General features: G+C 38.0%; 2 protein-coding genes across 3 annotated transcripts; both read left to right on the forward strand.

Moving 5' to 3' along the window:
- The first annotated feature begins 7,447 nt into the window (after positions 1 to 7,447).
- On the forward strand, positions 7,448 to 24,772 carry gal3st1a (galactose-3-O-sulfotransferase 1a). Of its 2 annotated transcripts, XM_036598463.1 has the most exons (4): positions 7,448 to 7,951; positions 13,358 to 13,455; positions 21,999 to 22,131; positions 23,031 to 24,772. In XM_036598463.1, the coding sequence occupies exons 2-4, from the start codon at positions 13,389 to 13,391 to the stop codon at positions 24,175 to 24,177; spliced, it is 1,347 nt and encodes a 448-aa protein (XP_036454356.1). In that variant the 5' UTR covers positions 7,448 to 7,951; positions 13,358 to 13,388; the 3' UTR covers positions 24,178 to 24,772. The 2 variants fall into 2 exon arrangements, with proteins under 2 accessions (XP_036454356.1, XP_036454357.1); XM_036598464.1 differs by lacking the exon at positions 13,358 to 13,455.
- A 4,399-nt stretch (positions 24,773 to 29,171) lies between these two features.
- On the forward strand, positions 29,172 to 97,479 carry ppil2 (peptidylprolyl isomerase (cyclophilin)-like 2). The gene is made up of 20 exons (XM_036598355.1): positions 29,172 to 29,319; positions 33,187 to 33,236; positions 33,379 to 33,424; positions 34,175 to 34,237; positions 34,819 to 34,870; positions 45,961 to 46,012; positions 46,928 to 47,019; positions 48,328 to 48,417; positions 52,208 to 52,283; positions 53,475 to 53,635; positions 59,527 to 59,602; positions 62,025 to 62,131; positions 71,539 to 71,628; positions 72,893 to 72,926; positions 85,764 to 85,881; positions 86,883 to 86,939; positions 90,779 to 90,851; positions 92,588 to 92,650; positions 94,290 to 94,432; positions 97,189 to 97,479. The coding sequence occupies exons 1-20, from the start codon at positions 29,288 to 29,290 to the stop codon at positions 97,289 to 97,291; spliced, it is 1,578 nt and encodes a 525-aa protein (XP_036454248.1). The 5' UTR covers positions 29,172 to 29,287; the 3' UTR covers positions 97,292 to 97,479.
- Positions 97,480 to 135,213: the final 37,734 nt, after the last annotated feature.

Genomic DNA, 135,213 nt, shown 5'->3' on the forward strand with positions numbered 1-135,213 from the left:
CTTATGAGTGTATGGAGTCAGATTGACCAGGCTTCAGCCGTCTGTCTGAATAATTCATCCGTCGAACTGCTCAGTGTCCGTTTCAGTCTTTAATGAAGAACGTGAGCCGTTTTGGGTCGTGAACGAACACAAATTCAAGGTCGTGGATAGCCTTGTGGCAGTGCGGTGCCTAAGCAAGGGCTCGTGGAGACTAGGCTGGAGGAGGCTCTTTGACATATATTGAACATAAAGCCTCAACATAATACCTCCAAATTATATTGTGAAAAAGGCCTCCTAATCACTGTTCCTGAATATTAGGAGTGCTGTATAGAACACTTAATGGACGCAGATTCAGGCAGTTCAAGTACAGTTTTGTACGTTAGTGTTACACTGGATTACTCCTTACTTTGCGACAATAGTCACATTGGCACATATGATGCTGGCTGTGAATTGTGGCCATTTCAAATCTGTTAGACCTGTTTCACACATACGTATGTAAAAGTTTGAACCCACAGAGTCAAATGATGTCTTTTTTCTAAGTGAAAATAAGGTAACATCCTCTACAGAGAACACATTAAGTAAGGCATTTCCCTGCAAATTTTAGAGCACAATTTCTGTTTATTTGCTAAGTCATGGGCTGGAGGTTAGGGAACCAGCCCTGTGACCGAAAGGTTGCCGGTTCGATCCCCCGAGCCGATGGTACGTCACTGAAGTGCCCTTGAGCAAGACACCTAATCCCCAACTGCTCCCCGGGCGCCTTGGATAGGGCTGTCCACCGCTCCGGGCAAGTGTGCTCACTGCCCCATAGTGTGTGTGTGAGGTGAAATTTCCCCGTTGTGGGACTAATAAGTGTCACTTAATCTAATCTAAGTTTACCATGTTGGGGAAAATAAATATGTGCCATAAATTTGCAAAGAAACACCACCACCACCCCCTCTCACCCCACCCCCCCATCGGTACCATTACTAAATAAATAGTTATTGTTTATTGAAAAAGTTATTAAAATGTTCTCTGTAGAGGATGCGTTATGTCATTTTCACTTAAAAAGCCGACAAAACTTGATTTAAGCATGGCTGTACATTGTGTATACCGTGTGCGCACAATGATGGCATTACTGCCCACTACAGTATGCACTATGAGTTATGCACAAACATAGTCCTATAACAATAAGTTATAACCAGCTACAGTGTATTTGATTGTACACATATACCTATAGAGTGCCTTACAAGGACATTTAATGAAGTGTAATGATGCAGTGGATTTATACAAGAAACACTTGGATTTATACAGGAAACACTTTTTCCAAATGGATAAATAGTCAGAAGAGCAAATAGTCATAAAAGAGCAAGTTTTATTTGTTAAGCAATTCTGAAGCCTGTGTTGAAACTGAAGCCTGTTGATCCTACTAGAAAATGTGTATATAGCACAAAATTTTTCCCATTTGATAATGGCCTTTACTTATAGAATTTGTTATGATGGTTGAATTCTGTTTTCTGTTTCATTTTTGTTGGTTTTTCTAGCTTATTTCTCTGTCTTTTGCAGAAAACATAGGCTCAGTGCCTGTTCTCCAGATGCGGTACCTCTTCAGGAGGACGCTGCCGTGCTGCTCTCGAAGCCTGTCTGAACGCTCTGATCTTTTAAAAGCAAGATGTTCAGTGTCGCTCATGTCACAAAAAAATAGCATGTATGAAACAGGCCTTGATATGCATTCAGTGCTACATGTGACAGTATGTTGTGCATGTTCTGAATGTTAGGTTACATTTGGCCTTGCGGCTAGTGCTTAAGTGCACACTAATGTGACATATTTCTGAATTTATCAAAAGTGCGCAAGCACTCGTTAAGACTGAGTGTGTGAATACGTTGTTTCTTTGTGAGACACAGTTGCTGACGTTCTCGCTATTTAAGCATTAATAATGGAATTTGGCAGGCGCTCATACCATTTTAATCACGTTACAGAGGAACACTAAACTGGCCACTGAAGCCCTTGTAAGGCACTCTATATGTATGTGTGCACTGTCAAATACTCTGTAGCTGGTTACAGTGATGTTCCAGAGCTCGTCAGCTTTATTGTTACAGCACTGTGTATGTGCGTAACTCAAAGTGCGTCTGTAGTGGGCAGCAATGGCGTCATCCCTCACCTCTTGGCCCTCAGCAGGCTGCGTAACCCTGGTGGGCCGAGGGCCAGGCGACTCATGGCATCTCTGCTTTTCCTTATCATTTAATTATACAGGGTCTCTCTCTTGCTCTCTCACTCTCACCAGTTTGCCCCTTCTACATTCCAGCCATGCCTCTCGCTCTCGCCCTGCCTGGCACAGGGGTGGCCCTTTGTGTGTGTGTGTGTGTGTGTAAATGTGTGCGCGCATGTGCATGGGGTTGCTCTCACAATGGCCTTAGTGTTCCCGTCCAGCCAAATGGAGGACAGAGTGATTGGTTTAAGCTTTCAGTGGATATCTCAGTTTTAGATTGTGGTAGAGGAAATCAATTATTATCAGTTATTGGTTAACTACAGACAGACAGATTGCCAGGCTCTGTCTAGTGAATAGGAATTAAGACGGAAAACAAGCCTACAGAGCTTTAGAGTAAATGATCAAATAATAATGTCAAAGTCTCCAGGAACCAACAAGCTAACGTGGCAAAGGATCAGACTAAACAGTGAGCCTTGATAACTCCTCAGTATCGGGCAACATTAAAATGTGCTTATTAAGCTTTAACAGACCAGTTGTCTGTAATTGTTTGCACATTACTAAACAATAACTATGAAGAAATAAGCATTTTCAAGAACGTGTAATGTTATTAAACCTTAACAAACCACTAGTTGGTAATTAATAGGCTCCTTATTCACTTTCAAGCAATAACTAGGGTGAGTTGAACATTTTCATCTTTTATTTTTCATCGTAATCTTCTGCACATTTTAGCTGTTCATTATTATGCCCTTATTAAGGCATGTTAGGCCAATAACTACTAATTACATGGCCGCTTATTACTACATTATTATAATCTTTTGCACATTTTAGGTTTCCATTATTATGCCCCATTAAGGCATATCAGGCCAATTGCTGGCAATTAACATATCAAGCCAATAACTACTAATTAATTGGTTATTACTACATTATTAAGTAGACTAGAGGGAGTTGTGCAGTTTCAGTGCATTTTTATTTTTGTTTTATATAATGTATTGGTATTAAAATGCTCTTATCTTTACATAGATGTGTTCTCAAATGGGACAGAAGTAAAACAAAAAGCAGAAATAAAATGAAGAAGGTCTTTCACTTGACTTAATGAGAAAAAAGTTATTTATCCCAAGACAAGACTGAGAGATCGTTAGTTTGTGGTGTTGAGACTTATCTACTGTATAACTCCAGTACTATTGATAAGACTATATGATACACAAATTAAAACATATATTCCTGAAAAATGATTATTTCACTCTAGACTTTGAACTTTGGTCCAGCATCCATTTGTTTGTTTTCTGTGCTGTCCAATGTATTCATTAAAGTCTTCGCCAACACCAATCAAACCTTACCTCTCACTTGAAACCCAGACAACTGAGGCCTTCTTACTTTGGACATATTCTAAGAAGAACTAGTTCATTGGAAAATACCGTTATGCTTGGAAGAGCTGAAGGTAGAAGAGGAAGAGGACAATCAGCTACTAGATAGATGGATGCAATCAGAGGAATCATGAACCAGCCATTGAGAAGGCTGAAGACCCAAACAGAAGACAGGATATTCTGGAGAAACACTATCCGTACGGTCACCAGGAGTCAGAAACGATTTGACGGCACTAAATAATATTAATAATAATAATAGTTACTGTGTAATAATGCAGTAATAAGGAGTCAGTTAATTAGTAGTTATTGGCCTGGTCAGACTTTATAAGGGCATAATAATGGAGACCTAATGGACACTCTGGTATAAACTCTGGTATAAGCTCTGGAAGTTATTAGGGGAATTCCACTGACTTTCAGCACAATTGAATTGAATGGTTGAGATGTAAACAGAGTCATTCAGAGTGGTTTGATGTGAAATGATTCATTGTAGAGAAACTTACTGATTCAGATTTGTTTAAAATGGTGATGATTGTAATGCTTGTAACACAAATATAGCCAGTTTATTTACTCTTCAAAACAACTAGTGAACCTACATGTATTGTCTGAGTTTTTATATGTGATGTTATTAATGATAAAATTAGAAAAAATAAGTTTTGGGACTCTTTGCCTTGTAAAGCCTTGCACATACCTCTCTGCCATGAATAGCCTTAAAAAAATACAATTTAGGCCAAGACCTTCTCTCAAAACTATCATAAAACGGTGCGCTTTGGGAATCATGAAACATATTCATACCTATTTCATGTAAGAATCTTCTGAAATGCAGCTTTTAGAGGCATTAGACTCTTCAGACATCTGGTTCCTATCACCACCACTGTGAGCAGTTCTGACTCTTTCACTAGAACAGAGCATTTCACACCAAACCACTCTGAATGACTTTGTTTACATCTCAAGCATTCAGTAACACAGAAGTATTAAGTCTTCATTACACTCTTAAAAAAGATGGTTCTTCAAGGGTTCTTTAGTAAAGAAAATGGTTCTATAAAGGACCATGAACACCCAAAGAACACTTTGCATGCTTAAATGGTTCTTTGCATCATGAAATGGTTCTTCAGAGTTGTTGATGGTTCTATGTAAAGGGTTCTTCTGTTGTTATGATGTCAAGCTTGTAACAACAAAGAACCCTTTTTGTACTGTAGATGGTTCTCATTTTTTAAGTGTGTGTGGGCTGCAAGTGCGTATTTTTCCTACATTTTAACATGATGTTAATAACATCCTTATGGAACTTCATTTGGGCAGCCAATCAGTGTCGAAAGTTTTGGGGCTTGCAATTTTGTAGTGGTCAAAAACGTAGTGCAGAAAACCCATAGTGCACTCAAACAATCCCACAGCGCGCCACAATAAAGAGTGTACAGCCAATGTACCATATGGGATAAGGAATACCCATAATGCAGTGCAATATTTGGTTCAAGATTCATGTGCAACTTCTCTGAGTAGGATTTCCAAGCCCAGCTACAACAACAGCATTTCTACACACCTCACTTCAGACCTGCTACCATCACAAATTCTGTTCCCTATAATATTGTTCTATTTAGTGATCCAGGTTTTTGAATGTAGGGTATAGAGAATAGGGGGCCTTTTCATACATGGCATACATTTTGAAACAAGCGTGCTTATTGGCTCAAGGACTTCAGTGGTGCTGAAATTAGACATTAAATAACATGAGATTTTCAGTACTAAAGTGAGTTAATAAAGACCAGATTAAAAAGGCTATGACAAACTATAAGTACAGTGCATGTGTTTTTAATACAATACTTGCAAAAAAAATCTGGTAATTGGTAAAATGAATGAATAAACTATTAGGGCTTGAAATTGAATCATCTTATTGTTAGCTAGTGTGCCATTAATATGGCTACTTAATACTTTTTGTGGCCTTTTTTATGATACATGCTGACTATGCCCGTCATATATTCATAACATGTAACTGTGTCATACAATTCATCACAATAACAATAACCTATCATTACTTTGCCCACCCTTACTGTCTCCTACAGTGTCAGATGGGGATTTGTGACCGTACACAGTTGCTGAAAAATGAGCCCTCACCCTCACAGGTTATACTAACTGGAGCTGCTTGGTTCCCACAGGCTGCTCCATTGTGTTTCTCTAAAAGGTTAACCTCTATCTCTCAGCGCCCTGTTTAAACCAGGAGCACCGTGCAGTTAGAGCTGGGCTTGTTCGTTTAGAGCAAAGGAAACGCAGAAGTGAGCAGTTCGGCACAATTACCAGCTTTGTTCAGGTCCTGCTCAGCCGTCCTGCGTTTATCCTCCCATGTGGCCTACAAGCCATCTATCAACTTTCAGCTCTGACTGCGACTCCACACTGCGCTCTCAATGGACCTCTGTGTGCGAACAGAATAGATCCCGGGCCCTCCTCCCTCTTTTCTTTCTTTTTTCCTTCTTTCTCTCCCTCTCTCTTGTTCTCTCACTTGCCTGCACTTGTTCCATTTGCCCTCTTTTTGCTCTCTATCTCTCTGAATTCAGTTCAGTCCAATATTTGTTTTATTGACATGACAAATTTAAATATGTATGGTTAAAGCAATAGACAATCTCTCTCTCTCTCTCTCTCTCTCTCTCTCTCTCTCTCTCTCTCTCTCTCTCTCTCTCTCTCTCTCTCTCTCTCTCTCTCTCTCTCTCTCTCTCTCTCTCTCTCTCTCTCTCTCTCTCTCTCTCTCTCCCCTTCACTCTTTTTCTTTTTTGTCTCATTCTTTTTCTGTTTCTCTCCTTACACTCTTCCTCTTGCTTTCTCTCTCTCTCTCACTCCATTTGTATCGTCCTCCTCTTTTCTTTTCTCTCTTTATCTACCTCTCTTTGTCTAATCTTTCATTAACCTTCTTTCTTGTTTATCTTTTCTCTCCTTTACTCTCTCTGCTCTCTCCTTTTTCTTTGTCTGTCTTTCTTTCTGTCCACCCCCGCTCTCTTTATTTCTTTCTTTTCCTTCCCCTTTCATCTTGCTATCTCTCGTCCCTTTCTCTTTCTTCCTTTCTAAAGCCTCATTTCTCTCTCTCGCTCTCTTTCTCTCTCTCTTTTTCTCCCTCTTTCTTTCTCTCCATCTTTACTTTCTCCCTCTTCTATCTCTTATTTTCTCTTTCCTCTTTCTATCCTTTTTCCTCCCCTTTCGTTCTCTCTTTCTCTCTCCCCTTTTTTCTTTCTCCCACTGTCTCTCTCGCTCCCTCTCTCATTCCTCTCTCTTTTGCTATCTCTTTCTCTCTCTCTCCCTCTCTCCCTCTCTCTCCTGTCTTTCTCTTTCTTCTCTCCCTTTTTCTCTTCATCTATCTCATTTTCTCTTTCTCACCTTTCTCTCTCCCCCTCTTTCTCTCACTTTCTTTTTCTCTCCTCTCCCTCTCCTTCCTCTCTCTTTAACTCTCTTTGTCCATCTTTTCTTTCTTACACTCACCCCTTTTCTCTTTCCTTCTCTCTCTTACTCCCTCGCTTTATCTCTTATCTCCCACTTCTCTCTCTCTCCCTTTTTCTTTTGCTCTCCTTTTCTCTATCTGTCTAACATCTCTTGCTCTTTCGCCCTCTTTGTCTGTTCTCTATTTTCCTTTCTTTCTTCCTCTTCTCTTTTTTCCTCTCTTCCTCTGTCTCGCTGTCTTTTGCTCTGATCCCTCTCTTTTACCTCCCACTTTTCTCTCTTTCTCTCCCTTTTTCTCTTGCTCTCTCTTTCTCTTTCTTTCTAACTCCTCTATCCCTTTCTCTCTCCCTCTTTATCCTTCTCTCACTTTTCTCACTCCTTCCCCTCCCTCCCTCTCTCTTCACTCTTTCCCCACTTTTTCTTTTTCTCCTTCTTCTATCTCACTTTCTTACTCTCTATCCTCTTTCTCTCTTCCTCTCTCTCTATTTTGCTCTCTCTCCCTCCCTTGTTTATTTCTTTCTCTCTTTCCCTGCCTTCCTCCCTTCCTCTCTCTCTTTTGTCCCTTTCTCTCTCTCTCTCTCTCTTTCTCTCTCTCTCCACACATACAAAGCATGACGAGTGCAATTCCCAGTAGTGCAGCAGATGTGATGCCACAGAGAGAGGGCGGTTGAGTCTCTCTCTGTTCTCATTACAGTGAGAGAGAGAGAGAGAGAGAGAGAGAGAGGGTGAGAGCGAGAGGAGGTGGAGTTTCAAACACATCAGGTGCTCAGAGACGGAGAGAGGAGTGAGTAGACTGCTGGACATCCAACAGCACCACAGCAGAGAGCATGAATAACCATCAGAGCGTCCACAGAGGCTGCAGCAGACTCCACTGGACAAGCAGAAGAGTCAGAGAAGGTCCATTTACGGATGTGAGCATGTGATGAGAGTCCATGTCTGTGAGCTTCACTCTCAGCAGCATCCCTCGTCCATCAGTCTATCCAGCTGGGGGGAAAATGTCCAGTCTTTGAGGTACTGAAGGTCTTTCTCCTGTTCACTTTGAATGAGCGCTGATAGCAAAGAGCCTGGTCACATGACTGTTATTGTTTGTGGCACTTTCTGGTGACTGTGTGGTAAGTTTGTTGGAGGAATGAATCAGACTTTCAGATTAGATAAGTGCCGCGTTGGTCATAGGCTGAGAGACAGGCTAAATTAAACACGAACAACAGAAGTGATATTAGAGCAATGCATGGAGCTGAAGGACATTTCACTGTACGTGTGTTTCTCAGTTTAGTGGATTAGGTTTGTATAGTTTTGAAAATAAAAGTGAAAAAAGGGTCAGTAGAAGTGATGCCACAGAAGAACCATGGTAATGTATTGGATCACGTCTGCAAAAGAGATGTGAGTGTGAAACCTTTTTCATGATAGCTGTAAAGTACAACTTCTACCTTAGTAATATGAATGAAGTAAATCTCAGTGGAAAAATATATGTATCGTTGCTGTCCAAAGAAAAACAAGAATCTCCAAAATGGTAATGATAACAGGAGAGGGCAGTTTCTGGAGCATTTCTATTGGTCCATTCATCATGAAATTTTCACACAATTTAAAGAACATCTGCCATGTTCAAATGATGTAGAAAAATAAACACATGTTTTTCTTTGGATTTGGATTTTATATATATATATATATATATATATATATATATATATATATATATATATATATATATATATATATATATATAATCCTGCCTTTCACCCAATGACAGCTAGGATAGGCTTCAGCACCCCACCGTGACCCAGAAGGATAAGCAGTTTAGACGATGTATGTATGTATGAATATATATACATACATATATATATATATATATTTATATACACATACATATCACGTCACTGTTGTCAGAACAAAACCTTGTATCTCCATTTTTGTCATTTATCAGGTTTTAACATAATTTGAAAATGGCTGTTGTCCTACATTTTGAGTGAAGTTCATGATGACTGGACCAAAACAAAACAATTTGTTGCAGCAATTTATTTGCACAGACCATTTCACCGCTTATTGCTTGCCAGCACCTCAACACGAAGTCACATTTTACACACAGAGGGACATCAATTGATTGCAATAATTAAAAGTATCCAAGTCAATTTTCATTCCACTAGCAGAACGTTAAAATCCAAAGAACCTTCACTTAATGTAAAGGTTCTATACCAATTAAGGCTTTTTCTCTGGACTGTACATCCACAACCCATTTAGGAACCTTTATGTTTACAAGGGTAGTGTAGAAAAATTAATAACAAATCATTTTATGTATTACATTATAGAGGTCAACCAGATTAGAATTAATAAACATGAGTTTGATTATGCTGCAAATAAGAAAATAAGATAACATGCATCACAGTCATTTTCCTCATGACTGACCTTGTGTCACCTTCCTTCACCAGCATATATCAAACTGGTTGAAAATGCATTTCGGACTTTTAACTGACTTGAAGCTAATGTTATTTGGTTTTGTGTGACCCTAATACTCAATTATATTTATTTTATTAAAGGAAATGATAGAACATTTCACTTTGTCACTACCAAAACTATCATAACACTACAGAAGCTTTAGGAAATGTTTTGGTTGTGACGATTTAAACTAATTTTGAGTGATTTGGAGCAAATTGTTGCTTTACAGTTTATATGGGTTTTTTTTATCATTAACATAAGTATAATCTCGTTTTGTTCTCTTTTATGTTTTTATGTTGCAAAAAAGTTTGTATTAACTTAAAGTAAGCAACCTGGGTAGATTAAAATTCAGGTCGTTTAAAATTCTATTTTTTTTTTTACTCAACACCTTTTCACAGTAGTTAAAAATACAATTTCAGTCTGTTTTGGGGGTCCCTCTGTTCAGCCTTGAATTTGAATATTTTTAATTACATTAGGCATTAAAAAATACATTTTAAGGGTAATTTGAATTAAACCATTTTATTTCATAATGTTATTAAAAAAATATCTGATGAGTTGATTTTCATTCTGCTGGCAGAATGGTCACTAGGAGGCCTGCACAAAGGGGTTAATGTAATGTACTGTTAACTCGACATTTATTGTTCAATAAACTTTAAGGCAGGTTACTTCTGTAGGTTAAACTGCATCATTTTACAGTGTAGAGCACTAAAAGATAGTAAGATTGTGGGCAATACTGTAAAATGCTGTACAGTGAAAATGAATTTAGTTTCCTGGCCAGGGATTAAGCCTAGTCCTGGACAATACTGCATTCTGAATGTAGAATCTCTATATATAGTCCAGGATTAGACTTAATCAAGGAACTGGAACTTAAGGTTGCGGCACACAAGCTACTGGATTAAGATTGGAAAAAGTCAGTCCTGGGATTCAGGAACCAAAACCAGTTATCAATTAATTCTCAATTAGAGTTGTTAATTCAGTAAAATACTGATTCAAATAGAAATGACAGTATGTAATAAAAAAGAATTGAGTTAAACTTAATGCTCATGTTATGAGTTCCTCATAGAGCTGTACACTCTCAGAAATAAAGGTACTAAACTGTCACTGGGGCAGTTCCCCTCTTGTCACTGGCACCCTCAAGGGTACATCTCAGTACCTTTAGTCAGGGAACATAACTGTACCATAATCCACTGAAATTATATTTTCTAAATTGTACTGACTGCACACACCCCGTCTCGTCTCCAGACTTTCATTTTACTGATCTGTTTTAAAACATTAGATTATGAAAAGGTACAAATATGTAATTTTCACCTGGAAAAAACTTATTTAAGGTACACAACTGGACCTTAAAACCACTGCTGTATCTTTGAGGGAACATTTACATTGTTTGTACTTTGATGAATGAAAAATGTACCTGCACAGAACCTTTATTTCTAACAGTGTAGTGGAAGTGAGCTTCTTAGCACATATCAGCATCTATCAGCATCAAACTGAAGTCTGTTAGACTTCATTCTTCACTTTTTTGGGATCCTTTTGGTCTAAAATAAAATGCTAAAGCTTCAAAGTGAGAAGCGTTAGAACAGAGTTCAGTATCCGAAACAGCAGAACGGAATTAAACGGGCTCAAATAGGAATTAAAGTTGAAAGACTAAAATGAAATGGAGGTAAAATACAGGTAAAATATGGTAAAGCAGGCCTTGCCAGTCTGTCAGCCCACAAAAACAGTACTTAATTCAATTATGTGCATAGATTCCACAACAATTAATTATATCATGTTCGAGTACCAAAAGTAAGTTAACTGAAAAACAACGTTGTGTTGCTATATTTATTCATGTGGAAACGCTGTGCACCTTTGCATCAAGTCAATTAAATGCTCTGATTTTTATCAGTGTGGATGCGTTTGGGATCATTTGGCAGAACAAGAGAGGAGGGCCATGCCTGCACCTGAAGTAATGTGCAGTAAATAGTAGGCAAAGTCTGCATACACTCTGCAATGACAGCGACAGCACAGCTGCCGTAAAACTACAAACGCAAACAGAAGTAAGGAAAAGTTCAAAATGGGTGTCATAGAAATAATAAGGGCATTAAAAACATTAAATGGATTATTGATGTGAGACTATGCCTATAACAGTAAAATGACGCATGAGTTAATGTGATACTGGATGACAAATCATAAATCAAGTGACAACAAATATGTGCACATGCTGAAAAATTCAAAATTTGAAAAATTGTTAAGATTAAAAGTCATTCAGAGTAGTTAGATGTTACATTCTAGAGATGTCAGAAACGTTCACAGCAATAGGGATAGAAACTAGACACCTAAAGTGTTTAATGCCTTTAAAAGCTATGTGTTTCATGACCATTCAGCCAAAATGGTCACTAAGTACAAATTATTCGCTTTTAAGAATCAGAAAAAAACATAAGACATATTTAACAGAAAATTACACAGAAGCCTCAGCATCTGAATATAATATAAACTTTTTGGTAGTTAGTCCACCATTTGCCTTTATTACAGCTTCTGTTCTTTTCAGGAGTCTCACTTTCAGTTTTTCAAAGAAATCTGCAGGGATATTTTTCCACACCTGCAAAGTTCAGTCTTAGAAGTTGGTGGAATTTTCTGTTTCACAATCCAGATAATCCCCAACACATTCAGTGATGCTGAAGTCTGGACTCTGGGGTGGTCAGTCCATTGTTCTGAGACGACCAGCGGCTTCTCTGTTTGATTTACAGTTACAGTTCTTTTTTGCCTATTTCCTTTTCTCAGTGAGGCTTCTTGACAGCTACACATCCTTTTATACTCATAGTGCTGAGTTGTCTTCTCACAGTGGAAGGATGGACAGAAACCTGTGGATTGTTTCCGATTCCGAGCTTGATTTTCTGCTCTCTTTTAAAGATGAAGGCTTTAAGTGCTGTTTATCTGATGAGGCAGTTTTGGTGTCTACCAGGTCTTGCAGGTGGTTGTTAGGAGGCCCATTTTCTCTGTAGCTTTTAATCATTTTTTGTCTCCTGTTTTGGAAACTCCTGTTTTTTCACGTTCCCCTTTGTTATGCAAGTGGAGTTCTAATATCTAATCTCCTCAGAAATATCTTCAAAAAACATGAATGACTTGTACTAAAATGCTGTTTAGACTGGAAATTAAGTAAATGAATGGTGGCAAAAGGTGTTTTTCAGATTTACCACTTTTTTGCCATTTAAAGGTGAGCAACCACCTTATGTGTGAAAAATTACCGCCATCTAATGCCTGCATGGTTAATCATTGGTCTCCGAGGATCCACAGCTTGTCTCGTAAATGCTTCTCAGGTGAGAGGAATGGCTAATGAAGCAGGAGCTGGAAAAAGTAATGCACTGAATTTGCTAGATTCAAACGTCTACATTATTTCCACATGACTAAGATAAATAACATCAACACCTTTACTATCAAAAATAAGTAGCTCGGAACCTACTAGTCAATAACTTACTTACTGGCAATTATTGACATAATTGTGTTGGTGTAACACTTGACTCAGTGCATATTGATGGGGACATTGCTGTTGATCTACTCACAAAGCAAAATAGGCCCAAATTCACTCTGAGCTCAGAAGGCCTAACATGGGTTGCCAGTACATTGATGTAAATGGACGGCCACAGTTTTTCGATTTGAAAATGAACTTTGTGTTGCCATGTACGCAACAATGCCGTTGTTGTCCACGAAGGCAGGGGTAGGTTGCAGCCCAGAAAAAACAATGAGTGCCTTCAGGCCTTGAGGGTTTGGTTTCTGTCACTAATAGTCCAATTTGACCTCGTCAAAATGGCCTTTTTTGGTTCTTTGTCAGCCTTTTGGTGCTAATGTAAAGCCACCTCAGCATTGTGCTGTTAGTATAGTGTACGACACTGGCAGGTACCTGAAGCACCAGGCAGTCCATATCTGGTTTCAGTGTGTGGGGGTGAGGCAGGTGGTCAGATCTACACAGGATCACTTTCTATCTGAATGCATAATTTATCCTGTGAGCAGGTGACACAGTGGAGGGGGGTCACTGAGTCTCATGGTGCAGTCTCACAGTAGCATGCGCTCACTCCAAGAACAGGAGGCCATCGTTCAGACGCTGCACTGTGAGTATTTTGGCTCTTATTAACTCCTTTGGTTCTCAGGTTTATTAGATCAAGAACAATTTTTGGTTCCTTAAAGCAGTGGTTCTCAAACCGGTCCCCTAGACGGTCCACATTTTTGCTCCAACTAAGTTCGCAACACATGAAGATGTGGACCAGTTTGGGAACCACGGCCTTAAAGAACCTTTGAACAAGTGTTTCTTTACCCTTTTTGTAAAAAGAAAGATCCCATAAATTGGTGTAGAACCTTTACCTCACATGAAGGCTCTGTAAACCTTTATGAAATCAAAATTGGTTCTTCTGTGACATTGTGCAAATAACACCTTTTTAGTTATTTTCTATGGAAAATATTCATCTAATAGTTACTTTTACCTTTTACAAGTGAGGAATGGAAGCCATCTATGATTGCTGGCATTTAAGAGGTTAATTCTCTGGCTTTTGGGTGCCTATACTGAAAGAAGAACTTGTCTAGATCACTGATAAAGGGTCTGGCAACCCATGCTAGGGAACCTGTTCATTTCACAATCCACTTTTTTGTGGATCCTTTTACTTTATCTGGTTTCGTTTATTGCATTATCTCTGTGTGACAATGAATCAGTTTTTGTTCCTTGTGAAGTGACGTTTTCAGTTTGACTTGTTCTAGCACAATACACGGTACCACGCTAGGTAAAGTACAGTGTGGCCTGAATACACTCAGAATGAAACAATGTCAGAAAACTTGTGGAACAGTCACTGTATTCTAAAAACAATCTAGAACACTGCAGAAGATGCTAACGTTCTAGATTCTGGCATATAGAATCTTGTAAGCTGTGCTTTATCAACGGTTTGGCCTGTGGTAGATGCTGGGTTTGATTAACCCCCTGCAGTTTGGGTCTCCCGGGAGGATGATGATTGAATGAGCAGCAGGAAACGTTCCTTAAATAATTGGACACAGGAGGGGAATGATGACGAACACTGGAACCGGAGACTGACAAAGAAAAGACGTACAACACAATGGAACTGATTAACTAGAGCTGTAATGATTAAGGATGGGCCGATCGATATTGAAGTACTGATACTTCCAATCCTGAAGTTTCTTTTTAAGGATTGTTTTTAAGTAGTAAAGCAAATCTGTCATTTTATGGGAAGAAGTGTGCCTTTGATGCTGGAAAAATAAAAATATATAGATATACACAAAAACCAATTGTAGCCATTTTTATATATCCATATATAACAATTTTGGAGATAATTTGTTTTTGAAAAGGATAACAGCTGATAATCATTGAAAACCCATTTTTATTTCTCTAATTAAGATGGTATTAATCGTAATATTGCACTATAGCACTGATGTTTCTGGTATGTGTGGAGCCCACTCCTGACAATAAATATTGTAACAAAAGGAAAGGTCTTCAAAATGGTCTATAATGCCTTTTGGAACAAAAGCCTTTAGTTGTACAGTTGTAGCTTGGTTTTTAAAAGTACACATTCATGTGAAGAAGTTGGTACACCCCATTAAATGCTTCAGTTTTTTGACATATGTGGACATATAAGTATTTGATCATCAGCTACACAGTATATATAGATAAATGTTACATAATATGAAAAAACAAAGGAAATTTGAGTTTGCAATCATTCATTTAAAAACAAATTAACTGAGATGTCTTTTTTGAGAGAAACAATTTTATGTAGGTGTTTTCTATAACCGTCTACCAGTTTCTGATATATACTGGGAGAAATTATTGTCCATTTCTTTGCAGAATTATTTCAACTGAAAATTTTTACTTGCATGTGCAGCCTGTTTCAAATCTCCCCACATCCTTTCAATGGGATTCAGATCTGGGCTTTGGCTAGTCAATTTCACAACCCTCCATTTCTTCCTTCTGAGCCACTTCTTGGTGGATTTACTTCTATGTTGGGGATCATTATCTTTTTGGCAGGTCCACTTCTTCAGCTTCAATTTCTTTTCAGATGACGTTCTCCTCAAACTCTTTCTGGTATGAAAGAGAATTCATAGTTGATTCTATGACTGCAAGCTGCCCAGGCAGCAAAGCAACCCCAAATCACAAACCACCACCAAGCTTAACAGTTGGTATGAGGTTCTTTTGATCAAATGTTGCCTTAGGTTTTCACCAAACATGGCTTCTGGTACTGTGGCCAAACAACTCTAGCTTTGACTCATCTGTCCACAGCAAACTGTTCCACAAGTCCTGGTCCTTGCCTAGATATTGGTTATTAGTCATGCCTCAATGTTCTTTTTAGAGAGCAAAGGCTTCCTCCTGGCGCACCTCCCATGTAGGTCAAATTGTTGTCTCATTCTAATGGTGGATGCATGCACTTTGATATCCACAGTAGCAAGAGCTACTTGCAGATCCTGTGATGAAATTTTGTGGCTCTTTTTTTGTGATCAATTTTTTATTTGTTTCCTGTTAATCAAGCACAACATTACAAAACTGAAGGAAATAAAAAAAAAACAAAAAAAAAACAACCCCCTTATCCACCCCATCCCTCCCCATCCCACTGGTCCATCCATCCCTGTAGATATTGTAACTTTATTAATCCTAGCTGTTGCCAGTTCTAACATAACTATTAATTGGGAGCTTCTTATACAATGTTTCAGTGAGATGAGAATATATAGTTGATACAAGACCTCGTGGTGGTGTATTAATGACCGATCTATAAATCAGATGTGGCCCGAGGCTTGTTCCCCATGGAACTCCATATGCCCATATCCATAGGGCTGAACGTAATTGTAAATACAGAAAGAAGGAAGATCTTGGTATATGGTTGTTAATAAATTTTCAAAGCTTAGCATCCCCTGTTCTCATTGCTCTGACATAAAAGGTTTGGTACCAGATTTTATATTCCTAATGTGCCAAAGTGTGATTTGTAAATGACCTTTGTCACTATAAACAAGAAATTTTTCCAGGGCTCTAAAAATTTGTGTTTGTCATCATGGGACCAAAGTTGAGCGAACAGAATTTTATAGACAACCCAGAAAACAATACAGCTTGAAGTCTGATAGGTACATTTAACTGTTTTTCAATTTGTCATGAGAGAGTGGGTCGAACCAGACCTTTAAGGCACGGAGTTGGAAAACTTTATGGTACATTATAAAATTAGGTAAGGATAAGCCTTCTTTCATTTTAGAATAACACAGTGTGGCTAATTTCATTTTAGGTTGCCTGCCGTTCCAAATAAATTTGCGAATTGCTGCGTCAAGCTTTTCCACCAGATTACTGGGGGTGACAGAGGGATCATCACAATCAAAAAAATAATGCGTGGCTGTATATTCATTTTTATGCTCACAATTCTAGACTGTAATGAAGATGGTATGCTTGCAATTCTAGCTGTATCATTTTGAATTTCCATCAGAGTTTTACCATAATCTGTATCAAGAATACCTTGCAGAGAGGCCATTATGTCAATCCCGAGATAAGTAATCTGACTCTTTACAGGAATTACTGAGACCAATGCTGGTGATGTCTGAATTTCTTTGGCTTTCTTATTAAGAAGGAGAAGAGATGATTTAAGCCAATTAATCATATAACCTGAAAATTTTCCAAACCTAGTGAATGATGCTAGTAAATCTGGGACAGATTCAAAATTAGAAATGTACAATAAAATGTCATCAGCATAGAGAGATATTGCATGCTTGTTGGATTGAAATGTAGCAGATTTCGGTTTGCACTTTGGTGGAATGCCATCAATCCCTGGGGTTTTTCCTTTTTTTTGAGGTCATAAGTGCTATGTGTAATCCTTCGAGTGTTATCGGCTGGCCAAGTTGTTCTGATTCACTAGCTGTTAGCTTTGGAAGATCCAGCTCTTGAAGAAATACGTGACATGTATCTATATCTAAACTGGCAATAGGTTTGTAGAAGTCAGAAAAGTGTAATGTAAAAGCAGCATTTATCTCGTTGGGTTCAGAAACCAATCCCTTACATGGTGAGTAGATGGTGTCAATAGTAGCCCGATGTTCACTCTGCTTCAGCTTAAGTGTGAGTATTTTACTTAGCCTAGATCTGTTAAAATAATATTTCTGCCTTGCTCTATGTGAGATGAATTCCACCTTTCTACGTAGCAGGTCGTTTAATTCGGCTCTGGCAATTTTCCGCTCTTTTTCAACAGTTGACGAGTATTTATATTTCAGGGCTTGCTCTTGAGATTGACAAAAACATTCTAACTCCACAATTTTGGATGTTCTTGTTTTGTGTACATAGGAGGCAAATGAAGTAGCGAAATTTCTTATGAAACCTTTTGTAGCCATCATGTTTCTATATTCTGTTGGAAATTCAGAATTCTGAAGCAAAGAAAATTTTGTGGTTCTTAAAGGTCTTTTAACATCTTACAGTCTGCTCTTGGGCTAAATTTGCCCAGGCTTTAAATCTTCAAGATGATTACATCTGGACAGTGGAAGTACTAATTTCTAAAATTTTGGAAACACTTCTCAAACCCCCATCCCAGACTCATCTACAGTCATCTACAGTCATCATCATAGTCATCTACAACCTTCTTTCTGAAGGCCTCAGAGACCTCTTTTAATATAGGCATGATGATACCACACACTCCAGTAACAAAGAGTAGACCAGATATCTGTGGTTTAAATAAGACAGGTTCCTCTAAGATGTTCTCTAACAGTGTTCTAATCATTAGCACCTGATCGGGTGCACCTGATTTCAATTCGACACATTTGAAGAAGTGATATATATAAATATATATAGTATAGTATATAAATATATATATATAGTATATAAATATAGGGGAGTACTTACTTTTTCCTCATTAGGGAACTGCATTTCTGTTTATTCAGTTATATAAAGGATGACAAAAAATGTTAATTTTAGGTGTAACGTAAGTTATATCACCTTTATCTAGCAACATTGTTTAAATGAAGACCAGATATCTGTATGTCCAAATTTGCTGAAAAAAACTTCTTAAGAGGTGTACTTACTTCTTTACATGACTGTATATATATATATATATGCATATATATATATATATATATATATATATATACACACACATATATATATATACACTGGCACGGAAAGACACAAGACAGAGCGAAAGCTCTACAATCTTCTCTTATTTCCATTTTTGCAATTTCTTATTTTTATTATTTTGTAATAAGTTGAAAATGCCAGGTGCCCTTAACATTGTGTGAATACTTCATGCCGAATGGACTGATAGAAATGGTCCAAAATGAAATCTTTTACATTATCTTACAGTGCTCGTGTTTTTTCTTTCTGCAGTGCATGTTTTTTCCTGTAAAGTTACTTTTCTGAAGATACAAGATTTTGTTCCAACAGTGACGGTGTAAAGTTTTTCCCTTCTCACAAAGAAATCAGGATATTAGTGTTGATATTACTTTTTAAAGATCCTCTAGCCTGAGCTTTTCAACTTGTGATCGTGCCTTTGCTGTTCATGCTCCCAAACTCTGGAACACTTTTCCCTTGGACGTTGGACTCTCAGGCTGTCCATGTTATTAAAGAGGAATTCCCTGTCAAACTTAAATCGGAAACTCTAAGCAAAGTGTGCTGCAGTTTCTATTTAGATTGTATGGGATATTTCTGCCAGCGTTCTGTAAAGCTTGCCAGCATCTCTCCAGCATCATTGGAGAATGGGCTTATGTGTAGGTCAAGTACTGATCATGTTATCAATTCTGACATGTATTTCATGTATATCAGGTCAAGTGTGTCTTAAGCAGAGGTGGGTAGTTAGTAGTTCCATTTATTCAGTTACGTGTACTCAGCTGTGCTCAATTTTGATGAATTTGTACTTTCTTGAGTATTTTTAAATAATAATACTTTTACTTCTACTTACGTATGTTTGTTAATTTCATTATCTTCTGTTGACTCAGCATCTACAGTGCTTTGTGATTGGTCACACCTTTGATTTTTGAGCTTTATCATTTTATTTTAGACCAAAAGGATTAAGAAAGAGAAGATGGCTCTCAACAAGAGTCAGTTCCTGAGGTTTAGTAATGGGGGATAAGCCTGTCCTAGGGGAGCCCAGGGCTTGTTCCCCTTAGGAGAAAATGTTTTAATGGCCACAAAGTTTCCGTTCATCATGAACGTTTAGAGTAGCAACAGCCAGAAAATGTATCAAAAATGGCTATTTGGTCAAACTGGCACACAGTAGCTCTGCCTCTTTGTAGTTTGTATTAAGCACAGAGCCAGTATGACTTCAACACTGTATTCCTCCACTTACAGTAGGCATGGATCAAACACAGGTACTGAAGTCAAGCAATGCTATCTCCTCTCTCTGAGATAAGCTGCAAAGTCCCCAAGTACACAGATTGTAGATCAGTTCAGTCTTAGTTGGTACAATCAGAAAGAGTGTGATTTTGCTCTGTAGGCATGTTTAATAATCTAGGTGACAGAATTTCAAGGTCATAGTGACAAATATTATATTTTCTCAGTAAGTTCAAATAAATTCAGTGTGGGTATTTTCACTCTGTAACTACTAACTGTTTCACTCTGTATATTCTAGATTTTCAGTGAGGTCTAATCTTAATTTTAGTGAGCTTTTAGCCAAAATCCATTCTTCATCTTCAGCGGTTGCCGACTTACTGTACTTTACAGAGTGAGTAAAACCAGAGTCCCTCCCCTAGGTTTGATATGATTGGCTTACAATTTACAAGGTCTGATATGATTGGCTTAAAGCTTACCAGGCCTAATATGATTGGCTTAAAGCTTACAAGGTCTGATATGATTGGCTTACAATTTACAAAGTCTGATGATCAGCTTACAACTCACAAGGTCTGATATGATCATCTTACAACTTACGAGGTCTGATATGATTGGCTTACAGCTTACAAGGCCTGATATGATTGGCTTACAAGGCCTGATATGATTGGCTTACAGCTTACAAGGCCTGATATGATTGGCTTACAGCTAACAAGGCCTGATATGATTGTCTTACAACTTACAAGGTCTTATGCGATCAGCTTACAACTTATGAGGTCTGATATGATTGGCTGAGCCTGGGGTTCCACTTTTCACATTATGTTAGTAAATCTCTGGTAGCACAGCAGAGGCAGCGCCTCCCTAGGTCACGCCCTGCTGTCACAGTATATTGTGAATTTGGAGACACGATGTCACGGTAGAATAATGAAGAATCAGTGACAATAAACTACAGATAATTTGAACTAGTAATGCACATTTATTTGGGAAAGGGGGAATAATATGGGAGGCAAATCCAGCCAAAAAAGAAATTAAAATTAAAACCATAAAATGAAAATGCAAACCTCGTTTTGCCATTTCTTTTTCCAAACATCTGTGCAAATATCCTGCCAAAATTGAAAATGAAATGAAATGCCTACATTTGCAATTTCATTTTTCACATGAGCACGGGCCATTTGTGACAAAAATAAAAATAAAAATAAATGCAAAACAGATATTTGTCATTTCATTTTAGTCGTTATTCTGGTTTTTCATGGCCAAATCTAAAATGAAAAAGCTAATAGAGAAAAGAAAATCCAAGTTTCACTTTGGCTTTGGCTTTTCTTCATGAAATGCAGAATACGGGTCAAAACTAAAATCAAAATGCAGTGTTCACGTTCTTATTTCTTTTTCACAGCAGTCGGCTGCATATCTGACAAAATGAAAATGAAAATGCAAAACTGATAAATCAACAGCAAAGTGACAGTTTGTGATTCAGTTTTCGGCGCGGCGCGCTTTAAGTGTCAGAATGAAAAGGCAAATGCAAACGAACATCAGCGCCACCTGCTGGACATTTACTTTACATTTTCCACTTTTCGATTTCATTTTCAAACTGACCAACATGCAAATATATGTTAGTTAGCACTAGGCGGCGCTACGGGGTACATTTTAGGACATCCTCAGACCTCCGAGTCAGAACGGCATCATTCCTCAAGCTACTCGACTTTGAGTCTCAAGAAAAACCACCGTCATGACTCAGATCTGGTGAAACTGAACATCAGCATAAAGCCATTCTATTCCCATACAATAAAGCCCCCCTGAAACTGGCCTAGCGACACCCCTGGTTCCTGTGCTGATAGATGCTGGATGTACTAAGAATCTCCATTGCAGTTCTATAAGTAACTCAGTACACTCTTTAAAAAGATGGTTCTTCAAGGGTTCTTTAGTAAAGAAAATGGTTCTATGTAGAACCATGAACACTCAAAGAACCCTTTGCATGATTAAAGGATTCTTAGCATCATAAAAGCTTCAAATTGCTGGAAAATGTGTTGCAGATGCTTTTTGAATAAGGTTCTATATAGCACCAGAAAGGGTTCCATATTGTAACAAACCAATGAACCCTTTTTTGGCACTATATAGAACCTTTTTTGCTAAGAGCATACTTAAGCAGTTTTTGGAGTTGCTACTTTTGTAAGTCTACTCAAGTTGTTTTGTGGAAAAGTATGCTTACATCTACTTTTAGCATGGGTTCAGGCTACTCTACCCACTTCTGATATTAGGAGAATAATTAGTAATACCAAAAGACGACAGCAAAGCCCTTCAAGACAACCCTGAACACACCTGTAATTTAGTTTCACCGTTATCCTACAGGTTTTGGGGCCTGACCATTGTCTGTTTTTCTTGCAGGTACGATGGTTGGGAAGCAGAGGAAGCAGTGGAGGTCAGTGTGTAAGGGTCTGATTCTGGGGACCCTCCTGACCAGCTGCATGATTCTGCTTTACTGCCTGTCTGCTCCAGAGGTGCAGTTCAGCCTGCCAGAGTGAGTCTCGCCATAACATTCTGACCTCTGATTTCAAATTTCATAATGTCATTGTGTCAATAAATTAATAATAAATATTGCAACACGTTTTGGAAGACGACGAAAGTTAAACCGCGGAAGTTATAGTTATCAGAAGAAATAACAAAAGCAGGTTTAAATTTGACATTAATTATTTCATAGCTTATAGCTCATTGCATGATGAGGCTCTCGGTATATTTCAGAGCTGTGGTCTCCCTATAAAAACTTACATCATCTAGTCAAGGCCTGTTAGTTGGTCCAGAACAAAGAGACTGCGCCTTTGCTATGTACACTCCCAAACCCGGGAACGCTCTTCCCTTGGCCATCACTGACTCCGTGCGTGTTTTTACTGGGGAATTCCACAGATTTTTTGAAAAGTATGCATATGTCAGTAGTTCAGATGTAAACAAAGTCATTCAGAGTGATTTGATGTGAAATGCGCTATTCAAGACAAAATTTCAGTCATAATTTCCTCAGTGATGGTGATAGGAGCCAGACGTCTGAAGCCACAAAAAGCTAGAATAAAGTTATTACATGTGATGGTTGCAGATGCACTTCCTGATGCCTGAGACATAATACCTAAATAAAACTTTTACCACATACCATATTGTCCCCTTACAGCATTACATATAAAAACTCAGAAATCATGCATAGGAAACTGGTGGAATATTTTAATTCGTGTTTTTCTTTTATATTTTATTGTTGTCCTATATGCCTTATTTTTATTTATGTTATTATTGGTATTATTGTTCATTATTAGTATGTAAACTCCTTTATTTAAAAAAAAGAGAGAAAATCTAGAGATTTTTCTCGGTTTTATGCTAAGTAGTTTTCACTTCTGTGTATGATTTCTCATTTATATTTGTCATTTCCCTTTCCAGTGTTCCTGTGCCTTACTCATGCTCCCATCACCCATCTCCTGCCTACCCTGTAGCTGCTTCCAACAGTGTCCATGGACAGGAGCAACGCTGCACCCCAAAGGTGGACATCATGTTCTTAAAAACCCACAAAACAGCCAGCAGCACCATCCTCAACATCCTGTTCCGCTTTGGGGAGAAGCACCGCCTGAAATTTGCCTTCCCCAGCAGCCGGAATGACTTCTTCTACCCTTCGCCTTTCCACCGCTCGCAGGTGAAGGACTACAGGCCCGGGGTGTGCTTCAACATCATGTGCAATCACATGCGCTTGAACGAGGCCGAGGTGGCCAAGGTGCTTCCAGCTGACACCAGCTATATCACCATCCTGCGAGATCCAGCAGAGCTTTTCGAGTCTTCTTTCCATTATTTTGGCCGCCTGGTGCCTCTCACGTGGAAGATCTCTGGGGAAGATAAACTTGGAGAGTTCCTGAGAGAGCCTGAGGTTTATTACGACCCTGAGGGCTTCAACTCCTTCTACCTCAAGAACTTACTGTTCTTTGACTTTGGGCAGGATAATAATTTACCAGCGGATGACCCAAGGGTGGAAGAGGGCATCCAGGCCATTGCCCAGCGCTTTGAGCTGGTCATGCTGGTGGAGCACTTTGATGAGTCACTAATCCTCCTAAAGGACACCCTCTGCTGGGACATGGAGGACCTGCTGTTCTTCAAGCTAAACGCTCGGAAGGGCTCCACCGTCTCCAAACTGACCCCAGAGCTCAGAGCTAAAGCTTTAGAATGGAACTCTATTGACTGGAAGCTTTACCAGCACTTCAACACCACCTTCTGGCAGAAAGTGGAAGCGTATGGCCTGGAGCGCATGGCAAAGGACGTTGCTGAGCTGCAGCGCAGAAATGCAGAAATGGCCACCACCTGCATCGAGGGCGGCCACGCTGTGGACGCCGGGAGCATTCATGAGACTGCGATGCAGCCGTGGCAGCCCATAGGTGAAAAGTCCATTATGGGATACAATCTGAAAAAGAACGTGGACAAAGCTCATAGGAAACTGTGCAGAAAGATGCTGACCCCAGAGCTGCAGTACTTAACAGACTTGGGGGTCAACCTGTGGATCACGAAACTGTGGGGCCACGTGAGGGACATCCTTCACTGGTAGACAAAGCAGGATCACACTGCTCGACCACTGACCTTTACTGTAAACTTTAAAGATGACCACTGATCCCTGTGAAACAAACTGAAGCGTAATATAAGTAGTACACAGACTTTGTCAATGTCCAGCAGATTTTAATGTCATTTCAGTTGGTCAGTTTTAGATTTCATAAAGCCGCATCACAGCAGTGGACAGGATTGTGAACTGGTGCTTGAGTCAATCATAAAACCAAATCAATGACACTCATTACATGACCTCATGTTCCTATCTGATGTCTGTATGATGTTTTTTTGCCTTCTTTTTTTTGCACGCTGCCAATACCGTATCAGTAATGTTCCCTCATTGACTCTTATTGGCCGAAATGAAATCATGTGGTGGGGGGGTGGGAGTGGTGCCACAATACCAAGCATTCCTGTTTTGTTTGTCGTATCAGCAGCCACTGCTAATATGATAACATGTTCTGCCTAAAGAGCAAAGGACAACACTGCGCTGAAGCACAAGTGCACCTCAGCTCTGTGTAGACAGAATGAATAACGAGTCCATTGGTTTAAAGGAGGCAGATACCAAATGTGACATTATAGTAATACAGCAATAAAATAAACTAACATACATGCTGTTCACTGAGTCGGTCAATGTGTCACTGTTATCATCAATATTCTTTTCATTATCCAAACACTACGCTGTTTGTTATGTTATTTGAATGTTATTCTTAATGGCTGTTACAGTACTGTGCAAAAATCAGAGACCAAGTAAAAACAGCCATTAAGTACAAGTTTTTCTTTTTTTAGCATCAGGAAAAAATTCAAAATGGAAAATTAGACTGAAGCCTCAACAACTAAATATAAGATAATCCTTTATTAGTCCCACAATGGGGAAATTCACAGTGCTACAGCAGCAAAGGTATAGCAATTAACCTTGGTAATTTCTTAACACTCTTACAGTTTATTAATTATTACTGTATAGACAATATATATAATACTAAAGACTAAAAATATAAATGCTAATCTTCACAAAATTTACAATAGGTACCACTTTAGAACAAGACTACCCTTATAAAGTGTTCATGAATGGTTTAAAATGTGTTTATTAATGGTTATTACTTGATCATAAACACTTTATAAATAATTTATAAGCAGTTATGACATTAATAAAAAGGTGAGCTCATACATCTGATGAATATGAATGCATGATGAAGCCAGCAGTTTCATGGATAAAGATCAGTAAGCATCAAAATCTGAACTTTAACAGTATAAATGAATGTGGGTTCACTATTAGGCAATAAATAGCCCTGTTTATTTAAGTGTTATAACCGCTTATTGATTATTATAAGGTGTTTATGATAATTAATAACCATTAATAAACTCATTTTAACCAGTCTGGAGGGCAACAGTGATCTAATGCTTATCTAATAGTGAACCCACATTCATTTATACTGTTAAACCTCAGGTTTTAATCTTGAACTGATTTTTCCTTTGTCTTCTCCATCAATCAGCATTAAACTATCAGCTTCCTCACATATTCATACTCATCAGATATAACAGCTCACCTTTTTGTTCATGTGTTCTAACTGCTTGTTAATGATTTTGAAAGTGTTTGTCCTAAATAATAACTGTTAATAAACTTATTTTAAACCATTCATAAACCCTTTATAAAGGTAGTCTTATTCTAAAGTGGTACCTAACAATATAAGCACCATAAATAGAACAGCAAAAAAATCACTATAAGGATATTTTACACTTACTGCACATGGAATATTGCACGTGAAGTATTGCACGTGAAGTATTGATTATATTGCATGTGTGAGGTCTAATGGGGGTGGGGGTGGGGGGTTCTACTGGGAACAGTGCTGGTTGTACAGTCTAACGGCGGCAGGAAGGAAGAACCTGTGATGGCGCTCCTTCACACACTTGAGGAGAAGCAGTCTGTCACTGAAGGAGCTGCCCAGTGCTACCAGAGTCTCAGGCATGGGGTGGGAGCCGTTCTCCAGCATGGATGCAAGCTCAGCTAACATCCTCCTGTGTCCCACCATCTGCACTGGGTCTAGGGGATTTCCTAGGACAGAGCTGGCCCTCTTAATCGAAAAAGGTCCTCAGGAGTGCCCCCTGCACTCCAAATGACCTCAGTGTCATAAGCAGGTAGAGTCTGCTCTGGCCTTTCCTGTTTAGTGGGTCCACCATTTACCTTTATTACAGCTCCCAATCTTTTTGGCAGACTTGCTTTCAGTTTTTGAAAGAAATCTGCAGGCACATCTTTCCACATCTCCAAAGTTCAGTCACAGAAGTTGGTTGCACTTTCTGTAAATTTCTGATTGTTGCACAGTGCTGTATGTGCATCAAGGAGGAGGGTGTTCATTTTTCTGAGAGGATCACATGCTGTCCTGCAGCTGGAGCACATGAAGGTAAGTCCGCAGGTGACAAAGCAACGTGGTTCTAAACTGATCAGAGGATAGGTTTTAACTACCATGACATTAGATCATTCGTAGAATCTATTTATTGGTACACCCTTAAAATCACGGTTCTTCAAGGGTTCTTTAGTCAAGAAAATGGTTATATATCGAACAATGAATACTCAAAGAACCCTTTGCATGATTAAAGGGTTCTTTGCATTGTGGAAGTGTTCTTCAGATTGATGGACAATGTGTTGTTTATGGTTCTGTATAGAACCTTTTTGAAAAGGGTCCTTTTATTGTTACAAGCTTGACATCGTGACCATAGCAGAACCCTTTTTCGTGCTATATAGAACCCTTTTCACAAAGGTTCTAAGTGCAACCTTATACAACGCATGAAGAACAATTTAATGTTTAACTTGAACCATGCAAAGGGTTCTTTGAGTATTCATGGCTCTATATAGAACCATTTTTTTTAATAAAGAACCATAATTTTTAAGAGTGTAGTAGATTATTGCTATAATTATTTTAGTAGATTGTAGAGCCCCTAAGAGGCCTTCCATTTGAAAGTAGTTGGTCTTACCTCATATTTAAAGGAAATAGCAATAACTGCATAATTTAATGGCTGAGATGTTAATGAAGTCATTCAGAGTGGTTTATTGTAAAATGGTTAATTGTAGAAAAACCCTACCGACTTAAAATTCTTCTCAGTGGTGGTGATAGGAGAGTAACCCAGAGGGTTAAAATGTCTGCAATGCAAATATAATCATTTTATATATCATTCAAAATGATAAATCTGAAAAATTCTTTGGGTCTTATTTTGCCTTAGAACACCCTGCATGTATCTCTGTTATGAATAAATAAAAAAAAACTGTAATAAATCAATGTCTCAGGAATTAGGCAACATATCCGTAACCATTTCATGTAATAACTTTCTGTAAGGAGCTTTAAGGGGTGTTGAACGCTTCAGACGTCTCGTGAACAATTCTGACTCAGTCAGTTTCTCTACAGTGAACCTCACATCAAACCATTCTGATGATGATGTTTACATCTTAATGTTTTAATAAAGCAGACAGTTAGAAAAATCTGAGAATTTCTCCTTGAAAGATTTTTATGTTTAAATTCATAGAAACAAATTCAGTCACTTCAGTCACCAAGTAGCCAGTTTCCTTCAGAAAGCAACAGGTTGATTGCTTTCTGATGATTGGTTCAGACTCCACACACTGAATCTTCAAGTCAATTTTCTCACATGAAAATAAACCCCTGGGATTGTAAGCTTGTTATCTGTGATTTTATCTTTGCCTGTGTATATAGACGTTTATCACGTGCTGAACATCTTTAATTCAGTTCCGTTTAACCAATCCATTAGTGCAGAGATGGTGAATGTGTGTTTTGTCCACAGTGTAATAGCGCCATCTGCTGGATTGATGATTAAACATTACGTGAAATGTTGTCTTTGACTTCATCACTACGTTTTATCGTGATTAATCTACATAAAAAGCTGGTCATGTTTCTGTATCATACACTATCAATCAAAAAAATTTAAATTTGGAATATATTGATGTTTTATTCAGCATTTCAAGCATTTTCACAACTGCAGGAAGTTATTAAATGATGAATAGTGCACCATAATTATCTACCTATAGTCATTTCTCATCAGAATATCTCTGTCATTCCTGAATCACCCAGAGCTCCGCTCATCATTCTAAAAAGACCTCAAATTTCTTGACTTTGTGTAAAAAACCTTTTTACAAATTATTATCAAAGCTGTGCATAGTACTAGAAATAAATTAGAGTTATTTTTCCTGCAAGAAAAGTGGTTTAATATTATTGAAAAGGCAATTTCCAAACTTTGGAGTGGTAATACTTCTCTCTTGTCCTTCCAAAATGATCTTTGCTGATTTATTTATAATCAGATTGATATAGTGAAAACACTATTATGTCATTTTCTAGTCATACCAGTGTCACATCACATCTGCTCTGTCTTCTTAGTCAGTTTGTGCAAAACTTTACAGCACTAAAACACAGGCAGGTGTGTATGTTTATATATGTAAATAAATCATAAACAATTCTAAAATAACAAGATTAATTATTATCATCGTTATTATTATCGTTGGTGTTGTTGTTGTGTTGTTATCAATGCTGTTGTAGTCATTATTAAAAAAAACGGTATCAAAAAGTGCTGAGCTACGGAGCCCCGCTGGTGACATCCTGTATAAATAAAAATAATGCGTGGCCACGACTTAGTAAGGCGTGGGAATGAAAAGATTAAGTCGTGGCCACGACTTAGTAAAGCCGTGATCTCGTTCCCACGCCTTATTCATGCGTGGCCACGCATTATTTTTATTTATACAGGATGTCACCAGCGGGGCTCCGTACTGAGCCCCTAAAGTGCCTTTGTGAAAGAAATATTGCATGGACATGGCGTTCCCTCGCCAAAATGTTGCGTTGGCTTGCAAAATTCACTGCATTTGGAAGGCAATGCAAAATTATTGCGAACCAACGAAACACGTTTGCAAGTGAACGCAAATTTATACGAGGGAACGCAAAGAACCTGAGAGAAAACGGTAGGACACAAAAAGGAGTGAGCTGTTTTACACCGGACATCTTTTACCGTTGTACAGCGTGTAGACCGGAAGCGTATCCTAACAGTTGTGTTTGCTGGTTGTTTTTAGCCGTAAATAAATTGTTTATTTTCTTTTTTTGGACTCTTTACCTACAAACAACAAAATGGGCAAGAGGCAGCATCAAAAGGACAAGATGTAAGTCCAGAATAACGCTTATGTTTTCTGAATGAAGCGGGTGCGCTGGCATAAGCTAAGCTAACTGCTAATTAGGAGTGTTTACAGTCTGGACTGTTTATTAGACTCTTTATCTCAGTAATCTTTTCTAGAGGAGTGCTTTAATTTAAAGAGTTTACGGTCTGGACTGTTTATCAGACTCTTTATCTCAGTAATGTTTTCTAGATGAGTGCTTTAATTTAAAGAGTTTATGGTCTGGACTGTTTATTACACTCTATCTCAGTAATGTTTTCTAGAGGAACGCTTTAATTTAAAGAGTTTACAGTCTGGACTGTTCATTGGACTCTTTATCTCAGTAATGTTTTCTAGAGGAGCGCTTTAATTTAAAGAGTTTATGGTCTGGACTGTTCATTAGACTCTATCTCAGTAATGTTTTCTAGAGGAGCGCTTTAATTTAAAGAGTTTATGGTCTGGACTGTTTATTGGACTCTTTATCTCAGTAATGTTTTCTAGAGGAGCGCTTTAATTTAAAGAGTTTACAGTCTGGACTGTTTATTGGACTCTTTATCTCAGTAATGTTTTCTAGAGGAGCGCTTTAATTTAAAGAGTTTACAGTCTGGACTGTTTATTAGACTCTATCTCAGTAATGTTTTCTAGATGAGTGCTTTAATTTAAAGAGTTTACAGTCTGGACTGTTTATTAGACTCTATCTCAGTAATGTTTTCTAGAGGAGCGCTTTAATTTAAAGAGTTTACAGTCTGGACTGTTCATTAGACTCTTTATCTCAGTAATGTTTTCTAGAGGAGCGCTTTAATTTAAAGAGTTTACAGTCTGGACTGTTTATTAGACTCTATCTCAGTAATGTTTTCTAGATGAGTGCTTTAATTTAAAGAGTTTACAGTCTGAACTGTTTATTGGACTCTTTATCTCAGTAATCTTTTCTAGAGGAGTGCTTTAATTTAAAGAGTTTACAGTCTGGACTGTTTATCAGACTCTTTATCTCAGTAATGTTTTCTAGATGAGTGCTTTAATTTAAAGAGTTTATGGTCTGGACTGTTTATTACACTCTATCTCAGTAATGTTTTCTAGAGGAACGCTTTAATTTAAAGAGTTTACAGTCTGGACTGTTCATTGGACTCTTTATCTCAGTAATGTTTTCTAGAGGAGCGCTTTAATTTAAAGAGTTTATGGTCTGGACTGTTCATTAGACTCTATCTCAGTAATGTTTTCTAGAGGAGCGCTTTAATTTAAAGAGTTTATGGTCTGGACTGTTTATTGGACTCTTTATCTCAGTAATGTTTTCTAGAGGAGCGCTTTAATTTAAAGAGTTTACGGTCTGGACTGTTTATTGGACTCTTTATCTCAGTAATGTTTTCTAGAGGAGCGCTTTAATTTAAAGAGTTTACAGTCTGGACTGTTTATTAGACTCTATCTCAGTAATGTTTTCTAGATGAGTGCTTTAATTTAAAGAGTTTACAGTCTGGACTGTTTATTAGACTCTATCTCAGTAATGTTTTCTAGAGGAGCGCTTTAATTTAAAGAGTTTACAGTCTGGACTGTTCATTAGACTCTTTATCTCAGTAATGTTTTCTAGAGGAGCGCTTTAATTTAAAGAGTTTACAGTCTGGACTGTTTATTACACTCTATCTCAGTAATGTTTTCTAGAGGAACGCTTTAATTTAAAGAGTTTACAGTCTGGACTGTTCATTGGACTCTTTATCTCAGTAATGTTTTCTAGAGGAGCGCTTTAATTTAAAGAGTTTACAGTCTGGACTGTTTATTAGACTCTATCTCAGTAATGTTTTCTAGATGAGTGCTTTAATTTAAAGAGTTTACAGTCTGGACTGTTCATTAGACTCTTATCTCAGTAATGTTTTCTAGAGGAGCGCTTTAATTTAAAGAGTTTACAGTCTGGACTGTTTATTAGACTCTATCTCAGTAATGTTTTCTAGATGAGTGCTTTAATTTAAAGAGTTTACAGTCTGAACTGTTTATTGGACTCTTTATCTCAGTAATGTTTTCTAGATGAGCGCTTTAATTTAAAGAGTTTACAGTCTGGACTGTTTATTAGACTCTATCTCAGTAATGTTTTCTAGATGAGTGCTTTAATTTAAAGAGTTTACAGTCTGAACTGTTTATTGGACTCTTTATCTCAGTAATGTTTTCTAGATGAGCGCTTTAATTTAAAGAGTTTACAGTCTGGACTGTTCATTGGACTCTTTATCTCAGTAATGTTTTCTAGAGGAGCGCTTTAATTTAAAGAGTTTACAGTCTGGACTGTTCACTGGACTCTTTATCTCAGTAATGTTTTCTAGAGGAACGCTTTAATTTAAAGAGTTTACGGTCTGGACTTTTTATTGGACTCTTTATCTCAGTAATGTTTTCTAGATGAGCGCTTTAATTTAAAGAGTTTACAGTCTGGACTGTTTATTAGACTCTTTATCTCAGTAATGTTTTCTGGAGGAGTGCTTTAATTTAAAGAGTTTACAGTCTGAACTGTTTATTAGACTCTTTATCTCAGTAATGTTTTCAGTCTGGGCTGTTTATTATGCTTTTTATCTCAGTGATGTATTTTGTGCTCTCGGGGTTAAATTACTGCTCACCTGCATTTTAGTTTTCTTCCTCTAAAGTTCTGTTTAGGGCTTGCAGTGCTTTTCTGTGTCTCGGTTTGCTCTGGATTTTTTACTGTATTTAATTTGTGCAAGTAAAATGTTATTAATACATAAAATCAGTTTGTAGCATGTCCAAGTGTAGCTAGTAGCAATTAACGTTATATTTTAGCAAGTGGATTTCACTTCTAACTAGTCAGTTATTTCTTTCCAAATTCATATTAACCCATTAATGTTAATCTGAATTTTAAAAATGTCTTTGAATTCTTTTTGAGTCTTCCCTCCTGCAGTCCAAAGACATGCAGTCAGGCTATTTGGACAGGCTAAATTGCCCCTAGGTGTGAGTGTGGGTGTGAATGTATGTGTCTGTCTGCCCTGTGATGGACTGGTGACCTGTCCAGGTTGTCTCCTGCCTTCCACCCAATGACTGCTGGGATAGGCTCCAGCTCCCCACGCGACCCAGAAGGATAAGCGGCTTAGAAGATGTCTGTGTGTGTGTGTGTGTGTGTGTGTGTTTTTGAGTCTGCCTGAGCACAAATCTGACTATATTCAGTATGATGGTCACATAGAGCTGATATTTTTAAACAAACCATTAGAAAATCTTGACTGTGAATAAATGTATGAAAATTACATGTAATCATAAAATTCAAATGGATGCAGTCAGATGCTCATACAAGGTATTTCTATATAAAATTTCATCAACAAATTCTGTGGTAGTTTTTTTTATCATCATACTAAGCTTGTTGGACGTGACTAGGTTAATGACTGGAACTTCTTTTACTAAAATATTATAAAGCTGAATTTTGACATGTTAGTTTTTCATATTGACCTGTTAAAATTCATATTTTAACTAGTACTAATAACATTTTTAGTTGTTGTCACTGAATTTATGATATAAAATATTTTCTGGAGTTTAAAAGTCTGGAATATAAAAAGCTCATTTCCAGACCTGGAAGAGTATGGAAATGCAGAATGTAACACAAAGTGAACATTTTCAAGATGCCAACAAAGACACTAAATCTGATGGCAAAAAAAACCCTTTAAATTGGAGAAAATAATTGGAGAAAAAGCCTACAGAGATTTTCTTATTCTCTGTCTGAACATAGAAAGTCAGGAAAATAAAATAAGCAAGCTGTAAAAATAGTACTTGGAACGGTATAGATGTCTTCTTGAAGCGCTAGCTAGAACACTGAAAAGGTTTATGGATGAGATCTGGTGCTGGTTATCAAACATGACTGGCTTAATGTTAATGTTTCATGCTTTTTTCTGTCTTTTTCAGGTACATAACCTGTACAGAGTACACACATTTCTATGGAGGGAAAAAAGCAGGTGTGTATCTGAAGCGTGCACCTGTTTTCAGGGGAAAATAAACAATAAACAATGCATGTGTTTTAGCTCCATGTTTCTTTTTGCATTTATTATTCCGTTTTCTTTCTTTCTTTCTTTCTTTCTCTCTTCATTTTATCTATAGAAATTCCGCAGTCCAATTTCAGGCGATTACCATTTGATCACTGCAGGTGGGTTTTGTCTGGACGTTTGTAGTTGGTGGGGTGTTTGTGTGTGCCTGCGTGGGTGTTCTTGTGTGTCTGTGTGTGTGTGTGTGTGTGTGTATTCACTTGTAACAACCTACACTCTTTAAAATAAAGGTTCTGCAGGTTTGTTTGGCTTGGATATGCAGTTCTAGAAAAAAACGAAGTGGTATAGAACCTTTAAATTATGTTTAGGTTCTTAAAATTTGAAAAAAAGTCTTCGTGCTTGCACATCTCAGTCAAAAAACAAAAGATTTTTTACAGAACCAGCCATGGAGAAGTTCTTTAGGGCAGTGCTCCTCAGATTGGTCCTCATTTTTGCTTGGTCTCTGTGTTGTAAGTAAAGTTGGAGCAAAAAATCTGCACCTTCTGGGTGTCCCTGAGGACCAGTTTGAGGACCAAAAGCAAATCTTCGGTGGCATCCCTGCACAGAACCCTTTTTAGCACCTTTATTTGTAAGAGTGCATTTTGAGGATTTAGATCCACAGCATACTTTGTTTTTCTTTTTCTGTGACTATTTTTCTGCTGAGAATTCTTGATGGGAGTGTTAAGTAACTGGGATTGAACTGAAACATTATTTAGTACTAGTTCTTGTTGTAGGTGAAGACCTTGTAACTCTCTCTATAGAAAGATTCTCTATGGAAGCAGCTTCCTAGAAGGGCTGAAAACAAGAATTCTTTGGAATTGTATTGTTTGGTTTTATGTCTTACTCACTTTTTGATCTTTATATTTCTACAGTTTGTCTCTTCAGCCATTCGAGTATCCCATGTGCACCCCAGAAGGTGTGGTCTTTGACCTAATGTAAGTATACTGTTCTCTCTTCAGCACAAAACCATGGCCTTAACATCCATCCACTGGTAGAATCGGCCTGTCATGATTACTTGATTTTAAAAAAAAAAAAGACCTTTTTCGGTGAATCGGCAATGCATATTTAGGAGTTTGCATGATGGTGATAAAACATATTTTAAATTCTCTTCCTTCCTTCTGCCATCAGAAAAAGCCTCATGGACACCCATATTTATTTTTAAGGTCTTTTTAAAGCCTTTATAGTTTTGTTTTTTACCTTAAAGGATTTTGGAAGATTGGAATGGTTTGTTATAGTTGATCTAAGTCTGCTTTTACTGTTAGCTTGATAAAACCTTTCATTACATGATTAATTGTTAAAATAATTAGGATTTGATTTCTAATATAAATTATATTGACAGCTCTACTGTAGAGCCAGGTAGAGAACAGCTGCGCTGTTACTGTCAGCAGTTACGCTTGACTTATGCTTGCATAATGATCAGCATGAGCTCTTAAGATTTTAATCATTTTGTAATTATTTTTGCTCTGATCAACGTGAAAACCTTGTTGATGTTAAATTGCTTGGTTGTCCTCTCCAGGAGCATAGTCCCATGGATTAAGAAGTTTGGAACCAACCCCATCTCAGGAGAGGTAGGTTCTGAAGTTCACAGAAGGCTTATGTGTTTCTCATTTCACAATCTGCACCACTCTAAGCCTTTTGGAATGCAGTAGTAAGATTAACTCTTACTTAATGTACTGCAGGTGATACATTTAGAGTCTTTGGCTTTTTCTCCTTTAACTCATTAAAATTCCTCCATAGTAGTTTTGGAGCTTTCTGTGTGCTACTGTGTTTTCTATTACTGCATAAAAGAAGATCCATGCTGGCTTTATTGTTGGATGCACTGGTAGTTTCTGAGCATGCACACATTCAGAACGCATTCACGTGAAGGCTGAGGTAAATTCCCATTCATATGATTGCTAGCTCAAAATGCTATGAATTTTCAGCTTTGTTAGAATATGTTCTGGGCATAGCAATATCAGTACAACAGCAGCACTGAGATATAAAGGAGAGTAGATTAAAAAGCAGAAATAATGGTTAATTAAACTCTTGACCCTGTGTTCTGTGATGCACTGCACATCTTCAGCCACTAGGGGGCCTCAGACTCCACTCGATGAGCAGATTTGGATTAAAAAGGTGGGGAGAGAGTATAAGAGTGTTATGTAACTCAAAAAACGAGTGCTACATTTTGAACTCTGAAGGCTTAATGTGTGTTTCTGTTCAGTGTGGTATAAGTAGCCAATGGTTGTTTTCTGATCCAAGACCAGGAAGCATTCAGCTCGGCTTCTTGAGCATTTCATGTTTTCTATGGGATATTTGGGTGGTCTGTTTTCTTAGACTGTTCAGGGAAATTACTTTGAAATGTTAAAATAGGACAAATGGTAGGGTGTGTCACTAGAGCTGGGTGATATTGAGAAAATTCAACATCATGATACCATGACATATTTGGAAAACCCTACAATGAACCCAGGCATACTGAGTACTGCCAAAAGAATGTCTTACAAACCTGACATAGCTTGTTTGGATTGGACTGCTTTGTTCTGTTTACTTCTCTTAAAATTACACCCAAGGGAGTCTTAGACAGTAATTGTTGATCAGACATTTCCAGAAAGGAAACCTGCTGTTTAATTTTCAAGGGTATATTGTTCATTCAAAACAATGTGAAGCACCTTGTAAATGTCATTGCAGTTAACTGTCAGGTTGGATGAGTAAAACACAAAATTAGAGGTAAAAGCTACACACATGTTATGTATATAATGCTCATTGTCGAATACATTGCTAAAAGTATCACTAAATATTACAGTATACCAATACAGATGATACATCACCCAGCCCTAGCTGTCACAATCGATTGTATAAGTCAGGGGTGCCTATACTTTTTGTCTTGGGGGTCAAAGTGCAATGTTTTTGGTGGGCCAAAGGGCCAAAAAAGGTACATAGGTTTTAACAATGTATTTTATAACATTACACTATATCTTGCTACTAAAATACTTCCAAGAAACCTTTAAAAGAAAAATAATTGTTAAAGCTACACTATCAAAGTTTTGGGGATTTGGAGACTTCTCTGGTAGAACTGTTATTGCATGCAACGTTGGTTGTGCGTTGGACCCCTTCCCCGAGAGGATGAATCTGATGATTGTGAGTGCGCTGAAAGAGAACTCAAGGCTTGTTGAAGGACACGTCTTCCGATGATGTAAGTGAATTATTTACTATTGTCATCATATCTTCATCACTATAATGTTGATTATGCATTTGAGAGCTAAACATTGAGCTGGACCTTCATTTTAAGCCTGCGTGTGTGATGGTAATACATGTGACTTAAAAACTTGCTGCGGCGCACACACACACACACACACACACACACACACACACACCGTATTTTAGTGTGTTTTTTCTACTGACTTTAACAAAAAGTCATTACATCATGCAGCTTAAAAGATAAAAATGGACTTAACTGAACTGAAACTATGTATAGCCTCCATTCTGAAAGCATTTAAGAAGCCTAATAATGCACCTAATGTGTGCATTTATTGGGCTTGGAGTCTTACAGTAAAACAGACCAGGAGGAGAATTTAAAATGCGCATTATCATCAATTAAACTGTCAACTAATCACTGCTGATTCATTGAGGAGGTAAATTTAATCAGTTGTTGTCTAATGAAGTAATGATGACAGCCCTTAATAATGCACACCAGCAGCTTCATCTGTTTGTCTCTGCATGGTCAGAATGGAGAGTCTTTTCCTGCCCAGTTAACACACTTAGCACAGTCCCTAAAGACAAATTACACACAGTCACTTTTCTTAAATATATCTGTTCCAGCATATTATAAGTGTCCTCTACATACAGGATGAAGGATTCTAGTGCTGGTGTTGGCTTAGTGCTGTATTATCAATCAACCGGACGCACTCTGCTGTACTTTTAATTTACAGAGGCCATTAGGATTATAGGGAGTTGTGCATGCATGGTCAGTTTTGTTCTCAGCAGCAGAATATTTTGTGGGGTTTTTGTGTTTGAGTTTGTGTGGATTCAGCAGTAGGGTAACTTGGGGGGGGGGAGAAGCCCCAAGTTGGTAGAAGTATTTTTTCATTGGATAATAGTGGTCAACGAGTTTATATTAAGTTGTACAAGGGATGGGAGGGGGTTGAAAAAGTAAATTTAGGCCTCTGGGGGAGGTTATCACTCTCCAGATGGCAGAAGACCCCCTTTACAGTGTTACAATTTAGTTAGACTGTTATCAGAAAGCGGCCCAACTATCTAGCATTAGCATTAACATGATAGTTGCTTTGACTGCTCTTACTTTGTTTACAGTTATTGCTATTATTGATGCCGTGCTACTTCTACTACTACTACATATTATTATTATTATTATTATTATTATTGTTATTATTATTATTATTAATAGTAGTATTATTCATAATAATAGCAATAGTAATAATATTAAATGAATCTGCATAATAGTACTCAATATAGTTACATTTTATATTTAATTCATAAACAAAATTATGAGTGAATGCTTTTGTTCTGTTATTATTTCTCATTTGTCATAGCTTATTGAAATGAGAAGGCATCATTAAAGGGCCCATTTTTTTGTCTTTTCTTTTTCATTCACTTATGAAGTTTGTTTGGAATTCATTTTTACACCATAATTTTCCAACCTCTCTTTCTGCCTTAAAATTAAACAGGCTGTTTTTGTTACTGAACCTTTAAGACTGATATATCGCTGTTGTGGGAACAAAACCTTGTATGTCAAAAATGCTGACTTTACAGGAGAAGGAAAAAACACACTTTACTTTTAATGTAAGTCAATGGAACCAGACTTTTTTTTATCATTTTGGGCCGTTTCTTTCGGACCATTCATCATGAAATTTGTACACAATGTAAAGAGCAACAGGCATTTTTAAAATTTGTCAAAAACTGAAAAACGCCAAAAATGGAGATACAAGGTTTTGTCCTGACAGCAGCAATATGTGACTTCTGTTCTTTTTGGCTGTTCTGTATAGCATCTCATTCAAAGAGCAGCCCAGAGGCTCAGTGTGAACAGGTAGAACTGCTGCAGGCTGTGTAGGTGGATATATAAAATACATGTTTTAGTGACATCACAAAAACAGTGAATTCTAAAGAAAGCTGTTTTTGCAGCTTAGTTTCCATATATAGACTATATGGACTGGGAAGTGAACAGTACATGTTGAAACATTAACAAAGCTTACTTACTATAATGCTGATTGCTAAATTTCCCTCGGGGTCAATAACGTTATCTGTCTATCTATCTGTCTGTCTGTCTGTCTATCTATCTATCTATCTATCTAATTTAAAAAAAGTGAGAAAAATGGTTTTCCATGATATGGGCCCTTTAAAAACCCCACAATGTCATTTTTAAATGTAATATTTTGAGTTTTGTACTTTAATTAATTACGTATTTTTTGAAACATTGGGAGACTGAAAATGATTTGTATGGCATTATACATTCTGTAAAACTTAAATGCCAAATTGGTGCAAGACTCATCGTGGGTGCTTCTGACCCCAGTTGTTGGGGCAAGATGTCCCTTTTTAAAGATTTTCTTTTCTGTGCTATAAAAACAAAATTATCCAGTGTTCCTGTTTATGTCTCCTGGCTGTGTGTAGATTGGTACCTCGTCAGCCTGTGCGTGCTGAACTCCTGCGCAGATACAGTTTAGCTTCACAGTAAATGGACATTGTTCATAAGGGGGTCGTTTACCCCCGCTCTCCCCAATCTGTTAGACTGGATCTCTAGTACATTGTGTCTGTATCTGTGTTCTCCACGTGTGTTTACACATTTGTTTGTTTTGGTCTGCCTGTGGACGTTGAACTGCGTGTCTGAACATGTCCATGTGTGTAGGAGAGTGTATGTGCTGCACGGCTGGACCGTCCTGTCAGAAGCATTCTTGATTGCGTGGTCTAGGAGAGAGAGAGCATTGAGGTTAGAGAGGTAGCAGGAATGAGTGGTGGAGTGTTGTGGACATGCCTGGACTTATCTCCAGCGCAGACAGGCATGCTTCTGTGTTAGCATCAGTAGCAGCTGTGTGCAGAGCCTCATGCTCATGTGAGAGTGTGTGTATGTGAGCAGAAATCCTTCATAGCTGTCACATTCTTCTGCGTCCAGCCAACAGAGCAAAAATGTAGCTCTCTTAAAGTCTCCAATAACCTCTGGCTTGTAGTGCTGTTTAATATATAAAACTATGCCAGTATTTTTGTCACACATTAATATTTATTTTTACTTTTAGAGATGTTGATAGATAACAACAACGTCTGCAGCTCCAGTGTGTCATTTTGTGGCTGCTTCAGATACATATACATTATAGAACATTTAATATACAGAACTACATAAACTAGTTGAAAAGCCTGGAATCAATAGTATTGACAATATGATCCAAGTTTATTTATGGAGCGCTTGTAATATTGGAGGTAACTCAAAGTGCTTTACAGGCAAGTAATAAAGTTGATCCAAAAAATTAAACTTGAGGTTGATTTTCTCCTGTTATAGATACTGTTCAGTAACGGCAATATAAGGGGGGAAAATAAATAAATGGAAAAAAGTGTTAATTTAAATCATGTGACTTGGATCAGACTGTGATTGTGTGGTGCCATGCTGTACTAGTTTTGTGCAACTTCACACATTTATATAATTACAAATAATTAGTAGGAGCTCTAAAAAAAGAGAAAATTAAGAAATTTAAGATGTGAATGAAGAGCAGAGCCCTGAATGATTCTGAAGTAACTGCATGAAAGTGAAGTAAAATGAATGTACGTTATGTCTACCATAAAAGTGACAAATGCATCATGAGGCAGTAACTTGACAAATTACGTAAATACATAATTACTGTTAGGTCTTTGATAATTATTACATAATCGCATGATCACAATTTTGAGTTGATCATGATTATTTAAGCTGAGAATTATTTTTCCCAGTTGTTAGCTCTCAGCTTTCACAGTTATGTTTGTCATGACAATTAGAAAGTGAATTGGGTTTGTTTTTGACAGTTGAGGCAAATACATGTGAGTCTCACAAAACAACAGTCCTTCTAACTGGTGCTACAACAGCTTTAGAAGGCAGCGGTGAGTAATGTTTGTTTATTTGATGTATGTTAACACCTTTAGAGGACGGCGATGAGTAATGTTTGTTTGTTTATTTAATGTTTGTTAAGAATACGTTTAAGCCGATTTCACACCAGATGCGACATGGCGTGTGTGTTAATCTGGAACCACTCCACAACGCTTGTTACTTCATACCAGACGTAACACACACCCGTCGTGAAGCAAAAGCGGTTGCTGTTTGCATTACGTTTTCACGTTATGTGAATGTCTGAAATGTTCGTTTATTACTCATTTTTAATGAGACCTTTAAAGGGCAGCGGTGGCCACTTTAGGCTTGTACTTCAGTAGTTGCATACAAGGAACAAAAAGAAACACTGGCAGTGTTTACACTGCAGTTAATCAACAAGTGAAAATGTCATTATCATGACAGACTTAATTATGTGATATAATTTATCCTTGAGTAACCTCGTGTTATTGCCAAAAAAAATTATAGTTTTATAAATGGAACAAATGTTTGTCACGAAAGTTCTGGGTCTTTACGTCACTGCAGTGTCATTTACTTCTTAAAACATCAAATGCAATGCTGGTATAGTTGTTTATAAATGCTAAAGTATAACTTTTTAAAACAGAAAAATAATGCATTTAAAATGTAAGGTTTTGAAAAGGTACAAATATGCACTGTCCCCCTGGGAAAGTGAACGTAATGTACCTTTAAAACTGGGTGTTAAGGCACCCAGTTGGACTTTAAGGACCAGGTGGTACCTTTTGAGGGTACATTTACATTGTCTGATCGTATAAATAAGAGAATGGTATAATGGCCTACCATCCTTTCAGCTGCTTGTTACTATACAGGTGTAATTTGACCTTGTGACATCACTAGTTTGTTTACAGCCTCTATTTATTTGTCTTGTTTTTTTGAAACGTGCAGTTGGCCAATGTACTAGAACGTGCGAGAACACCTCAGTCCGGTACCAAAGTCCAGTTTTATTGGCTTTCTTTTTAAAAGTCTGATTACTTATTTTTGTAAAATGAATCAATGGTAGCCCTGTGCCTGGTGATGGTTAATCAAGTTACCATGGTAACAGCCCTAATGTTAAAAACTAGTTTACCGCTTGAAACATAGAAAAACCAAACAAACAAAAAAAAGTTGTTCATTTATTGATTTATTTTGTGCAAACCACAGCAAGACAACAGCATTCCCACACGTAAACATGGCTGACCTTTTAAACTTGTTGGGTGACGTTATCCTACATTAGTACCCTAAATTAAAGGACTCTATTACCAGACAGGCCTAAAATAGATTAGTTGATTACTAACATAATCAATAGTGACATTGGGAACAGTACAGTGTCTATCATATTGGAGTACCGGTACTGTGTTGTCACATTCAGGTGGATGTGTTGATGTGTAATTTACATGGACGGATCGTTTGTCACGTCGTAGGTTTAACATGAGCTCCGCATATTGAGTTAACAAGCTCCCACTTCCCACCCGGGTTTTCTGCTGTGAAATACACTCACAAATGCATGTCCATACCTCCCAGTGTGCCATTCTTTCAGTTTCAAAGCATTGCATCACCAACATTTGAATGATCAGCTGAGCTAGATCCAAAGACAACTGATTGAGTTTTCATGCCTCATTGGGTTTTCCAAGAAACAGTGCTGAAATGTGATTGGCTGGAACTGTAACAGGCGGACTGTGGGGCGTGGCCTCGGGAGAGGTGCCAGGTTTGATCACTGACCATATGTTTGCTGTCGCACGTCTTCCATGGCTGAACAATGAACTGCTGTCAATGAAGCTGTCAGTGTGGATTTAGAATCTGCTTTCTTTCTTTCTCAGTACTGCTTCTATTTTTGGCTTTTTCAATTTCGCAATACACAGTGTGATTGAGATTCTCAGAGCAATGGGACAGAAAATGCATCAGTAACTACACTCCTCCTTTCCAAACCTCTTCTCTTTATAGCTAGAAAGCTTTAGAGAGGAAACACATGCCTCCTGGACATGAAAATACAAAATGCAGTGCAGAATGTGTAAATGGACAGATTGTTATATAGCCATTTATAATATGATTATTAATAGAAAAGCACCCCAATAGAAAAAATAACTTTCACAATCATCTCAAAGGCTATACATTAAAAAGGTTGATTGCTGCAATTTGGAGGACAATTTGACATCAACAGTCACTCACTGAAATTTGAAGGCCACAAAAAGCTCTGTGCAGTGACAGGGTTTCTAACCATAGGACATAACACAGTTTTGCCCTTGTTTCTGCTAAATGTGGATATTCACAGGTAGAGATGGCATCAAACCAGGATGCCCAGTATCCAAGTTGGGACTATTCCAGCAGAATATGTTGGAGTGGATAATGGAAGGAAAAAACCTGATTCACTTCTGTAACAAATCAAGCCTGAAATATCACAGAATTTATTGCAGTGCATAATATAACAAAGTAATTATCAGTAGCATTATCAGTAGTAAACTGTAGTATTAAACAATAATAATTTTCATTTTAAATAGTGTAATTCTGCACACATTGGCACTGTATGTGATGTTTTGGTACATTTCGTACACTCAAGACAATACGGTGCTCGAATATTCATAGCTCGAATATGGATTCAACTAAAAAAATCAATAAATCATACATGGTTATATCACATGAGTCCAGAGAGGGGTGGTGTTTGTTTGAGAAGTTTGATCGTTCTTTTAGATAGCAATCTTTAGTGATATTAAAAGTATTTCAATTTAAATCTTAGTAACTTTAGTGACAAAAAGCTCATTCAAGGTACAGCACGTGTGTTGCTATCAGGAAAGAAAAATCATATCTGTTGCTCATCATCTCTACTCAATAAGCTAAACAGCATTCCTGAATATGTGCTGCGAAGGGTTGTAGATATCATCACTGGAGTTGGCATGATAGGTTCAAATGGACTGTTAGGTTAGACTAAATAAAAATAAGAGGCAAAAGTTAACAAACAGTAGCTGGCCAGCTAGCTAAATCAGGAGATGGACTGTAAAAGGAAACTCTTTATAATAGGCAATCTTAAAGGAAAATTCTTCAACAATTTGAGTGTGTTTTCTGTTGCTTTTCTTGTTATTCCTTTTACTAATATGCTTGCATGTCCACCTGTTTGTGGGGCCCTGCAGTGCAGCCCCTAAAGCCCATTGACTTAATATTACCTTGAATACGCTACACTAAAGCATCCCAGAAATGGTTTTGCTTAAGATACCTTTGCTCAACTGTCAAGTGGCTGGCTAAATCAGAGGAGACGTTTTAGCAGTCTTCATTAACTGGTGATGCAGAGATCATTAGGCGTGCGAATGCACCTTTTCATTCTTCAGAACAAGGCTGGAGTGGTATTTATCGACCACCTGCCTAGAGTAAGAATGCTGAAGCAGCATCAGCTCCAGCCTGCCATGGCCACTTGGCATCAAAGGCATAACTGGTTCTAGATCTAGATAAATGTGAGAACTTTGATGATTTCAAACTGACCTACATTCTGCAATGCTGAGGCATGTAGTCCCATAGGGCTGCACACTTTAGTGTTTTAGTATTATCACAATGTGAAATTGCTTAATTTGCCGTGTAGTCTAACCTGGTCTTGGCTTCAATGCCTTGTAGCCTGCTCAAAATAAATAGTTCCACAATTAATAAGCTAAAACTATCAAATACAACAAAAAAGTCTTTTTAGATAGGTAATGTTGTGACACTAATAACATGGTTTTATAAATATCGGCACACAACATTGTCTTTAAAATAGCCGTCTTCCTTGAAACTGTTATTTGAAGCTGATATGTTCCAGGGATTTGCAAAATAAATGATTTGATTCAGTGCAATGCAAGTTTGTCTGGATTTGACACATTTTTCCATATAGCAACAATAAGAATTCCTTAAAAATCTACCTTAAGTTAAAGCTTCACTATGTAAGATGTAAGTAGCACTGCTTATTAGAGTCAGGGGGGAAAACGCACACTAAAATATGGTGTGTGTGTGCTGCTGTTAGTTACCCTGTCAAGCCTGAAATGGCGATTTAAAAGTCAGAGGTGTCCAGTTGGATTTCGCAGGAGTTTTTGGACCATGTCATACACCTTTCAGCTCAAAAGGAAGGTCTGGCTCAGACTTTGTACCTCAAATACAGACTCAACATTATACTAATAAAGATGTGATGACAATAGTAGATCATTCACTCACATCATCCGAAGACATGTCCTTCACCAAGTATTGACGGAGTTCTCTTTCAGTACTCTTTCAAGACACTTGTAATCATCAGATTAATCTGTCTGGGGAAGGGGTTGGAAGCGCAACCAATGTTACAAAATGTTCTTCGCCACATTGCGTGCAATTAAATACAGGGTGTCCCAAAAAAATTGACATCATTTCATTGTCTAATAACAGCCAATTCTCCCTCGAATGATCTCAAATTTGACCAAAATGTGTAAAAACTAACCAAGTTTAATTTTTAATGTTTTTTCAGGTTGAAGAATGGCGTTCACTAGAAATGAAAAGGCATTTTGTGTGTTAGAATATGCTCGAACACAGTCAAACAAGAGAGTGCAGTGTGTATTTTTGAGAAAATTCAATAAAAATGCACCAACTGGAAAGCAGATTTGGACATGGCACAAAAATTTCAAAGAGGAAGGCTGTCTGTGCAGGGCAAAGGGATCTGGACGACCACCAGTATCGGAAGATATTAAATTTGTGAAGCTTTGTGAAATCGGTGATAAAATCTACATCCCTCTGAATTTCTTGTTCGAATTTTGATAAATAAATCTTGTATTGTTCAACATGAAGCCTATTTAATTTTGTTTGCCCAGGACATGTAGTTACTCAGATATTCACATCTCAAATGATGTCAATTTTTTTGGGACACCCTGTATATCCACCAGACAGGTCTCCAAATCCCCTAAACTTACATAGTGCAGCTTTAATATGTTAATGTTTCCATTTTCAGTTTATTAGAGCATTCAACATTATAAAAGTACTTTTATTCATCATGCTTATAAATGTTAATTTGCCAGTCCCAAGCAAATATATGCATTCGTGGAGTGTGCTTTTCCTGCCTGTCCTTGATTGTGAGGAAAAGAGGAAGCAATAATGTAAGAGGAGGCAGGGAATTGAGACGCTCGTATTGAAGAATGCAGTAAGAAAAGTTGTATTGTAACACTCCTAATGTGTTCTCAAGTACTTTTTAGCTGCATACATTTTAGTGACTTTTTTTGATGGATATTGATATGTGGTGTTGTTGTTGTTGTTGTTCAAATACTGTGATATCATTTTGTTGCCCACCTCTCTAACCCCACCACAGTGATCTAATTAGTGAAGGGAAGGGATCCAAAATGAAGGCCTACCTCTGACTGAACGAGCAGAAAAGCTCACTTAATGAGCTGGCAATAACAACACCTTTGAACATGTGTCATCATGTATATTTGAGCGTGTGTGTGGATGTGAGTCAGCCCAAAATGATGCCACAGTGTGACGGGATCATTTTCAGTGGGCTGTGTGAACACTTGTACTGAGACATAATCTGTTTACACACTGACAAACATGCTCTCTCAACACTAATTTGCCTCTTGCTCTCGCTCTCGCTCTCGCTCTCGCTCTCTCTCTCGCTCTCGCTCTCTCCACCTTCAGAAACTCGAGGCCAAATCCCTCATCAAGCTCAATTTCAGCAAGAACAATGAAGGTAAACATTTTTATGTGTCTCAATCACTATTCACCTATTCAATTGTAATGAATATGTAAAGCGTTTTCAGGGAGGGTGGTGGGTTTAGAAGACCGGGGCGAAGTAATGAACCATAGCTATGCTTACCTTTTTTTTCTTCTTCTTTTTTCTTTTTTTAGCCTAGAGAAAAAAGCAAAAAGTCTTTTCAGGTTCAGCCATATACAAAATTTTTTTTTTAACACGTCATCTACAGGGAACAAACTAAAATATGGCTTTTTTCTGCAGATCTTCTAGCACAATTTTCATTTATTTACTGAGTTTAACAGATTGGGGAAAAATAAAACATAAAATATAAATGTACCATAACTTTTGCAAAGTTTACGTATATATTACAATATGTTAAATTGAGCAAATAAACAGTAATTGTGCATTAAAATGTGCAGAGGTGTGTTCTCTGTAGAGGACGTGTTAACTTATTTCCACTAAGAAAGTCAACAAAATGTACATTTTTGCGGCCCCCAAACTTTTGCACACAACTGTATCTCTTGTCTTATATTATGATGCAGGTGCCATACTATGGATTAGCTACTACAACCACCTATATATATATAACAACTTACGGTAGCTTTGTATTGTTTTATCATAAGATTTTGTACCTTCAATGTAACTTGGTGTCTAAATCTCAATGTGGATAGAATTAAAATATCAGTAATATATACACATCTTCAGTGACATAACATAACAGCATTAGTCCAAAGTGGGATTGGCAGTTTTACAAGGGGGATGGATTGATTGATTTATTTATTTATTTATTTATTTATTTATGACTGTGAATGGCATCCTCCTGCATTCCCCATCAAATCAAGTCCTGCACATATTAAGTTATTTTTAAGTTTGTGTATACTAGCCCTTACTGTTTCTCTCCTGTATGAAAAGGGAAGTACCACTGCCCTGTGCTCTACACTGTCTTCACAAACAACTCCCACATTGTGGCCAACAAAGTCACAGGAAACGTCTTCTCATATGAGGTAAACTCCAGTAATCCCTAAATCCTGGGGGGATTCACTTGTGTTTATGTGTAAAAGGATACTTTGAGGGGAAAAAACTCACATAAACTTCTTCTTTCCCTAAATGTATAGACATGTTTAGTGTTCTTTACCACCTTTAGTTTTGTGTTGGAGCTATAAGGCCAGTGTAGCTAAGAAGTAATGGAGGCTTATAGCTAGTAGGTTAGATCATGTAGTTGGCAAATACATTGGTTTATATTTTGTAAGATATCTCAATATTGAAATTATCAATATTGTCCAGCCTTTCTGTTATCTATGTAGATGAACAATATTGATAATTTCAATATTGAGATATCTTCCAAAATATAAACCAATTTATTTGTTTATATTTTGGAGGATATCTCAATATTGGAATTATGAATTTTGTCCAGCCTTTCTGTTATCTATGTAGATGGACAAAAGTATGTGGCAAAGCTAAAAACAGTAATAGCAGCCATGAAGCCTGGATTTTGTGTGTACTTATATATATTTTATAGCTATCGGTATGTCCTCATTTGGGCTTACACTTTACACAACGCTAACTCGTATACATTACTCTTGTAGCACTAGTGCAAAACTAAAGAAGAAAACTTGAGATACCAAACATGTCTTGGCTGATGGATTACATTTGGGTTAATGATGAAACTATGTATGCTACTGTGGAAAAAGTCAGAGACCACACTATCTTTATTAAATTTACATTAATGTGGCCATTAAGTATGTTATTCTTTATTCAATGCCATGAAAAATATCAGAAAACAAATTTCACAGAAATAAGATTTTTTTTTTCAGCGTTTAGTTTGTCCACCCTTTTGCTTTTATTACAGCTTCTACTTCCATTCTATTTTAGGAGACTTGCTCTTAGATCTTCAAAGAAATCTGCAGATATTTTTCCACACTTCTAAAGTTCAGTCTTAGAAGTTGGTTTCATTTTCTGCTCCTTATGATTCAAATAGTACCAAACACATTTAATGATGTTGAGGTCTGGACAGTCTATTGTTCTAAGAACAGAAAATTATTTGTAAATTTTCCTTAGATATGTGTGTTTCCACATCTAATCATCTCAGAAACATCTCCTGAAAAATGATCATGTTCTTAATGGCTGTTGTGTCTGGAAATGAAATGAATAAAGAGCAGCCTTTGACTTTTACACAGTACTGTGTGTTAGATTTTTTGTCAGACTAGTCATTTAAGACCTACCATGTCTTTAATAGCTGTAGCCTAAAAAAAAAAAAAACACACTCCTATGGCCACACACAGTGCGTTAAATGAATTGTATGTGTTATCTAGGCAGTGGAGCAGCTGAACATCAAGACAAAGAGTTACAAAGACCTGCTGACTGATGAGCCGTTTACCCGCCAGGATATCATCACACTGCAGGTGGGGGTCTGAGTGTGTGTGAGAGATAGAAAGCGAGTGTGTGTGCGTGTACGTACTCCAGCCCATGTAAGTGTGTATGTATATTTAGAAACTCTGTCTATGTGAAGTCTATGTAGTTCTGTAGTGCCATGCAGCCATATAATTATAGATGTTATGAAGTGTGTCTGTGTCTGTGTAGACACAGAGCTGGGACAGATCATGTCAGATTGGAAATGCTCTTTGATGATGAATGAGCCATAGTCTGTGTGTGATCTGTAAACACGCATGTTTAGACTGATCCTGGATCAGCCACCATCCTTTCATAAGCAAAGAAAACAGACAGCAAGCTGAAACCAGTCTCGGGACAGTTGTTGAGTTTTTGGTTTAAGTGAAGCATTTCCTATTTTTTGTCATTGTTCTGGAGAAAGTGATTGTATCTGCAATATGCAATATGCTTTCCTGAGCATACTGTGGATATTGTCAGTACTAACTAACTGCATGTTTCAGTAAAAGAGAGCATAGTTAGTGTGTGAAACGCTGTAATAAAAATCATTTTGATGGCAGTTTTTAAAGCTGACACTACTGGTGCATTGTGTCTGTGTGTCAAAATGTTGTGATAAGTATCATGTATCCCACAAATGTCTAAGTGCACTTCTGCTTTACACCCTATGTATTAGAAAACAGCTGTTTGCATAAACAGTATTCTACAGTGGTTTGAGGTAACTTGGTTCCAGAGAAGCTTATCAAGAAACATGTGTTGCAATGCCCACAACAGAAATATAGCTATTTTCTTTACTGTCCAAAAACTGCTCATGTGTTATAGCTTTTCAATGCAGTCTTGATAATGACAAAATAATAGCAAATTTGGAAAATAAGTTTTCTTTGGCTGCACCCTGTTTTAGGCATCAGGCAGTGTATTCAGAAACATTTTGTGTAATAACTTTCTATAATAAGACTTCTAGAGGCATTCAAATTTGGATGTCTGGTTTCTGTCACCACCACTTTGAACAATTCTGACCCTGTCAGTTTCGCTAGAACAGCTAATTTCATGTCAAACGTCTTTGAACCGCTTTGTTTACATCTTATTGATTTAAATAGGCAGAAGCATAAGAGATGACAATCCAGTGGAACATATCTGAAAAATCATTTTTTGAAAAATGTCAAAAAGACAGCGTTTTCTCAAACTTTTGATTGGTAGTGTGCATGTAAACATGGTCATAATTGGGCCTGTATGTAAGGTATCTGCACTTTCCAGTAATCAGAGGGAGCAGATCATATGACAGAGAGTTAGAGAGAGATACAGGGCAGGGGGGGGTGACATCTAGCAAGTGAGATAGGCAGTCACGTTCTGGCCTACTGCAGATTATTTTGAGTGTGTGGAAATATAGAAGGGTCACAGGAGTGTTTGTAGGAGAGCAGGAGAGAGAAGAAGAGGTGGGGTGGTTATTTAGAGATGTGAAAGAGTTATAGAAGGAAGTTTGGGGTATTTTAAGGGTTTGGTGGGTTTAGAGAGTGGTGGGGGGGAAGGGTGATATGAAGGTCATGTTAGTTAAAAATAAGGCCTGATTTATAGGTAAGATTGTCTTCTGATACCAAGGAACTAGAAGCTCTTGATTTTATTTTATTTTTTTTATCTGACTTTATTCATAGACAATTTTATATGTACTCTTAAAACTAAAGGTGTCTGAAAGGGTTCTTTTGAGCAATGACATATGAGAACCACTTTTGATTCCCTAAAGAACCTTGGTATGGATATTTTTTATGCATGTATTTTCAAGAGTGTCATCAAAATTATAGACTAGTATGTTCTATAGTGTTTTACTAATTGTCAGTTGTCAGATATTATTTACAATTCTCATTTCTTAAACAGCAGAAACTCAGTCAAATAAAGTCAGTATAATAAAAGTCACTTATAAATTAGCCATATTTTGTAACCTTAAAACAGGTAAATAGCATGAAATCTCACAATATTAAACTCTGAAACAAGACCATATTTGAAGTACATTGTTTTTTTCTACAAGTGCGCCTGACAAACGAATGTGGTTTTGTTGTATAACATTTACAAAACATTTCTGTGCTTTATTGCTGGAATCTACAATGATGCCAATAAGTCTGTGGCACCTCAATATTGTCTGGTTTTATTAGCCACAGGATATAGTGGTCAGACCCTAATTAGGGCGGTGTTGAAAGAGAGATGAAAAGCTCGGGTCAGATTATTTTGGGGTTAAATAGGACGAGGTTCATTGGGTTCAGTTAGGAAATACTGAGGTTTTATTTTGGTATTGGAGAGAGTGGGGCAGTGGAATTGTGTTGAGGGAAAGACACACTGCCCCACTGGATTCTGGTTACACTGTTTGACCTATTTGGATCACACACTCTGGTGGGATTGGTAGATTGTGCATGTGTGTGTGTGTTTGTATGTGAGTACGTTTTCAGGATGAAAATGTCCCAAAAAATAAACAGAATTCTCTGTATTGTTTTGTAACGTGTACTGTGACTTGTAATGTGTTGTTCACCAAAGCCCTGAAGTGGGAAACCATTTCTTTTGGTTACTGAGGTTAAGATATATATGTATACACTGACTGACCACTACATTGAGTGCACCTCATTGTATCTATAATCATTGTCCATTTTATCAGCTCTACTTACCTTACAGGTGTACTTTGTAGTTCTACAATTACAGACTGCAGTCCAGCTTTTTTCTTGAGTACACTGTTAGCCCCATTTTACCCTGGTTTTCAGTGGTCAGGACCCCCACAGGACCACAACAGAGCAAGCATTGTTTGGGTGGTGGATCATTCTCTGCACTGCAATGACACTGACTGATAAAATGCACAGTGAGTGTAGAAACAAGGTGTATTTAATAAAGTGGCCAGTCAGTGTGTGTATATATGTTTTCACATAAAGTTTGGTGCAAAATTATGACACATTTATTTTTTTATTTAGCATATATATAAGATATATTACGTTATTACCACCCTGTATGAGTGAGTGAGTGAGTAGGTGGGTAGTGTAAAGAGCTGGTGGAATTGGTGTGTGTGTTTGACAGTGTGTGTCCTTGGACTGGTGCTGAAGCTGTCCAGGCAGCTGCATCACGTTCCCATCACACTCCTGCCTAGAGCTGTGTGTGTGTGTGTGTGTGTGTGTGTGTGTGTGTGTGTGTGTGTGTGTGTGTGTGTGTGTGCATGCGTGCGTGCATTTGTGCACGTCTGCCAACGCTTGATGACAAAATATATAAATGTACACTACAATTCAAAAGTTTGGAATCACTTGTCAAATTTCATATTAATAATACTTTGCATTAATAAATAATTATTTTATTCAGTAATAATCTGTAAAGTGAAGATATGTTTAGATATCTCAATATTTAAAGTTTTCTGAGAACAAAGGTTATTAAATTGTACATAATATGCTATTATTATGCTTTATGAACTTGTAACCCCTTTTGAAATATGAAGCATTCAAAATGTTAATGCTATAATTATTTTATTGATTTCTTAATTACTGTGAAATCACCTAAATCTCAATTTATCATTCTTGATGTATCTAAAATGTCTTATTTCTTTACAGTTTCCTACAAATTATTTGAAATCTATGAAGTTGTAGAGTGCAAGCATCATATTAGAACCATTGTGTACATGTGTCTGCACCAAAAAATAAACAATACAAAAACTGTGATTCCACTCTTTTGAACAGTATTATCCACAGTATAACCGATGATATGTCAAGATTTTTATGTAATAAACAACTTAAGCCTTTATCAATATGGATCAGTTTGTTAACTGTTACTTTTGTCTCATTTCTTTCATAGGACCCCACGAATTTGGATAAATTCAATGTCTCCAACTTTTTCCATGTGAAAAACAATATGAAAGTTTTGGATCCAGGTTGGTTGGTTTGTTTGTTTATTTATTTATTTATTTATTTAAGTGATCATGTGATCAAATCCAAACTTAGTAACATTCATCAACCATTCTTAAGAAGAGATTTCCTCTTAAAACCCAGTTTTACACAGTTTTCACAAAGATTGTCATTCACCAACGTTTTCTTGTATGGGATTTGTTTTTAGGTGAACAATCTGCAGTTTATAATTCTGATGTAGACTTTTTCTTAGGATCTTTCTCAAGAATACATTTAAGAAAAAGCTTAGGAATGTATTAGCGAATGAGGCCCAGTGACTTCTGTTAGTGATTTATAAATGGTTGTAGTATTAGGAAATATATACATTATTAACCTACAATATTTATTTGTGCGTCTATTGATTTGCTGTCTCTGATATAGATTTTTCCTGAATAAAACTCAAAACTGTTGTTTTGGCCATCAGTTCAGAGGAGGTGCAGTTAAGCTTTGTGTTAACGTTTGATATCTTCACGCCGTGGGATTTGGGCTGTTAAGTTTGATTAAGTAACCGTATGATGGAGATTACTCTAGCTGTGGTGATTTGAATAAATTAATTAGCTAATGAGGCAGATCTTATCAAGGGGCCAGGACTGCTGAATGAAGTGTGAAGGGCAGCATCTCAGACCTTCCTGTGATTAGACCCCACCAGCAGAAGCTGCCAATCACAGTTCACAATAGCAAATTCAGTAAGATAGGAAAACATGGGCCCAGTATGCTTTGCAGTGTTGTCTCAAAGTAATGGTTCACTTGGATCAGGCATAGTTTGCCCCTTACCTCAAATGTAGTACATCAGCCAAAACATCCTTCTTTAGTTTTGCACTAGACCTACAAGGCTAGTGTGTCTAACAAGTAATGCCAGCTTATAGCCACTTCTTTTGCATCATGCAAACTGCATGCCTAAATCATCACAAACTTACCTCAAACTGTGTTGAGTTGTTCAGTATTCTCATATAGGCATGCCTGTGTAGTTACTGACACTGTATCACATACTGTTATTTGTAAAAATGGACTAAAATATATTTATATTAGAATACTTTGTTTACATAATGTAACTGGTTACATTAAATTGCACTGTACCACTTGGCCACAAGGGTCTGTTTGGGTTCTTGGTCAGTATTTGTTGTTTTTTTCAGCCATTTTGTCTGTTGTCCTGTATTTTATTTGTACTTTATCTGTAGATGAGGAGAAGGCGAAGCAGGACCCAGCGTATCACCTGAAGAGTACTAATCTGGAGACGAGAGAGACGCTGGCTGAGCTCTATAAGGAGTATAAGGGAGACGAGCTGCTGGCATCGACCATGAAGGAGCCTGAGGCCAAAAAGACAGACAAACTCAATGCTGTAAGTCAAGCGTCCAGAAAGCCCCTTGGCAGTCCCTGCCTTTTTCTTCCCCTACGTTCTTCAGGAAATCAATCTTACACTTCTCCTTGGTTATCTTTATCACTTCTGAACTGGTGTAGATAAGAGCCAAGTTCAGTTTTGATTGTCCTCACAGCCCTCTACATTTCTGCTTTATCTTGTGGTGTTGGGAGTTGGGATTGAACAAAACGGTTGTTCTGTGGTATCACTCTAAAGACCACTTATATTTTTAAGAATGTGTTGAAGGAGTAGGGTGGCAAAATACCCAAATATTTTGACAAATATATTATCATGTGAATTAATCAACAAATAATCAATTAATCGGCTTAAATGTGGCCTGTAAATGTGAAGAACTAGAGCTAAATTACCACAATGGATAAAACATGTTTTGTTTTTGCATCCCCAAAATTTTGAGCTATAATATATATATATATATATATATATATATATATATATATATATATATTAATGTTATAGCTCTTCAGTCTAGCGAGCTTTGTGAATAGGTTTCCAGGAAGACTGAATGGCAGTTTTTCACATGAAAACTGTGTTTACAAAATGACTTGTATTTGATGCTAATTAACCACTTTTACTTAGTTAACTAGCTAATGTATGAGTGTAATGAGAGTCACAGCAGGACAGGCTGACGAATGTTTAATTAGCTTGCTAAACACTTCTAATTAACAGAAGCTGGTCCGGCTTAGAAGATTCCAGTGACTAACCTTAGTGCTGTAACATGATGAGCTTTAGTGATGTTTGTAAGGGTAACATAAGCTCATTCTGACAAATCACATACACTGCAAACTGCATGTCCTCAGGGAGCAGTTTGGTTTGTCAGAACACCAGCATGGAGGGAAAGGCATCATTTAGTACACGGCTGAATTTGGCGTCCTATTTGCCAGCTTCTTATTCTAATTTCCCGTTCCACCTTGAGTAGAGCTGCAGTTACATGTAATGAAAATACAAATAAGCTACCGTCAGCTTGGTCCATTTATAAAGGTATTTACTGGCCATTCTGCTGCTTCACAGTTGATACCAGCATGTATTTTTCTAGTGGTCTAAGGTAACATTGGCTATGTTTATAAGCAGAGATTTTTGCCAATCTGATTGAATACATTCCAATCATAGGTTAAGACTGAGGTGTTTATATGCACTCTATTCAACAACCTGATGGAAAATCTCCATTTACATGCACACTACAAGTAATCTGATCCAACATTACGCGTATGTGTAGAGTACCACTTAGTGTAGACGTTACCATGACAACGAGCATCACGTGAGTCCAGTCAGAGTGAGACGAGCAGCGATAGGCAGTGCTTTTGTTTTTAATTACTTTAAAATTATAGCAGACTCAGGAAAATGTACTTCATATGTACTTATTAAGGAAGGGCGAGAGGAAGACGTCGTGTTCTGAGACAGATAAGATGGACGTCCGACCCACCGCCGTCTTTTAAAGATCAGAGCATAAACTTCATCTCCTCTGCAGACCAGTTTCTGCTCCCGCCATGTTAACGTTATAAACTTTTGCTATGATGTGACGCACATGATCAGAATATACTTAAACTTTCAGATCCGGAATGTAATCGGATACAGGCGTTCACATGGCTATTATATAACGGGTTATTTACAGGATTACCCACCTCATTCAATCGGATAGGAATTGTATTCCGAATGGCCTCAATCGGACTAGTCTATTCCAACTGAGGTGTTTACATGGACGTATTCTGTTCGGATTGAGCTATTAGTCGAATTATTAACAGATCATTAGGCTGCGTGTGAACGTGGCTACTGTGCTTCCATGGTAAGCTTACTTGTATGCATTGTATGGGACGAAATTATTCTTGACTTTTAACAAAATGCTTTTCTTACCTTTTAGCCATAATTGTTCTTTTTCTTTTGCTGTTTGCTCACATAGGTGTGAAAAATCGACAAATGGAAATATCTTTCGAAGATAATTTATTGTCAATATTATCAATACTTTCGAGTAATTGTTTCAGCCCCAGGTAGGAGCAATGCAGGGCTTTGAGTTGTTTGCCGTTGAGGTGTTTCTGCATGGTTGGGGCTGCCTCAGACACTGCTGTGCTGTGAAGTGGGTCGTTTTATGTGTGCGAGAGAGAGTGACTGCATTATGAGGTGAATCCTGCCTCTCAGACACGGCCACCATCACACAGCAACTGGAGCAGAAGATGCCGCCTCTCAGAGTCTGCAAGATGCGACGCATGAGCACAAACACTCACAATATAAGCCAGTGTGGAGATGACGGCAACACTTCTAGTGCATGACAAATCTATCACATTGTCATGTCATGAACTAAAATGTTGGAAAAGAACGCACTGTTTCATTCCATGTTAGAATCCGGCGACTAACAGGCTTCTGTTGTGTCCCGAATAGTGACTCATCATGAGTCAAGCCCTTATAAGTAGCCCTCTTACACTGTGTGTATGTTTTTTGTGCACTGGAGGTTCTGGGCATTGGGTGCGTTGCATTGGTCTTTCTGTGCACCACTCTTATATTAGCTCAGGTCCTGGCACATCTGCCCTCATGCTTTCAGCTATATTAACTCTGCTAGCTCAGCCTATTCACAGAGCTGTTGCTTTAATTGGCTGGGCTGTGGGCATGAATGCCAGGCTATTTCAGCCAGGCCTGTGCTGGCTTTGGCACACTGCTGCGTAAATAGTCTGGCATCCAGGCTTAGCATGCTCTTAATTCAGATCGTAGAATGCGAGCTTTGCCCTTTCTCCACTGCTGCAATGTTGGGTCAAACCAGGTTGCCATGGAGGAAGGTAGCCTTATGTGGAATATTTAGATAGTGGCGATGTGAAAATGCATCAGTGGCTTGGCTGCACCAGTTTTGGAGTCCATTATAATTGAGAATAATAATGTTCAAGTTCAGTACTGTGCAAAAGTAAGAGACCACCCTTTCATTTATTTAATTCCCAGTAAGAATAGCCGTTAAGTACAAATTATTCATTTTTCAGATTAAGGGAAAAAGCAGAAAACATGTTTAACCAAAGTATAATACCATTTTTCAGTTTTTAGTGTGTTCATCCTTTATTTTTATCACAGCTTTCATTCTTTTTGGGAGACTTGCTTTCAGTTTTTAAAGAAATCTGCAGAAAAAGTTCAGTCTTAGAAGTTGGTTGCATTTTCTGCTTTTCATGATTCAAACACGAATCGATGATGTTGATGTCTGGACTCTGGAGTGGCCAGTCCATTGTTCTGAGAACAGCAGCAGCTTCATGGAAACTGTTTTTTCATTTATTTCCTTATGTGCGTGGATTGTTTCATATCTGATCGCCTCAGAAATATCCCTGAAAAAAATATAGAACTTGTACTTAATGGACGTTTTGACTGGAAATGAAGTAAAAGAAGGGTACTGTATGTGCTCATTGTTTGACCGGCTTAAAATTTCAAGACTATTTTCAAATGTAAAAATCCCCAAAAAGCTTGATATATTGTCTTTCACTGCATTTGTGTAATCAACATTCAGTGCATTCCTAAAGAATCTGGTCACACTTTATTTGGAAGGTCCCTTATAAATGATCTACAGATACTTACATTATTGACAAACTTTCTGGTGATACTCAGTTGATTATCAACAACATTAAGGTTAAGATTAGGTTTAGGAGTAGATGCAGGTTTTGCCTTGAGGTTAGGTTTAGGGTTAGAGACAGATTTAATAGAATCTTTCACATGCAACTTTAAGGTCAGTTGTATTTAATAGATATTTAGTTAAAAATAGACTGAGCATCTACAAAGCATCTACAGTGGACCATCCAAATAAAGTGTTACCAAGAATTGCTACCTAATTGAAACTTTGAGAGGTCACAGATTCAGCCTTCTGGATAGGCAGTGAACAAAATGTCCACTATTACTGGAATTTGATCTTTGAGTTCAGCTACTTCTTTTAGAACCCCAGAATGCCCTCTGCTTGTTGATCTTTGGCGTTTCCTCTGGTTCGTGATGCTCTCGGAAGGTCGGAATTTGCGGTTGGACAGCAGTGTAGCATAGCAGTGTATGTGAAGGCTCTCTCTCTAATGCTTGCTGACAGGCTTGGCTTCGTTACTGGAGTGCCGTGCATCTCTCCGCAGTGGAAAGGAGCAGCAGGCCACTGCAGGACACGCAGGCTTCTTAGAATGACGCATCTGCACATTACCATAGAACTGTGCTAACGTGATGCATCAAGAGAATGCAGAGGGGACAATTTTGCTGTTGAGAACCATAGTTCAATAAAGAAATACTTCAGCATTTTTAGCCTAATTTCTATAGCATACAGTCGATTACCACACACATAATTTCCCTGTACTTGGAAAAAAAACAGACACATGTTTATTCTAAATACACTTAATAGAATGCATTAGGAAGGTGCTGAAGTGACTACCCAGTGACTTCCGTTGTAGGTGTTTTTCAGATGAATGAGTTTTCTGTTCTCTTTCTAATGTTGGAGAAACAGTTGTTTTGCTAAGTACAGGGAAATGAAGTACACTTATAATAGAAGGCAGTAGGCAGTTCAGGCTTCAGCTTCAGTGTCTTTTGAGTGAGTAAGTTTTCTGTTCTTTTTCTAAGTATGGTGAAGCACACCAAAATTGTTCGCCATTAGGCCTGTGACGATCATGACATTATCTGATGATCAACTGCGATGTAAATCACAGTGGTTAACAGTTTAATTTTTTTTCTTTTTAAACTTTTTGTTGGCTGCATGCAACTAATCAAATTTGCTTATTAGCCATCGTGTCTCCTAGCTATCAATACTTAGTATCTGCCAACTGATGACAGACTTTCTCAAATTCAAGTAAACCAACGTTTACCACCCTTACTACCACCCTCTAAAGGTGTTAAACATCAAATAAATCACTGTTATTCACTGCCACCCTCTAAAGGTGTTATTAACGTCAAATAAACAAACATTTCTCACCGCTGCCCTCTAAAGATGTTATTAACAAACATCAAATTAACAAACTTTACTCACAGCCACCCTCTAAAGTGTTAACATCTAATAAACAAACTTTACTCACTGCCGTCCTCTAAAGGTGCTGTTGACAAACATCAAATAAACAAACATTACTCACTGCTGCCCTCTAAAGGTGCTATTAATGTCAATTAAACAAACATTTCTCACTGCTGCCCTCTAAAGGTGTTATTAACATCAAATAAACAAACATTTCTCACTGCTGCCCTCTAAAGGTGTTATTAACGTCAAATAAACAAACATTTCTCATTGGCGCCCTCTAAAGGTGTTATTAACATCAAATAAACAAACCTTACTCATCGCTGCCCTCTAAAGTGTCATAGCACAAAGTCAGAAGTTAGAAGTTTTGGTGTTTTTGTAAGACCTGTAATGTGTCTCAGTAAAAGTTTTTTCTGCTTTCTTTTATTTACATGATTGTGAAGTCTAGAAACTGTGGAAACCAATTGCGCTCAGCTTAAATCATTGCAATCAGGCAGTTGTATAACTATGACAGGCCTTTTCTCCATGGTAACTGACTATATGCTACTGATGTGGCAGATAGACATCAAATTAAAAAAAACACAGGGCTATTTCTGTAACAGGGACAGGGGAGAGAGGAGAAAGGTAGAAGAGTCATTTGTGCCATTAGAGTTGATGTGAGCATGAGAGAGATGAAGAGGAGAGGAAGAGGGCACTTGACTTTTCCTCTTTCTAGCTGTCACCTTTGCTTATTTCCTCTTTTGCAATCACACTTGGTCTCTTTTCTGCAAAGTTTCTGCTTCAGCAGTTTGTTAAAATCTTCAAAAAGAAATGCTAAATGTGTTGCGTAATATGAGTGCAACCTATATGCAAAAGTTCAAGATCCCACCATCAGTGATTTCTCTCTCTCTCTCTCTCTCTCTCTCTCTCTCTCTCTCTCTCTCAGGCTCATTACTCCACAGGTAGAGTGTCTGCCTCCTTCACCTCCACCGCCATGGCTCCTGCAACCATACATGAAGCAGGTAATGCTCTCATATAGTATATGATCTTGTTTCAGCTCCCCCTTTCCTTGACCATTATTTATTAGAGACAAGTGTTTCCAATGTGTCCATACACAGTACCTTAATGCTGTCACTATTGTGCACGAACGGTGAAAATGAATGAGGTTTCAATATTAAAGCAATAATTTGTGTACCTATTATAGTATTCAAAAGAGATGTGTGGTTTGGAATAACAAGGACATTGTTATTGCTAAGAACATTAATACAAAGAACCATTCTTGTGAAGCATCAAAGGCTATTTTAGTGCTAAAAGCACCCTCTCGTAGAAAATCTTCAGCCTACTAAACGTCAGTCAGTTAGTCAGGTCCATGATGGTGCTTGTTACAGTGCTTTGCATCTAATAATGTAACAGTATGTCAGCAATTTTAAGGAAGTGGCTGAGTGTGACACACATAAGAACATGGTGACTAGGGATGCATCAATACCATGGACCGAGTACATGTTTTTGAGTACTGAGTAACCTATTTAGAATTAAGTATTTGTTAGTACAAATGACTGCAGTGTACCTTAACAGTTAAATAGTTTAAATCTAGCTGATTTTAAATTATTAGCTAGTTATGAAACATTAGTAGAAACATTCGTTTTCTGTGACGTTCCATGTCAGAAGAGCTCTTTTGTAAGTAAAGTATGTTTCATAGTTTTGATCCTGTGCTCGTCTTGTGTCTCTTGTGTGTAGCACAGTGACAGCAGAAATCACATCCAAGGCTAGCGCATCCGAGAAGCTCTCTTTTCAAGTTTTCCTTCTTGTTTGAGTCTTTTGTTTGGTTGGTTGAGATGAGTTGATTGTCCTCTAAAGCAAAACATACACTGTGCAATTTTAAAAATGATGTACATAGGACGATACAGTCTCCCTACAGCCTATTTTTTACAAAGACAATTTAAAAGTCAATGTATCAACATTTATACCTCACGATACTATTCAGTGAACCAAAGTAAATTCAGTATATACAGACTTTGGTAGCAAATGTAGACATTTTTGCCTCCGTTTGCCTTCGTTTTTAACCCATGTTGGGAAGTGGTTGTGACCTGTGTTTTTGTGTGATCAAAACTGGCTGAAATCACACTGTGTATGCCTGGCAGGAGTATACCAAAGCAGAATGTTTAAAGTGAGCAGTGACTTTGTGTCTGACCACACCGACCTCAGCAACACTTTCCTGTGTGAGCAGACTTTTGTTCACTGCCCGCTTGAGTCATTTGTTCATTGGCGCAGCAGCGTACAGTAGGCTTATGTCACATGGTATCAGATAGTATCAGATGTTAGTGTTTTTTTTTTTTGTTTTTTTTTACAAGAATGAGTAAATGAGCATGGTGTTGGGTCAATACCAGTAGCAGTATCAATGCATCCCTAGTGGTGACAGTAGCAGATATTGCATCCCATTTTAGGCACAGTGGCAAATTTGTACCGTGTAAGTGCTCTGAGCTTTCCTTCTGGAAGCCCACTGATGATGAATCACATAAGCCTGAAATACAAAGTTAAGGCCAGTTATCATAAGGTTGCAATAAACCTCCTGTGTTTTTTCATGGAGGAATGTTTGAGGGGGAAAAAGTGCAGATTCAGTTAGCAAAACTTAACATGCCCCTTCTCACTCCCTGCCTTCAGGCCAGCAAGAACCCAAACTCACCACACTCAGACACAAATATTTATGGTGTTAAAACAGCATAGCTTTGGGGGAAATAAATTTGGGTTGGTGCACCAGCCCCATACCAGACCTGTACCGAAATTAGAGGGCTAAAATGTCCAATGACTGGAAACAATTTTTATTATGTAAAGATACAGATACAGTTGTCACACTTCTCAAGCATAAATTCACAACAGAAACTCAATAAATAACAGTGTTAAATAATATAAATATTGTAACAGTGTTGAAGCTTCCTGTAATTCTTTATGCCTTTGGTTTCTGTTTATTGCCTCTCATAGTTCTAGTTTTATTACTTCTCTTTGTTATAAAAAAAGATGTTGGTATTATGTTGTTCTCATGGCAAAGGTTAGATTTGGATGCATTTTAAATGTTTTGTTTTTGTAACCATGAAAGGTTTGCCCAATCATCAGGAGATCATGATTTCCACTCCTGGAGATGGCACGACAGAAAAAAGTCTCTAATTATTGGGGTGTTGTCAGTGACATTTCGCTCATACTGATATTATTCACCAACCGACATATCGGTCAGGCCCTGATCTATATGTGTATGTGCTGTAAATCGCCAACATGCAGTGTTGCTGCTGATAGCATCAATGTAACGCAGTGGACATTTAAGGCTGTATGAGGTTTAATTCCAAACATGTGTACATGTGAGTGTGACCTTTGCTCTTCACCCTCCAGTCAGTTTTCTGAAGCTGAGGAATGGAATGAAACCGTTCTTGCTCTTCTCTCCTGTCTGTTCAGATGCTATTGCAGACGATGCAGTGCGCTACCAGTATGTGAAGAAGAAAGGCTATGTCCGCCTGCACACCAACAAAGGAGACCTGAATCTGGAGCTGCACTGTGATAAGGTATGACTACACACACACACACACACACACATAAACACATTATGAGGCACCTATTTTAGTTGATCCAGATTTTTAAATATGTTCATTTGACGATCTGTAGAGATGCATCAAGAAAAATCATAATAATGTTTTTACAAACAACTCAACAGATATAACAATGTGGAATTTTTACCATGCAGCATGCTGTGTCCTCTCATTCCATGGCATACACACACTTTCACTTATAGCTCCTGTTTGGTCGGGTGGAGAGAAAAAACAATAATAATAACAACACAGACTCGAAAATGTGCCACTACTACTGTCATTGTTCCTCCCCCAGAAGATTTTAGAAACACTGCGCTAAAGCAGTAGTGGCAACAGGGCTGCTGTTTAGGATGGGAACAACAAATTTGCGGTTTGGCCTAACCTTCAATTTCACTCTTGCAGCCTGGGGCTACAGCAAAGTAGTAGCTTAAAAATAATTGCAGCATGCCCGTCGACCTGCCAGATCTGTCGCGGCTCGGTCTTCCAGGACTTTATCAATTACAAATTAAGAATCTACATTTTCCTATGGAAAATTCAAATAAGAAGCTGGCAAGCAATATGCTATCAGCTTTGTTGAATGTGATTAGAATAATCATAAAATAATGTTTAAGAATAATGTTTTTAGTCACTGTTTCTCATTTTCATTGTCATTAAAGTGATCAGTAAAGCTTAAAATTCTGGCACAAAGTTGTAGGTGTACTTGATCTTTGCCTTTTTGTCTTTGGGCTGTAAACTGTAAGTGCTTTTGACTAGTTTTTAGCTGAAAAAATTTGGTGGCTGAAATTTCAGTTCATCCCTGTTTATAATAACTAATTGTGGCAGCTGTCTTTTTGTTTCATTTTGTTTTGTGCTGAACATTGTCAGTGAAAATGATCAGGCTTCGAAAGAGCAATAGAGTGACTGGTCATAAAAGCTAGTGAGTAGAGCTGGGAAATATGACACTGTTTATCGTTATCATGATAAATTACATCACAATATGTCCAGTATGCTTTTCTGAACATATCATGGATATTGTCAGTGTTTAAAAACCACTTACGAACAGCACATTTGATTGCAAAGACAGCATAATTAGTCTTGTTTAATTGGATTTAGTGCAGTACAGTGTATAAAATGTTGAATACAAACAACTGAATGCATAGTTTTTATAGTGTTTTTAAAATGTGGGCTTTCTTTGTCTGGTCTGCTTTATCAGATGTCAGAAAAAATAAATATTGTGACATATCATGTATTGGAAAAAACATCTTGAAGTATCGTGATATGACATTTTGCCGTATTGCCCATCTCTACCAGTGAAGTTTAACTGCCCTTTTCCTAAATGTCAAAGATCCTTCACCAGCATCACTTATGATCAAGGGCTTTCATTTCCCCACAGCCTCTAAAAATGAACAGTTTAATAAGCAGAGGCTGTGTGAGTATATGTTCACTCAGCAGATACTGAGTGTGATTTAAACACCTCTCCTCCTTGTTACACTGATGCTTTTCATACACACATACAGCCTCACACACTTCATGTCCACGCAAGCAAACCAAGACCTGTAAAAGTCAGCGACTTTTATTGAGGCAGCGCTTCTCCTTAAATGCCTATTTAATATATGAGTGTGTCTCTCTCTCTCTCTCTCTCTCTCTCTCTCTCTCTCTCTCTCTCTCTATCTATCTCCCTCTCTGCTAATATATGACTCTGTCTGACACCATGTCTGCATCTGTCATCCACTTAGAGAGAGCAAGGCCAAGGCTGACTAATCAGAAATGGACTGAGAGAGAATATGGAAGAGATAGACAGATAGGTTTACTGAAGAAGGGCCTGAAGCAGTTCTTTATAGGGCCGCATGATGGGCAAAATACTAGTATTGTGATATTATTACTGAATATTGCAATCATAATGCCTTAACTTAATGGTTTGGCCAAAAATCAGATTTATACAATTTTGTGCTTCACCTAAATGTAGTAGATCAGCCAAGACATGTTTGGTTTCCCAATTTTGCTTCTTTAATTTGCATCTCTCACAAACACTAAAAGTCAATAGCTGCCCAAGTGATTTGCATTAATACATCCCTAAAACATCCCTCAACCTGCTCAACCCACGTTCAGCTCTTCATTAAGTTTGCACAGACTTGTCAGTGTGGTTAAGGACACGGTATAACTTGCTGTGAACTGTGTAGAGAAACACTGGAGGCATCCATTTTGACAACAGGCCAAATTCTGACTCCTCCTTGTGTGCTGGCACGCCATGCAGGCATATAGAGTATACAGTTTACGTTCACAATTTCTGTTCTTTCTTTTATAAATAACTGTTAATGTTGTATTTTCCAACTGAGGATATATATTTCTAAATGGAAACAAAAGAAATAGTGAACATAGTCTACAATCAGTGTGTCTTTATAATGAGCATGAATGTGAAGGGGAGTCAGATTCTGCAGGGAAGTCAGAATTCAGCACAGAACCTGTTGTCTAAATGGCTGCCTGCTGTGTTCAGCAGTATGGTAAGCTTTGTTCATTTTTTATAGCTCACAGTGAGTCATACTGTGTCCTAAACCACACTGACGTTATTCCTTTAATACATGCTGGTAAATCAATAAGGTGACATGATGAAAGAATGATGTGCATCATTTTGACCAAAATAATTTGCTGTAGTTAGATAGCATGAATAATTTATCAGAACACCCACAGAAGCACTCATCTGGAGCTGTATTTGGTCAGGATGTTCGGTAACACTTTACTTGAACTCTGATATATAACATTGACATAACTATGCCATAACTGTGTCATGGCAGATGTTCCATGATTTCACAAGTTCATGACAAAATTTCTAACAGTATTGTAGCAGTGTCATGTTGCAGTTACCAGCAGTTGCCATAACAGATGTCATAATGTTTGAGGTCATTACAGCTTGTGTCACATTCTAATTTTTGCTATGTGTACTATACTGTACTGTTTGCCATCATGACGTCACCCATTATGATATCTTACCGTTATGACGATTACAGGTTATGGTGACTTGACATTACGACTGGACCAAATCTGTCATGACATGTTTATGTTATGTTTATGTTAATGTTATGTAGCAGGAGTCATGTAAATTGTTACAGGATGTTATTAGCAAGCAAAAATCACTGTGATTGGTTAGAGAGGTCATTTGCATATTGAAGCATTCTGTGATATTAGTATTACAACGATCAGTATTGTGATAATGATTTACGAACCATATATTGTAGCCCTATTACATAAGCACATTGATGTAGGAAATGAACAAAATATGTTTTGTTTTTCTATAATAAAACATCACCAGAATATCTGCATTGGTTTATGGTTTATTTTCTAATTTTGTGTGTGCATTTTTTTTTTTTTGTTGCATCTTTTTCTGTCTCAGTCTCAGATGCCAAGAAGGACCAGCCCTCTCTATTCTTTTACTTTATTCCACCTTTTCTTTACATCATCCTCTTTTGTTTTTGTTGTAAGCCTCGTTTATCATTCTGTCTTTTCTTTTTCCTTCTCCTTCCTTCTCTTTCTCTCCACTTTTCCTCCACTGGCCCACACTTGTGCAAATGTAGTTCATTTCCAGGTGGAACACTTCCCAGGAGAAGTTTCATTCCACATGGCGTTTGTCTTGAGACAATTCCTGCATCTCTGTGCAGGTACACAAGTCCAGTGTTAGTATCCTGCAAATTTTACACCAATGCAATTCATTCTGGACATTTCAAGGAATTGACTGAATAATGATGTCGCAATAGACATCATAATGCATCAGTTGCAACAGTTGTATTTTCCAGAGTTTTTTTATGTTTGCTGGTGACTGTGATAAAACCAAACCAGAACAACATCAACAAAAATAATTTATTTACTTAACATAAATGTCGATTTTGTTCAGCTTTTACCTAGAACCCATGCACACATACTGCAACAGTGAGGAGAGACCGGATCGGCGATCACTGCCTCTGTGGCCTTATGAATAGGATTTAAATACTGTGCTGCACATTTTGTGTGACATAGTCTTGTTACCACTGAGCTTTATGAATCGGGCTCACTGTGTCTGAAAGAGCGCAGCTAAGATTATACGATATATAAATGCCTCTGTTCTTTTAAGGGCCCATCTCATGAAAAAATGAATTTCTCTTACTTTTTTTTTAAATAAAGGAGTTTAGGGTAATATGCAAAAACAGCCCATTTTGAACGTGTTGTTTTTGCGATACCACAAAATGACTGCATTTACATAAGCTCACCGGACAAATAATTAGTCACCTGTGACTGAAACGGGCCTAATAGCGTGTAATACCTCCAGGCGCATGAATAACAGCTGTGATTCTATTTGGCATGGACTGGACAGGTTTCTGGATGGAGGCGACATCAATGTTCAGCCACTCTTGGATCAAAGAATTGTGCAGTTCGGCCAGATTTCGTGGATGCCTTCACTGGCGTCTTACTCTGGGAATTACTCTGGGGATTTTGCGGGCCAGCCCAGATGTGTGAATGCTCCTGAATGTTCATCATGCCAATCAGTCACATCTGCAGCCCTGTGAATGTGAGAATTGTCTACAATGAACACAACACCGAACATCATTTACATACAGGCAGAAACGAGATTCATCTGATCAGATAACGTTTCCAGTCATGAACAGTCCAATTTTTGTGTCTCTTCGTCCACTGTAACCAGGCAGCTTTGTGAACAGAAGTGAGCAAAGACCTCTTGTGAGCCACTCTGCGAGCTGTTCTCTGTGGACTGTTCTTTTAGAAATTGGTTGTGAAGGACCTGCGTTGACTTCTAGAAGCAATTCTTGCCTCTATTTTATTTTTAAGCTATTTTTATTCACAAGCTGTGAAACACGCCATCGGTCCTTGTCCGTCGGTTTTGTCTTTTGGCCACAATTCTGATGAGAATTTCCTAAAGACTGGGTTTTTTGCCACTGCTGGTAGACCCGTACGACCATGTACTTCGATACACCAGCCAATTTAGATACTTCCTTCACACTATGGCCTTTGGCACGCCCGAATGCAATCACTCTTTCTTGCCTGTCATTAACATCTGCTTTGTGACCCATTTTCCACACATCGAACGAGACATTCACCGCACTGTGCCACTCTTCTCAATCTGTGAATCCCATATTGCAGGAATTTATAGTCCGTTCATCTTTGTTCATCTGCAGGAGCCTGAAGTTACTACTACCTTAAACACGCAAGGTGACAAATTTTTATCAGCAGTTTAGCCCCGCCCATTCCCCCTAAATTATAAGGAGAGTTTCAGCTTAGGCTTCTTTTCTTTTTTTATTTTTTATTTTTTTTATTTACCGAGACACAACACTGTGCAGCCAGTTAGAACAAAAGTCATTTGCATATAGCATTCTTAAAGGCAAAAGGCAGTAACAAAAACAACAGGTTTAATTCAACATGATAAAGAGAGGTTGGAAAAATGGTCATGCCAAAATGAATTATGACCATTTTTGGTGCATAAAACCACACAGAGGTCATAGGTGCAAGAAAAATGTAGGATATGGGCTGTTTAAGTACCTGAAATATGTAATGTTCTCTAGACCTTCATTTATATTTGTTGGAGTGAGCAGGATAATTCTTTTTCAAGAAGCTTTGAAACTACTTTAGGTAATAGTTTTGGATTTGTACTGTACATAATTATCCTCCCTCCAGAGAAAAGCTAGAACAGCTTACTGATTTTATGCAAGTTTTCCAGTTTTGGTCCCCAGTGAGGAGTATTTATGTAGTTAATTGAGAAAATGACTGCAGTATGTGCTCAAATTGAAGTTAAACATTTTGTACGTAACGCCCTGTGTCCTGCACTTATTATCGTGTGTCTGTTTGTGTGTTAGGGTTTGGAGTAGAGGACAGCGCTATCTCAGGTCTGTTAGATAAGGCTGAAGTTATACACACACAAACACACTCCTCCTAACCCTAAAGGCCTGTCACAAAAACTAACGTTCCATACAAACATACTTGTGCTTTCTGTTGGGCGATACATTGTTTATACCAGTATGTTGGTGTTGCACAGCGCTGTTTTGTTTTTAATTTAGAAGTATTGATTGAAAGCAAAAATGTGGTTAACTGCAGTGTGTGCCATTTGCTGGGGGCTTCAGATTGTTTTGAAAGAAAGTAAATAAATCCTTTCCTTTGTTTTTAGTTGGCGTTTGCAGTACTGCGAAAGCTTCCTGTTGGTGTCATTTTAGGAAAAGAAAACGGAGCAAAAGAATCCATTAAAAATAACCCATGTCCGATTTATAAGGTTCTATCATAGAGTCTCAATTCTCAGGTAGCATGGCTTCATAAAAGGAGAATTTTTAACTTGATTTTTTTTTCAAATTTCTGCCTAATTCAGTGATTGAGATATAAACAGTTGTAAATAAAGTGAGATTTGTTTACAGTCTGAAGTGTTTGATGCCTCTAAAAGCTCGCTCAAACAAAGTTATTACATGAAATAGTTATGAATAAGTTGCCTGATATCTGAGACATTGTTTTATGGTAGTTTTGAGGCCTAAACATAGTTTTTAAAAATCATTTCATGGTGCAGAGGCACATGCAGGTCATTGTAACGCGCAATAATCTTTAAAGAAAGTTACCATTATCAACGTTACATTGAAGAACTGATGTGTAGGTTCACTGGCCATTTTGGGTACTAAATAAACTGACTCTATTTGTGTTGTAAACATTGTGACTCCTGGTTCCTATCAAGACCACTGTATGAACCATTACACGTCAAACCACCCTAAATGACTTTACATATCAGCGATTGAATTATACATCTATCCTTTTAATTGGTGGAATTCCCCTTTAACTTTTTCAATGTAGGCTTAAATGTCATGAAATACGATGATATTGTGCTTTTTTTGGTAAAATATCATCATTCTGAATTGTCCAGTACTACTAGTGGCCTTATTATTCTTTCTCTCAATTTTTATTAGTTTTTTTTGCATCTTGTTTCCTCTTTTCTTTGTCTCTGCTTATGAAAACATAGCAGCAGTCCTGATGCAATTGTGTGTGTGTGTGTGTGTGTGTGTGTGTGTGTGTGTGTGTGTCAGAAGGGTAACGTGTGTGTCAGAAGGGTAGCGTGCGCGTGTGTGTGTGTGTGTGTGTTAGTGTGTGTCAGTCAGTCAGTCAGCGGGGGGTGAGGTAAAGGCTGCCTTGCAGGCATAGAGACAGCCCTCTCCAGTCTTGGCCCCAGTAACCAGGCGCTATTTTTGCCTCTCTTCATTGGCTGTCTGCTTGTCAAATCAGGATAAAGAAAAGAAGTCACAGTGATAAGAAAATTACCCTCACCCTGTCTTCCTCTCTGTAACTCCTCCCTTGGCCCCACCCCCTGCCCCCTCCCTCCACTGCGCAGAGTTTCTATTTGTGGCTCACTGTTTATAAATTAATGTTTGTATTTTTCTCTGCCACGCTCTCTCCCTTTCTCCAATTCACAATTTTACTGCATATGAAGGAGCTGATTGATGTTCTTTGCACAGAATATCGCTGCATATTTTCCCTTGAAAGCCCTTAAATTAATTTGCCAGGCGATTTGGCGTATTCAATTAACTAATTATTTATTTATTTGTCAGGGCTTATGATTGTGTAATGAACTTGTATTATCTATTAATTGATTGACATAGCTCTGTGTGTGCTTGAATTATAGCAGTAAGATTGAAAGTTGGATTAGTTCTTGACTTATTTGACCGCTGCCAGAAGTTTTAATTAGATTTTACTCCGAGTCTTACTGACTTGATGGCCTGGGTGTGCAGAGTGTTTCATTAGATGTAGTTTTTGTTGAAAAAGTGGTTGTCAAGGGTCAGAGAAGGATAAGAAATCCTGACACCTGACAGTCTGTGAGGAAATTTTAGAACGTCTGATCTTTCAAAATACATTGATTGGTTGACGGTGTCGCAAGAAAAGAGCGTTGCCACACAACCTTTTGCTTCATTGAGAACTAAACTCATTGAACTAATAGGACAGGACAAACTAATGCAGGGTAAAATGTAAACGTACTGTTGTTTTATGTAGTTAAAGAGGTCCAAGTAGAACATGGTCTTGATCGTCATCTTGTATTCCCATAGCAAAGTTATTTGTGAATTTTGACAAATTATTTCTCAAGAATCACCTTGCAGACTTTTCTCATCATTGTCTGTGTTTTATAACTGAGTTGTGCTATAGTCGTATGCAAAAGTTTCAAGACTGTGGGTCAAATTACATTTTTATTGTTTTATTCTTTTTTTGTTGATTTTCTAAGTGAAAATAAGCACGCAACCTATATTTTAATGCTCAACTGTTGTTTATTTGCAGAATTTTATATATAGAAAAAAATAACAACATGTAGCCTGTGCAAAAATGTATGTATTATGTTTGATTTTTTTCCAACGTGTCAGGTAATAGAAATTGTGCGCTAAAATGAAGAGAAAAATGCCATATTTATGTGTGTTTCTGTAGAGGATAAGGTCTGGTTTAAACAACAGAGAACAGTATTGAATTAAATGTGTTTTGTATCGATTTACCAGATTTAGTCCTTACAATTCCTTACGGTGCACCCCACCCGTGGGGTAAGTTGTAATGTTTCCATTCGTGCTGTGTTTAGCTGAATTGTTCAGAAACAGTAGGCGTGGAAAGCCAAGTTTGCATTCATTTGTAGCGGACATGTGCAAGTTGTTTTTTTAACATTGGCAAAATATAATGTTAACCTAGTGTTAACTTATTTAAATGAAGAATTAAATCTATTTACAGTATTGAGTTGTTTGTCACATCGAAGTACTGAAAGATTATTGAACTTTCCAAAGTCCTCAACGTGTTTAGCAACATTACAGCAACAGTAATCCACTACATTTGTAACACACTTAAAGCTTCTTTCACCATGTGCTTGTAATATGCCATAATAGATCTCCTTTGACTTGAGCTGGCTTGTGTAGCTGCTTCATTGTTGCCTGTAGCAGGAGAACCAGGAAAGCTGTCAAGAACTTGTCAAGTAGCTGAATTTCCTAGAAATTTAATCAAGGCCTCAAACAGAATCACTAAGTTCTGTGAAGAGTTGCACAAGCGCCTTCAAATCAACTGTCTTGTGACTGTTTACATCTTTCCCTTCTGTCTTCTTGGCTATACAGCCTTTGTTTGAGTGGAGTGTCCTCTAAATTCCCTCTTTATCAGCGCTTGATTGTGACAATCAGATAAAATAGAGAAGTTCAGTTCTTGGGAACCCTTTGCACAGTTTCATGTTTCATGTTTACTGCTTTATCTCATCTCAGCTTGGCAATTGGATTAAAGTAATGTGTTACAGCAGGAAAAAAAACATGAACCAATGCATGGCATTGGGACTTAAGACTTCAATGTGTACTTCGTATTTTAATATTTTGGATGAACAGTTTTGTGCTAATGGAAATCATATGTCATTGAATGGGATCAGTGATGTTGCTTTGTTCTTTCAGGTGCCCAAAGCTGGTGAGAACTTCATAAAGCTGTGTAAGAAAGGCTACTACGACGGGACGATATTTCACCGCTCCATTCGGAACTTCATGGTAAGAGAGAGAACAGCGCAGGTGCTAATTTAAATTAACGGTGTACAAGTGCGTCTGAAGGTAGCGGTTCAGCCGCATTTGAATGTTAGAATCGATTGCAATTGATTATAATAATATTCAATAAAGTGTGTGTTTTTTTTTGTTTTTTTTTTAGCCAAAATGAGATTCTGACTGTTTCAAATGTGAAATCCAGAAAGCTACATTTCTCTGCTGAGTAAATAGTTCCTCCAGTTACATTTTTAGTGTGTAATTAAAGAGCCCATATCATATATCATATCAAAAAACTTTAATTGATGCTTGATGCAAACCTTGCGTGATGTAGTTTGATTTGGCCTGTAGAGCCCTATGAAATCCATTTTTCTTCTTTCCCGAATTGCGTTTAATTTTCTCACATTTTCAGTTTTATCCGATGTTTACTTTGTAAGAAAGTGGGTGTAAATGTACTACAATAACAACATTAAGAAAGACAGTAGTGAAATAATGCTTTGCATTCTTTTTGTATGGAATAAATACTGAAATGTTTTATTGAAATAACGTCCATTGAAGTAACGGCAAGAAAAGTTCAGGGTATAATTAATCAATTTATATATAACTAATGTAAAGTTTCTTCATAAGAGCAGGCTGGACAGTGATGTACACCGAAGCACAACATTGTTTTTGTGATGTCACAAAAAAATAGAATTTTGACCCTTTAAAATAATTAAAATCCTTCCAAGATAATTTAATGTAATCATGGTGAAATTAAGTGATGCATTCAATCATTTTGTGAAGGTTCGTAAATCATTGTGAGGTCAGAGAATCATAATCTAATTGAATCATAAGGTCAGAGATTTCCACCCCTAGTTTAAAATGTTATGGCTTCAGCATCTGAAGTCCAGTTTGCAACCACATCACATGCTGTGGCTGTGAATCTGGTGATGTTTTTGAGTCCATGGTTTGCAGAAGCAGGATGTGTGTGTCACAGTAACTTCATGCATGTGTGTGAATGTATTTGTGAAAGAGAACAGTTAGTCTGCTCCACATGTTTGCATTTTGAGGAACTTAATCTTTCAGACTGAGCCTGCCTTCATTATTTATGTTCCCGTCTCTCTGTCCAAGTCTGTGACAACTGAGCATACAAACATGCAAGTCCAGTCCACTTTGAGCTTTGTGATTTATAATGACCCAATTATATCATATGCTGTGAAAACATCAGGGACCACTTTTGCATTAAGTACATTTATGAATCATATAAATTATTACATATGTAAATTCCCTTTTCTAGATTCAAGGAGGAGATCCCACAGGCACCGGTACAGGTAAAAGAGAAACTGCATTTCCTTTCACCTTTGTTTATGAAGAGTAGTTTTTATACACAAATGCCGAAGCCATTCGCTCTCAGACTGATTGTTTGGTCTGGAAATGTGTGGTTAACGTTAGAGTGGTGCTATTTCAAGTGACTTTTATGAAAATGTAGTGCTTCTAGATAGGTTACTGCTCCTGTGCTTCAGCGCTGAACAGCCGTGGGTGTAGAGGTAATTATTCAGGTCATTTTGTTCACGGCTTTGACGGAGGTCGGTTGCGAAGTGAATCACAGCTCTAAATAAATCTTTTGTCAATAGCAGCTGGAACACCTCTCACTGTTAAGCGATTTCTTTAGCAACTGCTAACTGCTTATTTAAGCATGCCATAAAGCGGATACGACTCATGGGGGACTCTAAATTTCTGTATAAGTCAATGGTTAAGATGTAAACAAAGTCATTCAGAGTGGTGAAGTATGGAACGCTCCATAGTGCAGAAACCTACCGAGTCAGAACTGTTCACAGTGGTGGTGATAGGAACCGGACATCCAAAGAGTTTAATGCCTCTAAAAACTACATGAGAGAAAGTTATTAGATGAAATGCTATTCACAGTGAAGAGGTACATGCAAGTGTTGTATGGCCAAAAAGTCCCCATAGAAAGCTCCTCTGCCTTTTTCCAGATCTCCACTATTTTGCTATCATCAGGCTTACACATAAACACTCACTGGTCATTTTTTGGATAATAAAATAAATAAAATAGCTGTTTTAAAGGTTGTAGACCACTGGTTCCTCTCTATCCCAACTGTCTACAGTTTCATTATCAGACTACTCTGAATGACATTGTTTACATCATACACAATGATTTAGTCATGCAGACATTGTGAAAAATAGGCGGAATTTCCTCTTTCCTCTTTAAAGAAATACATTTTTCAACCTAATGCCTATTTGCAGCATCTGTAGCATATGGTTGATTACTATGGACAGTAATTTCTCTGTACTTAGAAAAGAACAGGAAAACTGTTAATGCACTATGTAACAGAGGCCAGTGGGTAGGCTTCTATTATAAGTCTGTTTTGAGTCAGTGGATTTTCTGTTCTTATAGGGACATGTGTTGAAATTACTGTCTGTGGTAATGAACCATACAGATGTGGCAGATAGAAATTAGGTTGAAAAATGCTTGAGTGATCCTTTAGATATGTGGCCACATGCTAATGCACACGGTTGTTCCAGGAACAGTGCGAAAAGAATGACTGTGTAATAAAGGAAGGCTATTATGGTGCTTGAGCTTAATCATAGAGATGATGCAGTGTAAGGAGATGCTTGTTTAGCTGAAGAACCGATGAGCAAAGGCTTCACCAGAGTCCGGCACTCTATATATAGAGTTAACATCATTAAAAATGCACTAGCCGGGACCAGAGAGCCATTGAGGAGAAAACTGGGTTTAGATGCAGACACATAGACAAGAGGTTATGTTTAGATGTTCACTGTCACATTGCATATGATTTAAGGCTGCACAGCATGTCATTCCTTAACATTCCTTAAGCATTACTTCCTTCTTTGCAGTATCGATATTGCAGATGTGAGCAATATGCTAATGGGCCTCTAACCAGTCACTAAATGTCGTTTCACGTGCTCTGAGCATCCTGATCAGTCACAGATGTTCGCTGGGTGTTTTGGATGTATCAAGATGTTCATGATGGAACAGACATTTTTGTTTGTTCATATTTTGGTCAATAATAATGCAGGACAATCCTTAACCGCATCACATCAAGGGTCCCCAAGTGTGTTTTCAATATACTGTATGCAGCCTATGTAGCAATATTGTCTATATTATGTAATTTTAACCAAGATATTATTCTACTGCCTTAATTTCCCATGTAAATGAATACTTTCCTTGTTTGGAAGTTTATCTGGTTACATTTTTATCTGGATACTGTCTTCATTGCAACATTGCTGTTGCGTTAACTCAATTTCAGTCAATTTAGTTGTCTTCTCTGGGCCCTAAGCAACACCAGACGTGGAGCGTCCTCACCTATACTACATATCTTTATCCTCTGCCAAAGAAATTTTTAAAAACAATTAAAAAAAGATTTGTGCACACCCCTTAATTTCCCTGCTGTTAATTATCATGTTCACCCAGCAGGTCTTCTGTTATATCATTGAAAAAATCTTGCCTTTAGAGCTTTTCTACATAGTTGATGGGACACAGATGATATGATATAGTTAGCGAAGAAACTAACCTTAGCTAGTGTTTTGATGAGCTTTTTCCAATTTGCCCCCCAACTCCCAATATAGGGCACGACCTATGTCATAAATGTATGATTTCTACACACAAATAATGCATTATACATCTATAGTATAGTAGTCAGTGGAGTGTAGAAATAGTAATTTAATGACCTACATAGTGCATTACACAGGGATTACGCTGCCATTTCTGATTCACCCGGTTAGAGAATTAGCTAGTATAGTCCTCTTAGTACACACTCACACTTTAATGAGATGAAAGACCATAATGATGACTTAAACGAGCAATACAACATGTAGCTACCTGCGTCTTCTTGTCTCATCTCACCGTCATTGTGCTTTTATTTTCGTTTTTTTAGCCAGACGGTTCTGCTTTAAAGCCTTTCAGCGCCAGAATCTAATCATGAGGTCGGCATCCGAAAACCACAGGGATGTGGGTGGGAAAAGGGGGGGTGCCCAAAAAAAGACTGACAAAAATATGGAACGATAAACAATGAATGCACATTAGATCTTCCCCACGTTATGGAGAAAATGAACAGGAATGCCATATTTGTAGCAGTTAGTCTTTTATTTTGGGTGTACGTGCTGCGCAGCAGAAGCGGGCGAGAAGTTTAGTTTCACTTTGTTGTTGCCAGATGCCACCATAAAAGAGTGTAAAAAAGCATGGTGGGAAAAAAATTGTGGCCCATTGCTGTTATACTCGATGTGATCAGAACACTTTGGTGTGAACATCACAAATTGTCTGTTGCAGTAACCTGTAACTCTTTTAGTAAAAATTATAGTACACCTTACTAATAAATAGCTATAAAAATTGCTGCAGTGCTTGCCTTGAGGACCCCCTAGGCAGTTGGGGGCCCTATGCAACTTACACTGTTTGCATGTAGGAAGAACCAGCACTGTAAGTGTATGAAGTAAAAGTGTACATGAAGAAATATATTTTTTTCAACTAGATCTAGGCTGAACAGCTTGCAAGAGAGCTGACAATTAGGCTTTGCTGATTCGCTGTAAAGTGAAAAGAAAGTAAAGAATATGATTCTTCAGTTTTAGTGCAACTAAAAAGGGAAGATTTCTGGATTAAGTACTGCTGTATGATGATATGCTTGACAAATTCATGCCTGTATGTCAGTTTAAGGATTTACTCTCAAAGGGGCATTAAAATATATATTTTTAAAACATTAAATTGAATTTGCTGGCACTTGCAAATAACCTAATAAAGCATATTTTTAAATTATCCTACTGTGTCTCTCAAAGGCAGAAGTAGAGCTTGAGTTACACACCCATTTATTTGCATATTTTGCCACATATATATATGCATGTGGGTATTTTCAACTACGTCCTTTTTATCTTTTTATAAAAAGCATTCTGGAATCTTTGCAAGGCTCTGCACAGTGTGTCATTGTTCAGTTAAGCCTGTTTTTATTGTTTGGCTTGAAAAAATGCACCAATTACTTGATTAATCATCAAAATTATTGGTAAACTGGCAAACATCTCAATTACTAATATAATTAACAGTGGCAGCACTAAATATTGCAGTGTGTCTACAATATAATTGTGAGTATGGATAGTTTTTTGTTGTTTTTGCCTGAGAGTGTTTGTTTTTTGTTTTTTTTTTTTTTTTTTTAAACCTGACTGGCTAGATTTTTGGCTATTGCCTAGATAGAATTTGAATGTAAATCTTTTAGAATTAAAACTCCAGTTAGTTTTGGAACAAACCAACAGTTATAGTTGCTAGTTAAGCAACTTGGTTTGTACATAATTATTGAAATACATAATTTGGTTTGTACATAATTATTCTTCAAGGGTGCATTAGGAACCTTTACTGCGTTTGACGAAGAGATGTGAGAACACTAAGGGAGACATAAAGCTGGAACAGGTGGAGAGGTAATTTTATTCCAGTGATGAATATTATTTTGTCTTCAGTGCTGTTGAGCAGAGACAAGTTGAAGCCTGGAGTCATTTCCATATGTCTCTCATGCATATTCTCACTCCTTCTTTAGCATGTGGTGCTACAAGTGTGAGTTTCACAGTTTCAGTGGAACTGGAGTGCTGATTTATTTCTCTGCTACTGCAGGTATTACATTTTATGTATGTGTGATCCATATATCAAAAAGGAGTTTTACTTTGGTATGTTTGTGTACCTGGTCTTATTTAGCATAATTTCTCATGTCATCTCATTTAAAAGACAACATTGTAGTTTTGCCATCTAAATGTAATGACGCTTATCCACCTCTAAAACTGACTCTGTGTGGGTTTATCTTAAAGACTGATATCTGTAAATGACCTTTGTTCTGATTGGCTCCCCTGTACTGTGCCTCATTCAAGAAGTTGACAGGCTCTTATTCCAAGCAATTTTGGAGCATTTCAGATGGTTCATTCATGAAATTTTCACACACCATCAAGGGCAGTCTCTGTGCTTACATGATGTAGAAAAATGAAAATCTGAATTTTTTTTTTTTCCTTTGGACACTGATGATATCTAACTCTATTGATGATATCTGACTAAAAAGAAAGAGACTTTGATGAAGATGAGTGTTGCCAAAGTTTTAGCAAATTTCTGTTTCATATGAACAATAACAATTAATTGTTTCTTTCCTAATTGAAAATCTCCAAAGTGAAAATCAGGGTGTATACAGGGTATACATCCATAAACATTCATGCACACAAACAGGAGAGCTCGCTCTCCCTCTCGTTCCTTATTTTCGATTTCAGACACTTGCAGACACTTGTGCAGGGTAACTCACTGGAAAGTTTGGCAGTTGAAGGCAGAGAGGTGACCTTGGCCTGGCAGGAGTTTGTTCAGTAAGGGGAGCTTTTCTCTCTGCTTCAGTAGGCCTGAACCTACCTAATGGGCCAATGCACAGCTGTGCATGAGCGGATTCGTCTGTGTGTGTGTGTGCGTATGCTTTTGACCATGAAAGGTGTGTTTGGATTAGAGTGTCTTGTGTGTTTTAGTGTTGTGCACTTTAAAGTACGTCTCATAAGACAGACAGCTGTGTACGTCAGACAGTACAATGCGTTTTGGTGTCTAACGTGCCGAAGAACCACGAACGCTGACAGGAGAGGGCCATTTGACTGCCATGTAAAATAACCATCCTTTTATTTTTATTTTTGTGTGACATGTATGGGCAAACAAGATAGTATATCAAGAATATCTCACTCACCAGCTTTTAAATGCTTCAAAGAAATTGGTTGAATATTTCAGTCCAGCTACTATATCTTGCTCCAAAAGACTTTGAAGCTGTTTGGTAAACAGATTAAAGATGGTGCATAGAATTGTGTAGGTATGGACATGTGCAGAGCCAATCAAATGCGTCCAAATGTGGTCCAAAAGTGACCAAATTCCTTATAGTTGAGGTCAGCTTAGCGTGCAGTAGAATCACATATCAGTACTTCTGTGAGCATAGCGTCTGATGCTGAGACTAACCAAAACATCTGTTGTATTATATTGTATTTTAACTTATGGTATCATTGTATTGTGGCTAGCATTCTTGTAGATGAGTGTTTATGTGTTAGCTTGAGGCATGAATGTACAATCAGAGCAACAAATCACAGGTTAGTGTATTTCAGAAGCCAGTCTAAATGAATCCTCACCAAAATTGCCATTTCAACATTTAAGGCTAACTCCATTTATATTACCTAATTACATTTTGAAATGTATATTTATTACATCTTTATTTTTCATGTGACTGTTAGGCTGCAGAATGTTTCTGGTTACTTGGTGATGTGGATAAACAGAGCAGCTTGGCTTGCTAGTGTCACTCAGTGCTGCTCATGTTACTCAGATTTACTGATCTTACTTGGTTTATTTAATTATGTAATTGAGAAAGGCATGTGTAGTTGTAAAAAATGAAATAAATTGTATATTAGGTTGTAATTTTTGTCTTTTTGTCTTGTAATTTTACATTTTAGTGCAGTGTAGAACTGCAAAGCATACACATAGCTAGGCAGCTAACAGGCTATCTGACTCCACCAATAATATTCAATTAGGCTTTACGCTGAAGTACTTACTAAAAGTTTCACTAAATCACTGCAAAATACACTGAAAAGACTGTTAGTTGTATTTTTAACAAGCTTTAAGGTATCATTTTAGCTAGGTAAAAATATATAAAGTAGTGTTAAACCCATTGTGGTTAAGTGAACATAAACCACCGTTAGCCTGGTGCTAGTATAAGACATCCCTTTGAGCTGATTGCAAAAATGAGCGTTATCATAGCTATAGATATTTGGATAAAACGTGTTTACAAAATGAAAGTTTCTATATTAAATACTGTTATATAATAAAATGTGCCCTAATGAAAAGGCTCACAAATTTTCTGCAATGTCCGTTGCTTTATTTTATGTCAGTGCACTAACTCATCTCTTTCTTGTGTCTTTTCGACTCATAAATCCCGAGTCCTGGTCATAGTCAATAGTTTCAAAGTCAGTTGCCTAATTCAGTGATTCAGTTCATAGACTTGGGTCCAAGACATGCTACTCGAATCCACGCCTCTGGCTGACAGCATTGAAAAAGCCCATTACATGAGATGTGTAGATTAAAAGGCAGAAATAGCCACATTTTTACTCAGCATTAAATGGTTCAGTGATTTCTGGCTGTGTGCTGCTTTTCAACGTTCTGAAATGACCTGTGGCAGACACAATACTTTTAATAGACTAATTAAATCCAACATAGCCTTTTAAAAGTCTAGCCACCTTACACATATTTTTGTAGTAATGGTAAAGCCCAACTGTGTAACTTGGGACACAAAAGAACATCCGTCATAATTCTGTTTGCTAGCTGCAGTTTTTTTCAACAAAGCTGACATTATTCTTTTCTGCCTCGTAGCAGTTTGTTTAACATGTGCCAGAGGTTTTAACACTGCTGTCTAATTATTCTTCGCTTTCAGGGCTGTGCTGTAACAGAATGTCACAGAATCTTTTAGACTCAATTGATACTATTATAATACTAGGAGCTAAAGCTCTAATTTTAATTTCATTATTTTTAATTATGATTCTTTAGGAAATGGTTCAATGCATAGTGAAATTTCCAATTTCATCATTTGATTATTTACAAAGTAGTGGAGCATAGACTATAAACACAATACACTAAGGTTTTTATTCCTTTTCATGTTTGAAACAGTTCAAGTGAGTTTTTTTTTAAATAGTATTAGAATAAATTCTAAATTCTATTATCATAATTTTTTATTATAGTCATTGCAAAATCTACATTTTTTAATTGCTACCTTTTTATACCACTGTGTACTATATTGACGATAGTTTTGTGAATTGCTGATAGTTTCCATCTATTGTGATTATCAATTTGATGATGATTTAAACACACCATCTGTGGCCTTAAGATGCACAAAAGTAATTGTTTGTCTTGCAGTTTGTTTTCTTTTAACAAGTAACATTAGTCCATGTTCTGAATCAGGCCTGATATGTTTTCTGGCTTTAAAACATTCAGCGGCAGCACTTTTCCCACCATTTGTCACATTGTTTATGCTGCTCTCACGCTGGACACGGAAAATTTGTCACAGTGATTTCAAACACCTTATTTTCCAATAGGATGCACAGTGTAGTCTGAGTCAGCCACAGAAGACGCCCATGATTGTATGAAGTTCAAACTTGTTCAGTTTTTGGCTTTGGCCAAGTCTCAGCATGGCCAATAGGAGAGCAGTAGGTGTGTCTGCTGGTTTAACTTTTGTGCCCAGCTAGTGAGCACTGCTCATACTGCGAGTGGTGTGAAAGCAGCTTGCTGCCAATATGAGTGGTGAGCGCATCACATACTGCATTCAGTGTGAAAGCAGCTTAAACTGATAAAGCCTTACAGCAGCCTCCCACCCACGGAATGGCTTCCCTCACAAATCATGAACGGGAGCCTAAAAATTGTTTACTTTGTGATTACATCAGTTATTAAAAACTAAAAAGACAACACACAGCTGCAGTGACAATAGCCTTAAGGCTACTTCACATGATTTAGCTTTAGCTGTTTTATTACTTCAACAAAGAGAGATTTATACACTGTAAACACACACTTTATTAAATCTGTAGCAAAAGCTGCCAAACTATACTACGAAAAAAGTGAGCTCACAAGTTTGTGAAATCATGTTTATTTTCTCTGCTTTAAGCAGGCGCGACAGGTGATGTGGTGTTACTGCATAACCTGCCATCTCTAAACGAGTTACTGTAAAAAAAAGTGTAGCAGTCGTTTAAGAGGGTCATCATCTGTCAGAGTAAGGAGCAGCCTGCAGTTTGTATTTACGGCTCCTTGTAGCGCACTGTGAATGTGCTTAGACTGCGTGCTTTAGCCAAAAATGGCTCTTTTTTAGATTTATTATTATTTTTTCCCAAAACATTCTCTCTCACTCACCCACACACAGATATACACAATGAAATACAACCCCAGCCGCAGAGTTGTACACACCTCTCACTCTCCTGTAAAAATCGCCCTGGCCTTTGGACCAGCTTACAGCCCTCTAAACACAGAAGTGCGATTGCAAACTACTGAATATGGCTTTGTGTTCTCATCTGTACAGAAAATGGTAAGTTTTATGGCACAGCAAGATGAACTAAGAAGGGCCTTGTCCTATGGATCTGCATTCTGGCTGTTTTTTTTTAAATATTTGAGTGTTCAGGCTTGTGATATAAGCATATCATGATACCCAATGTGGTAAAATGGTGCACTGTTGCTAGAAAAAGTACACTCACAGAAACAAATTTAGTAGTTTTTATTATTCAAAAACAGCCATAAGAAATATTTTGATCACTGTGCTTGGGTAACAGAGGCTACCTCTAATGAGCAAATGTTAACACTAGAGTTAACGGTCCAACAGCAGATGTGATGCCTCATCATCTACATACAAGTTTATTGTATATTAATACACTTAATCATAAACATGAACAAGACCTCAGCATTTTACAGCCCTGAATAGTGATTTCAGTGTTCAAATACTGGCACATGGAGCAGTTAACCGAGTACTTGTGCACATCCCTACCATGTATTCTCTTAAAAATAAAGGTTTCTAATAGTGATTTGCTTTCCGACTAATTTCGATGTTCGAGTATCCCTAAGAGTTAATGAATGGGGTTCTAGTAAACTACAGGTAAGGAAAAAGCAACAACAAAAAAGGAGAAAAAACAGACTTTTGCCAAAATTAGCATAGGGCTGTAGGCTTATTATTTTGATGATACATTTAAAATTTGAAAACATTTTTAATTATTCAAAAATAGCCATGGAAAATTGGTAGGTTTTGTGTCTAAGTAAAGGAAGCTACCTCTTTAGATGAGCTGCCTGTTCAGATGAGCTGATGAGTGAACACTACAGGTAACCAGTACAGCGTTGGCTGTTGATGAGGACTCATCTTCTACACAAGGTCTTTTCTTCTCAGTGGATGATTTGCCAAAACGTTACTTTGTCAGAGAAATATATTTTTTCTCTTTCTAAATCTAGCTAACATCAGCCAGAGTAGTTGTCCTAGTTAGCGAAAAAGCTGTGCTGTCTCTGCCTTCTCAGTCAGATCCTTGGCAGTGCACTCATGTTCAGGCATTCATGTTTTATAGTGGCAAAGTATAATACACATTTCACTGAATTCACCTGCTTGTTTTCTCCATCTTTCTGTGATGAAGTGTAATCAATGCCTGAATTGTGATTTCAGTTTTCGAAAACTGACACCTCAAGCAGTTAACTGAGTACTTAATCCCTTGTTGCTAAAAGGTTCTTGGCTTGGGCATGTGGTAAGAAAGAAAAAAAAAATATTTCAGAGGTGCTTTAGGGAACCATAGGGGTTCTTTTATGATTGTGCTCCAAAAAAAAAAAAAAACTTTTTGGCACCTTTATTTTTAGCAGTCAGCTCTGAAGTCAGTATACAGGAGATGTGAGGGCATCTACCGAAGTTACTTTTGCTTCAATGTGAGAACTAGGGAACTAACATGGATGTCAGTAATAACCTAACAAACCGCATTATCACTCTCCTCACGTGCATTTCTTCATTTCGTTACGTACTTGATGGCGTTAACTGTCTCTTCCAGTTTGTTTTCTCGGCTAGTTTGATTTGCAGTGACAGGAATTTCATCCTCTTGCTAGAATGTTTTTCCCCTCCCTTTTTTAATCAAGGCAGTGGCATGGGGGGTAGGAAATGTCAACTAGGCCATAAATTATGCAGAAATGTCACCCCGGGAATGTTTACGAGGGTGCACAGCTTTTAAAAGGCAAATTGGTGAGCGGTAAACGCAGTGTGGCGCCGGCAGCTGCTGAGCCGGCTAGTAAAAGCCTGATCCAGGGTCAGCTGTCTTTATTAGCACATTATTGAATTCGTTAGGATGTGAAAGACAAAAGTAATGAAATGTTCACAGATACAGCACATACCAAGCATATATATGAGACTTAGCATTTTCAGCCAGTTTATGTGGAAGTTCTGTTGAGTTTAGTTCAAATTTGTTGATTTGGGTTGAGGATTACAGTGTCCTATCTGTAGACACGTGAACAACACACACACACACACACACCAAGACTGGACCCTCCTGCAGAGCTTTTAATTGGAATGGATGGTGAGTTAATTAGTCCAGCAGCTTTGGGGATCTTTAGTGTAGGGTTCCGTTTATTATGTCTGTTGTGGTTCTTCGACATGCAGATGTCTAGTTTGAAGAGCAGGGCTGTCACTACTGATGATAGTTGTAAGCAAGTTTTTTTAAAAGACCAAACAATCAAATTGGCTTAACTGAACAATAACAAACTATGTGTAGTAGAGCCCATCAAATATTACAGAATATTGTGTTGGGGAAATTAATGTAGCCCCAGTCAGATTAAAATCAATGCACATCTTCAATCAATGCACTACAGATAACATACCTTGGGGCTTGAAAGTTTGTGAACCCTTTAGAATTTTGCATAAATTTGACCTGAAACTTCTTTAGATTTTCACAGTCCTAATAGTAGATAAAGAGAACCAAATTAAACAAATGAGACAGCAATATTAGTTATAAGGGTTAATTATAATGGTTGAAGAAGAATAAAGTTAATGGTTTTGGAATGGCCAGGTCAAAGTCCTGACCTTACTCCTAAAGAAATATGTGGCAGGACCTGAAGGAACCCACCAACATACCAGAGTTGAGGCTCTTTTGTACGAGAGATGGGCTAAAATTCTGCCAAGCTGATAGGCAGGACTAATCAGTAGTTACTGGAAACGTTTAGTTGAAGTTATTGCTGCACACCAGATACTGAAAGCAAAGGTTCACATACTTTTGCCATTCACAGATATGGAATATTGGACCATTTCCTTAATAATAAATGACCAAGTCTAATATTTTTGTCTCTTTTGTTTAATTTGGTTCTCTTTATCTACTATTAGGACTTGTGTGAAAATCTGATGAGGTTTTAGGTCACATTTATGCAGAAATATAGAAAATTCTAAAGGGTTCACAAACTTTCAAGCACCACTGCAAATAAACAGTTACTGTTCCTTTGCTCAATTTAACATAATAAAACAAAACATGGCCTGTGCAACAGTTAGGGCACATTATAAGCATTTTCCCCCTGTATGTTAAATTCAGCAAATAAATAGACACTGTGAACTAAAATAGCAGAAAATGCCATATTTAGGTGTGTCCTCTGAAGAGAATGTGTTATTTTCACTTAGAAAAACTCTGTAAAGTCTTGTCTAAGCACATTATTTTAAAATCATTTATCTGGGCAATAAGTATGTTTGTGCTGGTACAAGCAACATATGTTATTAGAATAAATGCAATTAAACAATTACAGTAAAAAGTATCAAGAATTATTAGTTTTTTAAGTAAATTATATCTTGTGAGTTAGAAGAGCAAAGTTTGATTCCAGATGTCTGCTAGATGCCCCAAGCAATCACATGGATTTGTTAAATTCCATCACCTGCTCTCTTTAACCCTTTCCCAACATCTCATGGCAGCCCAGTATTATTTGTAGTAGTTATCATCTAATCACTGGCTTTGCTTATCAGTACTACAGTATTATAAATAAAGTGTGCTGCTTTTAGGCACCTGAATAAATTATATTTACAAAGCTGTTTATCTGAGTATTTTTTTGCTCAGACAAAAACACTGTTATATTAGACTAAATACAAATTATATTAATATAGTTGTCACGTCCCTGTTGCTTCCTATGATCATAAAACAGCTCTGGCGTGGGTGAAACAAATGCATTCTGTTACCATTAATGCTGGAACTTTGTCTTCTGTCTCTGGTTTTTCACCCTGCAGTAATCATTTGCCTTTGCAACATTAAGTTTTATGGCGTTTGTCACAGCTATCAACCTTAATGTGTCACTGATATTTTATTATAGCAAATTAAATCTACTTCTCTCAATCATTTTGAACTTATTATTATATGGATATTTTATTGCTATGCAACAATCCAAGGCCCAAAAAATATCATAAAAGCAATTGCCTGTAGAGCACTGCTGTTAATGTCGGTGTGTGTTATTGTCTGTCATCTACCACTATTTATGACAAGAAAATGATCCCCTTCAGGGATACCAAGGCTTTTTTTTTTGTACCTTTCTATTTTTATTTCTTTTCATTTCATTTTTTTCCATTAATTTTTCACTCTTGTTTGTTTCTGTCATGCTTAATCTATTCCCTCCTGTCTTTCCTTCTCCGTACCAGGCGGAGAGTCGTACTGGGGAAAGCCATTTCAGGACGAGTTCAAGCCAAATCTCTCTCACACTGGCCGTGGAGTGCTAAGCATGGCTAACTCGGGACCAAACACCAATAAATCTCAGTTGTGAGTGTTTTTATTCCAGCCAGGATCCACCTGTGGGTCCAAACGTTTATCAAATGCTTCTGTAACTTAAGAATAACTTAGTCACTTTGCATTGCTTTCTGTTTGGTTACTGAGTAAAAAGCCTTAAGATGTAATAGAGCTGGGATTACAGGTCTAAGAGTGAATGATATGCCAAAAATCACGATGCATGAAGACATTTTCATAATATGTATTATGCTGTTTTGTTTGCATGCAAGTAGGAATGGACAAAAATGCAACAGCATTTTTTTAATTCAGTGCTTAAAAAATAAGCTGTCAGGAGAAACAGGAGGAAGAATTAAGCTAAAAATAGTAATAACTAGTAAAGTAATATGCTGTCATAAAGGGCTGACATTCAGTCAGCTGCATGTTACCATGCAGTTCTTGCAGTTACTATGCAGCAGTTGTTAAGATTCTCTATAATTAGTTTAAAACTGTCCTTTTTTATAAAACATTTTTAGAGTTTTAGAGTCATTTACCCATGATATACTCAGAAAAGCATATTGTGTCATAATTTACAGTTGTATGCAAAATGTTTTGGCACCCCTGGTCAAATTAGTTTGTTCATATTCTTAGTGAAAATAGTCACACATCCTCTACAGAGAGCACACTTTAATGCACAATTACTGTTATTTGCTTAAGTTAACGTATTGGAAATAGAATGTGTACTGAGCAAAACTAATGGCACACTGTATATTTTATGTTTTGATTTTTTTCCAGTATGTTAAACTCAGCAAATAAATAGAAGTTGTGTACTAGAATTTGCAGAAAAATGCCTGTTTGGTCCATTTAGCGGATGTATGTTTACTTACATAATCAACAAATCATTTAATTTGATGAAGGGTAAAACTTCTGCCTACAACTCCATCATGATAATGACACCATATCATAGCCTGCCCCGAAAATGTCTCTTCAGATGATTCTAAAAGCAAAGGTTATGTCATGGCTAATTAACTTTCCCATTTCTGTGTTTTTTTCCACAGCTTTATTACCTTCCGTTCGTGCACATACCTGGACCGTAAACACACTGTATTTGGCAGGTGATGCTTTTATTTTGCTTTGGTTACTGTTGTATTATTTGTTTACCTTTCACTTTTCTCCCCATCATGTATGTGTAAGGTCAGAGCCAACTCACACTCAGGCCAGTATGAGTGTGTACTGTGCATGTGTGTGTTCACATATCTTTGATAGCATATATATGCTGGTGTGTGTGTGTGTGTGTGTGTGTTCACTGTGTGTCTGTGTATGTGCTGCTTAGTGTCTGAGTCAGTAGTTAATGTCATGTTTGCTGTCTTCACTGTGCAAAGCTTATCCTAGGGGAAAGCATGTCTACTCTGTAGCCAGAACATTCCAGAACACCAGAAAACACACACACTCAGTTTCTGCTTCCCTCTTTCAGACAGTCTTGCCCATTTGGCAATGAGCTGTAATCCTTGGGCTCTAGCTGAGGAATTCAGAGGCTTGTCAGCATAAGTCTGAACCAACAACTCCTGTTCAAACACACACATATACACACACACACACACACACACACATCAGGACATATGTCCCATATATATATGTATATGTGTGTGTGTGTGTGTGTGTGTGTGTGTGTGTGTGTGAATACCTGTATATAGTAGAATGTCCCATCTGAATTATTTATTTACACTCACTAAGCACTTTATTTGGAATACCTCCATGTATCTACACCTGGCGTTGGACTACAGTCTGTAATTGTAGAACTACAAAGTGCACCAATATGGTCAGCGGGGCTGATAAAATGAACAATAAATGTAGATACAAGGAGGTGTTCCTAATAAAATGCACAGTGTATGCAACTGCAGTACTGTGCAAAAGTCAGAGACCACCCTTCAATTTCAAAACAGCCCTTAAGTACCTTAAGTAAGTTTTTCTTTTTCCAATAAGAACAGAAGACATATATTTCACCAAAAATTACACAGACTCTCCAAAGTTAATTATAATTTGAGATTTTTCAAGTGTGTCCACCCAGATTCCATTCTTTTTGGGAGACTTGCTTTCAGTTTTTTATAGAAATCTGCAGGTTTTTTTTATCACGCCTCCAAATTCAGTCTTAGAAGTTGGTTGCATTTTTTTGTTGCTCATATTCCAAGTAATCCCAAACACATTGTGATGTTAAGGTCTGGACTCTGGGGTGCTCAGTCAGCTACACATCCGTACAGACACATAGTGTAGGGTTGTCTTCTAACACTAGATTTTCACCTCTCTTTTAAAGATGAATGCTTTAACCTTATCTTGATCACTGTTCAGTACCAGCACACTTCACATGTCAAAGCTCTCAATTCTGTTTTTCTATACATCATTTATGTGCATGAAATCGTCAATATGGTGATGCAAGCAACATTTGAAAGCTTGATATCTCAGCAGTATTGATCATCTCATTTGCACAAGCACCGAATGAGCAAATGCTAGCAAATCTGTGGGTCCTTGCCTTCAAAGCCTCACTGCTGTCCACGTAGACATCATAATCCAAAACACATGGTCTTGATAACATAGCAATAGTCAGAGATCAGTTTAGAGATCTATAAGTCAGGCAGAAATAAACTCCTTCATTCTAGCCTCTGTTACTCTGTGCCAGTAATTCATACAATTTTTCTGACGATTGGGAAAAAATTGTGTTACCTATTACACAGTTATTCAGAGTCCCATTTCTTTTTATATCTTTTCATCATTTTTTGAACTCCAGTTTTGGAAACTTTTGGAAATAAATTTTTTTAACTTATTTGCCCATGCATATTTTCTATGTGTCACATATATGTATACACACACACCCCTCTGTCTACACATCTACTCTAATAAACTGTTTTCATAAAAACTTCACTGAAATACAGACTGACCCTCACAATGAGCTAAATCACACCCTCAGCAAAACACAGACGTGTGTCTGTGTGTAGAGCACATGGGCTTTCTGGAGACCCCAACTCTACTTGTAAAGAAAATCTCTCACGGTAACCAGAGGCCCTAGAGGAACAGCTGGAGAAGTGCAAAGACGTCTTTGTGTCTGTAGCAAGTTATTGGTTATTACATGTACTTCTTTTGTAGCGAATATTATTCATTTGTACATTATAATATTATATTAACTTTTTGTTTGTTATACTGTCCAAATATTTTACTGCATGCTTTGTACATTATACTGATATTAAGCCTAGTCCAGGACTAGTTTTATAATGTGGAGTTTAAATGATCATACCACTCAAATAAATAGTGTAAATAATAAATAGTAAGATCATAATAATAATAACTTTATTTATGAAGAACTTTTTAAGAATAAAAGCTACTTCAGTGCATTTGCATGGGGTACAAAACAGAGCTCAGAATCTAAGATTACACCCAGATTTCATACTTCATCTTTTTTTATATGAAGCTAAAGGGTCTAGCTTCTTATAAAGCATTTAAAGTATTGTGAAAGTTCACTAACAAGGATCAGTATTTGTTTTTTTATTAATTTAGTTGTAGAAAATTTTGTCCATTTTGTGTTTGAGAAATATCTGACACACAGCTGGTTGACATCATGTCTCCTGATGATATAAACTAGAAGTAATGTCTACAAAGAGAACAGTAAAGGCCCTAAAACTGAACCCTGTGGGATTCTTCAAGACACGTTAAATTTTTGATGAATTATTTCCAGTGAAACCATGATTCAGTAAATAGTTTATACCTGGGAAATAAGAAGACAGTATCTTGTCATCATCATGACAAAACCTAAAACTTTTTTTTTCCCTTTTCTTTTTCCTAATTTACACTTTTGAAAACACCTGCTCAGTATTAACATTCAAGATGTTCTGAAATGACCAAACATACATTAAAACGTAGAATGTTTTTTTCCTTCTCCCAGAAAGTTACAATTTGAGATATGAGAGGTTAAACAGCCATGATGGATCGTATTCTATGATAGATAGGGTCATGAAAGCAGTCAGTGTAGACTAAACCTTAAAATGAAAGTTCTGGCTTTGAAATACATTGTATAGAGTAAAATACAAGGTGATGTCATACCCTGGCTTTTTGATATCTATCAGTGTTTACTTTCATGGAGATCTTAGCTGTTCTCAGGTAGCGTTTCTACCACTTTCACCAGACTGTTTTCTCTAGATAAGATTTTCATGCCAATGTTTTGTCTGTCTCCTAGACCTTTTAGTGGTATTTTTTTCAAAATCCTAAACCACACAGTCAGATGCCTGCTTATACATTACTAGCTAATTTTTAAGCTAGTAAAAGCCTAGTGGATGTTGACTGAAATCCTCCAAGCTGTTGTCATGGGAGTGAATCGCATACCAAAGTGTGTGTGTTATCTATGCCAAATCTGTAAATGCGTTCTTTTAAAGTATTTTTTTTTTTATATGGGAGATGCATGAGTTATATTGGACAGCTTTGTTTAAAGTCACTACATAATGCTGAGTTTACATTTTAAAACGCTGATCCACTGAATTGGGTCACAATTATGTAGCTAATCGAAATTGGGCAGGTTGAAAACGACAGTAACATCAACTTTGCCAACATAATGCTAATGTTGGCTTGATTACACAACAGTAAACTGCACCCAATGTATCCTAACAGTCTGACCTTTCATTTATGTACTATATAGGTATAGCTTGCTATTAACAAGGCACTGGAAATGTAGGTATTTTAACAAAAACTCTTTCAGATGAGTGGGATTTTTGCAGACAATCTCTAAAGCTTGTTCAACCTAGCAGCTACGAAAGAACACACTTGTGGGCAGAGCATGCATAGGTCAGCTTCCTTTCTATGATGTTGGAAAACTATCATCATCTAAAGCAGCTTACATGAGCTCTTCTCTGTGTGTGAATACAAAGTTGGGTAACAAAAACATTCTGATCTCTCTCTCTTTCTTCCCCCTCAGAGTGGTGGGTGGGTTTGAGACCCTCACAGCCATGGAGAATGTTGAGAGTGACCCTAAAACCGACAAGCCAAAGGTACAAAAGCAATTTCTCACAGTGTTAAAAATGTCTCTTTAACACTGTAACATTACTCAGAATTTCATATCTCTGAAAGGTGCCAGTCAGAAGTGCCATTAATAAATAGTGACGTCTTTTTTTCCCCTTTTGCTTAATGCATGCCTTACAGCCACTCATCACTCCTCTCCTGCTGTTTTCCTTCATATTTCTCTGCCACTGTTTGAATCCCCAGAGGAGCTGAACTGACTCATGCAGTAGAGCTTTTGCCATGAAAGAGGATTTCTCATGGGATTTCCCCCCAAACTCACACGCTAGTGGAGCTGAATTCTCTCCCTGCTTTTATTTTGCTTTGTTTATTTATTTATCCATCAATCCATTCATTCTCTCTTCCCCGCTTAGTTCTCATCTGTCGCCACCAAACCTAGTGATGAACGTTCTGTAGTACTTTCATACTTGTTATACTTTTTTTTTTTTCAGTGAACAGCTGAAAGTGCTTGCTAACACAAACTCTTTTGAGGTTGAGTACCTTAGAGTATAAGAATAACCGTGGGATTTTTCTGTAAGCAGGTTTCTGAAGAGAGTCTGTGCTTTAACTCGCTGCTAAAGGAAGGCTGTTGTGTGGAATCAGGATGACTTTTGTCTTCGGAAAAAGCTTCAGTTCTTAGAAAGCTCTGACACGTGTGGAACCATTTCTTGCGGAAAATTGGACCACTTTTCAGACAAATGATACCCGCCATCAGGTTGAACAGCTGGAAGAGGGCAATTTAGATTTAAAGGGCCCATATCATGGCAAGCCAAATTTTCCTCCTCAGTTTCCTCATAGTTTTAAGTAGGAAGGTTTTAAAGAGCCCATATAATGGAAAACCAAATTCCCCTTCCTTTTTAAAACAAATGAGTTTGAAATAATATGTAAACATTGTTGAAGTTTCATTTACTACCCAGTTCATAGAGTCTGCCCACTCAGCTACAGGAATGGCCCATTTCAAGTGAACTGTTTTTGTGATGTCACAAAAGCAGCACATCTATCCTTAAATTCAGCCTTTAGCAGTTTAGCTCCACTCATTCATGTTAACGTTAAAAGGAGTATTTTGACCTGGACAGCCTTTTGATTGAGGCACAGTAGATTGCAGACAATCAAAGCAAAGCTCATTTACATATATCAATCTTAAAGGCACAGTAATACTATCACCCTGTATAATTTTAAGGGATAGAGAGATGTTGGAAACATAAATTCTGACTGTTTTTAGGACTTAAATGCACAAACATTATAAGTGGACCTCAGAGGGGAAAAAACGAAATGCAAGAATAATTTTGTATATGTGCCCTTTAAAGCTTTGAGAGCAGAAGACGACTCATCAGGTCATAATACTGTCTTCTAGTGCTCTTAAGTCTACTAGGCTACTTGTATCTAGGTCAGTAATGTCGTATTAGTTACCAAATGATGTTTATTTATCTTTATATTAACAGGAATAAGAAACGCCATCAAATGTGCAGATTTAGGTTTAGTCTCCATGACCTCTATTTCATCTGTGTCTCCAACACATTATGTACAGTGAGCTCTCCAGTGAAAGTGTGCTAACCAGCCAGCTTGTCCCAGTTCAGTAAGAGGGCTTTTCTCGTTTATATGGGACATTACATTCTTCAAAGACGACAGCCATAATCCTCCTAAAACCCCAGATTGATTTGTGATCCCTCTCTCTCTCACACTCTCTCTATCTCCCTCTTTCTCTCGTTCATGCTCTCTCTGTTCCCAGTCTGAGATTAAACTGCTAAGTACTACAGTGTTTGTGGATCCTTATGAAGAGGCAGATGCACAGGTGGGTTTTTGTGTGGGGTGGTGGGGGCATGTGATTGCTGGGTATCTATGACTGTGATGATACAGGGACCATCTGATGTTGATGTGTGAGTAATAGGACATGTGTGGGGGTTTGTACTAGGGATCCACAAGATGGCCAAAATATTGTTGTTTTGGCTAAATTGCTATATATCGCAGCTGCTGTATGACTTATATATTTAAAAAAACATTATCAATATTAATTTACTGAATCAATATTATGACATTATTGGCTGCATTCTCCTCATCAAATATGATTAACTTTTGTTGAACTGCACAACTATCTTTTGATTCATTTGAAGACCTACAGAAACCAGTCACACAGCTTTGATTGGTTAAAGGAAAATTCCACCAACGTTTTCTAAATTTCCATATGATTAAATTGTTAAGATGTAAGTAAACTCCTCCAGAATGACGTGGTGTTAAATGCAAACCAGACATATGAATCATTTAAAGCCTCTTAAAGCTCCCCCACGGAAAACTATAGATGTTATGAATACGCTGCCTGATGCCTGACACATTGTTTCACCATAGTTTGGAGAGAAGGTTTTGGCCTAACATGTATTTTAAGCACTATTTGAGAAGTGAGGAGCCATTTGAGATTCTGCCGTACACATGCTCTCATGCTCAACCAGAGTGATAATGACATTGCAGTTTTTTTATCCCTTCGTCTTCCTGTGCTCTTACCTGGATGTGTTCACTCATTGAAAGAAACTTAATGCTTAGTAGTGTTAAACTAGGATGAGGGTGGTTCTGCTGTGCATGTTTACGTTTTGCTAACATTAGAACAGATGAGGAAACATGTTTCCCCAAGCTAATCCACTAATACAGTGTCATAGAAAGTTAGGCATGTAGGGTACAGATTGTACAGTGTCATAAAACGCAGTGCAGTGCATGTGTGTGTGACAGTGGTGCAAATCAGGCATGGGACGCAGATCAGGTAGCAACACCTGGTGTAACTAAAATAGTTGATGCTGTCAAAAAATGCCACATTTGGCCTAAATTCCATAAAGTTTGCATGCGCAGTGTACATACTATATCAAAAGTTGAGTCTGCCCTGTGTAGAGGTGTGGCTAAACATGCTGTGTTAAGGCCAGAGAGGAAGTGTCTGACTTGTCAAGGTATCATTGTGAACACTTAGAACATCAGCTATCATCGTTAGCTTCACACTTTACTTCTCAGTCACGTCTGTGGCATGTGTAACTATAGTGCTGTGGAATAAAAGTTTGTACAGTGTCCTAGCATCAACTTAAACCATTTACAGTTCTATATATGAGAAACTGACCCTACCAGAATCTAGCATCAACATTTGACAGCGTTAGTTTTGAGTTTGAACCTCACCTCAACACAACTATTATACACATTGAGCAGCAGGGTACTTGTACAGTCTGAGGGCAAATGGGTAGGGGCTGAAGTACCACCAAGGTATGTCTGCAAAGGTGAACATCGCAATTAATAAAAAACATATTATGCAGCCCTAGCTTGTATGTGTTAGCGTATGAGTGCCTATGAGTGTGTTCTAGGTTCCTTTGTGATGATCTCACACATCACCATGTGTGAATAGATGTGTATGTATGTGTGCATTAGTGATAGATGTGTATTTGTGTGTGTTGATCCTGTAGATTACAGCTGAGCGGGAGAAGGAGGCTCAGAAGCAGGAGGAGGAGAGAGCTCAGAGCTCGTCCGCTCTCAGCAAAGCGAAATCTGAACAACCACCCAAAGCCTACAGAGCCGGGGTCGGCAAATATATCAACATGGTGGCTGCGTGAGTTCTCACACACACACACACACACACACACACACACACACACACACACACACCCCCACAAGCACACACTTTATAATGAGGTTCACTCAAGCAGGTGACAGTAAATGTAGGAGTAGAGTAACTGAAGAAGAGACAGGGACAGTTCTGCATGGCTGCAGGCTCAGCTCTCTGGCCTTAAGGAAATGAAATTTATTATTTTATGTTGTCACTTTATGCCAAAATATAAATAAAATATTAAAGCACTAAGCCACAGGACAGGCCATGCATTACAGCACATGGCTTTTATTGCTTTTGGGTTTATTGCTTTTACAAAACGGTGACCACAATATGATAAAATTGACAAGTATTCGTAAATAAGTTTAATTTGTTATTCATTGAGTTAATTAACTCTATTTTAATATAATTCATTTACAGCATGGTTTGCTAACAGTAGTCTGTGTTCCATGAACAACACATTAGTTTTTAATAACTTGATGCATTAAAGGAGATTTCCAATCATTTTTCAAAAAATTCAGCACATTTCAATAATTGAGATTTACAAACTTATTCGGAGTGGTTTCATGTAAAAATTTTTAGAGAAACTTTATAGTGGTGGTTATAGGAACCAGGAGGCATGATGTCTACAATGCAAATATAGTCATTTTATTTACTGTACAAAATGCCCAGTGAACCTAAATGTGTCTTCTGAGTTTTCGTGTGTAATGTTGATAATGGAATATCATTATGATAATGTGTAATGTTGGTGGTAAAATAGTGGTAAATCTTTTAGAGGCATTAAATGCTTTGGATATCTGGATCTTATCACCACCACTGTGAACAATTCTAACCACTCTGAATGACTTTGTTTACTTAACGATTTAAAAATGGATAAAATTCCCAGAATTCAGTTGATGTGTGCGGCTATATGTGAGCATATGTGAGTATTTTACAGTGGCTTCCAGTGTGGCTCTGCCACTAATGTTTTAAAATCAGAATCTTATACATTATTTATTTGAATGGGTGAAAACCGGTTCCAGTCCAAGCTCTCGTTGCTTCTCAGTGCATTCTACTCCCTCATTATGTTTGTCTAGAAGTGGATGAGGTCGGGTTCGTAGTTGAGAGTGTGATTAACATGGTGTGTGTGAGTGTAGGCGTGTGGACGTTTGGGGGTCGTAACATTGCTCAGTGGGGTACAGGATATGAGCAAAGCTCAATGTGGAAGCAGTGGGTCATCAGTATAATTATCCTGCACCCCCCGCTGATTTCTGTTTCTCTCTCTCTCACACACACACACAGACACACACACAACTGTACAATAGCAAGAACCCATCACACACACTCACTTCAGCATTCTCACTCTTGTACACACTCAGACACCCCTACTGTTAGTGTGTAAACTGGTCTCTCTCACTCTCTCACTCGCCATGACACCGTAGCAGCTTCATCACACAAGGGTACACCATGAGGCTTTCACACATACGCTACCTTAGCCTATTTTAATGTGTTTGCATACTTCACATGCTTTGCTGCGTTCAGTATTCTCCTTTATTCTCCTCATTTCTTGATCATGAGTCTGAAAACATGATAACATCATATTTATTCGCCGTATGCATTAACGTGTTAAACCTTTGTTTTGGTGTTTGGTCTTAACACTCTAAATTCAACCCAGTTTACAAGTACAGTACTGTGCAAAGATCTTAGGCCATCTGAAAAAAATAAATTGTAAAACTGTTTATCTGGGCAGTAAGCATTAATTGAAAACTAAAAGAATTAATAAATAATTTAAAACAAATTAACAGAAATAAAATAAAAATAAATATTAAAGAAAAAAACATTTTGGGGTGCCCTGGTTAACGGCATTATGTCTCAGAGAAAACGCTATAGTGAGGATGACCACGACCAATAAACCTACTGTAGCTATCATTCCACAGGGATTAATGGCAAATTAATGGTCCTACTTTTTAAAGCACTAGACATAGATTGTCGGAGTCACATGGTTTCTGCATATTTAACTGGTTAAGATGTAAGCATAGTCATTCAGAGTGGTTTGATGAAATGTGCTGTTGTAGAGAAGCTAACAGAGTCAGAAGTGTTTACTGTGGTGGTAATAGGAACCAGACATCTGATAACTTTAGTGCCTCTAAAAGTTACCGCACAGAAGATTATTACTCGGATTAGTTACAAATACACTGCACTACAGTTAGCGTAAAACAGCGGTGGTACATGACGTGGCAGCATGCAGCCATTTAAATGTTGCCATGGTGATAGCATCCGCTGAAAATTGGTGATTGTCTAAAAAGAGCTTTGTCAGTCTGTTTTATTTATTTAAAGTGGAAAAAGGCATAAGGGTGCAAGAACCTAAGACCCCTCAGGCCCCCTTAGGCTCCCCAGTAGCTGCTGGGCTGAAGTACACTGAGAAGTCAGGAAATAAACCTGGTTTCTTCTAACCGTATTGTAGTATATATTAGTAACATTCTGTAAAATAAAAAAAAATCTTATTTTATTGTAATTATGTTAATTTGTCTTTAGTTCAAAGTTATATAGCCTTTTTACAGGCAAACACGCACCATATGAGAACACTAAAAGCCATCAGTTGGCATCAGTGACTATTCACATTGTTTGTGTTAGCATCGTTAGCATTATTGACTAAACTTTATGTATTTTGTTAACCCTATGTATGCGTCTATGCACATGAGGGTTAGACAGCGGCTAAATGGCATAATTATAATCTACAGGACAACTGATTATTGATCCCCGTGTTTGTGTGTGTTCAGTAAGCGCTCTGCAGAGGAAGAGGACTCCAAACCTTCCACCAGCGAAGCAGCAGCTAAAAAACCCAAAGGCAGGACAGGCTTCGGAGACTTCAGCTCCTGGTAGACATTCAGCTGTGAATACTGTATGTTACACTCTTGCTGAATTGTCCCCTATTGTTTTCAGTTATTTTGGTATGGATTAAGTGTCTGTGAGATTTAGTTCAGCTTTTTTTTCTTTTTGTAAACAGTCCCTGCAGTGTAATTTCTTTATTTGTATTTGAATTGTTTATTGAATAAATCAGTTTTCCTAAACCTGGTGCGTTCTTGACTTGTGTATTTTCACTCTCTCCATTTCTAAGGACTAGTTTGACAAAAAAATAATTATATGAACTTCTGCTAGATATAACCATATAGAGCCCTATGAGATTTCTAGTACATTAGAGCAGGGCTAACCTTGTGCAGATAACCAGTTTTTGGTCATTCTAAACCAAACACGTTTGAAGCTTGTAAAAGGCAATCAGCATTTTTTTTTATTTGAAGTTTGTAAAAGACATGGACATGCACTGTATGTCCAAAGGTATGTGGAGACCCCTAATTATTGAGGTCAGGTGTTTCAGCCACACCCATTGCTAACAGGTGTGTAAAATCAAGCACATAGCCTTGCAATCACTATAGACAAACACTGGCATGTGTCATACTGAAGAGCTCATTGACTTTAAACATGGCTCTTTCATAGGATGCCACCTCTGCCACAAGTCAGTTTATGAAATTTCTTTCCTGCTAGATCTGCCCCTGACAACAGTAAGTGCTATTATTGTGAAATGAAAGCGTCTGCCACACAAACTTACTACAGAGTTCCAAACCTCCTCTGGAAGCAACTTCAGCACCAGAACTCTGCATCAGCCACAGCATAGAAAGACATTTTAGACAACTGAATGCTTCTAACTATGTGGCAAGATTTTGGGGAAGGCCCTTTCCTGTTCCAGCATGACTGTGCCCCTTAATGGGAAGCCCATTAAGACATGGTTTGATGAATTTGGTGTAGAAGGACTCGAGTGGCCTGCAAAGAGCCCTGGCCCTAACCCCACTGAACACCTTTAGGATTAATTGGAACATCAATTGCAAGCCAGGCCTTCTTGCCCAACATTGGTGCCTGCCCTCACAAACACTGACATTAGGCCTTCGGTCCAGGCCTCACCTCCTGAAGTCCCATAGCTTCCTAGATAGCACAGGAGCAATAAGCCTGATTGGACAATGTTCCTTTGCTCTTTTAGAATCTTATCACTTTTGTTTCCAGCCAAAATTCAACAAGGAAATAAGGGCATTACTACGATACTTCCAGTGTTAAGGCTCAAATACAACATACTTATTAAATTAAAATGAACTAAAATTACATATATGTATTTTTTTTTTTTTTTGTTCCCAGTACTCCTCGGGCCTTTTCTGAATGACCAAAAGGCCCTGAGGATTTCTCACTGCTAATTGGTGATGTGTAAGCTTCCATTACTCTTACAGCTGCATTTGCCATATAGCTCTGGTGCAAAATTAAAGAAGCAATATTCAGACACTAAACTTGTCTTGGCTGGTTGATAATATTTATGGTAAGTTGAGACTTTAGAGGCATAAATTGGCTTTAATTAATGTTTTAATGTCTTTCTCTGTGCAAAAGCACTGATCTGAAATCTCAATTCTAATGGATCAGTCCTCTCGAATGGCTCACACTTTTTTCCTCTCCATCTAGGCGACTGTGTTAGCACATAGCACTGAGCATGCCGGCTTTCAAAAGCTGCCCTCGCTGAGATGCTTTTATAGTGAAACATCCTCCAGCTAAGAGAGAGGAATGTTCTAGAGTGTTCCAGAGGTTCTATCGTGATGTCTGGGAACTTGCTCTCCATTGTATGCCGAACAATGGGGCGTTTCTTTAGATATATATCTATATGAATGTGTGTTAGCTAGTTTTAATGCTTTTCCTGAGGGGGTAGCTGTTCTCATTGCTTTGTCCTTGGCTATTCTTGCTGAGTAGGACATTTTTTTTCCCCTTTCTCAACTCTTATTTCATATATTCTGTAGTGCCCCAAATGTGTTACATATTGCCTGAGGGCAAGTTAGCAGTAGTCTCTCTCTCTCACTCTCTCTCTCTCTCTCTCTCTCTCTCTCTCTCTCTCTCTCTCTCTCTCTCTCTCTCTCTCTCTTTCACTCACTCTCTCTCTCTCTCTCTCTCTCTCTCTCTCTCTCTCTCTCTCTCTCTCTCTCTCTCTCACACACACTCGCACACATTTCCCATCTCTTTCTCTCTCACACATACATTTCCTCCCTCTCTCTCAGTCACACCAACTCATGGTATGTCTTTATGTTCTGTTAGAATGCAGCTCTATTTATCTGTCATGTCCATCATTTATTTAAGTATTAACCCCTTTATTTAGCCTCACAACAGTAATGTTACCTGAAACACTACAGGCTTTGAGGCTGTAGTGTGTGTGTGTGTGTGTGTGTGTGCGTGTGTGTGTGTGTGTGTGTGTGTGTGTGTGCGTGTGTGTGTGTGTGTGTGTGTGTGTGTGTGTGTGTGTGTGTGTGCGTATGTGAGTTTGTTTTCGTAGGAAAACCAGAGGAAAACAGATAACCTCTGCTGTCAAGATTAACACTTATGTGTTGCATTGTTTAAAACTGAAAGAGTGAAAATGTGTCTTCTGGTTACTTGAATGTACTGTTTTTGTGATGTCACAAAAAACAATGCATTTACATTTATCAGCCTATTTGACCTACAGCAATTCAGCTCTGCCCATTTACGCTAAAGTTATAAGGAGCACTTCAGTCTGGACTGCCTTCTTACATATAGATGCTTACATATGAATAAAATTATAATAAATAAACAAGCTGACCCGGGTGATCAACCATGCCAGTAAGATCAATGGAGGCAAACAACTGTCACTTCAGAACTTATACATCCAATCCATAACCCAAAAGGCAGCCCAGGTCTACAAGGACCCTACTCAGCCCCCTTCATTCATCATTCCAGCGGCTGCCATCGGGCAGGAGATTTAAGGTCCCACTAGCCAGATAGAATGGGTAAAAAAAATAATTTGTGCCCTCTGCTGTGACCATTCTGAATAAGGACATAATAAATAACCCCCCTACATAGTCCATGTGTATTGTTGCTGTAAGTGTTTGAAGTATGTGTCTATATATTTATGTGCCAGATTGCCAAAGACAAATTTCCATTTCATGTAAATTTAATGGACGACAAAGTTTTTTTATATATATATATATATATATATATATATATATATATATATATATATATATATATATATATATATATATAATGATTACTTATATAGAAAAAATACAGGCATATAGGTACTTACATATACTATATGAAATACAGTACAAAAGTATTGGGACACCTACACATAAAACCTAGAGGAGCTTTTATGACATCCCATTCTAAATCCATAGGCATTAACATGGAGTTGGTCCCTCTTTGCAGGTATCTTCTAGGAAGCTTTCTACAAGATTTTGAAGTGTGTCTGTGGGAAGTTTTGCTCATTCATCCAGAATTTGTGAGGTCAGATACTGATGTTGAGTGAGGGGGCCTGGCTCACAATCTCTGTTCTAATTCATCCCAAAGGTGTTCAGTGGAGTTGAGGTCAGGGCTCTGTGAGGGCCAGTCAAGTTCTTCCACATCAAACTCACCCAGCCATGCCTTTATGGACCTTGCTTTGTGCACTGGGGCTCAGTCAGGCTGGAACAGAAAAGGGTCTTCCCCAAGCTGTTCCCACAAAGTTGGAAGCATACAACTGTCCAAAGTGTCTTGGTTTGATGAAGCATTAAAATTTCCCTTCACTGGATCTAAGGGGTCTAGACCAACCCCTGAAAAACAACCCCATAGCATCATCCCTCCTCCACCAAACTTTACAGTTAGCTCAATGCAGTAACGTTCTCCTGGCATTTGCCAAACCCAGACTCATCCATCAGACTGCCAGATAGAGCAGCGTGATTCATCACGGGTGCCATGCTTTACACCACTACACCCCACACAGGAGGTGTATCCCAATACTTTTGTCTATTTAGTGTATATATAATGCATATGGGACATTTGCATGACCTCATGTCCTGACATTGTATAAAAACAACCCTGTTTGTGTAGCTGGTCCATAAATGTAGTTGTTGGAGTCAGGTAATGCAGCAGGTAAATGAGGTTGTGTGTGTGTGTGTGTGTGTTGCAGTTATGTAACACTAGTCTAGTAATGTGGGTGTCCAGTGTCCTGCATGAGCGACTGGTTAGAGAGGGATTTAGAGCACTGTGTCCTGCGTATCGGCCACACGATCTCACACAGCACACGTGAGTAAACACAGCATGTATCGTTAATTAGGAAGGGTTCACTTCATGAATGTTTCAAGTCACAGAGTAATTGCTTTAGTGCAACGCTATATCCCCTGTAACAAGCCATCCTATACAGGCAGAGGAGGCAATATTGAACTACACTGAAATATTCATGTTCAGCGGATTCATTTGTGGCAAATCAAGATTCTTCAGGATATTACTCAATGCATCATAATCTCAAAGTTCGTTTGATTCAGTGATTCAGGCCAATTCAGATTATCAACTATTTTTAAAATTACACTGAATACACAAATGTGAGAACAAGTACACTGAAACGTTTGTAAATGTTATTATTAATAGGGAGTTTGTCCTCCCTTTCTGCAGTAACAGCCTCTACTCTTCTGAGAAGTCTTTACTCTAGTTGTTGGAACATTGCTATGAGGATTTGACTGCATTTAGCCACAAGAGCATTAGTGATTTAAGGTACTGTTAGTTCTGGTGGAGTTCAACAAGAGTTTCGTTTTTGATTTAAACAAAGATGCTGCCAAATATACAAATCAGGCTTTTAAAAAAACGCAGGAAAAACAGAAGACAGTGTCATGTAGTTTTTGGAAGTAAATGTAGGCTATGAAGATACACTACTATAAGCACAAAAGTATTGGGACACATCTCTTAATGATTGAATTTAGTTGTTTCATTCAGTCCCATTGCCACAAGTGTTTAAAATCAAGCGCCTAGCCATGCAGCCTGCCTTTACAAACATTTGCAAAAGAATGGGTCGATCTAAAGAGCTCACTGAATTTGAGTGTGGTACTGTAATAGGATGTCACCACCGCAGCAAGTCAGTTCATGAAATTTCTTCCCTCCTAGATGTTCCACAATCACCTGTCAGTGGTATTATTGAAAGGTGGAAGCATTTAGGAACCACAGCAACTCGGCCATGAGGTAGATCATGCAAAGTTACAGAGCGGGTCACTGAGTGCTGAGGTGCATAGTGCATAAAAGTCAACTGATGACTCAATAACTGCAGAGTTCAAACCTCCTGTGACATTAACATCAGAACAAACACTGTGCGCCAGAGCTTCATGGCATGGGTTTCCCTGGCCAAACGGCTGCATGCAAGCCTTACATCACCAAGCACAATGCCAAACGTCGCATGGAGTAGTGTAAAGCTCGCAGCCACTGGACGTATTCTTTGGAGTGAGGAATCACGCTTCTCTATCTGGCAGTCTGATGGATGAGTCTGGGTTTGGCGAATGCCAGGAGAACATTACTTGGGATAATGCCATGGGTTTTTTTTTCAGGGGTTGGCCTGGGTCGCTTAAGTTCAGGGAAGGGAAATCTTAATGCTTCAGTGGACCAACACATTTTGCACAGTTGTATGCTACCAACTTTGTGGGAACAGCTTGGGGAAGACCCTTTTCTGTTCCAGCATGACTGCGCCCCAGTGCACAAAGCAAGGTCCATAAAGGCATGGCTGGGTGAGTTTGGTGAGCAAGAACTTATCTGGCCCTCACAGAGCCCTGACCTCAACCCCATCAAACACCTTTGGGATGGACTAGAACAGAGATTGTGAGCCAAACCCTCTCGTCCAACATCAGTCTGACCTCACAAATGCTCTTCTGGATGAATGAGCAAAAATTCCCACAGACACTCTGCAAAATCTTGTAGAAGCTTCCCAGAAGAGTGGAAGCTGTTATAGCTGCAAAGTGGAGACCAACTCCATATTAAAGCCTATGGGTTTAGAATGGGATGTCACAAAAAAGCTCCCGTAGGTGCAATATGTAGGTGTCCCAATACTTTTGTCCATACAGTGTATATAATTGAAAGGAAGCTAATGCTGTAGTAGCTACATCTATTAAATGGAAATGATGTGACAGAGCTGTCTAAATAAAGCCCAACACTGTACTGCAAATTTTCAAGTTTTACCCTCATAAATCAATAGTACGTCTTTCTGTTTTGTGCTAAGACATCATGTTCTCAACCTCTGAAATGGAAAACTATAAAGTGAATGTGAAGTATAAAGTGGTCCAGTGTCTGTCTATGGACACTCTCTAGCCTCCTTCTATCCTTTGGCCTTGTAAGATACAAAATAAAACCAGAAGTACAGAGCCATAACAAATAGAGTTATTATGAAAATGTTGTTATTTTAAGGTCATGACAAGTTTTGTTGAGGTGAGGGAAGGGGCTCGTGCATGAGATTTTCAGAGGGCCCTAAATCACTACTGGCACCGCTATTGTAACACTCAAAAATTGATGAATAAGTGCCTTTTTACTCAGCTAGTCTATATAAACCTGACTGAGAGGTGTTTGCAGTCTTACATCACTTTGGGTTAGGGATGTGTATGGGTGCTTAAGTGCTCTGTTAATTATTTAAAGGTACCAGTATTTGAATACTAAAATCACTATTCAGGTGTTCATCACATTTCATCATGAGAAGACAATATACAGGCTACAAATTCAGTAAACATGCAAGCATGCTATGTTATACTTTGTTACTCTGAAACATGAGTGCTTGAATGTTGCCAAGGATGTGTTGTAAAAGGTGTGGCTGAGAAGGTAGAGATGGCACAGTTAGCTGTTGCTAACTAGACTAACTACTCTAGAGTCTAGACCTGTTAGCTAGGTCCAGAATCAATGAAAATATATTTCTCTGATAAATAATATGTTGGTACAACGTCCACTGGGGAGAAAATAATTTGTGTAGAAGACAACGAGACCTCATCAGCATCTAACATGGAACTGGGGCAGCCTCTGTTACTCACCCAAAACAAAAACATACCAGCTTCTCTAAGCTGTTTTTGATTAAGAAAACATGCTTTCAATTGTACGCGGTCACCTAAAAAGGTCAGCCCACAGACCTGCATACGTTGTCCTTTGTTCCCTGTAGTTAACCAGATATCCATCTGTGAACTCTCACGGATACTTCAATATCAAAATGTGTCGGAATACACATCCCTACTTCAGGTAGCTGCTGCCCTTTTTCACTGTCCTATAAATAGCTCCCTCTGACCGAGTCCTAACCTCAGCCGTTATGTGATGAAGCCTGTCTTTGATGAGTGTAAAAGCTGAAGCACTGAGCACATCATTCAGCATGTGCTGTCACCGTGATTGTGTGTAGGTGTGAATTACAGAAGCATGGCATAAAGCCTGAATGGACAACTGATACGTCTGCTTAATGAAAAGAGAACAACTCACCTGCTGAGAGAGCGAGAGAGAGAGAGAGCGAGAGAGAGAGAGCAGAGTTGGCCCAGAGATCAGCTGATTGGATGATGGGAGCTGTAGACACATTTTGTCTATTTTGCTGATGACTCAGGTAACAATGGCCAGAACAGCTGCTGACACAGGCCGAACTTTCCAGCCAGACGTGGCCCCATGCCACTGATCCGAGAGAGAGAGAGGGAGGGTGGGAGACAGAGATGGGGGCACGTAGTGAAACTGCATACCTGCAAGTGTATCAAAGCGCTCGGTGTCATTTACTGAGTGTGTGTAACAGTGTTCACACAGTGGAGTGTGTGTGTGTGACTGTGCTCACGTACACTTTCTGTAAATGAGTGTGTAAGTCCGACAGACACTGTGTGTGCATGCGAATCAGAGGAGATGAGTGTGTGTGAGGGAGAGACAGCGTGACAGACAGAACCACTAATGTGTCTCACTCTGGTCTGTGAAAGCCCACCTGGGACAAGGCCTCAGGCACTGACTGGAGTCTGAGTTTGTATGTGTGTCTGTATCTGTTTGTGTGTAACTTGGTGTTTCATGCCTGTTTGTTCTTCAGTGCATATACACTATAAACATGATTCACTGAATTTACTTGATTCATTACATTACTCTGGGGCCAGATCTGCTAATGCTTTGCACTGTCGCAAACCCTATTTTTGAGTTAAAAGGTGTCTGACGTGATTTATTAAATAGGCACAGCGTCTCTTTGGCATGCATAATAAGATCAAAGGTGCGGTCATTGCTCTCTTGCGCCTTTGAATAATTGCATATCATCGCTGTCCAAAAAAAGCGAGTCTCTGTTTTTTCTGATTTTTATTTTTCTACAACGTTTGAATACAGCAGCTGTTTTTTTACATTGTGGGAAAATGTCATGATGAATAGACCAGTAAAAATGCTCCAAAATTGCTTGAAATAAAATCTCTTTATATTATTTTCCATTCAAAGTTTAGAACATTTTTGTCTTCCAATGTAAAGTTACAATTTTGGAGATTTTTTTAATGCATTTATAGGAGTTTCAAAAACAAATTACTGGGAGGAGATTATTATAGCAAAGCATTTACTCCAGTTTACCAAGAAAGGCAATAATTATTGAGCACTGTTTAATGCCTGTTAAAAGCTGGTGCTAATATGACTCTAACTGCTTGTGCTTCGAGACAGAAAAAAGAGTTTTTCCATCAGTGCTCATTTGCATGGAAGTTCTTAGTAGACCACCCGCTAAATCGGCCGCCCCCAACAGTGCAAAGTGTCAGTACGCCGTCAGTAATTAGTGCCTCTGTTAGTAAATCTGCCCCATGGTGTTTGATGCTTATTAGTCTTCAGCATATGTACTGCAAAATGTGTACATCATTTCCACATGAGCAAAATACACATATGTCCAAAAGCAGAAGCAGAGTAAAGTCATTACTGTATTTATAGAAATAGTTCTACAAAAAAATGTAATTTACAGTTTTCCACTAAGCCCAGGTAGTCGATCAGCCAAGACATGTGTGGTGTCTAAATGTTGCTTCTTTAGTTCAGCACTGGAGCTATGAAGCTAACGTTTCTAACAAACACGAGTCAATAGTCACCCAAATCTTGAAATATGTCCCCAAAACTTCTCTCCACCCACTCAAACTGTATCCAGCTCTTCAGTAATGTCACACATTCTTGTCAGTGTGGTTTAGAACACAGTATAACATACTGTTAACCATAAATAATAAATGCTCACAATTTCTGTTGTTTTATTTATAATTGGTAATCTTAAATTCATGAGCTGAAGATATATGTATATGAATAGAAACATTAGAAATTGCCAATGTAATCTAGTGTCAGAACTGGACTGTCAGAATTAGGCACAACAATGGAAAATATTTGGGTAACTATTGACTGCTAGTGTTTATTAGCAATGTTAGCCTCTTTGCTTCAGTGCTAAATTAAGAAGCAAAATTTGGACACCATACATGTCTTAGCTGATCAACTACACCTGAGGTGAGTGTAAACTCGATTTTTCGCCAAACTGTTCTTTTAAATGTTATTTTGTACTTTGCTCAAGAATAATTCAAATGAAATACTCAACTCCATTTCAGAGTGGAAGAAAACATACTTTTGTCCTCCTTACATTTTGATTTGGACCATCAGCTGAGTTCCTGTGCATGTGAATTTCCTGTATTATTAATACATCCCACCAAATTTATATAATTCTAAGAAAACTGATCATAGTTACACTAATTTGTCTTTATGTGAGGGTCAGTAGCTCATGCTTACCATTGAGCATGGTGACCTTACACTCATGTGAAGCTGCTCCAGAGCACCCCATCCTAATGCCAATGGGTTGTACAAGCTGTGTGTGTGCCTGTATCAGCAATGGGTTCACTTTAAAGTAGTTGAACATACAAATCAAAAGGGTGTCTGGATACTTTTGGACATATAGTGTACATTAGTGTATATTATAGTGTATTTTATTTATGTGAAAATGATGTACACATTTGAATAAAGTCAATTCAGTGCATCACTTTTTTAGTGGGAGCACATCAGTTCACTTTTTGCTACTGACATTTCATTTAGGATTCTTTTTCCAAGCCTCAGTTACATTATTAAAAAACGAGAGACAGGAAATAATGTTTTATCTTTTCTTATTTTGGTTATCACTTAAATATTTTTTCTTATTAAGGGGGAGAGGGCAATATTTCTGGTAGTATATAAAGTAGAAATAATAAAAAATGATGGTTCTTCAAGGGTTCTTTAGTAGCAAAAATGGTTCCATATAGAACAATGATCCCTTCGCATGATTAAAGGGTTCTTTCCATCGTGACAGCGTTCTTCAGATTGATGGAGAATGTGCTGTAGATGGTTCTATATAGAACCAAATAAGGATTCCTCTATTGTTTCAATGTCAAGCTAAAAATAGAAGAATTCTTTTTGGTGCTATATAGAACCATTTTCAAAACAGTTCTGTATAGAAACTTTTACAGCACATTCTGAAGAATGCTTTCATGGTGCCGAGAACCCTTTCATCATCATAAAGGGTTCGTTGAGTGTTCATGGTTCTTTATAGAACCATTTTTTTAACCCATGAAGAACCATCACTTTTAAGTGTGTATATCTTAACACAGCTTTTAGTTCCTCCTGTTTAGCTCCTCTTTCATTCACTGTCTTCCACTTTGTCATGTGTCGAGGACAGGCGGACAAATGACTCCCATATTTAACAGATATAATCATCACTCCACCACACACTCTCTCTGTCTCACTGCTTGCCAGTCTTATCATGTCTTTCTGCAGAGGCTGTGCTGGATTATGGAAGAAATGCTGGCAGTATTAGAGCTATTCACCCTCTGTTTGACCTGCTGAGGTGCTGTAACGTAAAAGCTGTGAACAGAGGTGAGTAGAGCAGCCATACTCACGTATAAGAAGTAAAAGTATTACTACTTCAGTGATATAATGACTGATGTAGAAGTAGAAGTACCTTTTTAAAAACCAACTTGAGTAAAAGTACAAAAGAAGCAGCTCAGAAAACTACTTGATTACTTAACTACATACTGAGTAAATTATAGAACAGCGGTGGAACAACTTTGAACACCCAGCATCTATCAGCATAAGAGCTTAAGGATGTGCTGCTCTATTCCTCTCTTTTTCAAAGCACACTTGGCCTGAAATATAATGGTAAACCTCAAAAGTAAGACGTGTGACCAATCAAAAACAGATGCGGTCACTAACATAACATGATGAAATTAAAGGAACACTCGGTAACACTTTACTGTAGGGTGCTGTTCATAAGGCTACATGACACCTATATAAGGTTGTCATTACAACTGACATAACCCTACATAACTGTTTATGAATGCTTATTACAACAGGCGTCATCTGTCATAAAGGCTACTTTAGCTGACTTTGATCAAAATTGGCAAATGTAACCTTTATAGCGAGTGACTCTTATTGGAACAAGCATTTATAAACAGTTACATAGGGTTATGTCAGTTGTAATGACAACCTTATGTAAGTGTCATGTAGCCTTATGAACAGTACCCTACAGTAAAGTGTTACCGAACACTCCAGTCACAATGAAAAATATATCCACACATCGGTTGCCTCACATGCTTACTCACATCCTACAGCAGTGCCACAGTAGCATCTAGTTGAGATTTTCCCGTTTAAAGATGAGGTAAGCCATGTCCGATGATGTAAAGGTTGTTGTTTGTGTCATTAGCTGATGAATGCAGAGGGAAGGCAGATAGCTAACATTACTGCTAGGATGGCTAATAGCTGTAAATACTGTCTTCAAGTTGTCATTACACTGGAGAGACTGACTTACTCAAACGACAACTAGGCTATCTAGATGCTTTGACACAGTTGGCTTCTGTTCTTGAGCTGAACGGGTAAAAAACTTGTCTCTGGCATCCATTTTGTGCTGAATAAAGATAGAATTACTTCTAACATTAATCTAGAATTAATCTTCTAGCAGTCAGGATTGGTTGACACAACAAGAATTCCCAATGGCTGATGTATTTGTGTAATGCATGCTGGGTATTGTAGTCAGAGGACTTTTAAGAAGGAAAACATGAAAACAATGTAAAATTGTAAATTATGTCAAACTAATGCTAAGACTGCTAATGTTGTGCTACATAATGTTACATAACAACCAATAAAAGATTAAACTCTTTGTCTGGAAAACTCTTTAAACATAAAAAAGGAATTAGGAACTGAATATTGGCCTTTTTGACTGAAATGTAACTGATTAAAAATTAGTAAAGTTTACTTAAGTTGAAGTAAAAGTATTACCACATGAAAATTTTCAGGAATGTACAAATCCATAAAACTGTATATGAGTGCACATAAATGAGTTAATGAAACTAGTTAATTTCAACCTCTGGCTGTAAATAAAATGTAGGAGGAGGGGGATTCTGGTCGATGCTGAATGGCCCTAAATGGGAGTAAATGACCAATGCTTTGCCCCATCCACAAAGCTTTACAGCTTTACAGAATTCAAGTGATATTTGAAATGTGGCAGATTTTCCACTGCTGTGGTTTCCAGCCTAATTAGTTTAGAATAGCTACAAAAATGTAACGCAGCTCAGTAGTTTAGCATTTTAAATTAGAAACTCAACATTACTTCGGGAATCTAAATAAACTTTATCAGTCCAATTTGAGTAATCTACCTGTTTACATAGTGGGTTTGTGCTTTTTATATTTTGTAAGCTTGAATTGTTTTTTGCCAGCGTTCTATGAAACTTGTTCAACCTGGTAATATTAACTGTGGTATTTAAGCACCAATACCTCCGATCCTGACATTTCCTTTTCATAATCAGTTTATTGATAGTAAACTGAATATCTGTAACATTCATATGAAACTGAATGTGTCTTTTATGTTGAAAAAGTGAAGTAAAATATCACTGTTGTCCAAAAAAAACTAAATCTTCAGTCTAGCACTGCTGGAAGAATAAAACCTTCTATCTCCAAAATGGTAACTTTACAGGAGAAGGAAAAAACATGTTTTACTTTCTGTATAAGTCAATGGAACCAGACTTTTTTCCAAGTAATTCTGGGCCGTTTCTTTTGGTCCTTTCGTCATGAAATGTATACACAATGTAAAGAGCAACAGGCATTTTCGAATTATGTCAAAAACTGAAAAACAACAAATATGGAGATACGAGGTTTTGTTCTAATAGCAGCGATATGTAGAAGTTTACAGGTGAAGGCAAAAACATTCTTTACCTTTTGTGAAAGTTAATGTAAAGAGATTTTATTCCAGGCTATTTTGAGGCATTTCCACTCCTCGTGGTTTTTTACAGAATGGAAAAGGCAGCTGCTATGTAGAAATGATGCAGAAAAAAAAACTGGCGATACTTATTTTGTTTTTGGACAGTTTTGGATAGGAATTTCCCTTCCGCCCTCTCCCTGTGTTTCTCTCTCACAGATACAGGCACAGAGAGCTACTGGAGGTGGAGTGAACACTCTATGATGGCAGAGTTATGTCACTCCACTAAACAGTCAGTGTATTTTGCACTTTAATAGTTATTTAAAGACTTTCATATCTAATTTTAAGGTCTAAATTTAAATGAACTGTTTGTAAAAATCACAAAGATGTCCACTACACATGTACACAAGAAGGCTTTTAAAAGTATCAGTATTGGTATCGGATCAAGAAGGCAATTAATGGTATTGTCCATCCCTACTAAGAAAGAAAGAAGCGTGGAGAGGACAGTTATGTGGTCAGCTCATGTGAACTTCCTTAAACCTCATATAAAGTCATTCTCTGTCAAACTGATGACTCACCTTTTCACAGTTATCTGTCTGACTTCCTCTCAGTCTGACAAATGCCACCGCAAATCACTCAGCAGAACTGCGTCTGTTATTTCTGAGGGTTGTGGGCCTAAAGTGCTCAGTTGAGAAGGATTCTGTTCAGAAGTCCACCCTAATATCACTGTTTGGATTCTTTGTATGTTCCACTGAACGATGGAGATGTTGAAGCGTTGCTGCTGATGATGACATGAGCATGAGTCAGAGGGAGTCATCTCAGCAGAGGCTCATATGGTTTGGCTGTGCTTTCCTGTCTCTACTAGCTGAGACTTCCCATTGTCTGAGTGTAAAACATAAGTGCTGTAATACAGTGACTGCCCTGTCCTGTTTTCAGGATCCTGATTTCTCCACAAACTAATGACCTTTATTAACTCACTGACTTACACTGGAGTTCAAAATTAGGCCTTAAACCTTGACTGACTGACCGATATTCTGCCTGTTTTTAGGCCTAAAAATATCAATATTTAATCGCAGACAGTAGCTGTTATTAACATTGAGTACGTGGACGAACTCCTGATCCCGTCTTTCTGCCTTACTGTGCTTCATTCTTCTAGTCTGTTTGACTTGCTGTCTTCTGCCCAGCAATCTTTCTTTCTTTCTTCCTCCTTTTTTGTCTCTCACAGTTTATCATTCTTTCTTTCTTTCTTTCTTTCTTTCTTTCTTTCTTTCTTTCTTTCTTTCTTTCTTCTCTCAGCCTATCTTTCTGTCTTTCTTTTTTTCCATCTGCCCATCAATTTGACCTTTCTGCATTTCTTTCTTTCTTTTTCTGTCTCTCTGGCTGTCTGTTGTTCTTTCTTTTTTTCTTTCTTTCTGTACACCTGTTTTTGTCTTTCTTTCTTTCTTTCTTTCTTTCTTTCTGTATGTCTATCACTCTCTCTGTATTTCCTTTTTCTTTTTTGTCTGCTTCCTTCTGCCCTTCTTTGTTTCTTCCTTGTTTCTTTGCTTCCTTCTTCCTCTTTCTTTTTCTTTCTTTCTTTCTTTCTTTCTTTCTTTCTTTCTTTCTTTCTGTTCTTCTTTTGCCTTTTAAGACTTTACTGTGCAGTGTGAAGTCCAGTTTGGGTCATTTTATTTCCCTGGGTGAACTCCATTAAGTGCTAAGAGGCCTGCTGAGTCCTGCAACTGGAGCTGGAATATCAGCCCAGAGTGGGGCAGCAGGGGAGGGGGCAGTGAAGAGACCCCTGGGAATGGGCAATTGGGTCTTTTTCTGTCTCAGATAGGTTCTGTATGTATCCAGCACAGCACACTCACACATGTGGAGGAAGGGGATCAGAGAGTCAGCCAAATGACATGTTTTCATTACTGTTAAAGCAGAAAGCAGCCCCTAGACACAGCGTCTCTTTGTGTGTGTGCAAGACTGAGTGAGTATGGTGCACACATGCTGCTCCTGAAATAAACACCAGGCTAAATTTAGCATTAGCTCTAACCCCAGAGGCTGGAACTCTTAATGGTGCTCTAAAGCTGCACTGAGCCATTCATCTTACTGCTCTATGATGTGGATCTGTGGAGGAAAGGACAGAGCAGGCCTCTGTGTTTGTGTGTGTGAGGGAGAGAGAGAGACGGTGAAGTCTGTAAGCATTTGGACAGGGACAGTGTTGGTTGTTTTGGGTCAATGAATTGGACTTAAAATTACAGAAAGTTACATTTAAGGAAAATAACATTATTGTGTAAACATGTATTAGGTCAGTCATAAAGGAATCAACATACACTCTCAGAAAAAATGTATGACACTGTCCCTGGGGCACTATCCCTCTTGTCACTGGGGTGGTCCACTTAAGGGTACATCTCAGTACCTTTAGTCAGGGAACATAATTGTACCATAATCCACTGAAATTATAAAAAAAACTTAAGGTTCATAATTGGACCTTAAAACCACTGTTGTACCTATGAGGGAACATTTACACTGTTTGTACCTTAATAAATGAAAAATGTACCTGCACAGGCCTGATTTACTGGCATTGATACTTCTTTGTAGAGGTTTAACAATACACATATTAGAAGATTCTCTACAATTTTCAATATTTTAGGTAATATTTAGGTAAAAATGTCCAGATAGAGCTGAACTAGAATTTATAAGCTATAGGAAAAAATCCCAGTCATTTGAAAGTGGCTGCGTGCATAGATGAAATGTTTATCTCTCATTATCTCTCACTAGCAGATGTCTACCCGTATTTTTTTTTGGTTGATAAAAGTAATCAGAAGTTGCTCCCTTGCTGAGCACAGAAAGATTAGCAGAGATGAGAAAATCATAACAGGCAACATGAGGGAGATACAGTGAGAATGTTGTGCATTTATTCATGAACTTCTGCAAGATCTCATCTTCTGAGAGAAGCAGCCATTGAACAGGCTGATCTGTTGCGGGGGGCAGGGTGGCGTTGATGATTAAAGGATCCCTGCCCATTCCCCACCCACCTAATTTTGAGGGGGCACACACTCAGGAGAGAATAAACAGGACCAGCAGGAGAGCCATATTTCCAGCAAATCATCAAAGGTTGGCTCCTTTAGAAAGTCTTTTCTTTAACCCTTGTGTGGTGTTCAGGTCTGTGGGACCCATTTTCAATGTTTGCCAAAAGAAAAAATTATGTGATTTATTGTTATTTCAGCCCCAGATTCCTTTGCCTTTGCTAATTTTCTGTGAAGAACACATAAAATAACACATTTTCAGTGATATCACACTGTTCACCCCCTACACGTTTATATTACACGTGGTGTTGGGTGAACCCGCAGGGGATAAAGTGTGGAGGTGCTGTGTTCCTTCACTCTGTTCTCCTCCTACATGGCCTGCTGTTAGTGTGTGTGTGTGTGTGTGTCTGTGTGTGTATGTGTGTATATGTGTGTGTGTGTGAGGGTGGACAACATGAACAGGCTGCTGACTGGCTACAGCTGCAAAAGAGGAACCCCACACTGACCACTTGTGATATTTTAAACGTCTGGTATTTTTGCATAAATTGTGGCCGTATTGATTTAAAAAACAATAATGTGGTGGGTCCACCAGACCACTGAGTAACAAACACATCAGCACCACACAAGGGAATCTTATCTTCCCACAACATACAGCACATCCAACATGCAGCCAATGCAAAGTGGTGCATAAGTTATTCAGTGTAGCCTTTATACCAGGTGTGAACGACCAGAGTGAGGTGTATCAGTGATACTGTTTTCCTCTATTCCAATGGCATTTAGCAGTACTGTATTTATACTATTACACCTTACTTTTTTGACCCTTATATTATCAACAGTAAAATACTTCAGATGTAAATAGCACATGTAGAATCAACTCCAAACCTTTCTTAGCTCTCATAAACTAATGATACAGTGACACAGAACTGATCAACAACTCAGTAGTGAAATATCCAGTTACTTATGGTTTCCTAAACTGGCTGTGGTTATTATCTATAATAGGCTGTAATTCCTCGATGTTTCATTAAGTATAGATATAAATATCCTCATATTAAAACTGACATTTTCCACCACAGTCGCAACTCGACTCAGACTTGTCTTTAAATGATTCACGGCTCGACTTGGATTCGGAATCGAGTCTCACAGCTTGAGATGTTTCAGCTTGAGAAAAACACACCAACAGAACTGATTAAAGACTGATTGGACCACCAACACTAATGAGGTAAAAAACCCTTAGTTTCCAAACGTACGGGTATGACTGTGCCTGTCAGTTTAGCTACAGTTATACACAGTCAACTTGCAGCACCATCAAGTTTGATATGGCTTCAAGTAATGAGTTTTTCTTTATAGTTAAACCTTCAGTCTGATGGGTAGAACTGAGGCTCTACATACAGTAAATGTGAGGCAAAATAACTTAAAAATGTTGGCTAGAGTTTTGCATATTTGGTAGCCAGCGCACAAACTATTATAGACGGAAGCTGCCAGGTTATCTAGCTGAAGGTTTAGTAAATTACAGATCACATTCCTTTAAAACTTAATAAAACCAGCTTGAAGGCTAGCTAGCTTAAACGCAGATTAACTAACTGTTTCAATTATTTTCTTTATTTTAAACACTGCATTCACAGAATGTGGTGCTTTAGTTCTGTCCATTAGACTGAAGTTTCTTCTTAAACCAAAATTACTGACTAAGACACAAGACCAGAATCGTGACTCGGACTCACATTTATCGACTTCTCTGATCTGCACTTTAACTTCATTGTTTCATATTCGCTCTGCAACTCATGTAAACTGCACTGTATGTGATTAGTCTCTCTCTCTCTCTCTCTCGCTCTCTCGCTCTCTCTGTGGCAGCTGCATCTCTGTTGTGGGTTTAGGCTGTGAGTGTGTGAGTGTGTGTGTATTTTTAGGGAGCTGGCACACTTCCAGGAAGCTGACTAGAGCTCAGTGCTGTCCTGGCACTGAGGGGGGAGAAGGTGGGCTGCCTCTGTGTGCATAAGAGAACTGAACTGAGGTAACAAGGAGAGAAATGTGGAACAATCGGGCATGTCTGGTTATGAAACCGAAACCTAAATCTGAGGAAGAGATTTAACTGTGTAATGTTCAAAAAGACACTGAGACATACAGTTGTGTGCAAAAGTTTTGGCACCCAGTTTTTTAATAAACCGTTACTGTTTCTTTGCTGAATTTGACATCTTGGAAAAAAAAATGTGGCATGTAAAAGGTACATTTAATATGTTATGTTTCATTTTTTTCCTATATGTTAAATTCAGCGAATAAAAAGAGGTTGTGTACCAAATTTGCAAAAAAAGTCACATTTAACTTTGATTTTACAAAGTTAACTATTTTACAAAGTTAACTATTTAACTTTTGATTAACTTTGATGTTTAAAGATGCATTCACTTATCTTTATTTGGAAAATCAACAAAACATGTAATTTCATCATGGATGTTCAAACTGTTGTGTATGACTGTATATATGCTTTCCTTCATGGATCCACAAAGGGCTGGTGTGGCTGCAGGCTTTCATTCCAATCAAGCAGGATTGCTGATTACACTTGTTTATTCCACTGGGGTCCATAGACTGACCCCTGCATCAAAATCGATGTTTCTACATATGGTTCTCTATCTTTGTGATAATACAGCGCAGAAATATGGTTCAAACATTTCCTGAGTCGCCCTTTCCATTCCATCTAATCACAAGATCATACGTGACTCACATCAGGAGTTATGAGGCTGTGAAGAGGGGTTGAGATACACATCATCTTCCTCTCGCTGTGTGTAATTGGTGGATTTGTGTATCCCTCTACATTTTATGAGAAACTGACTGGTGGACACTCAGGAAATTACTTATGACTGACCCATCACGTCAGAAACCCTTCATCCTTCATTCAGTCGACATCGGAGACACACGTGAAATAGCATGCAAAACGTTTGCAGCTGCTGAAGTTGCTGCAGTGCTTTTAGAAAGTAGCAACAATGATAATAGAGCATTTTGAAATCAAAAATATGACTATCTTGTAATATGAAAGAGCCTTTAAAGGCAAATTTAAGAAGATACGCAAAGGTTGATCTAAAATTGTGCTAAATGGAAGTGATAAAGCATTGTTCTTATGCCAACATAGCAACTGCCTTATAAGGCTTCTCTGGAACCTCTACTTAATTTAAAAAAAAGTAATGTCACAGATGTGTAAGTTTAGCTTTGGTTTTCATTGATTTTTGTTATGCATTTTTGAAATAACAATGACACTTTCATAGAGGGATGCTGCATAATTTACTCATGTTGCAGATCAGTCTTATTGGCTAGCTAGCTAATGCTTGACCCTAAGAAAATTTGCTGCCGAAACAAAACCGTTCTTTACTTTTAATGTACGTTAAAAGATGTTTTGTTCCAAGTAATTTTGGATTGTTTTCTATTAGTCCATTAATCATGAAATTTTCATACAAGCTAAAAGACATTGTCTGACAGCAACAATATGCATACTGGATACTTAGGAATGTGTCACATTCAGCATTACTAAAGAGTCAGTTTTAGTGCTTAGTATACAATTGGGACAGAGCTTCGCTGTCTTCACAGATTGACTTTTGAAAATGAAGAAAATGAATAATGTCTGTGCAGCATCATAAATGAACCACACAGATGAGACATTTAGCACTGGAGGCAATTGAAAAGTGAATGACAGTGTAAACAGACAAATAAAACAGAGATGCGTTAGAGCGAGAGAGAGAGAGAGAGAGAGAGAGAGAGTGAGAGAGAGAATAAGCAGATAGTAATGAAAGTAATGAAAAGATGGATAGAGTTGTCATCTTCGATAATCTTTCAGTAAGTATGAATGATTTAGAGAGAGAGAGAGAGAGAGAGAGAGAGAAGGGTTTTTTTTTAAATATGAATAAGAAAGAAATTGTTCTCTCAAAGGATGTGCTTATCCCACCACAACCCACTATAATGTGCAAAGGTTGCCTGTTCTATACTATATACTGTAGCTGTATATAGTATTCAGGGGCTGCATCCTTCGGAGGCTGCATTTGAAGGCCAACTGCATCACAGCAGCGCGACTAGGCTGTCCCATTTCGAAGGCTCTTTCATATGCGATTGATAAATATGTCCTACTTTTCCATGGCAACGAAGGATCCAAAACAATCAAATCAGTCTAAGATACACCAAGCGCCAGTGCAGGCGCCAGCGGTGAAGCATCTTCAGCTCTAATAAATGAAAAAATCAAAGTTTCCAGCTCGAAATCCACCGTAGAGCAGACGTCTCATTTCGGTCCAGCCTTCACGGGTCTACTCAGCCTTCAAAGGACACACCTTCGTAGACCGCGGACTTCAAAGGATGCAGCCCCTGAATTGGGACACAGCTTATATATGGGACTCTGTAATATATATGGGACTATGTATGGACCATTTGTTCGAACTGTGGTGAAGAAAAAGCTATTAAGTATTCAGACCTTAGATATTTACAAAGATTATGTTACAGTCTGTTTAAACCCAGTGCATTAAATGAAATAGTAATAAGCTAAATGTATACAAAAATCATAATTTGTTGGGTACTTTCTATTGGGCAGTGGCTGTCCCAAACCCTAAACCCCTAAACTGACACTGCGTTTATTTCTTTTAAAGTTGACACAGTTTTAGTCAGTAAGCCTTATTTTAGCCACAACCCTGCATTTTAGAGCAGGAAGTGAGACTGCATCCCTGTCCATCATGGCCACATGGTGAGCAGTTGGAGCCCATTGTTTCGAAGTAAATGTGTCCCAAAGTCTGAAAATCAGTGTGTAATATTAAACTTTGTCACTACCAAAACGCAAATGTTCTGCAGTTATTGTTAGTTTTTGTGTTTCGATGAAAGATGCTATGATTTTATGTGTGTACAGCTGTTCAAAGCTGTGTTTGCCTTGTGCTGGTTAGTGTTTTTGAGTTCTGTTCAAAATTAGCTAAAATTCTCACTACTGATACAGTCTCTAATGAAACATTTTAGGAAGGTTACAGTAGTGTTTTGATTATTTTGGTAGTGACAAAATGAAATGCTCAATCACTTACCTTAATAAACATAATTCAAAATATAGGATCAACATAACTGGGTTGTGGACTCAAAGCAAAAGGATTGTAGTCTAAAGTCATTTAAAAGTCTGGAATAGGTGGTTTGATAGAATGGTTCACATACCTTTACGCAGTATGAGTTCAGGCTATTTTACCCACTTCTGGTTCTATCCCTCTCTGCTGCTGTTTAGCCTAATCATGCTCCTTCTGCTGTGCTCTCTCTTTTGCATTATCTTTTGCATTGCTGTTTTTGTTTTCTCAAGCCCTTTAATCTGTAACTCTTCTTACCTTTTTCTTCTGTTGAATGGCAATCTTGTTGTTTACTTTGGTATCCCAGTACCTGCCACTATAACAAAAACAACAACTATTATTATTATTATTATTATTATTGAAAATTTTGCCTTGTTTCTCTTCCAGTATTATTCCTGTATCTGTCCTGTATTGAACCCACAGTCCTGCTTACCATGCGCTCCAGGTACAGGGACCCTCCCTTAGTCTCCATAATGAACCTCCCACTTAATGTTCAGTTCTTTAACGGCATTCTAATTAAACATTGTGTGTGTGTGTGTGTGCTTGTGTGTGTTGATAACAGTCAGGTGAAATGTGTGTAGCTGTTTACAATCAGTTCTGTGCTCTGTGATGTCCCACCTAGAGATGAGCTCATTTCTCCGTTCTCTGATTGAACACTGAACCTGCCAGTCAAGGACAAACACAATGACATACAGAGAGAGAGAGAGAGAGAGAGAGAGAGAGAGAGAGAGAGAGTGTGTGTGTGTGTGTGTGTGTGTGTGTGTGTGTGTGTGTGTGTGTGTGTGCGTGAAGAGGAGAGAGCGGACGAGCCAGAGAGCACGTCAGCACTGTCACCGTGGAAACGATGGATGTTGAGAGCTGGTCGCTGAGAGGTGCGTGGGATGCGGAGGAGCTGTGACATCATCCAGAAAAAAGCAACTTCCTGTCCAGCTCAGGACACACATGCGGTGAAAACATGTAATCATCTTCGTCTTCATCATCATTATCATTATAATGCAGCCAAAGACAGGTAGGAACATCCTTTACATGTAGATAAATTAAGTGAAACGTTCTGTTTTTAGTTACTAGATAATAGGTGTTACATACTGGTCCTTTCAGATAAAAGAGAGAGAAAGAGAGAGAGATGGAGAGAGAGAGAGAGAGAGAGAGAGAGAGAGAGAGAGAGAGAGAGAGAGAGAGAGAGAGCCAGTTGAAAACTCTACTGTGTTGAGTTAACAGAGCAGTGGCAGAATGAAGTCTTACAGGAGAATTGCACCAATTTTTCTAATTTTCTGCGTAATTCAATCGTTGAGATATAAACAAAGCCATTTAGCGTGGTCTAGTGTGAAGTGGTTCATTGTAGAGAAACTCACCAACTCAAGATTTCTTTACAGTGATGGTGATAGGAACCGGGGGTCAAAGTGTATACAACACTGAGTGTTGAGTTTTTTATGTAATTTAATAGTTTTCTGAGTTTTTTTTTATGTAATTTAATAATGATAAAATAGTGATAATTCCAGGAAAATATTTTTTTCCTGGGGACTGTTTTGCCTTACATAATTGTACCCTGCATGTATCCTCTGCCATTCATGGATGTTTAAATGTTTTTTTTTTGGCCAAGTCTTCTATACATTGTCGTAAAACGATGCATCAGGCATCAGCCAATGTATTCATTACCCTCTCTCGCTCACTATCTACGCTGCTTATCCTCCTAGGTCGCGAGGGGGGCCCAAAGCTCATTGGGCAGAAGGCAGGAAACACCCTGGAGAGGTCATCAGTCCATCACAGAGCAGACACACAAACTTACACATGTATTTATAACCATTTAATGTAATAACTTTTTTGTGAAGGAGCTCTTAGTGGTAGTAAATGTTTCAGATGTCTGGTTCCTGTCACCACCAGTGTGAACAATTCTGACTTGGTAAGTTCCTCTAGGATAGAGCATTTTAAATCCAACCACTCTCAGTGACTCTGTTTATAAAGAAATTTTGGTGGAATTCCCCTTTGATTGTTTTAAAACGTGTGTTTATTTAAATCAGAGGGGTGTGTGTGTTTCAGGTCTGCAGAAGTGACTCTGAGGAATAGTTGCTGGGGCCTCAGTGTGATGATGTCATCAGCCGCCCGGAATAGCAGCAGCACTGAAGGCTAATGGAAGCCAGACACACTGCATGGAGACAGGAACACACACATCATACATATGTGCCATTCATATACACATACATGCTTTCTCCCACACACACACTCTCACCCTCTAATTTGAAGTCAAGGAGACGACGGAAGAATAGAAAAAGAGAATGAAGGACATGGAGAGGGAAGCAATCAAATATAATGGTTAAGGTTAAATAAAAACCTCCCCATCTCAGGGTGGGTTGTGCAAACTCACCAAATTCAGGCACTGTCAGACACAGATATCTCTCTCTGTCTCTGGTTCACACACTCCTCCTACCCTTTCCGTCTCTCTCTCTCTCATGCCCAGGCCAACTGTGCCTGATACACTCATGCACTACACACTCTACCATGTCACTGTCACAGTGTACCATCTGGTCTACAGCAGCACTATGGTCAGACACTGACCAGTGATGAAAGGGATAGAGGGCAGGTCACAAATCAGATGGGCTACAGTGTACAATAGTACACCTATATAGTGGAGCTATAAAGAACTACAAAGAGCTATAAAGGTGTTTCCAGTGAGCGGAAGTACTAGATCTATTTCCAATAAAGTGGCCAGTGAGTGAAAGTACTAGATCTATGTTTCTAATAAAGTGGCCAGCGAGTGGAAGAGTGGAAGTACTAGATAAGTGTTTCTAAAAAGTGGCCAGTGAGTGGAAGTACTAGATAGGTGTTTCTAATAAAGTGGCCAGTGAGTGGAAGTACTAGATCTGTGTCCTGAATTTGAAGGAAATCCATAGAGAAACATCAGTTACCTACAATGAGTCCATATGTGGGCCCAAAGTTCAGTTCCTCACTCTCATAACTACATAATTTACATATTAGTTTCATAGTAGACAATGAACAATGTATCTTAAGATTAATATACATATATATATATATATATATATATATATATATATATATATATATATTTGCTGGTTTTAACATATTTACAAAAAAAAGGCCACATCTTATCTGTTATTATTTTTTCCAGTATATTAAATTCAGCATCTAAACAGTAATCGTGCATTAAGTATGAAGTGTGTTCAATGTAGAAGATCTGTTGACTTTTTTTCACTCAGAAAATCAACAAAACAAACATATAACACACGTGGGATATAATATTGCCTACAGGTATGTACAAATATATGATACATATGGGACATATGGGACTCCATGTCCTGACACTGAATAAAATGAATGTGTGTATGTGTCTATGTCACTGTCCTGTTTTAGGACACTTCAGGATCAGACACTCCATATTTCCTCTCAGACGACAGAGAGAAAGAGTGCGTCCTGTCTCAAGGTCTTAATGTGCTGTTTTTTTCGTCTTCTTTTTCTTTTAGTATGTCATTGTTGTTTTTCCTCTCAGCGGAGGCGCTGCGGCAATTACACACACACCCCCCAAGAAGTGGGTCAGGGAGACAGCCTGTGTGAATGAAGAAACCTCTAGTTAGCATTCTCTCTCTCTCTCTCTCTCTCTCTCTCTCTCTCATCCCACACACTCTCCTGACTTTCCATTCTGTCTTTAACTGCCTAATTCTCTCCCATAAACTCATTGGCCACATTATTAGAAACTCTTACCTTATAGCACACTGATATGATGAGGTAGAGGGAGGTTGGCAAATGGGCCACAGTCTTTAATCTAACACTTACAAAGAGGCCAGTGAGTGGAAGTACAATTTAAGGGTTACTAATAAATTGGCCAGTGTGTTTACACACAAGGAAAGTATTTCTAGTAAAGTGGCCACTGATTTTACATACAAGGTTGGTGTTTCTAATAAAGTGGCCAGTGAGTGGAAGTACAAGGTTGGTGTTTCTAATAAAGTGGCCAGTGAGTGGTAGCACAACACGGCTGTTTCTAATAAAGTGGCCGGTAAGTAGAAGTACAAGGCTGGTATTTCTAATAAAGTGGCCAGTGAGTGGAAGTACAAGGTAGGTGTTTCTAATAAAGTGGCCAGTGAGTGGAAATACAAGGTTGGTGTTTCTAATAAAGTGGCCAGTGAGTGGAAGTACAAGGTAGGTGTTTCTAATAAAGTGGCCAGTGAGTAGAAGTGCAAGGTAGGTGTTTCTAATACAGTGGCCAGTGAGTGGAAGTACAAGGCTGGTGTTTCTGATAAAGTGGCCAGTGAGTGAAAATACAAGGTAGGTGTTTCCAATAAAGTGGCCAGTGAGTGGTAGCACAACACGGCTGTTTCTAATAAAGTGGCCAATGAGTCAAAGTACAAGGTTGGTGTTTCTAATACAGTGGCCAGTGAGTGGAAGTACAAGGCTGCTGTTTCTAATAAAGTGGTCAGTGAGCGAAAGTACAAGGTTGGTGTTTCTAAAAAAGGGGCCAGTGAGTGGAAGTACAAGGCTGCTGTTTCTAATAAAGTGGCCAGTGAGTGAAAGTACAAGGTTGGTGTTTCAAATAAAGTGGCCAGTGAGTGAAAGTACAAGGTTGGTGTTTCTAATAATGTGGTCAGTAAGTGGAAGTACAAGGCAGGTGTTTTTCAAGTGTCTTTCTGTGTTAAGTACTAATGTGTCTTAGAACAGTAAGTAGTGAAGCTTTTGAAGAACTTTGAGTTTGAAGAGTTGAGGCTAAATTTGGACAGCAAGCCCTCCTCCTGCCTCTGTACACCCTCTGTGTTTCCGTATTAGGCCTTACTGCTACTGCTGGTCAACTTCAGCCCAGTTCCAACGTGTTCAAGTGTTGACCAATCCAAAGCATTACAACAATGCAACTGAGACTTTATTTCCAAAATGAACTTCACACAGTCCCACAGTTGTCCATATATAACCAGCTCAAACTGACAGCAGTCACCTAAGAGCAGGCCTTGTCCCATTACTGTACTATTTTTTTATTTATACATTCTTAAAAATAAATGTGCTAAATAAAACCAAAAAGGGCCTTTGGGGTGATGCCAAAGAAGAACCACTTTTGGTTCTGGAAAGAACATTTTTAGAAAGATTTAAATTCAAATAATTAGCAGAAAAACAGGAAGCTTTAACAAAAAATGAAGAATAATAAATGTGTCCAGAATGATGAAAGAGTTGAATGATGAATGAGCTGTAGATAACTCTAAAATGAAAAAGCTGTAGAACACTGAGGATGAAGTTATAATAAATGAAATACATGTCCAGAATGCTTCATACTTGAAAGTGACAACAAACCTTATGGTAGATAATCTTACATTCTTGTAATTATTGTAAATAGTTGATTATTACAGGATAACATCTCAAAATCATTGAAACATTGAATCAAACATCTAAATACCTTTTGGTATTTAAGTTACAATATTCTTGTACTAGTTAATGAATGAAAGAACTATTTTCCATGCGAGGAACCATTCACGCATTAAAATTATTGTGATGGTTTCATATATCACTGCCTAATCACTGCCTTTACCAAATAACCTGCCCCAGTTTATATACAGGGTCTCTAATAACTGTGTAGTTACACCTTTACAATGCATGTAACAACAATGTAACTGCTAGTATTCTAGTATTCAGTATTCATGCTAGTATTCACTGATGCATTAGTACAGCTTATGCAAATATACATGTGTGTTAACTTTAGTTTTTAGTTTATGTGATTGCACAAGTGTATCTTGATAGTTGTAACATTTCCTAACACTTAGCTAGCTGTAGTATGCTTGTGTTGTGACATGGTAACCTAGCCAGAGTTCTGGCTTTAAACCATTTTGTAATGTGATGGTATTTACTCAGCAACAGTACACATCTTTGAAAGTAACTTTGTATAATTAAATAAAATGTATGTGCTGTATCATATGACCCAAAAGCAATGTCTGGATTACCAAGCTTTAATTACGTCTGGTGTTCATAGAATGGTTAGGTTACCATGTCATAACACAAACATACTACTACAGCCAGCTAAATGCTGGGAAAGTTGGCCTTTCTTGTGCAGATGCAGTGCAAGTACTCTCACAATGTAGGTAATTACACACTTCCTGTTAGAAATGCCTTGTTAGAAAAAAAGCAGTTCACTCTATTACATCTGTGTAATTACATTAAAGAAAATATGCTGTTACAACTGTTAAGATCCACTTGTGTAATCAAATAAGTAAAAAACTAAAGTTGATATACTTGTGTATTTACATAAGCTGCATTACTTTGACAGTGAATACATAACTAGTATTCACATTGTTGTTGCATATATTGTTCATGAGTAATATATGCAACAACAATGTGAATACTAGTTATGTATTCACTGTCAAATGCTTAATACAAAGGCCAAAAACCCTTGAAGAACCAAGGGTGCTAGTCCACTAATACCTCTATAAAATGAAATAGCAATACTTGAGTACGTTTTAGGATTTAGGCTTCTCTAGCCACCTCTGATAATTTGATTAAATGAAGATGTTAATTAATGACTGATGATGAGTGAACAGAATTCATTATGTCTGCTCTTTATGGAAAACTGAAGTCACTGAGACAGAACAACACTGAGAGATGGTGATAAATGTTGGACAGTCACTCTGTAACTTGATTATAGAGTTTTTTTTTTGACATTACTCCATAAGTCATGCTGTAACTTCTCTTTATATGAACTAGGGGTGCAATTATTTCTGATTTTGCATCCTCTTCAATTACACATACACACACACACACTTGTGTGCACAGTATTAATTAAGATCTTAATCAAGAAGATGTGGATCCTGAGTCTCTGAAGGCTCCACAGACGCACGCTCATTCACAGTTACGTAACAGTGACTGATGACGGGCTCTGGAGAGACAAAGATAAGCGGAGGAAGAAAATAGCATTTAAATGGAGGAAATAAACATAATTTCTCACAGTAATTACTGTGGCTGTATGACTGGGTGACAGGAGCATTAAGCTAATGTCTGACCACAGTGTGCCCTTTTGCAGGATTAAGTATTGTTATATACTGTTAGACTGCTGGTATATGATCCTTTACAGCAAGTCTTAATGAATTATTACCATCTGTTGATTTTACAATGCTCTATTATTCATTATTGGGACAATTCTTTTGTCAGTTTTGGAAAACACCTTTAAATATATTATGAAACTGTTTTAAGCACCTAAGCACATTGTTCCAAACTATTTGTCATGGCAATAATTGTTTTTGCTTGTAAAAACACCATATAAACCAAATAAACAGATATACAGTACAAAGTAACAAGTAGTTCATGTCTTGTGAGTCAGTTTGAAAACAAACTTTCTGTCCAGATTTCTCCAGGATGCCCGTCGCTATCACATAGGTTTGTTAAACTTTATCACCAGCGCTATTGTATTAACAAAATGAAGCACTGATTCGCTAAACCAGCTGCCACAAGGAGAGGTTTGGAAAGGGTTAAGCAAACATTAACATTGGTTAAATCACCACTTATTGTATTAATGTCATCTGTGTTTATTCTAACAATAGAGTTTCTGAGGAAATACACTTTTGCAGTCCAGACAAATATCTTCTTAAATCTAATTTTCTCAGGTGGCTATAACTTTTGCCCACTATGGTACATGCATATACAGTTGAATACAAAAGTTTGTGCAGTTGTAAAGTCTCAAAACTCATTAGGCCTTAACTGTCTCATTGTTAAGCGGAACTGTGGGAGTTAACCCCAGATCTGAAAGACCAAGCAAAACTCCCACATGACAGCAGAGGACCTTCAGGAAGATTTAGCTGACATAGAAGTGGTGGTGCACCATTCTATTGTGCAGTGTTGCTCGCACAAACATGATCTGCATGACTCAGCCGCATCACAAAAGTCAATGTATGAAGTATTTAAGACAATACCTAGATAAGCCTGAGGCACTTTGGAAACAAGTGGTTGATAAAGTAATGATGGAACTCTCTGAAATGGCACTCACCAAAGGTCAGTTTGGAGAAAAAAGGAGCAGCATTTGATGAATAGAACATTTTGCCAACTGTTAACCCCTTAAATGTCCAGGGTCCGCTGGTGGGCCCAAAGTTTTATTACACACTTCTACAACCGAAGGATAGCTCAGCCAATTTGCATTGAAGTCCCTGTAGTTACTGAATAATAAGCCTTAGTATGTAATAATCCTGTAATTTTAGGAGGTTAAGCATGGGAGTGGATCTGTTATGCTTTAGTGCTGTATGGCAGCCAGTGGTGCAATAAACATGGCATGGGTAGATGGAAGAATGGATTCTACTAAATGTCAGCAAATTTTGGAAACAAATGTGACACAGCCAGTTAAAAAACTGAAGCTCAAAAGAGTCTTGCTTCTACAACAGGACAACGATTCAAAACATACCTCAAAATTCACAGTTAACTACTTCAAGAAACACAGGCTGAAGCTTTTGGAATGGCTTTCAGAGTCCCTTGACTTGAACATCACTAAGAATCTGTTGATAGATGTTAAACACGCTGTGCAAGCAAGATGGCCCAAGAATATTGCAAAACAAGAAGTGCTCAGTAAGGGTGAAGAGGGAAAATGACTGAAAACAATAATAGAAAAACTTCTAGCAGACTACAAATAGCATTTGTAAGCTGTGATAACTGCCAAAGGGGGTGTTACTAAGTACTGACTTAGTCTTTTTAAAGTACTTTCCTTATATGGATTGTATGAACTGGCTGAACTGGACATTTTGAAACTAACATTGGTTACACACTATTTCAGACTCTTTTATCTCAAAACAGCAAGGCCCTCAAGCACACGCAGCTGTGGTAGATTTGTTGGATAACAGAGCAGAAGAGACTTTGAGGAGGAGTTAGAAAAGGGGATGGAATGAGTCTGTAAATGTTAACATTCATTTGAGCTGCTCAAAAACAGACAACCTTATAATTACAGCAAATTGAGCAGTTTGTTGATGGATAAAAAAATGAAACAGGCCAAGCGGGAGTGTGGCTGGGTGTGCGGCGTTCTAATGACACACACTGTAAAAAAGCACCCGAGGGTCCATAACAGAGAAGGCTTAGGGTGTGTGCGTACCAGTGACACGCACGCACACACACACACACGCACTCTCCAAAACGGTCTGTCAGACTTCCTGCAATTACTCACCTGTTTGCATCACAGCGTTTATTGTCCTGACGCAAAACTCTGTTCTCTGCCCCCCTACCCTCCTCTCCTTCTCTCCAAATTGTTTCCTGGTCTGTAATTTGAAAGCCTGTCCTTTAAATTTAGCCCTAGTTGCTGTCTTAGAACCAGCTGCTCCTGCTCCAGTACTGTCACCATTCAGTGAGAAAGAGTGAGACTGGTCAATGATTAGCATTCAGCAATTTGGGATCAGACAGTCCTTTCTCAGACCGTGCTGTTCACTCGGAGTACATTAAGGCCCAGGGAGGGGGGAGGGGGGGAGTCATGCCTATGAATAAAACAGAATTTGGCAGATGCGCAATCTATTGTTACACTGTGATGGCATTGTATAATGCACCGAATAACATCATAACATCTGCATACTTTCAGTGTGGAAACGCTGCCAAGTGGTACAAAGCAAAACAGGACATGAAGTGCCCAGGCCTGCGAACGTGGATGTGTGAAGCTCTGAAGGTCAGAGCAAAACCAATAATGTGAGTCTGTCAGTTCATCAATATAGTCATCAATACTGCACTCACACATAGCCCGAGCGCACACACCTTCCATTCTTTCATACGTCTTTTCTAAGCCAGGATCCAGTGCCTCACATTCATGTGGAAAACCAGTATTGATTCCTGTCATCTATAGTTTAGCTGTAGCTGTGTTTGGTAAATATGTATTGAAAACAGTGTCTTTAGCACTGAAAATATGCCCACAGTTCAGCCCTTGTATGTTTTTATTATCGGTTGTGTTTAGCAGACAGGCCCATGGGGCAGCTCGAACACTTTTAACGGCTCAGTTTGCGTCACAAAATGCCACTTCGGATGGCAGCCAGTCGTGAACAACAAGTTTGTTTCTTCAAAGCTGGGCTAAAATAACACATCTGCTTTTATGGCGCTACTTGACATAAGTTTGAACCAAAAAGATGGAAAGGTGATTTCTGTGCCAGCAGAGGAGCAAAACAGTCCCAGAATTGTTTATACTCTCTTTAAAAAAGATGGTTCTTCAATGGTTCTTTAGTAAAGGGAATGGTTCTATATAGGAAACATAAATTCTGTATAGAACCATGTCATGCTTAATGTCATGTTCTATACAGCCCCAAAAAGGGTTCTGCTGTTGTTTCAATGTCAAGCTTGTAACAATAGAAGAACCCTTTTTGGTGCCATATAGAACCTGAAGAACTATTTCACTATGCAAATAACCATTTAAGCATGAAATAGTTCTATATAGAGCTCATGGTCACTCAGTGGCCACTTTATTAGAAACACCTACCTTGTGCTTTCACTCACTGGACACTTTATTAAAAACTCCTAACTTGTATTTTAGTCACTGGACATTTTATTAGAAACACCTACCTTGTATGTAGGTGTTTGTATGTAACTGGACACTATATTAGAAACACTTATGTTCTAATTCCACTCATTGGCCACTATTAGAAAAACCTACCCTGCTTTTCTGTGCACTGGTCACTTTATTAGAAACACCTACCTTGTAAATTTAAATTTAAATTCTGTAGGACAATGGATCCCATGGCTATTGAGTATTAGCACAAAGTTTGAAGAGTCAGAGAATTTGTTACATTCAATTGGTTAAACTCAACTGAATTGTCATCAGCTGAAAAACCCCAAATGACAGTAATTGAGCCACCTAACCAGTCCGAACATTTCAATTAAGGCCTAATTAGTTAATTAAGTTCTAAGACTGTACAACTGAAAGGGTGTCCAAAAATGTACACATGCACATTTCTTATTTTATTTTATAAATTATGTTAAAAAAAAGGCCATTCGCACTTAAAGCGTTTCAGCCTGGACGGCTTTTTGAATGAGAGCAGCCAATCAAAACAGAGATCGTGTGCATGTGTCAATCTTAAAGGCACAGTAACAAAAACAGCCTGTTCAGCTCTAAGGGATAAAGAGAGGCTTGAAAATGGTGTTGCACAAATAAACTCGGTACCTAAGCTCACACAAATGTAATAAATGGGGGAAAAATACAGCACAAGATAAATCTAAGATATAGGCCCTTTGAGAGAACTGTAACAGCTCCTCACCTGAAAAATATTAAGTTGTGCCTGGAACGTTCTGGACATTTCAGGCATTAAATGTGTTTTTGTGAGTTGCCATAGAAACACCGCACACAGTGTAGCATGGCAACAAACACTAACAGTTTGCCGTTGTTGTTAAGCTACTGTGGCAGACGCAACAAGCAGACTGGAACTAATTAAATCACCTCCTCTAATGATGCTGATATATTTACCTTCACTTCTCTCTCTCTCTCTCTCTCTCTTTCTCTCTCTCTCTCTCCCTCTCCCTCTCCCTCTCTCGTTTTGCTCCCTCTGTTCTTTGTTTCAGATGAGAGAAACTTATTTTGGACCTGTGAGAGTGTCTCAGTTAGAATTTGTGTGTGTTATCACAAGGTCCCAGTGATAAATCATTCAATGCTGAAACTGGAAACAGGGCGCTTCTGTCACACCGACAAACACAGATACATTCATGCACGAAAGAACAGGGTCTTATTTCTCTTTATCCTCAAAACGAACCCATATTAGAAAGCTTTGCGAGCCATATACTCACGCGCAATGATAAAAAAATAATAGCTTAATAATCAATTACAATAATAATACCTTTTAGTTTTACAGAGTCATTTCTTAGAGAGGGTCTAGAGGGACAACGATTAACCCCTTAAACAGGCAAGAGCCACCAGCAGGCTTCCATTCCTATTGATTAAAGGGGAATTCCACCAGTTTTTCACAGTTTCCACCTAATTAAATCAAGATGTAAACAAAGTCATTCAGAGTGCCTTGATATGAAATGTGCCTTTATAGAGAAGCTCAGCAGTGTTAGAAGTACTAACTTTCTGTACTTGATCTACTCTTGGTAAAATACTACATGAGTAAAAATTACAGATGTTCTTTATTAATAAAAGCACAAAATGTGAATGTACTTATGTATTAAAAGTACTTTGAGTTATCATTTTATTTTGATAATATTCTATTAAAGAGATGTGTGGCGGTAGACATGAATAGAATTTTGTGTCTGTGATCTCCTTAATAGAACTTGTTCATCAAAATAATGTACAAGATCTTGAATAACTCAAAGTAGTTTTACTTTTGATACTTAAGTACATTCACATGCAAGCACTTTTGTACTTAATATAGGTAGAATAGTCACAGCTGTTCACACTGGTGGTGATGGGAACCAGACGTCTGAAGCATTTAATATCTCTAAAAGCTCCCTCACAGAAAGCTCTAAAGTGAAAGGGTTATGAATATGTTGCCTGATGCCTGAGACATTATTTTACATTTTTTTAGGTAAACAATTGGTTTAATATCTATTACTTTCAAATCTTTCCCAGGAAAAATCACTATTTTACTGTTATCAACATTACATATCACTGCTGTTAGAACAAAACCTCATATCTTCATTTTTGTCAGTTTTTGACATATTTTGAAAATTCCTCTTACATTTTATATTGTGTGCAAATTTCATGATGTATGAACCAAAAGAAATGACCCAAAATGACTTGGGCGAAAAAGTCTGGTTCTATTGACTTACATTAAAAGTGAAGTATGTTTTTCCTTCTCCTGTAAAGTTATCATTTTGGAGATTTTATCACGACAACAACGATATACAAACTCACAAGACACATGTCGGTCCACTGGTCACTGTGGAGAGTAAATAAAAAGGCTATATTTGTTTTGTAGACATTGTGACCTCTGGTTCCTATCACCACCACTGTAAAGAAAACTTTGGAGGCGATAAGTTTCTCAGCAATTTACCATTTCACTTCAACCCACTTTGAATGACTTGGTTTATATTGATTTAATTATACGAGAATTTTGTAAGATCAGTGGCGCTCCCCTTTAAGAATAAGCTAATGTGCATTATTTTCCATTTACTTTTGAAATAACAAGGATATAATAAGTTCATTCGGATATAATAAGCCTGGGAACTTAAGATATGCCTGCACACTGACATAGTATTTGCACTTGTACACAGTGTCAGACAGAGTCAGTACTTCGGTCATGTTATCTGTCTAGGCCTTTACCTGTCTGTGCTGCAAGGGTCAGTCAGTCCATCAGTCTGAAATGAACAACATTCATACGGCCGCCTCATGGCAACATAGTTACTGTCGCTAGGAAACCACAGAATATTCTTAGAACAAAGAGGCAGTGAGAGGTTGAATGTCCTAAATGAACAGAGAGAGAGAGAGAGAGAGAGAGAGAGAGAGAGAGAGAGAGAAAGGGGAGAGAGAGAAAGGGGAGAGAGAGGGAGGGAGAGAGAGAGACGGAATCAAGTCTTATCTGGTTTACCCAGACACCTTATCCAGCAGTCATCTGTGCTCTTTGGGACTGACCTGGAGTCAGGCCAGCAGAGGCAGTACAGCTGTGATAAGGCCAATGGAGACTTTAGTGCCCAGGCCAAAGCACTAACTGCACTCACACTGACCAGATCCCAACAGTGCAAAACAAATACCAGCTTTTTGGTGCTAATCAGACCCTTTTGCAGTGTGTCTGGAGTTCGTTGTCTGTTTGTCTATCTGTCTCTAATCGCCAAAGAGGCTTTACTGACGTGACGATATTAAGTTACAGTGTTGCCAAAGCATTTCAATCTGTTAGTCATACATCAGTCAGTTAATCAGATAACTGCACACATTCAAACCTTTAGACGTTTCTCCTCAGAAAGGTTTTGGACACTATAACCAATTATCCATGGTAAACTTTAATAAAGTTCTTAATGTTATTTCATAAAATGTTTAACAAACTGGTTAGCACAACATTTTAAACTGATGGTAGAACTGATGGTGGACACTTTGTAGGGAGAAAGTCTGGAGAAGAAATCCAACCAAACTGCACTAAAGCTGCTGTAAAGCTCAGAAAGTCTGGAATTGTTGTTTTCACTGATGGATCATGAACTCAGAAATGTACAAATGCATTTTGGATGTAAACCTGCAGAAATCTGCAGAAAAACTGCTGAAACGATAACAATCTGAGACACACCAGCCGCCTTTTGAAAGAATACTTTGCCAAAAAGGAAATTACAGTCTTGGAATGGTCTGTTTACAAAAAATGCAACATGGTTGGACATTTTATTTCTAACACAATGAACTTGACAGGTTTTTTTAAATATGGCACAAACAGGGTTGGGATTTAATGGAATACAAGCATCAAAAATACATATTCAAAATATAGAAATTACATATGTATACACCTAACATACTGTGTTCAGTCCATATCTCAAAAAGGAAGTATTCAGAACACAATTACTCACAGTGTAGCAACCATGCGCTAAAGAGGGACTCAACAAATGGCTTTCTTTACAAGCAGTGAAATTCCTGCTAAAGCATGAGTGGACTGATAGATCCACATGACGAGCCAGTTATTTGTCTCAGTGTTACTCATTATTCCCACAACATATGGCGCATCCCTACAATGCAGCCAGTGGTGATGCATGTTAATTGATGTAGCCTTTTACATCAGGTATGCGCGGCAAGCAGTAGCAAGACACAAACTTTGGTTTAACTTTGTTTTTTTGCCTCTATAGAAGTATGTATAAAACATACAGGGTTTTGTGGGGCAGGATGAATAGTTCTAACTAAATGACAGCCTGATGATGAACCTGGATAGAAGGGGACTGGTTCATGAGTGATAAGCTTAATATGATGCTGTACTGGACACATACATGTATCTCATGGTATGATGTTACATAGTCGAAGGTTTGTGTGCCCTGGTCAAATGATGTTTCATTGCTTTTCTGATGAAGATAAGTAACAGTAACACATTCTCTGCAGAGAACATACTTCTGCTAATTTTAATGCACAAATACTGTTTATTTGCTGAATTTAACATATTGGAAAGACAATAAAACATAAAACGAGGCCTGTGCAAAACTTATTTCTTTTCCCAATATGTCAAACTCAATTAAATATAAATTGTGCAACAAATGTCCAATATAAACAGCACTGGTATGACCATTTGATGAACTATGTATTTTTAACTATGTACACTATACTGGAAACAAGTGCTATTACAGGTGTTATATTATCAAGGCCCTAATTCACTCTACTGCAAGCCATGATGTATTATCTACCAGCCCAAAGAAGAATTTTTCCTTCCCCTAACAATATTTCATGGCTGTCACATCAAATCATATTAACATACATTAAAGTTAAGAACAGTTTTCCCTTCTTCTGCTTGCATGAATCTTTTTAGTACAGTTTATTAATTTCTATATTATGTCTTTATTGATGTAGTTGTTCTTCTGTTGGGAATACAGACCCCAGCATTGCCTTGAATATCTAACTAGGACACATTAAAGGTCAACCAATTGTTAGCCCAGTGTTGACATACATTCTCTATAGAGCTCTGCTTCCTTTCCTAGTAAATGAGTTAAAGTCATTGTAACTCGGAGAAAGAGAAACAGAAACAGAGCTTCTGTTGTTTCCCAAACTCAGGAGGAGGGAGGTTCTGTTTTGATGGGAGGGAAAGTTGCTAAGCGCAGTTTATGACCAAACATTAAAAAAAGACTCTTTACTGGGGTCAAAGGGCGTGTTTAGGTGAGCGTATTTATGCAAGGTACAGTCAGAACCACAGGAGCCAAACGGTATGAATGAGGATTAGAGTTCCAGCAGATGTGTAGGTTACTTCTGTACATAAACTGGAAAGCCAAAATACACTCCTCACACCAGCTGAACACACACACACGTTTGAGTGTGCAGTCTCACTTTTACACAGTAGGTCCCATTGAAAGGTCTGGAGAAGCTGGGATTAGACCTTGCTTTCCAGCCTGTGCACCCACGGTATAAAACATCTTTAAAGGATAACTTCAGGAGTTTTCAAACTAATGTCTATATAATGCATCTGTAGCATACTGACTACCTTAATAATAATTTTGCTGCCTCTCCCTGTACTGAGTAAAAGAACAGAAAAAAATGTTGAATCAAAGCAGATTCACAACAGAAGCCAATGGGCAGATGTTTTCCGTTTATAATAAGTTTTTCTGAAACTGCTGCCCTTTGGCTTATTAGTATTTCTTAAGTCAGCTGGTTCTTTTATTACTAATGTATGTTTGAACCAAATGGTTTTCTGCTCAGGGGTTCCTGAAACGTGCGACTGTTCAAGCATTGGCCCAACCATCGAGAGACTGCAAGTCTGATCCCCAGTGATGCCGCAGCCATCTGTGGCTGGGAGTCCAAAAGAACACAATTGGCCCTGCTCTTTCTGGGTGGGTGGGATGGTCTTTCCTCTCCCCCCATCACTCAGCATGGTGCTAGCCAACACAGTCGTTAGGGATTCCCAAATGGTCCACATTTTTGTTCGATCCCAATCCACAACACATAGGAATAGAGCAAAAATGGACCATCTGGGGGTCCCTAGGAACTGGTTTGAGAACCATTGGTAGCTGACGTAACAGAATTGTTCTCCTCCAAGGGCATTGAGCTGTCTGATGAGGTTGAGTACGCAACAGTTCAAACAGATGTGGGGGCGCCACATATCTCAAAGGAAGCATGTGCTAACCTTCACTCTCCCATATTGGTGACATTGTGTGATAGGAGGAGGTTCTGGTAACAAATGACTATTGGACCCCCCCCCATAAGTGCAGGAAACCGTAAATATGATTATCTGTAATAACTCTAGA

Source organism: Colossoma macropomum, unplaced genomic scaffold (genome assembly GCF_904425465.1).
Source record: "Colossoma macropomum unplaced genomic scaffold, Colossoma_macropomum, whole genome shotgun sequence".
NCBI lineage: Eukaryota > Metazoa > Chordata > Actinopteri > Characiformes > Serrasalmidae > Colossoma > Colossoma macropomum.

Coding starts and splice junctions, on each gene's coding strand:
- ppil2 (XM_036598355.1), top strand. CDS start 29,288: ATGGGCAAGAGGCAGCATCAAAAGGACAAGAT. Junction 34,238..34,818: donor GGTGTGGTCTTTGACCTAAT/GTAAGTATACTG, acceptor TGTCCTCTCCAG/GAGCATAGTCCCATGGATTA. Junction 92,651..94,289: donor ATGAAGAGGCAGATGCACAG/GTGGGTTTTTGT, acceptor TTGATCCTGTAG/ATTACAGCTGAGCGGGAGAA.
- gal3st1a (XM_036598463.1), top strand. CDS start 13,389: ATGGTGCAGTCTCACAGTAGCATGCGCTCACTCCAAGAACAGGAGGCC. Junction 13,456..21,998: donor CATCGTTCAGACGCTGCACT/GTGAGTATTTTG, acceptor TTTTTCTTGCAG/GTACGATGGTTGGGAAGCAG. Junction 22,132..23,030: donor GTGCAGTTCAGCCTGCCAGA/GTGAGTCTCGCC, acceptor TTCCCTTTCCAG/TGTTCCTGTGCCTTACTCAT.